This window comes from Oncorhynchus gorbuscha, linkage group LG18, assembly GCF_021184085.1.
Source record: "Oncorhynchus gorbuscha isolate QuinsamMale2020 ecotype Even-year linkage group LG18, OgorEven_v1.0, whole genome shotgun sequence".
Taxonomy (NCBI): domain Eukaryota; kingdom Metazoa; phylum Chordata; class Actinopteri; order Salmoniformes; family Salmonidae; genus Oncorhynchus; species Oncorhynchus gorbuscha.
Window position 1 is genome coordinate 17,900,908 of NC_060190.1, and position 129,824 is coordinate 18,030,731.

Genomic DNA, 129,824 nt, shown 5'->3' on the forward strand with positions numbered 1-129,824 from the left:
GCGCACTCCAGACAGGCTAAATATACTGTACAGCCAGAATGCTGCCAAAATATATACATTTCCCTTCTTTTGCTCTACCCAACTTTTCATATCTTATTATTTTTCCTCTTTCTCCTCCTCGGCTTGGGCTGTGCATATTTTTGCATAGATTTAAAGACACAGTGATATCTCGCCCGAACCGTCGTGGTAATTTGCATTGTGTGTGTGTGTTCTTTTTTGGTGACCCGTAATTAGTGGGTATGAGATTTGGGCAATGGGGTATGTATGGCCTCTATCAGTTTGTGTGTGTACCTGTCGGGTTTGTGTAGTGCCGCCACTAGAACCCGAGTGACATTTTCAGCACCTTAAGAACCCCACCTCTCCGCAATCAAAGATTAGCCCCTTTCAAAGTGGTTCCATTCCGAAGTAATTGTTTTACGCCGATAAAAAGGAAAGAAAGAGTCGAGAGGAAAGAATGGAAACAAAGAATGAAAAGCACAATGGACGGACACCTCAAACCCAGATTCCACTCACATTAGCCGCCACTCGGACCTGATCGCAAAACCCGATAAACTTCCCAATAAACGAGCCAATCAAGACTCCCTTTCTTATTCTGACTGCCGACTCCCAACTCCCCAACACCTCTAACCCAGTTTGGATTTATTGGTCAGCAAATAATCAAAGCACTTTTTCTTTAGGGGATTAGAGAAGGGGCTGAGCTTAGCCCGCTGGACCAAACACTAGCGGGAGGCCAGGGGGTCCCCTTATCAGGGCCCGGCTTCTGGAGCCAGCTTCACTACAGGACAGATTGCTTTCATATTCCCTCTGTCTGGTGGAACAACAAAGGCCTGACAGCACCCAGCAATAGTGCCCCAAAACGTCTGATGGGACGTTAAGGATCCGCTCGCTCCTACGCCGCCTTTATGCCTTTATGTATTCATCAGTAGGATGAGTCGGTGAGTCTATGAGATCTCCCCTCACCACCCCTTCTATTAAACAGGGTTCATTTCTTCATCTGGCCTCGTTTGCCTCTTCTGTTCAACGGGAAAGGCCCAGGACAGTGCCTTGCAAAAGTCTTCAGACCCCTTGGATTTCTTCACGTTTCATGACGTGGGATTAAGATGTATTTAATTGTCATCTTTTTGTCAACAATCTACGCAAAATATTCTAATGTCAAAGTGGAAGAAAAATGCTAACATTTTTTAAAGATGAATAAAAACTAAGCAAAATATAGTCAGCTCCCTGAGTCTACACATGTTAGAAACACATTTGACTGTGATTACAGCTGTGAGTCTTCTTGGGTAAGTCGCGAAGAGCTTTGCACAACTGGATTGTGCAATATTTGCCTATTATTCTTTTCAGTATTCTTCAAGCTCTGCCAAGGTGTTGGGGATTATGGTTAGATAGCAATTTTCAACTCTTGCCATAGTTTTTAAGTCAAAATTGTATCTTTGCCACATTAAAACATTCACCGTCTTCTTGGTAAGTTACTCCAGTGTAGATTTGGCTTTGCGTTTTAGGTTATTGTCCTACTCAAAGGTGAATTCCTCTCCAAGTGTGGTGTAAAGCAGACTGAACCAGGTTTTCCTGTAGCGTTTTGCCTTTGCGTAGCCCTATCCCCCCCCCCCCCCCTGAAAAGCCCCCCAGTATTTTCCGATGTCAAGTGTACTCATTCCATGATGCAGCCACCACCATGCTTGAAAATAAGGAGCCAGTTGTGCTCAGTGGATTTTCCCCGAACACAGGGCTTTGCATTTGGCCAAAAAAGTGTATTTATTTGCCATGTTTTTTTTTTTTTGCAGTATTACTTTAGTGGCGTGTGGAACTGATGAAGGGTTTAGTCATTTCAAAATGCTGTAACTTTTTATGTGATCTGTTACGCCTAATTTTACTCCTCAACTCATTTTGGCCTGTCTAAACAAAGGGGCTGAATTCTTATTGCAACAACTATATTTTTGTTATTAAATGTTATATCAATAACATTTTTTTGTGTGTGTGTAAATTGTTGACAATTAACTCAATTTGAATCCCACGTTGTAACACAATACAATGTGAAGTAATCCCAGGGGTCTGTATTATTTTGCAAGGCACTGTATATGAATATATGTGGATTGATCGCAAGGTGTTCATTTCTTCATATCTCTCACTCTTAAATGGGAACAGCCCAGGTCAAGCCTGTGTATATAGATATCTATCGGTTTGCCTGTTGAACGGGGTTAATTTAGTCATCTCCGCGCGTTTTCTCCTGAATGACAATGGCCCAAGTCGAGCGTATGTACGTGGATGTAAATGATCCGTATATGTGATGTGATGTGATGTGATGTATAGACCACAGTCTGATGAAGGAGAGTGTCCTTCACCTCGATAAGCTTCATGAGACAGGCTTGACCCCGCCCTTCACCTGCGCGCCATCTCTCCGTCTGTCATCGTAACACTGCTGAGTGGATGTATAGAGAGAGGAGAGAGGCGAGGACCTGCCTATTTGGCCCCCCCATAACCCTGGATGTGTGGAATAGGAGAGATTGTCACTGCTTCCCATATAGAGAAACATATAATATAGTGTTGTATGTCCTCTTTAAGCAACTAAGCCTATGTCCAATATCATCATTTTTCAGCTGCAGAACAGAGTTTCCTCCAGTAGCTACGATCGGCAGCTCCCCCGCACCTCCCTGATTCAGAGGGTTTGGGTTAAATGGGGAAGACACCTTTCATTTGAATGCATTTAGTTGTACAACTGACTAGGTATCCCCCCTTTCCCTTTCACTCACTGGCGAGGTTTGACAGTTGACGTGGTTGATGTGCTTGAAGCCATTCAAGTCAGTGAATGGAAGTACACGCAAGCCTCGTTCCAATGTCCACACTAGCATACCAGTTAGTACGCGTGCCCAATACATTGCCTCATTTCTAAGTCGTATGCTAGTAAGGATATTATCAGAGCCACTGAACAAGGCAGAATGGCCGACTGGTTGTCTGGCACAGCCAGGTTGAGAAAAGGTGTTGGACCGCGGGGCAGGAAGTATGACTGAGATTACCCTGAGACTGGAGAACAACAAGGACAATAGAGAACTCTGTGTTGTAAAGGAGGGCAAGCGGATGAGGTGTGGTGTGTATGTGTGGGGGTGCGTGTGCCATCGCCATTGCCCAGTCTCCTCACTTACGCGACAGTGTGTGTCTGTGTGTAATGGTGTGTGTGCGTGTTCAAAAGAGGGCTCTCTTGTTGACATAATATAGCATTGTCTAAGCTACTTATAGCGTAGCATAGTTCACACATACTATTCATGTAGCCTATTCATGTGCCATATAAGCATGTGATGCTAGGCTTGGCGAAGCTATGCTAAACTGGTGTGGTATTGTTAGGGATAGGTGCGGAATAGCGGGCCATTGGTCCTGCCGTATCAAATCAAATCAAATGTATTTATATAGCCCTTCGTACATCAGCTGATATCTCAAAGTGCTGTACAGAAACCCAGCCTAAAACCCCAAACAGCAAACAATGCAGGTGTAAAAGCACATACCTACACGTACGCTACGGTCACAAAACGCAGGCCTCCTAATTGTCCTTAGAATTTCTAAGCAAACAGCTGGAGGCAGGGCTTTCTCCTATAGAGCTCCATTTTTATGGAACGGTCTGCCTACCCATGTCAGAGACGCAAACTCGGTCTCAACCTTTAAGTCTTTACTGAAGACTCATCTCTTCAGTGGGTCATATGATTGAGTGTAGTCTGGCCCAGGAGTGGGAAGGTGAACGGAAAGGCTCTGGAGCAACGAACCGCCCTTGCTGTCTCTGCCTGGCCGGTTCCCCTCTTTCCACTGGGATTCTTTGCCTCTAACCCTATTACAGGGGCTGAGTCACTGGCTTATTGGGGCTCTCTCATGCCGTCCCTGGAAGGGGTGCGTTACCTGAGTGGGTTGATTCACTGATGTGGTCATCCTGTCTGGGTTGGCGCCCCCCCCCTGGGTTGTGCCATGGCGGAGATCTTTGTGGGCTATACTCAGCCTTGTCTCAGGATGGTAAGTTGGTGGTTGAAGATATCCCTCTAGTGGTGTGGGGGCTGTGCTTTGGCAAAGTGGGTGGGGTTATATCCTTCCTGTTTGGCCCTGTCCGGGGGTGTCCCCTCCTGTCTCAGCCTCCAGTATTTATGCTGCAGTAATTTATGTGTCGGGGGGCTAGGGTCAGTTTGTTATATCTGGAGTACTTCTCCTGTCCTATTCGGTGTCCTGTGTGAATCTAAGTGTGCGTTCTCTAATTCTCTCCTTCTCTCTTTCTTTCTCTCTCTCGGAGGACCTGAGCCCTAGGACCATGCCCCAGGACTACCTGACATGATGACTCCTTGCTGTCCCCAGTCCACCTGGCCGTGCTGCTGCTCCAGTTTCAACTGTTCTGCCTTATTATTATTATTCGACCATGCTGGTCATTTATGAACATTTTAACATCTTGGCCATGTTCTGTTATAATCTCCACCCGGCACAGCCAGAAGAGGACTGGCCACCCCACATAGCCTGGTTCCTCTCTAGGTTTCTTTCTAGGTTTTGGCCTTTCTAGGGAGTTTTTCCTAGCCACCGTGCTTCTACACATGCATTGCTTGCTGTTTGGGGTTTTAGGCTGGGTTTCTGAACAGCACTTTGAGATATCAGCTGATGTACGAAGGGCTATATAAATACATTTGATTTGATTTGATTGGATTGAGACTGATGGGCCACCTGTTCTGGGCTGTGGGACCCGTTTAGAGCCGTTGTGAGTGCCAGGAAATCCCTCTAGTGGTAGCTATGAATCACCACACTTCTGGCTGCTTTATTTTCTCTTATTTGACATCTTTGACCTGTCCGGCTTTTCTTCTAGTCACTACTCCTCCGTGTAATGAATCAATGGCCGTACATCATGGGACAGTTACCCGGACCCCAATGATATTGGAAGCTTGGCTCCAATGTTGTCTCTCGTCATTCAGCTCCTCTTCGGTGAATATTTTTTAAGGGGGATATACAAATGATTGACATATTGCCTTAATGAGGGTTGCAGGAATATTCATATTCAGCCTATATCAAGAATATATTCAACATGTAATTTCTGCTGTTGCCATGTAATAATGGCTCAGTACTGCGTATGTCACTTGCCAGGATAAATGACGTCAAATTGAAAGTGTCATGAGATCTTTTGGTGAAATGACTGCTGTACTAGGTTAGGAACCAACTGTGTGCCTCCCCATTTACACAGACAAGCCTCCTGAGAGGAGAGTAAGGTGGAGCCCACTGGGACATGGACTGGTGAATAGGGGACTGGGGAAGACAAAGCAGGTGTGCAATGTTGTTTCTATTATGACACTACATCATCTGTCAGAAGTAGGGAACACTTAGCCTGGTCCCAGATCTGTTTGTGATGTCTTGCCAACTCCTCTTGTCAATGTCACACCAATGGCACAAACAGATCTGGGACCAGGCTAGCCGGCAAGGGCACATTCAACTATAAAATGTTTAATATGCCACTGAAAATATCGAAAGCTGCAATTCATTTTATGATACCGGAAAATACTGGAGAGTAATTCAAAGCTAAGTTGGATGCTAAAACAACTTCTAACCTATTTGTCCATCTGAGGGTTCTTGTTTAAACACACACCATACCATCTTTAAAGGTATATTTTACCCAGAATACAAACTAACAGGATTTTCCATCTACCTTGGCTGTAGTTTGTTCAAGAAGGACGTTTTGGGATATTTAGTTTCCTTTCAACACTTAGTAGCCATATTTTCTAACTGTTAGCATTCTCAGTGAGACAACATTAAATTGTTCTTATGCCTGTGTAATAAACCTGTAAGTACTTTTGGAACGACGTTTTGTTAGCATGTTGTTACATGATATGTAGGTAATTACATTTGAATTGCATAGCAATTGAGCTGAGAGTTTCTGTAACTACTGTACAAAAGAGGAATCGTGACTGCATAGTAACTCCATTATTATGCAATTATAAAACCATTTCCCAAGTCCTATGTAACAACAATGTTGCTATTGTAATAATCACAAAGTTAGACCACATGTATAAGAACTTGATGTCAAGAGTTACTGTATTACCATATGTCTCACTCATTATGAAAATGTGTTTGTTAGTCATTTTCAAGCTTCAAAAGTGGTCTACTCTAATGTTGAAGTGATTCCATGTCCCTCATATACAGTATTTAATTCAAGGCTATAGGCTATATTAAGATTCATATCTAAGAGCCATCCAAACCATGTGCTTATGATCATATATTTAGACGAATTCTACTAGCTGTTGTATTTTTGGGTTCTTCATCAAATAGTTGGCAGCCCTCAAATACAATTCTTTTTTTTGGGGGTGGGGGGGGGTCAAATAACTTGCATACATTGAAATAAATATTAATATGATTTGGTTTTCTGAGAGGTATTCAAAATACTAATAATATATTTTTTTGTTTGTTGCTGAGCCCTGTATTTCAATATCAAAGAAAATACACTATATGACCAAAGGTATATGGACACCTGCTGTTGGAACATTGTTGCAGGGACTTGCTTCCATTCAACACGGGGACATTGCCATGCTGAAACAGGAAAGGGCGTTCTCTAAACTGTTGCCACAAAGTTGGAAGAATGATTATCCTCCACCAAACTTTACAGTTGGCACTATGCATTCTGGCTGGTAGCATTCTCCTGGCATCCGCCAAACCCAGATTTGTCCGTCAGGCTGCCAGATGGTGAAGCGTGATTCATCACTCCAGAGAACGCTTTTCCACTGCTCCAGAGTCCAATGTTGGTGAGCTTCACACCACCCCAGCCAACTCTTGGCATTGCGCATGGGGATCTTATCCTTGTGTGTGGCTGCTCGGCCATGGAAACCCATTTCATGAAGCTACCGAGGAACAGTTATTGTGCTGACGTTGCTTTCCTGTGGCAGTTTGGAACTTGGTAGTGAGTGTTGCAGCAGAGGACAGACATTTTTATGCGCTACGCCCTTCAGCACTCGACTGTCCCGTTCTGTAAGTTTGTGTGGCCTACCACTTCGGGGCTGAGCTGTTGTTGCTCCTAGACATTTCAACTTCACAATAACATCCCTTACAGTTGCCCGGGGCAGCCCAATCAGGGCAGAAATTTGACAAACTGACTTGTGACTGTGACCTATGGCGGTGCCATGTTGAAAGTCACTGATTTCTTTAGTAAGGCCATTCTACTGCCAATGTTTGATTATACACCTGTCAGCAACAGGTGTGGCTGAAATAGTGAAATCCACTAATTTGAAGGGGTGTCCACATACTACAGCATATATAGTGTAGTTGCTTGTTAGTTGAGACTCTATATAAACTATGTTTGACTACCTTCAGTATTTGAAAAGTTCTTATTTTCAAATAAACTACAAAAAACTATTTCCTGCCCAGGTCTTCAAGAGACACAGAGTACCAAACTGCCACTCTCGTCACAACACCATTTTAATTACTGTCTCCATACAGCCCCAAGCAGAGTATTCTCTCCAAGATCACAGCAAACAAATATGTCGTGCAGAGCAGTCGACAGGTGACAAAACTCATTCAATTCAAAACGTTGACCTGCACATGTGTCTGTGAATGTGCCCTTTGGTCTAGTTGGCCTTCACACCTAGCCCAGGTGGATAGGTAGAATGCTGTATCACTGTGTTCTTTAGAGTCTAATGCCTGTACTTTAATCAACATAGGTGTTGATTGACTTGAAATAATTTCTATGATCATTTAAATTGACACGGCCAGAGACAAATGTGCTGTGCTCTGCAAAGCCATATGCTATACTTTTGGTCTATGGCAAACTCTTCGAAAAAAGGGTTATTCAGCTGTCCCCATAGGAGAACCCTTTTTGGTTCCATGTAGAACCCTCTGTGGAAACGGTTCTACTTGAACCCAAAAGTGTTCTGCCTGGAGCCAAAATGGTTTTACCTGGAACCGAAAAAGGATCTTCTACGGGGACAGCCGAAGAACCCTTTTAGGTTCTAGATAACCCGTTTAGGTTCTAGATAACCCTTTTAGGTTCTAGATAATCCTTTTAGGTTCTAGATAACCCTTTTTTTGCAGAGAAAAAAGCTGGCATCTAACCCCAATTTGCATTCTAATTCCAAGTTATCATACTTTCTTGCATTCTCTCTGTTGTATTTTTTGTCCTCTCTCTCTCTCTCTACCTTTTCTTCCCCCACTTTTTTTGTATGAGCCCTCAGGGTAGCCGCTCATTGAGAGAGGAGAAGAAAGGCGACATAAAGGAGAGAGAGTAAAAGCTGAGGAGGTGCAGGGGGGACACAATGCTCTCCAGAGGAGACAGTCACGCGCTCCCATTGAGGAGGGGACAGGGACAGAGTGGCGCCAGGGCTCAGGGCGGACACGTTCATAATCACACATGGCAAGGGAGAGAGACAAAGAGAGATAGAAAGAGAAAGTGTGTGTGTGTGTGTGTGTGTGTGTGTGTGTGTGTGTGTGTGTGTGTGTGTGTGTGTGTGTGTGTGTGTGTGTGTGTGTGTGTGTGTGTGTGTGTGTGTGTGTGTGTGTGTGTGTGTGTGTGTGTGTGTGTGTGTGTTAGATTAAAGATCACAAACTAAGGTGAGCTGTAAGTAATACACTACTGTGCACAGGCGTGCCTGCATACCTGCACATGTCTGTGATATGTCCTCAGATTCATCACATTGAATACAACAGAAACTAACATAAACCACAGGTCAAGGAGGTGAGTGAGGTTGATTGGTGCTGATGCGTGAGAGTGCGTGCACGTGTGTCAGTCTGTCCGTCACTCACACGGTCGGACCCCAGTCTACTTTCAACATGGCCGCAGGGCTCTTCAACAGATCGGCATGAGGTGACATAGCGGCGTAGGCATGAGAGATCGCCAGCCATCTTAAAAGGTCACTGAGAACAAATCCTCCACCCCATTTGACTGCTGTTGTCCCTTAGGACAGGTCAAGAGTTGAAAAGTTCACCCACGGAGAAAGGTGAGGAAGCCAGTCATGCAAATATGAGAAGGTGACACGGGAGAGGATTAGTGAGACTAGGTGAAAGAGAAAAAAACAAGAAGAGCACAAAACCCTGTCCTGGGATAAGTGGCTACAGAGTAAACTGAGATGTTTTATGTTTTTTGTGTGTGATTATTCTAATTTGTGAAACAATGTAATCAGAATTGGAGTGTGGGTTGAGGGTCTCAGAGGCCAAATGCAGCCGTTTTATCTCAATTCAATCTCAATCAAGTCATTTCTTGGTAAAATTGAAGTACTTTACTGTGACTGTTTTAAATGAAAATGCTCAAAAATAAACTAAAAAAGCTTCTTAGCAAAGAGCAATTTCTCTAGGACTGCTAGGAGTGGGAAAGGGTCAAACTAAAAACTAGCTGTTATAGCTGTCTCTTTCTTATTGGTCTATTAACTAATTTACCGCCTGGTGATGTCACCAAGCAGGCCAAAACTCTATTCCACCAAAACAGGCAGAAATTTCAGGAGATCTTTTCAAATAAGGGCATTACTATAATTTTCACAATTTAACAGAATTATTCCAATGTCATAGTGTGGGAATATATTCAAATATAGGAAAATCACGTATTTTACTGCACTGGGTCTTTAATTATGTTTCTAGTTATTATATTATAAGTCTAGTTATTATTAGAGGCTGTTAATAATGCCTAAGGCCAAATCTAATTGTTATGTATTGGCTAAGTAATGCTTTATTCATGCTGAATTACAAACTTAGTAATGGTTTAAACATGTGTTATTACAGACCATTGGCTAAATAATGGTTTAATCATCCTTAATTACAGTGCCTTCACGATGTATTCACACCCCTTTACTTTTTCCACATTTTGTTGTGTTACAGCCTGAATTTAACATGGATTAAATTGAGATGTTGTGTCACTGGCCTACACACAATACCCAATAATGTCAAAGTGGAATTATGTTTTAAGAAATGCTTACAAATCAATTTAAAAAATGAAAAGCTGAAATGTCTTGAGTCATACAATTATCAGTAAGGTCCCTCAGTCGAGTAGTGAATTTGAAGTACAGATTCTACCACAAAGACCAGGGAGGTTTTCCAATGCCTCGCAGAGAAGGGCACCTACTGGTAGATGGGTACAAATATAAAAAGCAGACACTGAATATCCCTTTGGGCATGGTGAAGTTATTAATTACACTTTGGATGGTGTATCAATACACCCAGTCACTACAAAGATACAGGCGTCCTTCCTAACTCAGTTGCCGGAGAGGAAGGAAACCACTCAGGGATTTCACCATGAGGCCAATGGTGACTTTAAAACAGTTACAGATCTTAACGGCTGTAATAGGAGAAAACTGAGGATGGATCAACAACATTGTAGTTAGTCCATAGTACTATCCTAAATGACAGAGTGAAAAGAAGGAAGCCTGTACAGAATAAAACTATGCATCCTGTTTGCAATAAGGCACTAAAGTAAAACTGCAAAAAAAATGGGGCTAAGAACTTAACTTTATTTCCTGAATATAAAGCATTATGTTTGGAGCAAATCAACTCAACACATCACTGAGAACCACTCTTATGGGTATGTTATGGGTATGTTATGGGTATGTTATGGGTAGGTTATGGGTATGCTTGGCGCTGTGCGGGCGAGCAGTTTGCTGATGTCAACTTTGTGAACAGAGTTCCCCATTGTGGCGGTGGGGTTTGGTATGGACAGGCATAAACTACAGACAACGAGCACAATTGCATTTTATTGATGGCAATTTTAATGTGCAGAGATGAACGTGACAAATCCTGAGGCCCGTTGTCGTGCCATTCATCTGCCGCCGTCACCTCATTTTTCAATACACAATTCCTGGAAGCTGAAAATGGCCCAGTTCTTCCATGACCTACATGACCATTACCAGACATGTCACCTGTTGAGCATGTTTGGGATGCTCTGGATCGACGTGTACGGAAACGTGTTCCAGTTCTCGCCAATATCCAGCAACTTCGCACAGCCATTGAAGAGGAGTGGGACAACATTCCACAGGCCACAATCAACAGCCCGATCAACTCTATGCAATGGAGATGTGTCACGCTGCATGAGACAAATGGTGGTCACCAGATACTGACTGGTTCTCTGATCCACACCCCTACTTTCTTTTTATGGTATCTGTATTCCCAGTCATGTTAATTCATGTATTTCAATAGACTGATTTCCTTATGTGAACTGTAACTCAGTAAAATCTTGTTGCATGTTGCATTTATATTTTTGTTCTGTGTACAGTTTACCATTCCAGTGTTTTACTTGCTATATTGTATTTACTTTGCCACCATGGCCTTTTTTGCCTTTACCTCCCTTCTCACCTCATTTGCTCACATTGTATATAGACTTGTTTATACTGTATTATTGACTGTATGTTTGTTTTACTCCATGTGTAACTCTGTGTCGTTGTATCTGTCGAACTGCTTTGCTTTATCTTGGCCAGGTCACAATTGTCGCTCTGGATAAGAGCGTCTGCTAAATGACTTAAATGTAATGTAATGTAATGTAAATGAGAACTTGTTCTCAATTTGCCTACCTGGTTAAATAAAGGTGAAATAAATCAATAAAAAACAGTCCAAGTGTGCAAAGCTCTTAGAAATTTACCCAGTAAGACGCACAGCTATGATCAATATCAAATGGTGATTCTAACATGTATTGACTCAGGGGGTGTGAATTCTTATGTAAATGAGATATTTATGTATTTCATTTTCAATAAATGCGCAAACATGTCTAAAACACACGTTTTCACTTTGTCATTATGGGGTATTTTGTGTAGATGGGTGAGAGAAAAAATGTTGAATTCAGGCTGTAACACAACAAAATGTGGAATAAGTCAAGGGGTATGAATACTTTCTGAAGGCTCTGTGTGCACATGCATAGCAATACTTCACCACAATGAATCAATAGGACTCATTTGTTGTTCCAGTTTCAGATTGGTTGACTATTTCAAAGGTGAGAGAAACTAAAAAGTACTTTTCCATTGATGATTATGTGTTCCATCACGGGGCCATTGAATCCATTCTCAAGGGTTAAGCAGTGGCCTTAACTGACTCACAGGTTTATCCAACGATCCTCACGCCCCAGCTAACACGGCGAACTGATCGGGGTGGACAGAGCCCAAATTCTTCACATTGTTCCATTCATCTCAGAGAACATAGCTTGTCTGTCAAAGACGCTCTCTGGAGAGAAAAACCTTGGTCTAGAAGGTAGAATCTGCCTTGCTCCCCATCCCTTGCTCAAATCCAAACCTTATAGCCATCATACGCTATAGACAACAACCACCTTGGCTGGGAACCAGCACTTCAGGGCACTTTCTATCAGCAGCGTTCCAGGCAGATGGGGAAATGAGTGTGATTGGCAAAGAGGAAAGGAGGAAGACGAGGCAACTGACTGAGAGGATACTGTTGCCAAGGAGGCGAGGGTTGGGTTTGGGGGGGTTGTGGGGCGTGACCACTCTTAATTATCCGATATGGTTGCCAAGCGTTGGCACGGGGACATGTTCAGAAATCGAGTGACAGGTTGCCAGCTCGGTGGGAGAAGAGCCAATAGGTGCGTTCTCTGGGTTTTCGAATGACAAGCGCCAAGTGACTAATGCTTTTGGAGCATTGGATGGGGGCCTACGCGCCATCAAACACGCACCAATGGATCTCCCCACAGTCATCAGTCATCATCACATGCAATACAGAACAGCAGTTGAGCAACAACACCAGTCAAAAAGACGGGACTGATGCCGACCGTATCTGTTTGGTTGTGAGGCTTCCCTATCAGTCCGATCTGAATGGCCCCACACTTTTAATCCTTGGTTTAGATTAGTTTCTCGCTCCAATCCCTTAAATCCCTCTCGGAATGTTTCTGTGCTGTATGTTACTCTCACCGAGATATGGATCGACTGTTAGAGCGATCAGCGATTGGTCATTGACTGCAGTCACCTCATGGAATCAGTCTCAGAACAAAACAAAGCCGGCCTCCATGTTGCATGAGAGATACTGAAGGCGTGGTGCGACTATCAGGGGAGGCACCGAAATAGCGCATCAGTGTTGGGTTCGTAGGGGTCAAAGAAGAGGCGGCGGTAGACACTGGCTAACCTGTCCTTGTTGCCGGCCTTCAGGAACTACTTTCTTTTAGTCACTCAGAGATGGGGGATGGGATGGAGATAACACGGCCATAGCAGGTGAGATCACCGACTCTGGGTTCAACTGCATGTCAGGTGAAATTCCCACAATGCCCTCTGTTTTCATAGTCTACACAAACATGGAACTGAGATCCAATCGCCCCCACTCTTTTATTGTCTTTCAAACCTTTTCTTGTATTGTTGTGGCATTTTAAGGCCTGCAAATATTTATAATCCCCACAGAGCAGACACAGAAGACATAACAAACAACCGTCGAAAGACTGCACTTGACGCCAGTAGTGCCCTAAAAAAAGTTGTTGTTTGGATTGGGTTGAAAACGACAATGTTGAGTCCATATAAGTTCAAATGGCGAGCGATGAAGGCTAGGCTAATATCAAAGCTCACTGGTTGGTCAGAAAACGGCATTCCGTACATTCCTCTCCCAGTTCTGTCAGCTTAACCTCAGTGCTGAGAGACTTTTTCACTAGTGCCGTAATTACTGTGGATGGAAGGCAACAGGAAATTGTTATTCGCAAACTACTTTGTCTCTCTCTCTGTCAAAGTGGGCGAAGACGCAGCTGTGGTGGGTCAGTCATCCCTCTCCTCAGGCTTGTCTCTGTGACTGACAAGGGAAGCCAGGTTTGAGCTGGTAGACATTGTGTGGTCATGAGAGCTGTGGTAAACAAGCTAGTCCATGCCTCTATCGCCGCTACACAGCCAGGCATTTAGGTGTCAGTCATCGGGAATGGCGCTTTGTAGGCACGTCAACACTTGAGAAGGGGGCCAGAGAGGAAAGAACGTCTTATTAAAAACTATTTGTGATTAATATTTCCATGTCACTGCTGAGTGAATGGAGAAGTGTGTGTGCCCCTGTGTGTGTGCCAGTGCATAATGTGTTTGTGCATGTGTGTATGCACACGTGTGTGTCTGTGCGTGACTGTGTGTGTGTGTGCGTACATCTGTGTTTGTGCATATGTGTATGCACACATGTGTGTCTGCGCGTGATTGTGTTTTTATGTGTATGTATGTGTGCCTGTTTCAATCCGGAATGTGTAACGTATTACACACACACACACACACACACACACACACACACACACACACACACACACACACACACACACACACACACACACACACACACACACACACACACACACACACACACACACACACACACACACACACACACACACACACTGACTGACTGAGGCATGGCAGGTTGAAACCTGCTGAGCAAACTACTCAAGGCTGCTTAGTCATGCATTGTCTGTGGTAGATGATGACTTTAGAGAGGAATGAAAAAAACTCACCTCCCTGTCAAAAGAGTCACAGTCATTGAGGCCTAGTGGATTCAGTCAGACCCTACATGTAAAGGCAAGCTGAAGAGGTCACGACGACTACAGCTCCTCTCCTCTATATGACCATCAATGTCGTGCCTAGTTTGTCGTAAACACAAGTAGAGGTATCTTCATTTTACAGTATCCCTTTTGATCTACTGTCCAAGTGTCAAGGAATCTATGTGTTATGTCAGATCTGTCACATATGGATGAAAAATTGTAAATGTGAATTACACACATCCCACTGCTGACTCCAATGCGCTTCTGCCCAGTGTCAAGGCATTTACGCCTATGTACGTAGGATAGGACTTAAACTGTTCTAGATTTACCAGTGGTAAAGTTATTGTGAATGAAGAAGTAGTGGCAATAGCAGCACTTTCCATACTGGCCCTCATTTCTGAGCACAGCCTATCACTTTTCTCATGCAAGTGGTGACCTCTGCTGGTACAGTATAAGAACTGAACCATCAACTTGTTGAGCTTTCTTGAAACTAACACTATCTCAACATTTTGTCTCATTGCACCTTCCTGAATAGACCACTGGCGTCATGACACCTTCTTTCATCTGTAACCACCGGAGGCTGGTTGCACCTTAATTGGGGAGGAATTGCTCACGGTAATGGCTGGAGCGGAATCAGTGGAATGGTATCAAAACACATCAAACACAGGACGGCTTGTAATAATGTCTGGAACGGCGCAAATGGAATGGGATCAAACACATGGAAACTATGTGTTTGATGTATTTGATACCATTCCACTGATTCCGCTCCACCCACCTTATTGTGGGAAGCTTGTGGAAGGCTCCCTGAAACATTTGACCCAAGTTAAACAATTTAAAGGCAATGCTACCAAATACTAATTGAGTGCGTGCACACTTATGACCCACTGGGAATGTGATGAAAGAAATAAAAGCTGAAATAAACTATTTCTCTCTACTATTATTCATAATAATGCAGAGTAAAGTATGTGGTTTGGTGACATCATAAAGGTGTCTGTTTATTTTGTCATTAACTACCTCCACAATATCGTGAGTGACATACCCTTCTTCAACATTAAAATACAGGCTGGGGCCCAGATAACAGCACATGAAGAGGAAAACAGCAGTCTGGTATAGTCATTACAAGCCGTCCTCCCCTCAGCATCCTCCACTGTGTAACCATCAAAACAATCGACATAGATACTTTTGTACCCGTTTCCTCCAGCATCTTCACAAGGTCCTTTGCTGCTGTTCTGGGATTGATTTGCACTTTTCACACCAAAGTATGTTCATCTCTAGGAGACAGAACGCGTCTCCTTCCTGAACGGCATGATGGCTGCGTGGTCCCATGGTGTTTATACTTGCGTACTATTGTACAGATGAACATGGTACCTTGAGGCGTTTGGAAATTGCTCCCACGGATGAACCAGACTTGAGGAGGTCTACAATTTTATTCGGAGGTATTTGACTGATTTCTTTAGATTCTCCCATGATGTCAAGCAAAGAGGCACTGAGTTTGAAGGTAGGCCTTGAAATGCATCCACAGGTACACCTCCAATTGACTCAAATGACATCAATTAGCCTATCAGCAGCTTCTAAAGCCATGACATCATTTTCTGGAATTTTCCAAGCTGTTTAAAAGCACAGTCAACTTAGTGTATGTAAACTTCTGACCCACTGAAACTTGTGACACAGTTCATTATAAGTGAAATAAACAATTGTAAACAATTGTTGGAAAAATGACTTGTGTCCTGCTCAAAGTAGATGACCTAACCAACTTGCCAAAACTATAGTTTGTTAACAAGAAATATGTGGAGTGGTTGAACAACGAGTGTTGATGACTCCAACCTAAGTGTGTGTAAACTTCCGACTTCATCTGTACATGCAATATAGTCTACAGGCCAGCAGAGGCATAGGCTAGCATATAGGGCATAGCAGCAGAAGAAAATGCATACTCCTGCTGCATATGTACATTATGGTGTCCTTGTGTGACCCCAAAACACACCACACCTATGCGGTTCTCAATTGTAGGCTAGTGATGTCATCAACCAAACCCCCCTCTCACCCCAGACTTGATCATTAGGATAGGCTACACTTTATGCAACAGTGATCATTAATGGGCAAAGATTACGGCGCAGGCAATCTATTTCAGTCCATTTAAGCTTATTAGCGAACTAGACTGTAGTGCGAGAGAGAGTGACTCCCGGGTGAGACTGATAGATAGCGGATCCGAGTATAACTGCATAGCGGAGCGCGTTTCTCGTCCTCGGGGCTCGCGTTTCCCTGAGGTTGCTGCAACGCTCTCTATGTCCTTATCTCCCCGACAATCTCGCCCTGAACTATTTTCAGCTGGACTCGCAAAGACAGACGGGCGGACATACTGTAGCGAGGGGACGGACCCGGGTTCACCATGTTGACATTGTTGTCAGCGATGTACATAGTGGTGCGGGCGGCATCGTCGGAGGTAAGAGGCTTCTCCTTGAACCGCAACAGCATACAAAGGGGGCTCTCAAACGTAATATTAAGGCTACCTTTGAATAAACTACAGTTGCAAATTTGACATTGACTCTCCTCCATATAGCACATGTCTTGTTGTATTACCGCGATAAGCTCTTACCAACCTAATCTTATTGGGTAGCCTAGTGAAACATTGGTTTATTCAGATCCATATTAGTTTTTGCAGAAGCTTCAGCTATTCTCTCTGGGTAGTGGACACTATCGACTAGAAAATGATAGTCTCATAGGCTACTATTTTGTGGTATCTATCCGTAGGCTATCCCTCCGTCAACAAGACATTCGAATTGAGTAGTCTACTCTGAGGCCTACTCATTCATAATGTAGCCGACAGACTGTCTGTGGCTGGACTGTCCTGTCTGTGTGACCCCATCATCATCCATTCATTCACTGCTTCCACTACGCAGCTTTGGTAAAGGGTGGCAGGTAGCCTAGTGGTTAGACTAAACGAAAGGTTGCACGATCGAATCCTCGACCTGACAAGGTAAAGAAAAACAAAAGAACGCGATCGGGTGTTCATTGCAGATTACAACATGGATAGCTCCTTGCCACCCAGCTGCCTCCATAGGGAAGTCAACTATTTTCACCCGGCGATTATGTAACATTAATGGCCCAGTTCCCACAGTCATAATGAAAACGATCTAATTAAGCTATAAAGCACGAGTGGCTGTGCTATATGGCGATATACTACGGCAAAGGGCTGCTTCTTTGTTTGACGCAACACGAGTGCCTGCATGCATCCCTTAGCCGTGGTATATTGGCCATATACCACAAACCCCCATGGGTGTCTTATTGCTATTATAAACTGTTTATCAGCGTAATTAGAGCAAGCAGACCAACGTGGTCTGATATACCACGGCTGCCAGCCAATCAGCATTCAGAGCTGTAACCATCCAGTTTATAATTCGTTTTTTATATCTGTTTGCATAACAGTAATCACATTTTTAGCCATGCAGTGTTTTGTTGGAGTGCATACCGTGTGTATCCTGTATATACGACTAATAAAACTTAAATAAAGGTAAATAATATTAGGTAACTAAGTGACATGTTATATCTGCTGTGGAAAATACTAGGCTGCGTGTCAGTGTTAGGTCCTGGTTGCTTGATGTAATAGAGTGGACATTAATTATAGTTACAAGTCAACAGGCTTAGTTCTTGAAACGGGTTCTTTTGAAACCTCTGAATGTATCTCCACCTGTCAGAAAGGATGGAATTATGGCGCTTCTCAACTAAATTGTATTCAGTAAACCTAAATTTGTTCTTACCCCCACCATAGAAAAAAAGCTAATATGCCTGCTCATCAGTTGTGAAGATAGTGCCACCTTAGTCTGTTCTATTGCCAAGCAGCTTGTGACTAGTCTACCAGAGCCACATCACTGCACTTGACTTCAAATGACCCCACTCTTGACCCCAGTGGAGGCTACAGACGGACGTCTTGTTCCAATAGTCTTCTATTAGAAAAAGTTAGGCGGATGTTATACTTACTACTTGAGGATGAATCATATTTTCTGTTTGAATTAGGCTACCAGTTGGCTTATGACCGATTTGATTTTACCCACCTACTAAATAAAGATGCAGGTCGTAAGGCTGGGAGAGGACGTGATTTTCAAGTTAAACCAATATGGACAAATATTCTCCAGCACTTTCACTTATGGTGGTCATGAAGCAATGAGGCAATGAAAGAGAAGTGTCTCCATCTTACAGACAATGACCATTAATAGTTCCTTGGTAGTAAGTCACCGAACAAACCTTTAACTCAGTCTAATCAGGCTTTTGTTGGGTGTTTGAATGAAACGTTGCTTGTTCATCATGTAATAGTCACTCTTATTAACTTTAATTCTAAGCCATTAATAGATCATTTATAAACCATGTTATTGATTTGCTGAACATTAATCCGGTTGGTATGCTCAATCTTTATAGAAAAATGCTGTGTCCTGTAATGTAGGTGTGATGTATTTGTAAAACCAAACATAGATTGATATCAGGGTATAGGCCTACTTAGGGACAATTCATTTGCTGAATTCAACTTGGTATAGGCTCCCAAAAATCCACTCAAAACAACCCAACACAACTCTAATGTATATATCTGATTAATGAAGTGTATAGATTAAAATGTGTGTTTTCTTAAAAATAGATTTAAAAAAGCTTGGCCCAGTGCAAATACTATGCCACCCTCCTTCATTCATTGATTAGAGTACAGTGAGAACTGCAAATAACTGTGTACAGAAAATCCCTAGGATACTGTCGATCCAGTCCTTCTAGAGGAGTGATGAACGTTTGTTAATTTATTAAAACGTTATACAAAATGTGCGGCTAAAAGAAGCAAGAAGCAAGGTATTAGCAGTGGTGTAAAGTACGTAAGTACTACTTAAGTCGTTTTTTGGGGGTTCTGTACTATTTATACTTTTGACTACTTTTACTACATTCCTAAAGAAAATAATGTACTTTTTACTCCATACATTTTCCCTGACACCCAAAAGTACTCGTTACATTTTAAATGCTTAACAGGACAAGAAAATGGTCCAATTCACTCACTGGTCCAATAACATCCCTGGTCACCCGTACTTCATCTGATCTGGCGGATTCACTAAACACAAATGCTTAATTTGTAAATTATGTCTGAGTATTGAAATGTGCCCCTGACTATCCGTAAAATAAAAATAAAAACATTTTAAAAATCGTGCCGCCTAGTTTGCCTAATATAAGGAATTTGAAATGATTTATACTTTCACTTGTACTTTTGATACCTAAGTATATTTTTGAAATTACATTACTTTTGATACTTAAGTATATTTCAAGTCAAATACTTATAGACGTTTACTCAAGTAGTATTTTACTGGGTGACTCACTTTTACTTGAGTCATTTTCTATTAAGGTATCTTTACTTTTACTCAAGTATGGCAATTGGGTACATTTTCAACCCCTTGGTATTAGTAAAAGGAGATATTTGAACGCCGCTCATACACAGGATTTTTAGATGTATGGTCCATATAAGGTTATATGGGCGTGGCCTACGATAACAACGAGCTCGGGTTGCAGCAGTTCTTCATGGGGAATGTGTTCCTTTTCGTGACTTGGGCTGGTAAAAAGACCAGCATCAGTCAATATTCAACTACAGATCCCAGGACAGGAATCGAGTGCGCCACCGTTTGACATTTCAATACAAGCGCAGAGGTGACCCTTCTGTCTAGTCCTAGCGGGAGAACAGTGTTTGCAGGCTTAACTAGATCATCTATCTCAAGTGAATATGGTAAGATGTATGTTTATTTTGTTGCTGTCAGTTAGTGCTAACTGTTATATTAATGATGCATCGAAAGTGTTAGCTTGCTAGGAAAATAGATGCTTGTCATTGCTGATGATCAAATTGGGTTTTGTATCCGCTTGTCATTGAAGCCGGGAGCTAGCATCATCGGTTAATCTAATGTTTGATCCAAAATGAGTCTGATTAGATTTCTGGCCAACGTTCACCATTTCTTTCTGAAGTCGTTTGATAACGTTATTCAGAAAGATGGCCAACCAGCCATCTTGTGCAGTGAGAAGAAATATGAGGATGTTGGATTTTTTAATAGTCTCTAGACTACAATTGCGAAATGAAGAAGATAAAGTGCCTGATTAGGAAATGGTTTCCGTTTTTTCAACCTAGTAACAATGTAGCCGCGGTGCCTTCTCTTCTCAGTCGTTATGGCTACATTGTTACACTAACAGACTTTCGCGCGTGGCATTAGTATAAATTGCATCATTATCGTTAATTTAATTTAATTTCAATTCAATTCAATTCATTCATTCATTCATTTCTTGATGACAATGGATATCAAGAACAGCTTGAGTCGCCCATTTTGAAGCTATTGGACGCGTTCCTCTGCCCAGGCGTTGCTGACGCATGCCAGGTCTTACAACGCCTGGATATGTATTTTATGTATCCGCTAACTACGTCTGTTATAGCAATCTGTCAGTCAATGACAGTCGATGATGTGGCACGCAACCATTGGTTGATGCATGCAACTTCTGAGCAGGGGAACCTGACCAACATATGGGCATTGCGTGCATCAACCAATGGTTGCATTCATTGCGTCATCCACTTACCGATTTGCTATAACATATGATGTGGTTGGCTGATACAACACCTGGATAGGTATTTTACGTAAGATTCGGCATGCATTCCCAGGAACGCCTGTATGTGGGAATATAATTTGGGTAAAATGTGAAAGCCATACACAATAGCCTACATATAGTTCTTAATATTTGCTCTTTCAAACAACAGTTAACGTTATATCAGGAAAACGGCATTAAATGCACTTTATGGGCTCATGGAAAGTGCGTTTCCATCTGTCAACACTGAGTTTTGTCATTTTAATCAACATAGCAGTCAGATGCGATTACTGCCGCTTTCATTTGCTTATCCCTGCTATGTAGGTCATTACTGCTGTGTTGGAAGATTGCACAGAATGAGTATGGGGTTTGTGTGTTGTTTTACAGGCCGACCCAATCCGTGTGCTGGTGACTGGCGCTGCTGGACAGATCGCCTACTCTCTGCTGTACAGCATCGCCAAGGGAGATGTCTTCGGCAAGGACCAGGTAACACGGCCTACTTCTATCTGCTCTCTCTCTTTCAAATCATCTTTGGCCTCGATAGAGAGCACAGGAGGCAGATGGATGTTATAACATGTTGGCTATAATGACGCCGTTACATAAGCATGTGTGAATTATACATGGGATGTGCATTTTTGACGAGGTCGGGAGGGGCAGATCTCATATTCTTGGCTGTGAATGCAGTTCCCTCTTTGCATTGGTTTCTGTTCTAGCCCATCATCTTGGTCCTGCTGGACATCCCTCCCATGTTGCCAGTTCTGGATGGGGTTGTGATGGAGCTGCAGGACTGTGCTCTCCCACTCCTCAGGGGTGAGCTATGCTTTTCTGTTCTGCCTGGGCTGGCTCTGAGAACATATGCACCCATTATACATAGGCATGCTTTACATTCTGTGTCCTCCCTCATCTGAAACCTATTTAAAATGTGTTGAGTGTGTATGGATTGTATTTCTGTTTGGTCCACAACAGACTGCTGTGGGAAGGAGTATCAGAAAGGAGGCCTCCTATTAGTCGTTTCCCAAAGCCCATTCCAGCCAATCCTGAGAGTGGTGGGGCAACAATAGGGGAGGCGGGGTACAAGATGTTTCTTGCACCAGTGAGCCCTGACTGAAGTTCATCCTGATAAAACGGGGAATGAGTTTTTCACTAGTGGCCAGAGACCAAACATTATCTATGAATTCAGACCATTTGGCAGTGTTTCAAGAAAATAGACCATTTTTTTCAGCCAGGTGGAGCCACTGTGTGTGTGTACGGAAATTACCTAAAGTAATTTTCCACAAGAAACTTTGTCCTTATCTTGCATTCATGTACACCCAGATGGTCCAGAAATGGCTACTATTTTACTAACTTTGGCAGACATTCTATGCTCATAGAAGTAGTTTTTTTTTTTAAACGCATCATCATAATTAGTCATAGTGTTGCTAAATCCAATACAAATTCAATACCAACATGCATCTCTCTACAAATGTGTCTGTAACACCAAACGTTAACTACATCCACTCTATCCAACACAATATCCATGGTAACTAACAGCACCCCCCCCCCCCCCCAGAGGTCATCCCCACCGACAAGGTGGAAGTGGGCTTCAAGGATCTGGATGCCGCCATCTTGGTTGGCTCTATGCCTAGGAAGGAGGGCATGGAGAGGAAGGACCTCCTGAAGGCCAACGTGGCCATCTTTAAGACCCAGGGTGCCGCCCTGGAGAAGTACGCCAAGAAGACCGTCAGGGTAACTGTCCCTCTGTGTGTCTATGACTCGGCATGTTTCAGGCCCAGCAGCCTGGCTAGAGAGGGGGGGGGGGACACACCCCGTGCCAAAGAGATAGCTCTCATTGCTAACGATAATCGAGGGTCATGAAGCCAGGTTGTGGGGTGTTGAATGATGTTAAAGGGTGTTTTGGGGAAAGGTTCATCATTTGCTTGTACTGATGTAAAAAAAAAATTGTAAAAATGTTTAACCCCCTTTTCTCCCCAATTTCGTGGTATCCAATTTTTAGTGGTTATTATCTTGTCTCATCACTACAACTCCCGCATGGGCTCGGGAGAGACGAAGGTCGACAGCCATGCGTCCTCAGAAACACAACCCAACCAAGCCGCACTGCTTCTTAACACAGCGCGCATCCAACCCGGAAGCCAGCCGCACCAATATGTCGGAGGAAACCTGGCGACCTGGTTAGCGCGCACTGTGCCCGGCCCGCCACAGGAGTCGCTAATGCGCGATGTGACAAGGATATCCCTACCGGCCAAACCCTCCCTAACCCGGACGACGCTAGGCCAATTGTGCATCGCCCCACGGACATCCCGGTTGCGGCCGGCTGCGACAGAGCCTGGGCTCGAACCCAGAGTCTCTGGTGGCACAGCTAGCGCTGCGATGCAGTGCCCTAGACCACTGATGTAACATTTTTGTGAGATGTATGTTAAAGACTTAATTTAATACCTCCAGTTCTAGGACATTTTGAAATGAACCACTACAGATTTGACAACTTTCCTTCCTTTAAATTCATACAAACCTTTTGACAAATCAGACTATAATTTGACCTTTTTGCATTTTCAAACGGGCCAGTTTTATTGGACAGCCTTATACTTCTATGGTATAGGCGCAAGTTCCCATCTTAATGGGCTGGGTTCCGGCAGCGTAGCCTAGTGGTTAGAGCGTTGGACTAGTAACCGGAAGGTTGTGAGTTCAAACCCCCGAGCTTTCGTTCTGCCCCTGAACAGGCAGTTAACCCACTGTTCCCAGGCCGTCATTGAAAATAAGAATATGTTCTTAACTGACTTGCCTGGTTAAATAAAGGTTAAAAAAATAATAATAATAAAAAGCCAGGTATGGAAACTACTCCATGCTGGTGTCTTCTATGGTCAACTACTTCTGATCCAGGAATGTGTGTGAATAAGAATGGGCAGGTTTCTATATAGCTACATAAGAACTGGATGCCTGTCCTCTAAAGTAGGTGTGTTTTTAGAGGAAGAGTACTTTATTAATCCATACCAGATGGAAATGTGGAATGTATGCACACATGACTGTAAGTCGCTTTGGATAAAAGCGTCTGCTAAATGGCATTTATTATTATTATTATTATATATTACTTTACCCAATCCCTCCTATATATACGCACACACAAGTACTCACATTAGGCAGAAGCAGTGCAGTGACCCCGGTGAGCAGTTTAGGGGTTGAGCGCCTTGCTCAGGGCCACAATGGCGGGAGATGTTATCTTTCTAGGATTGGCACTGGCAGCCATAATACTCACGTACACACAGAAATCCCTTTAAATCGAGCTAATCCTTGACCTTCATTTAAAGGGGATGTATTCTGTGTGTGACATCTATCTTTATGTTGATTTATAGGCCATTTAGAAAGTGTCAGTATTTCCTTTAGTCATGACTCATGTTTCTCAGTTGCACTGCTACTCTTTAAAAAAAAAAATTATATATATTTTTTATATATATACACACACTTAATTTTAAAAACTTTGTACCCCTTTTCCTCTCCAATTTCGTGATATCCAATTGGTAGTTAGTGTTGTCCCATCGCTGCAACTCCTGTATGGACTCGGGAGAGGCAAAGGTCATGAGCCATGCGTCCTCCGAAACACAACCCTGTCAAGACGCACTGCTTCTTGACACACTGTTCGCTTAACCCGGAAGCCAGCCACACCACTGTGTCGGACGAAACGGCGTACAACTGGCGAAGGTGTCAGTGTGCATGCGCCAGGAGTCGCTAGAGCGCAATGGGACAAGGACATGCCGGCCGGCCAAACCCTCCCTTAACCCGGACGACGCTGGGCCAATCATGCGTCGCCTCAGGTCTCCCGGTCGCGTATCGAACCCGGTGCTGTAGTGACGCCTCAAGCACTACAGTGCCTTAGATCGCAGCACCACTCGGCAGGCCACTGCTACTCTTTCTGCTTTCATAAACCAAGTGTGTGCTTTTAGATGTATAAATAGTCACATGCAATGGCACAAATGGAGATGAGGACTTAAAATAGGACATATCCTATTCTTGTTTCCTACTCTGAAATTGAGCTGTTCCTGAGTCTGTAGTTTGAGTGCGTGATGACTCTTTGATGTTTCTCTCTCTCAGGTCTTGGTGGTGGGAAACCCTGCTAATACCAACTGTCTGATTGCCTCCAAGTCTGCCCCCTCCATCCCCAAGGAGAACTTCTCCTGCCTGACCCGTCTAGACCACAACAGGGCCCGTTCCCAGGTAGGCCAAAGCCAAGAGGCTCCATCCGGAAAAAGCCACTAGTTCCTAGCCTCTAGGCACTTGATGTAATGTCCAATCCCAAATGGATCCCTATACCCTATGTACTTCTGGATATCTGAGAGGATTAAGTGTGAGCAATATGATTGGCTAGTTAGAATTTGTACTATATTGCTTAAACCTAGTAAATCATCTTATCTCTGGAAGTGCAAAAGGTGTAAGTCAATTTGGAATTTAGATCTGAAACAATTGAATGGGTATACCAATATGGTCAAAAATCCCATGAATTGCATCACAGCCTGTCGTCCTCTAGGTGGCGATGCGTTGCGGCGTGCCCGCCGATGCAGTCAAGAACGTCATCATCTGGGGCAACCACTCATCCACCCAGTACCCCGACGTGCACCACGCCATGGTCAACGTGCATGGCAAGGAGGTGGAGGCGTACGGTGCCGTGAAGGACGACAGCTGGCTCAAGGGAGACTTCATCTCTGTAAGTGAACTCATGTTTTGGCTCTTCTGAGCTAACTCATTTTGACACAGTTTCCCATAAGAAATGTACTATAGGGTATTCTAACTATTTGCTTCAAAAGGCATTATTCTGCCATTTAAAAAAAATACAAATAAATGTATGGCTTTGTTTATGAAAATGTTCAGGGCCTCAAACTGTACAAATGTACCAATTTTCATGCTTTTATGAAAAAGTAAACAATTCCACCCCAAATCTGCACACATCGCTTGAACTGCTCATAATCAAATTGTATTTGTCACATGCGCCGAATGCAACAGGCGTAGGTAGACCTTACAGTGAAATGCTTACTTACAAGCCCTTAACCAACAATGCAGTTTTAAGAAAAAACAAGTGTGATCCTTAATATAAAAATAAAATAATGCTTTATGAATGTAGTTATACACATATATGAGTAGCTATTTGCACCTATGTTGTGTATGCATAGCTCATAGGTATTATAAATGTGTGATCCTGACCTGAATGAATATCTTCACATGGAAAAGCGAGCGTAGGTTGTGGGTGTCATTTTGGACCCCATATCTCATCTTTTAATAATCTCTTATCTGAATACAATCATTTTCACTGAATCTATTAATTTCTTTAGTCCCGTGTTGTAATGAAGCAGTCCTAAATCCCCCTTCTTTCCCTCTCTTCCTCTCCTCTCTGTCTCCCGCAGACGGTGCAGCTGCGTGGTGCTGCCGTCATCAAGGCCAGGAAGCTGTCCAGTGCCATGTCTGCCGCCAAGGCCATCTGTGACCACATGAGGGACTGGTGGTTCGGCACCCTCGATGTAAGCCGTGTGTTTGGGAGGTGGGATGGAATGGATCTGCAGCAAGGCTCAAGGATCTGCGGCAACCCCCCCCCCCCCTCCAAACTCCATAAAACATTTAACGCTAAACAACCAACATTGCTCAAATGTTTATATTTTGAAAATAGATTTCTCGGAACAGAGATCCATGACTGCTCCTTATTTTATGGAATCCACAAACATTCAAAGCGTTTTGATTGGTTATCTCAGACAAATTAATTTGAATTGGCTGTACTCTTAAGTGGAAAAATAATATCATAGGGTTGCATGATTCTGCAAACGTTCCCTGGATTTCTGTAAAACCTGGGAATTTGTGTTTTTGTTTGTGAAGCTGTGTCCCTGGCCTGACTGTTTGTTCTGTTGTTATTTTAACAGGGTGAGTTCATGTCTATGGGTGTGTACGCTGGCGGAAACTCCTACGGAATCCCCGAAGACCTCATTTACTCATTCCCTGTTCATATCAAGGTAAGGCAAAACCATAGAGATGGATAGAGGCCTCTTGTGCCACAGTTTATTTACGAATTGCCAAAATGAGTCACTCATAGCCCTCAATGGCTCTGCTCGTTCTGTCACAGAAGAGGCCATTGTATACATAGGAGATGGGCTGTCTTGCATCTCTATGGGCATAATTAATCAACCCTGGCAACGTGTATTAATAGAACATATTATAATAATAATTTACCGATGGGTGGTTATTGAAAGTCATTGTTACCCAACATCAGCTTTTCAGAGTTTAGGTTATACCAGCATAGGCCTACTATTGCAAGCCAGCAGTGTACACAGACCTGTCACATGAATTTGCTATTGGAAAATGATGACAAAACTGTGTTACGCAGAGCAAATGGGTACTGTAGTTGTGATCCTGGACTAGATGAGATGTGCTAAAGAGCCCCCTCTGTTTGATTCTCACCCATATTCTCTCTACAGAACAAGTCGTGGAATATCCATGACGGTCTGCCCGTCAACGACTTCTCCCGCGCCAAGATGGACGCCACAGCCGCCGAGCTGGTGGAGGAGCGAGACACGGCCCTGTCCTTCCTGAGCCAGTGACTCGCGGTGCCACCTACTGGCACACCGCCACAACAACAGCACTTAGAAGACCCCCAGAACCCTCCTGACTCACGTCTGTGACCAATAACCCCACTCGAGTCCCGCTGCACATTTGGCGAGTGTGTGTACCTCTCTGTATGTATGTGTGTGTGTTTCACTCTGTTCATCTCTTTAAGGTAACGGTTATTAATAATAAACCTGTAATAAAAAGAAAGCTATCTAAACGTTGGCCTTTGTCAAGAAGACACTGGAGGATTGTCCTTTGGGAAGATGATAACGCACAATAGCTCTACTGTACTCGCACGTTATCCAACAATAAAAACAGGTACAACTGATGGCTCATTCTGTGGATTGTGGTTGGTTATCTGACTAAATATCTATAAATCTGGGCCTCCCGAGTGGCGCAGTGGTCTTTTATTGCTGTGCCACTAGAGATTCTGGGTTCGAGTCCAGGCTCTGTCGCAGCCGGAGGACTCATGGCTCTCGACCTTCGCCTCTCCCGAGTCCGTACGGCAGTTGCAGCGATGAGACAAGACTGTAACTACTACCAATGGGATACCATGACATTGGGGAGAAGAAAAATAATATATATCTCTAAATCTTGGGTTTTGTTATTTTTCAGTTAAGTTTATATTGAAGTTTACTTGGAAATAGAAGTATTTCTATAAATAAGGTAGTTTATATCATGGTATGTGAAATGTTGAGTAACCTTTTCTGAAGTTAATAATTATCTTGTCAGTCAGACAAAATACAATCAATACATGTTGGATGTTGGTGAGGTCAAAGATGGTGAGGTTCATCGCCCTTTGCAATGAAACGCTTGACCACATGGTGGCAATATTGACATGGTTATACTACTCGGGGACCCCTTTCAAATTGATCAAATGGTAGTTTAACCATATTAACAAGATCCTAATGGTGAAAAGCCTAAGATTTGTAGGATATTGTAATTTCCCTGTTACCCAATGATTTCTTACCATGAGTTATCAATGTTTCAAAAATAGCAGTTGCATGAATGAAAAGTTGTTTTTTTACAACTATCTGAGAACCTATCATGAAACAGGAATCAGTAATTTAATCAACCATCCTGGTCCACCCGGTGGAAGCCACTGTTTGCTCATTTTGCAGTGCCTAACAAACTACACAGCGGCCAGGGTCTGAACTCGAAGTCTACTGTTTGGTGAGCTGTGCTATGCAGGCAGAGGGGGGTCCGGAGGACTCCTACACTCCAAGGAGAAGATGGACACAGTCTCTCACATAGAGATCCTATTAAATTACAATTACATGTGAATTATTTTAAACATTTTATAATATTTAGTGTTCCTTTAACAACACAGCGCATTACGGCTGTCACTGGTGTCTAGTCTCAAATCATTGATGTCCATCTTTCATTGAATGTCCAATATTTGTTAACGAATTACAGAAGGCGATCAAAGACTATATAGGCTAAGCTTTTGGGAACTATTTGAAGAGATCACATAAAATTACAAAAATACATTATTGTATTTTCATTTGATTTAACCTTAATTTAACTAGGCAAGTCAGTTAAGAACAAATTATTTTTTCAATGACAGCCAACACCGGCCAAACCAGGACGACACTGGGCCAATTGTACGTCGACCTAAGGGACTGTTGTGATACAGCCTGGATTCAAACCAGTGTCTCTAGTGACGCCTCCAGCACTGAGATGCAGTTCCTTAGACCACTGTGCCACTCGGGAGCCCAATGCATTTCTGGAATTAAAGTTTTCCTACCAAGATGGATGTATTTTTAGGATTTCTCTCATCCCTCATCAGCTGACCACCAGAACCAGGGTGACTGGTGGCCTAAAAAAGCATGGTACCAGGCCCAAAAGCAGAAGGCCTCCACTGAGGTTTGGGGTGTGTTTGGGGACTCTTTGGAGGGGTGGATTAAGGCTCAAAGATATTTGGGGAAAAAAGGCTATTAAAAGGAAAAATAGGTGAGAAGAAGGTGGTGACTAATACTCAGATTAGTCAGCAGAGTTGCCATCTGAAAGGCATTAGGTAATTCGTAAATTATTTTATTTTATTTATGCTTTTTATTTTTGATGGAGAGCCTTTGTTATAAAAATACAAGTTGGAAGAGCTCAGGTCCACCCTCGTGAACAAGATTCTGATTGGGTAAGCGGATTTTCGCATGTTTTGATTGGCCACTAACTCACCAATCGTTTGCCCTGGCAAGAAGCCATCTTCGACATATCCGGTTTTACTTTGGCGTTGCAAGAAGCCTGTCAAAAATAAATATACTCCTCAGGACAGTGAAAATGTACCTTTTAAAGTGTTAATTTGTTTCACAGGCCGAAACCCAGCTCGCTAAAGTAGCCAAGCACCTTGGAGTTCTTTGGTGGATTGATATCAAAATAATTATCGTCAGGTGGGTAGCCAATGCAATGAATTACGTTTGAAACATGTTGCGTGTGATGTAAATGCACTACTAGAGCCTTATAAACTAAACAATTGGCTGCTGGCATGGATATCTTAGTTGCTACCGCTGCTGCAGTATGGCTAACCTGCCCCTGCCACTTCGTCTTCAAATGTACAGTGGCATGTAACCAAGATAGCGCATCGTGTGGCTAAAGTCAACCCAGGGTCAAATTAATCAATACAAATAATGTATGAACCGTACGCCAGAGTGCTAAACAGCCGCTTATCAACGGCGGGGTAGGACCAACCATGCTATAGAAGGGCTATGATGCTATTCAAGGAACTGCGTTATGGGGAAATGTGGGCAAATCTAACGTCACATATTTTGCCCACGAATGTGACGTATGGATACGACCAGAGATGCGTGTTCCATAATACATCAACTCCATATTAATTCCTAACTCTCTCGGCTGCCTGCTGTGCTAAAAGTTGAAGGCACTGTAGCCTACATATACATTCATCGGACATATCAGCTGGCAAGCACTTATCAAATAACGTTATGCGTGTAACTTAATTCCGTTAGTGAGACATTTAGCGATTGTTCCATGCTAAGAGGGCTTGTCACTAACTACCATATCCACGAAGTCCAAAACCCCGCCTATTTCTATTAGAATACTATTTTACACCTAACCTCAACCACACTGCTAACCTTGTGTCTATCCTTAAATTAACACTAAAAATAAAAACTTTTTTTTCCTCTCCAGAAATGTTGACCACGTAGCCCATTTAGACTTTTGTGACTGTGCTATCTAGTGGAAACCCTAGAGAGGTGGGAGAGCTGAGAACAGTACATCTGAACTGATGAGTGGTGTCTGGTTTACTGATGGATTGGTACGTTGTTTATTGAGACTGCAGTTCATATTTTCTCAAGCGCGAGCGGCTGTCACTGGTATCTGGTGTCAAGTCATTGACGTTTATCTTTTATTGTAATATTTTCTGGCAAATTACTGAAGACTATAGCCTAGACTTTGGGGATCTTATTTGGATAAACTTCCTTGGCACATATTTTGTCATACGTCAAAAGATGTCTGTTTTTGAAGGTATGTTTTCTGTACCTGTCTGCTATTGATGGCTCTTAAACAGTTATATTTTCCATGAATCTGTAAGTCACTTTTTCTCTTCTCTTATTTTGGAATTATTTTCACTTTTTGAAAGGCAGTGCATTCCTTTTACCTATCTATTTCTTCTGATGCCATCTTGAATTTAGGCTACTGAGGCTATAGATTTCACCACATCAGTATTATGCAATACTGGAAATTGCCAAATTAGGCAACCAATCTCTTAGTGGGGGATATTTTCATCTTGAGTGAAAATGTCAATTGGAACAATTGCATGTCAATTGTAACCAGAGCTGGGTTGCTGCTATTTTTATATTATTTTCTTAACATAATACATCCTGTGTTGAACAGAGGGTGAATGAACCACAGTTGACTGGTTCAATAATGGAGAGGCAGGTAGGCTATCATTGGTTAGGAACGTAACCAAAAGGTTGCTGGTTCGAATCCCCGAGCATACTTGGTGAAAAATCTGTTTGTGCCCTTGAGCAACCTTCATTGCTCCTGTAAGTCGCTCTGGACAAGCACGTCTGCTAAATTACTTACATATGATAATATTGACCCAATAGGCTTGACTTGTTCATGGTATAATGGACATCGGAAGAAAATGCTAGATGTCCATTAAAATAGATCCAATAAGCCAGCATGTGGGTAGACATTTGCATGGCATCATATGTAACCATGTTCCATTTCACTTATTGTAAAATAATGTGCTTGCTTGCTTATGAATGACTACAAGCTGCCTTGCTCGTTAGAACACAGGCATGCAGTTGTTTCAAGAAGGTTTTGACTGATCTTTAAACTGACCATTTTCTGTCTTTGATAGTTTTGAATGGTTCCTGCAGAATGAACAAACTCCTTTTTTCTCTCTCTCCCCTTTGGCCTCATACTATTTGATTGTTTTGAATTGTTCAAGCAGACTGAATGATGAAATACCTCCTCTGTTGCTTTTTTTTCTCTCTCCTTTCTCCGGCAGATCTCAGCAAAGCCGGGATGGCAGAGTTTCAGGAGAAGCTGCGGCTTCAGCATGAGACCTCCATGCACAAAGAGCTGGAGAAGCTGCTGACCACAGTCAAGGGGGCTGAACAGGAGGTGGGCCTGGGGTTTAGGAGTTTGGAGCGAGAGTACCTGGTGCATGTTTGTGTATCTAGGGTGGTTGTTTTGGAGGAGTGAGGAAATGTCTTACCCATCCAGAACTCAGTCCAGCAGGGCAACAGGATGGTGAATGACCTGCGTCTCTCTCAATGGGTCAAACACAGATGCACGCTCTTTGCACGCTCTTTCTACCTCTTTCTGCTCCTCTCCCCATCTTTTCACCTCCCCACTCTTTTCTCCCTTGTTTACTTTAAGCCCCAGCAGGCTTGCTTTTAAACCCCTTCTCTATATGATGTAGGCCATACATTCCCACAGAAATCATTGTCACTTTTCATCACCACTGAGCCCTCACCTTACAAAAGCATCAGCTATTACCATGCCATCCAACAAGCACAGTGCACAACGCATATGACCAGAAACTGGAAAGACAATTCTCCCTGCTTAGCAAACAGTTTGTATGCAGTTAGCATTGCTACTGCTAACTAAAGCATTGGCACGATGGCAAAGCTTACAAGATAAGCATTATCGCTCTGTAGAGTAAGTGGTTCATTTTTTACTCTGCTCCTCGTTTCACTTCAAACACAACACATTAAAGTTAGACTGCGGAGGGGGGAGAAAAGGCAATTAAAACCCACTGAGGAGACCGGAGGGTTTAGGAACGAACAGTGAGATGGGCTAGGTGGGAGTTCTATGATTATACCAATGGGGGCATTTAGAACACACTGAACTGTAACGTACATGAAAGCCATTAAGCAAAGGTCAAAAAGGAGGGTTGCGGGCAGAATGCTTTGATTATAGGGAGTGGGCAGGAAATGATGAAAGTCTATGCTTCACCAAACAGACTGCATCAACAGACTAGAGAAATAATGATGCACATCATTTGTAATACAAATATTGAGTTCAGATGTAGCCTATATGACACATCAAAAAGTATTTAACTGTGTATGTTATTATTGGATTGGTGAGGCGGGGGTGTCAATGTAAATAGTCCGGTGGCCATTTTATTAATTGTTCAGCAATCTTATTGCTTGGGGTTAGATGCTGTGAACATATACAGGATCGGTGGGTCTCCCGCGGGATGGTTGAGCTAACGTAGGCTAATGCGATTAGCATGATGTTGTAAGTAACAAGAACATTTCTCAGGACATAGACATATCTGATATTGGCAGAAAGATTAACAAAAATTTAAGCTAACTTCACTGTCCAATTTACAGTAGATATAACAGTGAAATAATACCATGCTATTGTTTGAGGAGAGTGCACAGTTATGAACTGAAAGTTATCAATAAACCAATTAGGCACATCTTGATACAAAAGTTTGAACATAAATGCAATGGTTCATTGGATCAGTCTAAACCTCTAAAACGTTGCACATACACTGCTGCCATCTAGTGGTCACAATCTAAATTATGCCTCTTCATATATTGGCCTTTCTTTTGCATTTCAAAGATGATGGTAAAAAAAAAGTTGTTTTATTTTCTTTATATTATCTTTTACCAGATCTAATGTGTTATTCTCCTACATTCCTTTCACATTTCGACAAACTTCAAAGTGTTACCTTTCAAAGGGTATCAAAAATATGCATATCCTTGCTTCAGGTCCTGAGCTACAGGCAGTTAGATTTGGGTATGTATTTTTAGGCAAAAATGGAAAAAGGGGTCCGCTTGCCGAGCGGTAGCAGAGAACAGTGTATGACTTGGGTGACTGGAGTCTCTGACAATTGTTTGGGGCTTTCCTCTGACACCGCCTATTATATAGGAACTGGGTGGCAGGAAGCTAGGCCCCAGTGATGTACTGGGCCGTACGTACTACCCGCTGTCGCGCCTTACGGTCTGATGCAACCGGTCAGGATGCTCTCGACGGTGCAGCTGTAAAACTTTGGGGACCCATGGCAAATCTTTTCAGGCTCCTTTGTGGAGATGATAGTTAGTTGGTGATGTGGACACCAAGGAACCTGAAACTCTCAACCAGCTCCATTACAGCCCCGTCGATGTTAATGGGGGGCCTATTCGGCCGCCTTTTCCTGTAGTCCATGATCAACTCCTTTGTCTTGCTCACTTTGAGGGAGAGGTTGTTGTCCTGGCACCACGCTGCCAAGTCTCTGACCTCCTTCCTATAGGCTGTCTCATCGTTGTCGGTGATCAGGCCTAACTACCACTGTTGTGTCATCAGCAAACTTAATTATGGTGCTGGAGCCATGTTAGGCCACGCAGTCGTGGGTGAACAGGGAGTACAGTAGGGGACTAAGTACACACCTCTCAGGGGCCCCAGTGTTGAGGATTAGCGGAGTCAATCACCACCTTCCGCCGGAGACACCTGAAACCCCACCTCTTTAAGGAATACCTAGGATAGGATAAGTAATCCCTCTCACCCCCCCCTTAAGTTTTAGATGCACTATTGTAAAGTGACTGTTCCACTGGATGTCATAAGGTGAATGCACCAATTTGTAAGTCGCTCTGGATAAGAGCGTCTGCTAAATGACTTAAATGTAAATGTAAATGTTGTTGCCTACCCATTTCCACCGGGGGGGGACTTCCCGTCAGGAAGTCCAGGATCCAGTTGCAGAGGGAGGTGTTTAGTCCAAGGGTCCTTAGCTTAGTGATGAGCTTCATGGGCACTATGGTGTGGAACGCTGAGCTTTAGTCAAAGAACAGCATTCTCACATAGGTGTTCCTTTTGTCCAGGTGGGAAAGGGCAGTGTGGAGTGTGATTTGAGATTGCGTTATCTGTGGATCTGTTGGGACAGTATGAGAGTTGGAGTGGGTCTAGTGTATCCGGGGAGGATTTTGTTGATGTGAGCCATGACCAGCCTTTCAAAGCACGTCATGGCTACCGATGTGAGTGCTACGGGGCAGTAATCATTTATGCAGGTTACCTTTGCTTCCTTGGGCACAGGGACTATGGTGGTCTGCTTGAAACATGTAGGTATTACAGACTCGGTCAGGGAGAGGTTGAAAATGTCAGTGAAGACACTTGCCAGTTGGTCCGTGCATGCTTTGAGTACACGTCCTTATAATCAGTCTGGCCCAGCGGCATTGTGAATGTTGACCTGTTTTAAGGTCTTGCTCACATCGGCTACCGAGAGTGTTATCACACAGTCGTCGGAACAGCTTGTGCTCTCGTGCATGCTTCCGTGTTGCTTGCCTCGAAGCGAGCATTAAAGGCATTTAGCTCGTCTGGTAGGGTTGCTTCACTGGGCAGCTCGCGTCTGGGTTTCCCTTTGTAGTCTGTAATAGTTTTCAAGCACTGCCACATCCGACGAGCGTCAGAGCCGGTGTAGTAGGATTTACCCCCCCAAAATCAAGAATGATAATTTGCACCAAAGTAGACATCATGCCAAACTTCAAATCCCTGCAAGCTCCTGCAAGTCATCTCTAGCTGACACCTTTGCTAACAGTTATTGTATCAATTCAAAACTTGCACAAGACATTTCACAGAATTGTCCATTTTTAAAGAAATGTAGCCAATTTATTCATTGCTAACATTATTAGATACTTCATCCAGAGATTCTTACCCTTGCCTCGATTCGGCAGTCTCGTCCAGATCATGTCATTGGTAGTTCTTTATGATAGCCAAATTGGCAGCTAATTAGCATTTCATTTTTGGGGGGTAAATACAGGCAAATATATTGACAAAGTCACCTTGTCCTAGAGATTTACACGGTTAATAACACCATGTCCCTGTTTGACCATTAGGTTTTATGACTCATACTGTGGTACTCTATTCCAGTACAAGCACACCTGACTCAAATGTTTTACTAATTATCAGGCTGACAGGAGATGTGGCTCAAGGAACTCTTCTGGGTCCTCTCATCTTCCTTTCAGCCATTGACAGCAAAGCCCGGGATGTCGAAAGTAGGTGGAAATATGTTGACGATCTAAATCTGGTCCCATACCCTTTCTGGATCGAGGGCCAGGAGATCAAAGCGTGTGATAGTGTGAACACTTTTTTAGAGCTAATGGTACAGAAAGACTTACAATTGGGCAAGCAGTTTGCTACTATGGTAACCAAGAGCAACAGAAAACGTTTTGTCCTTCGCCTCCTTAAAAGGTTCCATGTGCCACAGGAAGACCTGGTTTGCATTTAGACCGACTACAGATGCCCCACCCTGGAATATTGCGCTCCGGCTTGACACAGCTCACTGAACCAGGCCCAGTCTGGTGACCTGGAGCGTATTCAGAAGAGGGTATGCCGCACCATCCTAGGAGGATAATCCAGTTATACTGAGGCACTTCAGACTCTGTCCGTAACCCGGCTTCATGAAAGACAGACAACTCTACACTGACTTCGCCATCAGCCTCCTAAAATCTCAATTCCTAGACTGGCTAACCCCTGACTGAATCACAGTGACGGGCAGGAACACCTACAGCCAAAACAAACTGACTACCAAAGTCTAGTTTACCAATCCCATATTTCTGCTCGTTGATTAATTATTCTCTTCAAGACCACAGGACATTATTTATTTAGATTTTTGTAAATGAAAAATGTTGCTCATGTCCATTCATATTTGGTATGCTTATGGATTTGTGTTGACTGCTATATGAGTGTAAAAACAAACTAATTACCCCCCCAAAAATCAAGCCTTTTATTAGTTGAATCAGGTGTGCTGGTTCTGGAATACATCAATTAAGTGGAGATGGCTAAAGTTACTAGAGGTTTGGGAGACACTGATTTAGGCTTTAGTAATGTTACAATTTCAATCGTGTCAGTATTTTTATCAAGCTATGTTCTGCGTGTGAATTGGATGCTATAATGTATCAATAATGTGGATCTTGATCATTTGCGTCCATGCAGAGTCTGATCCTAGGCACTTTCTATTTCAGATTTCCAAAAAGGACTTTGAGGGTTTTAAGAACCTCTTCCACAGATTCCTCCAGGTGAAAGGACCCTCTGTGAAATGGGACAAGATCCACAAGCCCCCAGAGGATCTGGTGAGTAGTTTGGTTTTAACCTTGGTTTTAAAGCTCAGGCATTCGTTATTTGCACAAGAAATGACAAAACATTGTCATACAGATCAGCCTGTGTCTAAAAATGGTTCCCTTCCTTACCATTGGAAATCCATTGTTTCTGCAGGTGTAGACCCTCTTGTACAAAAAGGGATTATCTGACCTGTAGTTTCTTTTATTTTGAATAAAGTCTTTGTTGCATATTTAGTGCTAGTCCACAAACTAGGGTCTCAGAAACACTGTTTTGAGTGTAGCATCTCTATGTGTATGTTGGGTGAGATTAGATCTGTAGGCCAAAGCCCTCTTCTACAATGAACATCTGAGCAGATAGATGCGGCCCCTTTGAACTGAACATGAGAGCTGTAGTGGCTGTCATGTGACACTGGCTCTATGGGGGCAGAATGTTGTGGTCCTGTCGTCCTGCAGCATACCAGGGGAGAGTCTGGGACAGAAAGCCCAGTGTTGGGTTTCCTCCACTGGGACGGGAGCCAGGCGCCAGAACACCAAGCCCTCCACATGGTCTACGTCCCCATCCTCTCCCAGCTGACTGGAACATGTGAGGCTCCAGTCAGAGAGGGAGTGTTACAGCTTAAGGGTCACTGGGGCGTGGGCTCTCCCCCCCCCCGAGTCTAAATGTCGAAGAATGTAGCGTTTTGAGTAGTGCTGGTCAAGAGAGTGCGCCTGCGGTGACAGGAGGTAGACTCCGTTAAAGGAAGGAGGGGGGCGTTTCAGGGAGACCTGGGCTGGAACCACTGACCCATGGAACACTTAGGCCACATGCAGGAAGGCTACATCCAGTTGGTATATAGATGCACACACTTGTTTGTGAGTCTACATTCCCAAGCTCGTGAAGCCCACAGATTATAATGAGTACGTAGTAGGGTATGGAAACAAGCACCCCGCACCAACAGAACTGAAACGAGGTAACCAGATCCAAGAACAGAGTGTGTAGCTATGGGTCAAAGCCAGCCAGCTATTTATCACCTGGGTGACATTTCAGTATCTCTGAGAGCCTGACACCCCCACCTTCCTGAAATAACCCCCAGCTCATAGGTTACCTTATAAATAGCCTGACCTCTCCAGCATTCGAAAGCACAGCCTTGAGGGAGCAGGATTCTGGCCTGGGGTGATATTTGGCTTACCCTGCCCCGAACCCACCTCGTGGGTGTGTAGGCTTATCTGCTCTAGCAACCTCATTCTAGGACCGTCTTAAGACCGTCTTGTTTTGGGACGTGATTCATGGTCACGACCATAAGGCTAGGAGTAAGGAACTTGAAACCGGATCTGGACTCGTTCCCCACTTGTGACATAGACACAGGTCCCGATAGATACCGTCTGCTTCTCTACCAGATTCTCCATTCCCTCCCAGTTATGTAATCGCTTCATCGCCAAGGACACACAGTATCTGCAAAACGCAAAGCTTTTGCTCTTAGGTCAATATTGCTTGTTTTGCAGAGATTGACTGTTTGAAGTCCATGGCTGCTAGGAAGCCTGAAAATGCACCTCTGAGTTTGCATTCTCAATATTTAGTTGTTCTAATGCTTTGTCGGCTAGCTAAGTGCATGGAATGAACCCTACATTTTGAGTAGCCTAGTGAATAATAACGACCCAAGTATGGAACCTTGTGGCACTACAGTATTTATAGGAAGCATTTCAGACATTGTACCATCAACCTATACACTTTTGATTTGATAGTTTTCCACATTCTAAAGAGATTATTCTGGTTCTTTTCTGTTTCACTCTAGTAAAACTCTTTCTTTGCCTTATAAATAAGTGCTGTTTCACTTCTCTAAATCTAGTCCAGTCTGTTGCCAGACTGTATTACTTTGGCCCAAACCACATTTGGTTCATGAATAAACTCTGTTAGATCCCCAGAAAACCCATGGATTATCTCAACCCTTATGAGTTTGAGCGACTGAAATTCTCTTGAAAGACTACACAGGAAGCCTTGCTCATCACATTTTCTAAAATTCAGTTTCAATGAATGGTGGTTGGTTTTGGTTTTGTCTTTGTAAAGGGAACTACGTAACTCACAATGAAAGTAATCTCTTTTTGTTGTTGAGAGTAATGGCACTTCACCTCAATAGCCCAGACTTTGGTAAACGCATCTTATGGTGCTGGGTTATGACTGACGATGGTGAACCCACACCTTCAGACGCTGTGTGGTCTTGACTCCAACAGAGCCATGAGAGACTATTGTGTGTTGGGAAGGATCCCCCATAAGGTAAGAAACATTGGTATGTCTTCGAGAGCAAAATGTTCATGGTGATGGAATTAGTAATCAGAAAACCATTTGGTTACTTCTCTCTTGATCTTTTGATACTCTTGAGATATCTTGATTAGGGCCTGGGACGATAGCAGTATCGTGGCAAGGAAACAAAACAAAAAGCATATTTAAATTCTTTAGGAAAACGACCCTAATGTTGGAAACAAACATTATATTGTCCTCCAGAGTCACAAGTATTTATTTTTCAAGCTATAACACACAATATTCTACATACAGCAGGTTTTAAAGGGCCAAAGTGTTTGTTCTGTTGTGTTTTAATGTTTGCCATGGAAAGAATATCGCAATACTGGTATCTTCCCCAGTGGTGCGTATTCATGGATGCCAAGGGAAGCCAGGCGCACCAAAATGTTTTACCAAAATGTTCTTCAATTCGCAAGAGTCTGAAATGTATCTCACCAGAAAAAGCATCCGAGCGAGCAAAACAATGCCCCTCTGTCTCTGTGTAGACAATCTATCTATCCGATGTTGTCTGGTCAAAAAGAGTATGACATTGTTGCTGCCCGTAGCATTGAATGCCAGCGAAGCCAGTGAACATTTGGCCTCCCTTGATTAAAAAACAAAACAAAACTATAAAATAATAGCCAATCAGCGAACTCAACTGTGAATGGTCCTGGTGCACCAAAAAGAGTGTCAAGGGAATTCCATTTGGAACTTGCTTCACTCCAATCACATCAAGAGCAATATGTCATTGGCAGAAACAACTTGAATTGTTGCATCTCGTTGTTGTTAGCTAAAATTCTATACTGAACAAAAATAAACGCAACGTGCCACAATTTTACTGAGTTACAGTTCATATAAAGAATTAGAAATAAATTAGGCCCTAATCTATGGATTTTACATGAATGGGCAGGGGCACAACCATGGGTGGGCCTGGGAGGGCATAGGCTCACCCACTCGGGAGGCAGGACCTGTCAATCAGAATGTGTTTTTCACCACAAAAGGGCTTTAATTACAGACAGAAATACTCCTCAGGATCATCTGGCTGGTCTCAGACGATCCTGCAGGTGAAGAAGCCGGATGTGGAGGTCCTGGGCTGGCGTGGTTACACGTGGTCTGCAGTTGTGAGGCTGGTTGGACGTACTGCCAAATTCTCTAAAATGAAGTTGGAGGTGGCTTATGGTTGATTAATTAACATTAAATTCTCTGGCAAATGCTCTGGTGGACATTCCTGCAATCAGCATGCCAATTACACACTCCCTCAATACTGGGGAGATCTGTGGCATTTTGTTGTGACACAACTGCACATTTTAGAGTGGCCTTTTCTTTTGTGCAATGATTATGCTGTTTAATCAGCTTCTTGATATGCCACACCTGTCAGGTGGATGGATTATCTTGGCAAAGGATAAATGATCACTAACAGGAATGTAAACACATTTTTCCACAAAATTTGACAGAAGCATTTTGTACATATGGAAAATGTCTAAGGTTTTATTTCAGCTCATTAAACATGAGACCAACACTTTACATGTTGCGTTTTTATATTTCTGTTCAGTGTAAATTAGCCATGGATGGTAGATTTGGACTTGACTTAATTCTCCGTACTGGCCAATGATTATAACGGCGATTCTGATCCAACCATAAATTGTGCCCCTGTGCTCGATTTCTATACAACTGTCAGCAACAGATGTGTCCGAAATAGCCAAATCCACTCATTTGATTGGGTGTCCACATACTTTTGTATCACGTTCGCAAGGAATATGAACTAACAGGTTATAGAGCAAACAACGCAATTATCACAACACATAGGTTGTAATATGGCATTTAATGATATTTAATCTTGATTTGACTTTCTGACATGAGAGTTGTGAGATCTTGGATATTGTAGAGCTTGGGTCAGTCTTTGGTCATGTCAAAATGGTGACCAACATGAAGATTTAGCCTAAATGTTGTTTAAAATATATATTTTTTGCAGCTAAAGGTCAGCTATTTAAGAATCCTTATTGAATTTTATTTTAGCCTGTATGTCTTGAGGGAAATAGAATGACCTGGCTCTCCAGACTCCTATTCATTTAAAAGGGGCTATAGTTGTGGTGAGAATCAGCCTAGTGGTTGAACTATAAAAGGGTTTTGAACCCTCTACCACCTAACAAGTGTCTTACACGTTGCTTTGTGTATTTTCCAATAGTCCACACACACTGAATACAGTACACACTGTGAAACAATACATGGGGTTTGTTGAGAGAAGTGCATAGCCTGCCTCCTCTGTAGCCTATAGGGCACGTTTCCCAGAATGTAAGCCTTTTTTTTAGTAAAGGACTAGGCTTTCTCCTAATCTGTCTGGTCCTGGAGAACACTGCCCATAGCATTGGGATATCAAATTATAGGATAGCTTTGAAATGGCCTATTGTGGGTGTATCTGCGGGAAGACATTGTCAATATACTGTGAGGATTCCTTCATGGTTTGAATTCCTTCATGGTCACACTCTCGTCTCAATGGTTCGTCCCATGAAGGTGTGAGCAGTAAGGAAGAGGATGAGGCCTGGCTGCCTGTTACCATGCCAACTCTGAAAGGGTAGCCTCCCTCCGACGGTGCAGGAAGTGTGTTGAAACGTTGAGCAGGAGGTGTCCTCGCACCCTCCTCCGTCTGTCTATGCATGTGAGGAGGATGGTGATGGGAGGTAAAGTAAGGAGGTGTGTCTGTATGTGTGTTGAAGGCAGTGTAACGGATTGCGTAGAAGTTGAGGTCTTGAGTGTGACACACACACTATATTTACTCCTTGTACAACACAAGAGGACAAAAAGGACGTGTCATTTTTCCATTTGCCAACAGCGGGGCCAGTAAAGGCCAGAGGGCCTGTTCCTTGTCCCCTGGGAAGTATTCTAAATGACTGGAAGTACAGGAAAGGACATTCAAATGGTTAATTATACCCACAAAGTCTGACTATACCCCATCCAGCTTACTGTATTCAGCTCACAGTAAAACATACCATATTAACAGTTTGCCCTTTTCAATTATGTAGGCATTTTCTGCAGGGGTGTTATGTTCTCCCCTCAGTCTCTGTGTGAGGATGTACTTTAGCTCCACCGCTCTGGGTTTTGACAGCTGTTGCCATGGCTTCACTGAGTAGCACTGTTGCGTAATAGGAGTTTGGAGTGATGCCAGCTCCCTCCTCCTCTCCAACCCTCCAAAACAGAGCACTCCACCCCCCCCCCTCACCCTACCTTGAGCAACTTCAATACTGCCCCCAAGCTGTTAACTGCTGAACTGAAGATCCAACATCAAGGATTGATATAAAAGGTTGCCTGTGGTAAGTGAACTGAGCAGTCGGCAAGTTGAGTCTTCTGTGGTCAACCCGTTGGACAGGTGAATTATTTTATTGACAACGACCAAACCGCAACACATTCCTGTAGCCTAAACTGATATATCTGGACCCTCCCCATTGTTTAATAGAATCCATCAATTTCTGTCATTTCTGTGTAACTTACTCACTACATTGTTAGTGGAGGAACGTGTGGCCTGCACTGAAGTGTTCTCAACATTGCCAGTCTGCGTTTAAACAGCTATACATTTCTGGGCAAGTGATACATCTTCAGGCTACTCCTAGTATCTGACCTCTGACCTGTACTTCTTTCCCTTTCTGTTGCAGATCCACCCCTATGACAAGATCAAGGCCCAGGTGCTACCGGACAGCGTGGCGGCCAGCCTCAACAAGCTGGTGGTGGTCAAGCTCAACGGAGGCCTTGGCACCAGCATGGGCTGCAAGGGCCCCAAGAGTGTCATTAGTGTCCGCAATGAGAACACCTTCCTGGACCTCACTGTCCATCAAATAGAGGTAGAGGATACTGTACTGTACCATTTTTTTGGTCCGAGTGAACATAACACTTAAAAGATGCCAGAATGTTAACTAGAGCTAGTTATTGTAGTACTAGATATTCCTATTTCTACATTCAACATCATTTATGACGGAATGACAAACTATTTGGGAGCCAAACTCCAGTTGTAAAAATGCCTCTCCCTCTCAGCACTTAAACAAGACATTCAACGTGGACGTGCCTCTGGTTCTCATGAACTCCTTCAACACAGACGAGGACACTAAGAAGATCCTGCAGAAGTACACACACCACCGGGTGCACATCCACACGTTCAACCAGAGCAGGTAACACACACACAGACGTCCGCGCCTACAGAAATATACACATGGGTTGTGTTCAGCAGGGCACACTGTTTTAAAGCGTTTTTGCAATGTAAAATCCTAATGAGCGTTGCTCTTGAACAAGTTCAGGTACATTCCATTTTCTCTGTACTGGACATGATCCTGTTCTATTACGATCCCCCTTAACTCTTTCCTGAACATCCTCTCCTTTTTACACCCATCCATCGCTCTTCCACTCTCCATTTCCCGCTCTTCTCACCTCTACCTCACTTGACAGGTTGTCATTGTAAATAAGAATCAGTTCTCATTGACTTACCTGTATAGATAAAGGTAAATAACATTAAAACTCTCCTCCTGCCCCTCTAGATACCCGAGGATCAACAAGGAGTCCCTGCTGCCTGTGGCTAAGGACCTGGGAATGCACGGCGACCACTGCGACGCCTGGTACCCGCCCGGCCACGGAGACATCTACGCCAGCTTTTACAACTCCGGCCTGCTGGACCAGCTGATCGCCGCGGGCAAGGAGTACATCTTCGTGTCCAACATAGACAACCTGGGCGCCACCGTGGACCTGTTCATCCTCAACCACCTGATGACGCAGCCCAAAGACAAGCGCTGCGAGTTCATCATGGAGGTGACGGACAAGACCCGCGCAGATGTCAAGGTGAGCAGAGATTTGTGTGCTAGCTGGAAGCAGGCAAGGGGTACTGCCGGTTCTCTTTTCTCCCTGGTGGTTCATTAAATTGTTACTGTCGCTGAATGTCAGTCCTCACCTCGGCAGTATTTGGGGACCTTGGGGCTAAAGATTTAAGACCGTTAAGTGATAAAGCAACAATGGTAGAAGATGAAAAGATCATGATGAAAGTGACTTCCCTACAACTGTATGATCCATATATTGTACCGCAATGTAAAATGGCATACAGCCTATCATTTCCTGACTGCTCATGGTTTCTGCCACGCCTCTCAATCTCCTCCGCAGGGTGGCACGCTGATCCAGTACGACGACAAGCTGCGTCTGCTGGAGATTGCCCAGGTGCCCAAAGCCCACGTGGACGAGTTCAAGTCGGTCACGAAGTTCAAGATCTTCAACACCAACAACCTGTGGATCTCCCTGGCCGCCATTAAGAGGCTGCACGAGCAGAACGCCATGGACATGGAGATCATCGTCAACCCCAAGGTGAGAGGACGGATGAAAGGAGAGCCTTAATATTCTGGTATCTGTATCTACAGTGGGTTTAGTTCGTAGCCATGTGTTTTAGGGTTTCCTTTGAAATTATCTTAACCATCCCATTTTATATGAATTAATATTTTTCAGATGGCAGTCAACCATGGCCTCGTGACTCAACTACAATTAGATTTGCATCACTTTGTAATAGCCGCCACAAACTCACTGAACATTAGCACCAATTACCCTTCAACTACCTCCTCCCCAGACGCTGGATGGTGGTCTGAACGTGATCCAGTTAGAAACAGCGGTGGGCGCAGCGATCAAGGCCTTCGACAACGCCCTAGGTGTCAACGTGCCCCGTAGCCGCTTCCTTCCCGTCAAGACCTCGTCGGACCTGCTGCTGGTCATGTCAAACCTCTACAGCCTGGATGCCGGCTCGCTCACCATGAGCAAGAAGAGGGAGTTCCCCTCCACGCCACACGTCAAGCTGGGCAGCTCTTTCACCAAGGTAATGGAACCAAAATGTAGATTTCAATGCATTTTGTCGAGTCATTATGGCAGACATTTTGATTTATATATTTGTGTGGGTCTTTTTTGAAGGAGGTAGTCATTCATATTTCATGGTTTGAATAGGTTCTTGACAGTAGAAGTGACCTGTTCTGGTTGTAGGTCCATGACTTCCTGATGAGGTTTGAGAGCATCCCAGACATGCTAGAACTGGATCACCTGACAGTTTCAGGAGACGTCACCTTCGGAAAGAACGTCTCTCTCAAGGTAAAGGCTTCATACCCGAAATGGTACCTCATTCCTATTGCATAGTATTTACTTGGAATACAGAAAATTGATACTGGGCTAGTTTTGCTTGACATCTCGAACTGTTGATGTTTTGTGTGTTACATTTGTCTACACCCCCTCCTCACTATCCATTCCACAGGGAACTGTCATCATTATTGCCAATCACGGAGATAGGATTGATATTCCTGCCGGAGCGGTGCTGGAGAACAAGATTGTATCTGGCAACCTGCGCATCCTCGACCACTAAAGGCCTTCAGGACACAGACGAGACTCAAGGCCAAGAACAAACTATACCTAGGACTGTTGCAGAGCAAGAAAGACACAGGGTGCCATTCCACAGTTATGTGATCCACCATTTCAGATAAATTATCTGCAGCTTCAGAAAGACTACCGCAATCAGGGTAATTTTAAATCAGCTTAAAACGGATAGGATGGTCCTCCTAATGAGTGTTGTGGTTCAGCATACCATGCAAACACAAGGCTTCCGTTGGATACAAAAGCTGTTAGAGGGTTCTAAGGCTGTGTTTACACAAGCAGCCCAACTCTGAATTTACCCCCAATTATTTGACAAAAGAGATCAGAATTGGGCTGCCTGTGTAAACAGCCTCTGTTGCAAATTCTGAGCCAACTAACCTGAATAAAGTACAGTATGGATTCAATGTGTCAGTCTCTTGATTTTAAAACTAGAAAATCAAAGGTGCGGCCCTCAAGTGTACGTCTATTGCAGTGCACTACAACCCTAAACTAGCGCACCTGTTTCTAATAATTATCTAGTTGGAGCAAAAACCTACAGGTGGGTAGCTCTCCAGGAACAGGCTCGGAGAGCCCTGGTCTAATGGTTCTTTTGTAATGGGTGCATCAAGTCTAGCAGCTTCCTCACAGACAAAGTGGAAATGCTTCTATATTGTCCCATGTTTTATTCAGTTTCCTGGGATTCAAGACAAAACGCTCAGGCATGCGGTCAGATTTTCAGTTTGCCACACTTCATAACCCATCACAACCAGAGCAGCAATGAGGGCCCAACAGACAGACATACACACAGCCACTCACAGTATACTATTGTCTGTATTTGATAGTTATCAAAAGTAGGCACTTTTGAAGTAGACTGCTTCTTATACACCATTGGATGAGGTGTAACGTTCACACAGTGCAGACAGGCAGTTAATAGAACTGGGTAATAAGACTGTTTTGGTTCGAGCTTGACTCCAGAAACCAATCAGAGGCTAATGTAATACAATAGGTGAGAACGCTGGATAGAACTGTCACACGACTGATGCAGTGGAGTTTACTGCCCATTTCATGTAGCCTTGTTGGAAGATAATGCCTTATAGAATGACTTCGCTTGGTCATTACAGAGAGGGGAACAATTGTGCATAATGTCTGTCGGTAGACAAGCAATTTAACTAACTAGCGATGCTCAGTGGCATTTTATTGGAGAGAAATTGCACAGTAAAATGTTAAATAAGTGCCATGAATGGGAATGCTGTATTCAGTGCAAATTGAGAAGACATCAAATGTTCAATGAAAGACCAGTGGTCAACTTACATGACCATTTAGCTTAAACACAGGTCTGAATCCGTCAGAGTGTGGCTTTGTTATTCATTGATGGACGAGAGATAAACCATATGCTTTCAACCTGAACAAAAATAAAACTTCTCCAGTAAGTGACATGTTCTGAACCCTGTCGACGTTTCAGGCCAATCAAAGTCTATAGTTGAATTGCACAGTGATGAGGTGACAGGCAGCAGTTAGTTGTGTCCTAAAAGTCTCTCGTATTTCAGAGCTGCGCTTTAAAAGAAAGCCCATGTCGGTGTCCGAAATGGCACCCTATTCCCTATATATTGTGCTAGTGGTACACTAAATAGGGTACCATGTTACGTAGCCTGTTCTACATCATGGCCGCTTTCAGGGTTTGGTCCCACAGCGCTGCTGCCTGGGGCAGTTTCTCCCTTGAGGAAGCACCACCACTACCAGACGTCCGCTCTCTTTCTGTACCCAGACAGTTGGTGGCTTCAGTGAGATCCCTGGTCCCCTGGGCAGGCTGGCTGCTGGAAGGTGAAGCAGGTACAGTCTCTTTACAACAACCAGATTAGAGTTAGTTTCTCCTTTCCCTCCAGGGAGAGTTAACATGGCGTCACACTGTAGGTAGGACGACTACTCCCTCCCCCATCATCACCTCTTCTGCTCCCAGATCTCAGCCATGTTCAAGTCCAGCCTTTCAAGGGCCCTCAGTGATTGAACGTTCTCAGTGTAAAATGCCACATCCACCGTCACCAGCCTGGAGTGGGGTGAGAAATCAGAGAAGTGCTTTCAAGTCATCATTCAACAAGTCCATTGCAATTGTAAAGTACATTGTCCTTTAGTGACAAGAAGCTGTTTTATCAGACACATTCAGCAAAGTTCTGGACCAAAATCACTTTCACAAGAGATTCTCCATTGAGCATTCTGTTTAGTATGGTCAATCAAGATCATCAAGCAGATCTCTCTCAACCACCACAGAATCAGAGAAACACCCACCCATGTTGAGGTCCACCGTCGTGGTGCACGCCGAGACGGGCCAGCTGCCTTTTAAGGTGCATTTTAAAGCTTGCATTGATCCTCAGGAACAACATCTAAGGCCCGGAGGAGAGAGAGAAAAAAAAAAAAAAGTGTTACCCTCAACTCAACGTGTCTAGTCAGTTGCAATGAAGACAACCTGGAACGTGCCCAGTATGTTATAATAGCAGTATAAGGTACCGTAGTTACGTAGTACATTGTATTATTCAGAATGACAAATTGGAATAATTAGAAGTAATTGAATAAGATCTGTGGTATTATTGCCATATGTTACCTGTGCCTGTTCCTCAGGTAGGAGCTCGTAAAGGGCTTCGTGCATTTTGCCCATTTGTTTACACACGTTGCGAAAGCAGGCCGAGGGCATGGGGGCCTTGACTTCATACTGGCAGGAGACCAAGTAGATATTCACATATGTTGATACACTGATTGACACTGGCTACAGCCATCTTCATAAAGTGGTGTTGCAGGTTAGACGGGGAGAGTTTGAGAGCGGTTCAGACCTGTAGAACTCACCTTAGACAGCACCTTCTCAAACAAGCTGTCCATGATCGCCATCAATTTAGCGGAGATCTCTGCTATGTGATCGTTGTAGTCCTGGCCCAAAACAGAGGGGGGGGGGGGTATTAAAACTCGAGGCCTGCACATCGTGTCACTCACGGTGTACAAGTGAATCCCTGAACTAGAGTACTGTCCTCATGCGTGCAGGTCTGTGGATGTCAGTGCTCACCTTAGTGATGTGGTCAAAGTGCCTGAGGACGCTGTACTGCTTGGGCGCCAGCTTGGTCTCAAAGTGGGCCCTGATGACGGGAATGTAGTGAACCACCAGCTGAAGACAGCGAGAGGCCAGGGCTGAGGAAAGACACACTATGGTTATTTCCACACACACACACACACACACACACACACACACACACACACACACACACACACACACACACACACACACACACACACACACACACACACAAAATGTGGTGGTAACCCTGTGGTGGGGCAAAGCCTACGGTTCATAGCAAAGCACCAGGTTGTGTTCAGTAGGGAAAACACCATAGACCATTTAAAATGGAAAATTAAATTGTGCTTGTCTTATTGGACACGACCAAGTGGTACATAGCAGAGTATGTGAGCGGAGGTGAGCGGTTGGAAATCTCGCTCATTGAGCAGAGCTGGCGCCCTGCACCGGCGCTCCAAATCCTTTCCAACCGCTCCACGAAACACCGCTCTGCGCCCACAGGTTAAACTGCCGTTCCTAATTCGCTCCATTCATTAAAATCCCTATTTAACCAACATCCATCGATTATTGTGACTACTTGGACCTACCATTTGGTTTTGAAGAATCGAAACTAAGCCATATGATTTGAATGAAAAGTATTTGAATAAAAGAAGTGCATGTCATTTCAAATAGGCTACATGTCATATTAAACAGCATTTTAACACTAAATAGGCCAGGAGCCAGACAGGTTGTGACAATTATTTATATTATGTCAAGGCTATAGCCCACAAAGAAATACTTTGAAGCATTTACGAGAGCGACACAATTGGCTGGTAGGGACATAAAGCGCTCAGCACGTAAACATTTTGCTGTATTAAATGATTATAGTCTATAAGTTGCGCAAATAAGCAGTGACTTAATTTTTTTATTTAATTCGAAGTAAATGAAAAATGACAGTGCCTTTGAATTAATTTTTAGAAACAGGAGTTTGGCCAGTGTGTGGATTCAGGCTCATGTCAAGGAGCCTGTCAGCCAGTAGCAGACATTCTCTTCTCTTGCAGAGCCACTGGGGATGCTAAACACCCCTTTGGCCACTATTGCTAGGCTGGGCAGAGATACAGTTGTTTTTTTCTATAAGCAGTCCTAAAGGCAAAATAACCCTATCCGAACAGAAAGCGCCTAAAACATGGGAATATGCCAGAGATACTGAGATACACTGTGGGACCTTATATAGACAGGTGTGTGCCTTCCCAAATCATGTCCAATCATGTTGTAGAAACATCTCAAGGATGATCATTGGAAACAAGATGCACCGGAGCTCAATTTGAGTCTCAAAGCGAAGGGTCTGAATAATTATGTAAATAAGGTATGTTTTAAATTTGTAATACATTTGCAAGAATCCCCCCCCCCCAAAAAAAATGGTTTTCACTTTGTCAGTATGAGGTCTTGTGAGGGAAAACAAACAATTGAATCCGTTTTAGTTGAAGGCTGTAATGTAAGAAAATGTGGAAAAAGGTCAAGGGGTCCGAATACTTTCCGAACGCACTGTAGTCATCTACCCACCTCGTTCCTTTCTTTTAGCATGTGCATGTAGTAAGTACACCATCATGCTTTTGGGATGCGTGTCTCTTCAGATTCCACAATGATTCTTTAGTTGTGAACACTCCCTCTCTTGCTCTTGGTCCTCATCTTTCTAAGTCACCTTGATTTAGCAGCTGTGCGTTTTATCAGTTTCTTTATGAAAATATTTAGCGAACTCCATGGCAGTAGCTAAAGCAAGGGGCTATAGATGGCAGCACACAAGCAGACTACAGATGCATGCTGGGCCCTGAGATTGTAAACGGAGCGCTACTGGAGCAGCGGGAATCGCACTCCGCTCACATGCCCTGGTACACACCCAGGTTTTTAGTGGTGATGGTCTTGAGTCCCACCACTTGTAGTGCTCCTGCCCCCAGGACCAGCTGGCAGCTCCGTGAGTTGAAGTGCTGTCAAAGGAGGGAAGGGGGGGTGTCAGGGACCATTCAATACAACACGATGGCAGTTTGTTATTGGGATGCTTGCCAGGTGAATGTAGCCAACACTCAGACCATTATTCTAGACTGTTGCCACACACGGGGAGGGGGGGGGGGGTGTTGTTACCTTGAGTAGGTCTGAGAGGCGGGTGAGCATGTCCGTGGAGATGGAAGGGATGTCGTTGACACACTGACAGTACTCCAGGAAGATCCGGATCAGTAGTAACACCGTGCTGATGAGGAGGACAGAGGTCACCAGTCAACAAGGGTCTTATCATAATTTGTCCTGAAAGCCTTACGTTTTGAATGTGAGAGTGGAAATGAGCATTTATTGTAGTTACCTACCCAACAACGGCATATTTCTGGCCATCAATGTGCAAATAATCACTTGGTTTCCTTTCTTCTGTGCCTGGTATTGAGGAGAAGACAGAAAATACACTCAGTCAGTCTGGGGACAGACAAATATTTTTTGGGGACTGACCATCAGGAACCTGGACTGACAGTGGTGCAGAGCGTGGGTCAGTGACAGACGATGGTAAGCATGGTATACAGGGCATAACATTCACTTTAGTCCACCAACCACTATGGCAGGTAGATGAAAATATCTACCAGCCACTCAGGTCTTTAACCAAAATATTTTTGTCATAATTACATAAACACCAAAAAACAGATGACCATGCTTTGTAATGTTTCTAAAAGAAGACATATTAGTAAGAAGTAATGTGGTATATTGCTGAATTTCATTTCATTTTTTGTGACCTGAGTCTTGACCAAAATACCAGAAAATGTTTAGCTGCCCCTTTAAGGGTGGGAGGTTACCGTGGTAACTGAGCCACTCGAGTGGTCTCGTGTCTCCGAGATTTGGTATCTGTCTCTTTGCTACCAGTTGAAGCCACAGACTCAAACTATAGTTGAAAACAACCTCGCAATGTAAATAACCAAAAAACATGAAAAAGTTTTACATTGCAGACTTTCGAGTAAATGGGACCAACTTTTAAGCCTGTGCCTGTGCCTACAAAATGAATCTATCAGCACTTCACTCAGTTTGCCTGTTACTGCGAGGTGGGACATAGGATTCCTATTTATTTGAGCGATTAGCAGCTATGAAACAAAACAGCAGAAATACTTTGAAAACAACTACTGCAGCATTTTTCTAACCCCAACTGTGCTCACACTTGACCTTTGACTCTTTATTCTCGGAAGTAATACTCGCACTGTAGAGCCCTGCAAATTGACCACCTGCCTGGTGAAATAGACATTCTAACCAGACAAAATCTAAATCTACCCGCAGGTGGCGGGTGCTCATTTTGTGCTCAAATGGTATGTTACCTTGGGGTTTGCGTTCGGGTAGTGTGATCCTGCCATCTGCTATGGAGTCAACCAGGTCCTGGAATTCTGCAGGAACCTCTGCCTGCTTCCACCGCTCATTGTCCAGCAGCAGACTGGAGATGAACCCACACGCACAGTTAGGATAGACGGTTTAAATTCCGGAAGTATTGCACCTCTAATCCCTATTTAGAAGTGTGTGTGTGTCTGTACTCTCCAGTCTTAATACCTGAGCTTGGTCTTACGCTCCTCGTGGAACCGGTGGACAAAGCGGTTGGCCTGGCTCTGTAGCGCCCCCCTTAGGGACACACTGCGCCTGCAGCACAGCTTCTCCGTGTCCCTCACAAAGCCTTCCACCACCTGGGACAGAAACACAAACTCTGCCGAGCTCAGACGCTCCAGGGAGCCATCCTGACGGAGAGAGAAAGGGATTTTTTTTCAAGGTTACAAACATGAAATACTAACTAGGGTTGGAGTTATTCCCATTTTACTTTGTCACTTCAGAACACCAATGGAAAGTCACACATAAGCCAGCTGAGAGTGCATTGGTCATGCTGCGTGTTGTTTATCCTGTCGTGCGTTAAACGAGCTAGCTACCGTGGCTCTGGCCATGAGGACTTTGACACAGCGGTCGTGGCTGACGTCTGAGGCGGTGTAGAGCAGCTCCTGGATGTTATTGGCCACGCGGCCCAGCTCCAGATCACTGGGCATCAGGTCCTCACTGGACCTGCAGCCGGACAGACAGCATAGAAATGCAATTACTAGAACGACACTTTTGTTTTTGTAATTCTATTGAACAGAATACAGATGGCACTTAAGGGACACTCAGTAGTAGACAATATGAAAAAGTATTTAAAAAAGTTATTTGCTTAATAAAACAAGCGACGGCCACGTGACTCACTGTCTGTAGGAGCGATCCGTTTTCGTGAACAGGGTGCTGTACCTAATATACATCATTTGTTTGAACTGGTACTGGGCTACCTTTCAGACAAGTCTTGTGAGGCGTCCTAGAGAGACCCACCTTTCCACAGAGGGGTTATATTAATGTTGTTGCCCAAACTGTTCGGATGCTACAGACGGGAAGGTGGCAGATGGGCAGTACTGACTTCAGACCAGTCCCGTGACGCTTGTGGGCGTCATAGAGCAAAGCAGAGTTTTTTTGAGTGTCTATATAGAGGGGTCATAATAGTCGTTTCTGTGAGAAGACCGATTTTCGGGATGTCTCCTGGTCTAACAAACACTGCTGTAGCTCTGGCCACTTTCCACCGCAGATGGCCAACATCAGAGGATGCGGTGGATATATCTAGCTTAAAACAGAGATCTTTTTTATTTAAATGGGGATTTTTTTTATTATGCCAACTTGATTTCCAAAGGGGAGCGGACATCGACTCTAGGGTTAACCACAGAAAAGTGTATTGAATTGCAGGAAAATATTCTCCCATGGAGCCTCGAGAACATGTAGAATTGGGGGGCCTCTAAAATGTTCTCGCTAACGGACCGACTGCGCCCCCTGCCACCACCTAAGCCCCTTTTTTGATCCAGAATAACCCTGTATTCTTTTGTTGGGGTAAGTTCACACCATTCAAACACAGAAAAGCTGCTTTTTAGCATAAAACATTTTGGAAGGAAAACTATTTCACGTATATTGTAATTAATAATAGATCATATTTGATAAATCAGAAAACACTGGACAGTTACTTTGATTTCCTGAGTGTATACAGATGTGCAACATGTATTGAATCTTTTTCACACTGCCTTGCCAACCTAAACTTTACTTTGGTGGAATAATAACCAGGCCAGCACAGCACAGTATATCCTGACTCAGTAGTGTTAACCTGACTCAGTAGTGTTAACCTGACTCAGTAGTGTTAACCTGACTCAGTAGTGTTAACCTGACTCAGTAGTGTTAACCTGACTCAGTAGTGTTAACAGTGCGTTTGTGGTTGGTGAAGGTGGTGAGTGACTCACGAGATGGCGGCCCCTCCTGGCTGGAAAGCGTGTTCCCTGCTGGTGGACGACTCGGTGGTCCCTGAGGCGGAGTCACTACCACAACCATCCATACGTGATAGGGCCTGCCTGGGCCCCACGGTGGAGCTCTGCTCCTGGCCTGTGCTTGTCCCCAGGTGCAGCTGGGCATCATTGAGAGCGTCGCTGATGAATTGGCCCTCGTGCGTGAGGTAGGCCAGTTCTGCTTCCTCCTGGTTGAGAGGGGTTCCTGGGGCCTCAGTCAGGCCCCCCGCTGCAGCCCGCTCCAGCAGACGGCTCTTCTGGTTGTTGTCCAGCGCCTCCAGCACGACATTCCTCACCACACTGAGTGTCACCTGTGGGGCACAGCATAAGGACAAACTTATAGGGCAGAGGAACTAACTACCAGGGTTTTGGTCACTCCCATTTAAATTACAGGCAATTCAGAAAGTAAACAAATTTCAAATCCAATTAGACATTTTCCTTACTGAAAAGCTTATTGAATTGAAATGGAATTGACACCAACATTGCTAACTACACAAGATAAATGAAAGGCACAGATCATCAACAGAGTCCTTCACAAAGGTATTAATCATGTACTACAAATGGGCCAGTCAAATAATGCACTTTAAAACAGCTGTCAAGTCTTCTATTCAGCAAGAAGACAATTCCATAAATCCCATTTTGATTAAATCTATCTGACTGGGATTGTGTTTTAATAAAGTGTGATCCTCACCTTGATCCTCTTCAGGAAGAGAATGAAGTTCTCGAAGACGGTCTTCAGCAGCTCAAACCACTGGGGGAAGGTCATCAGACGCATCTGGTCTGCCAGCCTGACCAACCAGAAAGCAGGGTTGTATTCATTAGTGCAAACCATATTAAAATGTTTTGCAACAGAAAGAACCCTCAACTCTGTTGAAAAACATCTAGGATTTGTATTTATTTTTATTAACCTTCAATTCCTATTACTAACAACTCAAATAAGAACTTGCAATAATTTTTGCTTTTCTGTGCCAGCTTAATGTTTATTTTGAAAATAACAGAGCTCTACCAGGAGGGTCACACCAGCAATGCATAGCATTTTTACTCATGTGAACAATATATTTTTTATTTATTTTAGGTCTGCTTCAATGGCTTTCAGAGGTATGTAAGCATTGTTAAATGTGGTCCTTCTGTAGCTCAGTTGGTAGAGCATGGCACTTGTAACGCCAGGGTAGTGGGTTCGATCCCCGGGACCACCCATACGTAGAATGTATGCACACATGACTGTAAGTCGCTTTGGATAAAAGCGTCTGCTAAATGGCATATATTATATTATTATTATTAAATGAGGACTGATGTCAAATTATGGTAATTTTTTATGTCCAAACATAAATACTCAATTACATTCAAATGAATGCGTTCAGGTGGTGTGTAGTGCCATGTCCCTCAAAATGGTTCTCTTACATTTCTAAATGAGCCAGGTGTTTTCACCATGTTTCCCACATGTTCAGACAACACGGAGATAAGACAGGGCAGTTTGTATTATTATAGGCATTATTTTATACACAACTATGTCTGAATATTGATGAATTGACCCCATGGGTCATGAAATGTGATTTAACCAATTTATGTTGCCTAATAGTGTTGTCAACAATTCAAATATTTTTCACCAAAATAAATTTTAAATGATTAAAAAATTTAAAAAACATTCTTAGTCCAACAAAGCACCTATGCAAAGCCCTCACTGTCAATAAGAAACGTATTCCAGGGTCAAGCCTGCCAGCTGAACATATTTGCCAGTGTGTGTGTAGGCTACATACCCCTCCCATCTCTGAAGCATATTCTACTGTAGCCTACTGACGTTCGAAGCGTGATTAAGAAATTAGGGAGATATGTCTAATTACAGAAGAATTAGGCCCACAGAATTACACCTATGGAGGAGTGGCTTCTATGGAGGAACTTTAACTTCAACTGAACTTCCGACAGTTGGCTTAACGTTGGACTAGTTCTAGCTAGCGAGCTTCTGTGTGCAGAGCAGCAGAATTAAAAATATGTCTTACCTTCCTGTAGTTTATAAATAAAATGTGAAACGTGATAATTATGGGATGTTCCAACTAGCATTTATAATCCATGTCATAACAAGATGCCCAGCGCTTCAAGGCAAGCATCCTCCTCCACCCTCTCTCCCCACCCGCAAAAATTCAGTCACATCTGGCCCCCTACACTTGTCTGTCCAGCTTCTTAATATGCCACACCGGTCAGGTGAATAGATTATCTTGGCAAAGGAGAAATAATCACTAACACTGATGTAAACTAAATTTGTGCACTAAATTTGAGAGAAATAAGCTTTATGTGCGTATGGAACAATTCTGGGATCTTTCATTTCAGCTCATGAAACATGGGACCAACACTTGACATGTTGTATTAATATTTGTGCTGAGTGCATACACACAAAAACACAGTACATTCGGAATGTATTCAGAACCCTCGACTTGAAATACATTACACCTTTATTCTAAAATGTATTCAATTGTTGTTTTTCCTCATCAATCTCCGCACAATGCCCCATAATAACAAAGCCAAAACTTGTTTAGACATTTTAGCAAATGTATTAAAAATAAACTTAAATCACATTTAAATAAGTATTCAGACCCTCTACTCAGTACGTCGGCAGGGATTACAGCCTCGAGTCTTCTTGGGTATGATGCTACAAGCTCGGCACACCTGTATTTGTGGAGTTTCTCCCATTCTTCTCTGCAGATCCTCTCAAGCTCTGTCAGGTTGGATGGGAAGTGTTGCTGCACAGCTATTTTCAGGTCTCTCCAGAGATGTTTGATCGGTAACTGGCTTAGGCTCGGCCACTCAAGGACATTGAGACTCACGAAGCTAAGTTTTCCATCAAGGATCTCTGTACTTTGATCCTTTCCCTTGGTCCTGACTAGTCTCCCAGTCCCTGCCGCTGAAAAACATCCCCACAGCATGATGCTACCACCACCATGCTTCACTGTATGGATGGTGCCAGGTTTCCTCCAGATGTGATGCTTGGCATTCAGGTCACAAGGTTGAATCTTGGTTTCATCAGACCAGACCATCTTGTTTCTCATGGTCTGAGAGTCTTTAGGTGCCCTTTGGCAAACTCCAAGCAGGCGGTCATGTGCCTTTTACTGAGGAGTGGCTTCCGTCTGGCCACTCAATCATAAAGAACTGATTGGTGGAGTGCTGCAAGATGGTTGTCCTTCTGGAAGGTCCTCCCATCTCCACAGAGGAACTGGACCTCTGTCAGAGTGACCATCGGGTTCTTGTTCACCTTCTTGACCGTGACCAGTCTCCCCCGATTGCTCAGTTTGGCCGAGCAGCCAGCTCTGGGAAGAGTCTTCAAATATGGAACCTTTATATAGACAGGTGTCTACCTCTCCAAATCATGTCCAATCTATTGAATTTACCACAGGTGGACTCCAATCAAGTTACAGAAACATCTCAAGGATGATCAATAGAAACAAGAACACCTGAGCACAATTGAGTCTCATAACAAAGTGTCTGATAACTAATGTATATAAGGTATGTTGAATTTTTTAAATACATTTTAGAACAAGTCTGTAACGTAACAAAGTGTGGAATAAGTCAATGGTTCTGAATACCCCCGCGAAGGCTCTGTATGTCTCTATTTATGCAACAAAAAAGAAAACTTGAGTGGCCAAATCAAATGATCTGAAGGCAGAATTTGGTCAGCGGGGCCGCCCGTTGAAGAGCCCGGTCCTAAACAATACGTTTCAATCTGATAATCTAACGTTACGCCCTCAATTAGATTTCCACACACACATTGTTTCCACAGCCCTCGTGTCATACTCCAAGCACTGCTTTCAATAGCAGGATGTCAGATTAACGCAGTTTAACTCGTTGTTGTTGTTAAGACAACCATAAACAACTGGGTTAGCTTCCTTTCCTTTGTTGAGGAAGGATTCTCAGAACACCAGGCCATATTTTGATCACACCTCCAGTGCATTCGGGAGATATTACCTTCAGCTCAATGTGCTCAAGCAAATACAAACGCATGCAATGTATAGCTAGCTGTACTACTCACTTCGTGACGATGTCAGTGTCAATTTCTTCAATCTGCGACACCGAGTCGACAACAGACTGCGGGATAAGAGTATGTTATTTTCCATATCGGTTTTACTAAATCAAAATGCATTTCTCGTATGATACAGGTGTGCTAGTTCAGGAATAGACCAACAAAGTGGAACTGGGAGGGGGTGCTGGAGGAGAGGTTTTGGGAAATACTCTTAATATGGCAAAGCCCTTTTCCGAATTTCACCATAAATGTTTATGATCATGAAGATAGTCTGTTCTGATACTTTGTGTCTGGCCTTTTACCTGCGTGACGATGCTTTTGGCTGCTAGGATCATCTCGTCGCTGTAGATGTCCAGAAAATCCAGCTTCCGCTGCCTCAGCAAGCCAAACACCAGAGACTCCAGCCTGTCCTGTCTCCCCACACACACACACACACACACACACACACACACACGAGAGACAGACAGAGTGAGCAATACTATAAAACCCAATAACGCCAATCAGAGTATTCTTTACTTCAAGAGATCAATTATGATAAGAGACCAATTCATCAATTAAATTACAATAAAATAATCAACAAAGAGATTCATATTTCAAACCAATTAACCAAATGATTTCCGCGTAATGGAGATAATTAAGATCTCCAGGGTCATTCAAAGATTCCATACACATAACAAAAGGCAATTGTGCTACTGAAATGTAAATTAGGTTGATGATTGAAGATAAACACATTGATGTTTTCCTCTGATCTGAACAATCTCGAGATTGCCCCAAATGTGCCATTTTAATTCACTAGACTCCAAGTAGCAAACGGAAGAGTCAGACACACCTTTATTGAGACTGAACGTTTGTATTGAATCTGTGACCACTGTGACAAAAAACAACCTCAGTTTGGTGCTCCAACTACACCTTCTCAACATTTACAGTTGAACTCAACCTCAACCTTGTTTTTTCACACGTCCCCCCCCCCAGTCTTCTGACAGCGGATTTAGTGCATTTAAAACCTTTGTGTAACCAGGTAAGTCATTCGGGAACGAATGAGTTAAATATAAAAACGACCTCAGAATTAAAAATAAACATTTGTTTATATTTTATCTCAACAGTACAGACCTTCTCCATGACCTGTCCGTCGTCCTCCAGACTCCTGTTGAGGTCACTCCTGGAGTACATGCTAAAGTCTCCCACCATCATCTTGTCTATCAGCTTCTCCATCTCACACAGCTGCGAGCCCAGGTGTCTGCGGGGGGGGGGGAGACAGGAGACGTCAGACGCATCACAAGGCCACACTAAAATACACAGAGTATTTCACTATGTTTAACTGTGGGCTGGGACTCATGTTTAAAAAGACTTATATTGACACGAAACTCTGAAAAACATTCTGACGAGAAGTGGTGTGTATTTTAATCTTTCGGCGTGATACAGGTTCTGCCACCACGCTGTATTTGTGCCACCATAAACTGCTGCTTACTATCATTTGATGTACGATTGTCTCATATGAGTGTTTGGCGCATTTAAAATCAGACGAGTGTCACCGCCGTGACAGATCTGAGTACGGAACACAAACATCCCCCACTCGTCTCCACCACCCCCACCTGAAGCTGTGTATCCCCTGCAGCTCCAGCTGCAGCACCTCCTTGGTGGTGGCGATGAGCTCCAGGGCCCCAACGAACTCCGAGGTGGAGAGCAGCAGCTGCACAGTGGGCTGGCTCTGATGCACCGCCGCCATCAGCTTCAGCTTGTTGTGCAGCCGTGCGCAGTTGGAGCGCGTCAGCGCCTGCCGCAGTGCCCGCAGCGGGCCTTCGCACATGATGCGTTCGATGGCGGCCGCGCGGCCCCGGAGGACTGCCACGGCGCGGGCGGTCTCGGTGAGGCGGTCCTGGAGCTCGTGCTGGGAGGACATGGCGTGGAAGAAGGCCTCGGAGCGCAGGGAGATCTGCCGCGCGATGCTCACCTCCACCACGTCGAGGTAGTGGCTCAGCTGAGAAAGAGAGGGAGAAGCCAACAACAGGAAACATGACGGTGACGCAATGAAACAACGCAGGACATGACAATTTTCCGTCAGCTCACCTTTTCCTGTAGTAACCGTGACGATGCCATGTCCCTGCTGCTCTTCCCGCCAGCGCTGTTGAAGTGGGACCATGGTAGGACCGCGTTCAAGGTCGTTGGGTCGTCTAGCGCAAAGTCAGGCTTCATGAAGATCTGTTTAAGCCAGATGTTAATTTTGGAATCCAGAACCAAATAGTATGTGTGTTGCTCTAGCTGGTCTAGGGAGATATTAATATAATTAAACAATATATTATTTTTAAAAGTTAATGGTATAAACGTTTGAGAATCATGAGAGCATACAGTCAAAGCAAGGGGACAAAGCGGTTCAATAGGGCTCTAGAAATCCCCACAACTCACATGGTTACAACACAAAACAAGAGGAAGTAATTACCTTGGGCACCTGCTCCAACTCTGTTCTTGATTTGTCTACGAAGAACAGAAAGTGAAAAAGCACATTAGTTGGATCAACTCACTTAAAGGAAATGTGATATTTGACAAAACTAATAACAGGAGGCCCAGAATAGATACTGTAGGCGCCAGGTGCAGAGCTGTTTCATATCACATACCGTGGTGGTTTGTGATGCTGGAGACAGCATCCAGCTCATCCTTGTTGGAACAGATACTCTTGCATCGCTCATGGATTTTCTCCCTCTACAGAGAAACACAGACACCATTTAGTTTAGGCCTAATAGCGTACACCGTTTAATTATAGTGGATGCATTTTCTTTGTGCTATTTCGACCATGAGTAAAGGGAAGAGGACAAAGTCTTAGAAATAGCTTAAAATGCTATGTTCATTACAGGGCAGTTCCAAGGTAATAACCAAACAATAGAAAGAGGATTTGACACCTGGACTGTGTTCGTCAGGCACCAAACAGACAAACTGGAAGGGACTATTTGGACTTGCCCAATAAGAAATGCACATTTTCTTTTCCATTGCAACATGTTTTTAAATGTTCTCTGTTGCATGCCCTAATGAACGCTACCCAGGCCAGGCAGTGGCCTCTACTTCAGTCCAATCTACTGAATAATTCACACTGAATGACCGGGGCAGCGGGGTGTATTCGTTACCTGAGCTGTTTCCTGCAGGTAGGGGCCAAAGTGTTCCTTTGTGATGTTGGGGAGGTAGAAGGAGGGCATGACTTCTGTCTCGGCAAAGTCCAAGCCCCAGGTTTTGGTGAAGAAGTCAGACTCCCTCTTGGCCAGTCGAGGGTCATTCAGCGCGGCCGGGAGGTTCACCTTGGAGTTGTACACCGTCCACCTGTGCTGGTCGGCCACCACCGACGGGCCCTCGCACAGCACCCGGGCTGCCTCGCCTGCAAGGGCACGTGGGAAATGTAGTCAGTTGAAACCTTCAGCAGTAATGAAACGTTCAATGCATCTTGAGATGCATTCCATGGTTGCGCTCCAATTCTGTAGCCTGACCCACCATCCTCAACGCTGCGCTCTCATTTGAGGCTACCAATTTTTCTACCCTTCACCAAGAAGTGTGCACTCGTTCACATCCGCTCATGCATTTAAAAGCTTTGGATTGGTGCAAGAATTGCTGGAGGGAGCTCCTTACACCAATCCATTCATTTTAAATCCATGAGGGAGAGTGTACAAGAGCATACTTAGGGAGAGGGGTAGAAAAATAGGACTACAGTCAGCATATGGCTGATCTACAGTGACACAAGATGAACCTTTAAAGATATTCATCTTGTAAGACTGTTGGCCAACCATAAATGTAGGCTAGTTCTTTACCCGTGGGCTCCTTGGGGCAGACGTCGGGCAGGGAGTGGACGGGCCTGTAGTGTCGTGAGGAAGGGTCTCTGTCCTTCCGGAAGATTCCCTCGCTGCCACCACTGCTGGGATGAGGCACTGGGGAGGAGCTGTGGCTGGAGGCCATGGCATTGGTGCACCTCTCCACAGAGGCTAGCTGAGTTAGCAAACATAGCACTGAGTCAGAGAGTATCAATACAAAACAAAGACATAGCCTAAACATTCATGTTTGCGGTAACACGATATAAACCCTAAACTGGACCGTCTTCAGAGTTCTTAGTCCAAGGGCATTGAAAATAGGGCCATAGAAAACTAAATGTTGAGAGAGGAAGGATACAGTGGAACACTTGTGTCAATAGTCAATCAATTCAGTCAATCCATTCAAATGTCAGCCCATTTTTCTGTGCACAGCAATGACCTTCAGTTGTTGTCACAAGTCACTAGTGTGAAGCAGAAGTGAAAGTGCAGATGCTGCAGATGTATTGTCGCTCAGACAATTGTGGCTCAGAGGTGCAGTTGAGCAGGTGTTAGGCTATACTCCGAACAGTGAGAAAAGTAATGCCTTTTGACTCGCTTCCTCTGTGTATTGATTCAGTTATTGCTTTGTCTGCATAACTAGCCCCGTCCTACCTAAACTGAATAATCACATTCAAAGTAATTCACCATTGGTGATTAAAGTAGAGGGTACCTAGAACAGGGCCTATAGGTTAACCAATATAATCACACTAGAAAACAGTTGTGTCAGCAACTGAGACCATGATAAACTGCCTACAGGAGCAAAGCTCCTCCGTTGTCTAATCAGTCTGTTGAAAAGATTAGGGTGAAAGGTGGGCAGGTACCTTTAGCTAAAATCAATATGGATATGTATTGTTGTCCGTTTTTACACCAACGTCACGTGAATCACCGCACACTGAACACGTCATTGGGCAATGACAACGTAGCTGCCTATATCAACAACGTCAAATGTTAATGCATTTCGCTTGCTAACTAACGGTTAAATTGACAGCTACAATGAAAAGTAAATTCGCTAGCTGAGGGCTATATGGATCAGAACTGTACAATGCAAAATGTCAAGAAAATATAGTCGGCTATCGCTGCGAATCAGATAATATTTCAACACCACCAGGGATGATGATGATGTTGTCCTTTTTTTAACTAGCTGGGATTAGATGACCGTTTTAACTGACAATCTAGTTAGCGTTAGTTGTTTCACTTTTTAAATAGCTAGTAGAGAGGCGTTTGCCTCACCACACTGCTAGACAACTACAGCTTCTTAACGTTAACGATCTCAGGTGGGGAACAAGATAGAACTCTAGTTAGCCAAGTTACCTACCTACTGTAGCTAACTGTGAAACACCGCCGTCCTCATTCGAATTTCCCCGTCATCCGGCAACATTAACTGTCATTGACCATTTTTTCTAATTACTCTTTACAGACGATATACGATTTACTCTTCGAGCATCGATATTCGAGTAGCTACCCACGACTGCAGCAGCCTGAAGAGACCAACTGGTTACACGTAGACTGATAATCGAAGCTAGCAAAATGTTAGCCATTTGACAGCCAAACAGAGACGGAACCAGTCCACATAAATACATGATCGCTGAGCTTTTTTGAAGAGTAAACAAACCAAAAGAAGGTGCGCGATGTCTGGTACCTGTTGTTAGAAACACATTAGTTATTGATTCTTCTTTCCGCTATAACATTAGACGAACCAGGCGAAAACGTCAAGCAAACCGACGGTACAGTCACCATAATGCACTGCGCGAACAATCTTCTTCGAGTTCTTTCGAGCATAACCATACAGTCACTTTCATCACAGCATACCACCTACTTCACTGCAGGATGGGCAACTTTGATTGGCGTGGCGGCCACAAAAAGACGGGAATCATCATGAGGGGCTGCAGTGCGTCTGCGTACCCACATCCATACTCCCACCTTCTGAGCAAAACATTTCAGTGCCCCCCCCCCCATATGGGAGTGAAGAGATACCAAAAATGTCATAAGTTAATTTCATGCAATTTTACTCATTTTGCCATGGGGCGGAGAGAAAAATGGGCAGTTGTACATCTTATTTCTTGCAATTCTACACATTTTGCCATAGGATGAATGCAAATGTTTTCAGTTTTTAATATGATAACTGATGATCAATGGGCCCCACCCCGAATTATAGCTGGCCACTAGACTAATTTACCAATCGAAAACCTTTTAGCTGACATGGGCTAATTGAGTGACTGCTGATGCACAAACACATTTCGAAATAGCACCTTGTGTATTCTATTATTCCAACTCTCAACAGTAGGTTGAGAACCCGAATGAATTCCTAAAAAAAATACAAATGTAGTTGCCCATCCCCTACCTACTGCTTACAACTGACAATTTTCACATTCTCATAAGTGGAAAAAGTTAATTTTATGTGAACTAGCTAGTATAGCTAGTCAATCCAAATGAATACTGTGTATAATAGGGTGAATGATATTGCATATCTTGTTTATTTTAGCTAAATACACCACATATCCAGTATTCATGAGTTCTGTCCAGTGTCTATTGATGATCTTGGATTCCAACAGTGGATTGGAAAAAAAGAGAGCACTCACACAAATGTGAACAATTTCAAAGCTTTTAACTTTTATTGTTTCCAGTTGGTAAAAAAAAAATGGTTGTCTGCAACAGCAACCCTCTTTGCAGAAATAATACTCAACATCCTGTATGAAGGCATCAGGCAATCAAGAGGATATAAAGCAGAACAAATTGGTAAAACTTGAATATAAGTTGGTTGAACGAAAGAAAATAAGCTCTCACACATTACTAAAATTGGGAGTACAAATCACTGTGTAAATTAAGATCAGAAGACGAAACACAGGGACATTAACATACACACAAACATAAACATAAATATTATATACACACTGAATGCAGGTACACATGGAAGATGAGAGGGTAAAATTTTCATACCATCTGAAAAGTCAATGTGTTTAGGGCCACACTTCAATTGAACAAAAATGGATCACTTGCTTGCTTGAACACATTCTGGACACTCAGATAAGTGTCAATGTCAACAAGTTTCCACTAGTCAGTTTATAGATCTGTTTCTCCAGTCCTTGTACAGAAGGGTACACAAAGAGAAAAGTGATATTGTTTTTTATTATGTACTTCTTCCACTTCTTATACCACCTTATACCTGTTGATGTGGTGATTGATAACATAGAGATAGGGTACATGTTGGGATTCATGGTAAAAAAGGTATAAGGTCATAAGCACTTTTTTTTTTACACAATCGCCAAATATGAATTTGACTAGGCCTAGTTTAACAACATGGGTCTTCATCTCTAAGAAAAAGGAGGTCACTTCCAAAACAGTAGCTAGCATTACAAAGTATGCTTGTTTCTGCTACAATTGCCTTTCAGATATAAAAAGAAATGGCTATAAACATCAAGCCACACCACACATCCTCACAATGGATTTTGCATCAGAACATTACAAATCTGCACCTGTGGAAGAGTTTGCTGTGTTAGCATATACTGTAGCGCTTTTTCAATGTTAACATGAAAATATAATTATAGTATCGAAAACAGCACTGCTAGAAAAAAGGTCACTTGAAATGAGGAGAAGCAAAAAAAGTATTCCGTAGCTCTCCAAAATATTTAAGTTAAGAAATGTTTAATAGTCCTTTAGCTGTTTTTACACCATTCACTTGGTTATCGCATGGCCATGGGTCATGTTCATTAGAGCACCAAACAGAAATAATCTGTCTGAAACAGTGAGGGACTACCTGGATTTGTCCAATAAGAAACTCAAATGTTAATTTTCTGTTGCAAAATGTTTTAAGATGTTTTCGGTTGTGTGCCCTAATGATCACAACCCTGGTAGTTGTGAAGCATTAGTTGGGGTTTGGGAGGAGACCACTGTCTATTATCTAGTCCAAGGGCCCTTGGAAGATGAGTCTGAGGTAGCCGCTCCCGCCGGCCAGTTGATGCACGCAGAATGGACAAGCGGCGTGGAAGGTGTGCGTGCCGTGTGGCAGCGGGATCTGGCTCCAGAACGCCGCCGTCTTCTCCGAGCACACATGACCGCATGGACTAAAGGCGTGTGTGGGCGGTGCTGCATCCAGGTAAAACCCCGCCTCACACCCCAGCCATAACGGTACATACGGCCCTCTGGTTCGGCACATGGGGCACTCCCTCTCCCGGCCCACCTCCACCACCTCATCCTCGGGCTCCCGTCCTTGGCCTCCCCAGGCGTGGTAGCCGTGCACATGGCCGCATCGGAGGTAGGCCCACGGCTGCTTCTCATCCAGGATCTCCTTGCGGCGGAGGCTGGGGAAGGCCAGGGTGTTGAAACCCACGGGGCACTGGGGCCGCCCGGCATTCAGCTCCTGCCGCAGGGCCTCCAGGTGCTTCACGGTGGGCGTGCGCGAGAGGCCCTCGGCCGTGCGCCACAGGAGGGTGGCGCCGCACAGGTCGATCAGCGAGCCGTCCACCAGTTCCTGGCTCTCGCTCTCCACCTGCAAGACACACAGATATATTAGCAAACAGATGGCAAGATATTAACAAACACAATACAAACACATGCTCCACATGGTGTTGCTCTGCAGTCTGCCTTGATTAAATGTGTCAATGGTCCTGTAGACGGCAACCTGCGATGCCACATTTTATAGCTGTGGGGTGAAGGGGGGGGGGATCTTGGGTTCTCCATTAAGGACTTAATGAAGTGCTTTTCATTAATTTTTTTACTGGGGAGAGATACTATAAGTATAGCTCAGTATTATATTGAGCATTGTCCTGTATTATTGGCCTTCGGTATGTACCTCAATAATAGATCAAAGAGGTCTTGCTTTTGTTTCAGACAAGGTGCAGACCTGCTGTGACTAAACCCATTGAACCAGCATCCCTTCCTCTCTTTCTCCCTTATCAGCTCTCGGCATTTCCTCCCCCCTTCCCTGGCCGTTCTCATGCCTCAGTTTTAAAGTCTAAAGGCCAAACCACATCATAATCATAATAACAGCATGTCTCAGACTCTCAGTCATTCCTCCCAAAATGAAGGCGAGGTTAGGAGTGTGAGATTCCTATGAGAATTCCTCTGATTTACTGAAATCTTCCAAACTGTGTGGTCTCTGGGAGAAGGGGATGGAACTTAAAAGTATAGAGTCGGGGTTTTCCAGGGGAGGTTATTATCGGTGACATAACAATAAAGACCTGATTTCTGTGTATGAGAAACAGAGACCTCAAACAGCTAAAGCCCATCCAACCAGACTGTTCTGTACAACTGAGATAATTGTTTGAATTTGTTTAGATGTCCCATCTGCTCATATCAGAGCTGTGGTAAAATGGCTTAATGAAGTTACCCAACAAAAACATTTTGGAGGACGGTAAGAGTCTAGGTTCTGAAAAATTGTTCAAGAGTCAATTGTTCCAAGTTAGAGTGAGAACTGGGGATATTAGCTGGCAGCTTCCATTCAATTAGTGCAGTATTAATGCTTCAGAAACATCTACTTAAAACAATGTCCCTGGAAAACAATGGCAAGGCATGGCTTACAGGGAGTAGACTCACTCAATGAGGCTGCACAGGAGTGTATGTGTGTGTGAGTGTGTTTGAACATGTTATGTTTCAGCAAGTATTCACATCTACACATGTTAGGGCTTGTTACTTCATGTGTGCGCACACATCTGTGTGTGTACGTGTGTGCTTGTGTGCATGCTTGTGTCTATGTATGTATCTACTAGCTACCCACCATCTTGCCCCGTTGCTGGGCGGAGCGGGTCTCTCTGAGGGTGAAGACTTTGCCACAGACAGATATCTCTCTCCACACGCCTGGCTTGGAGTCCTGCGTGAAGCCGTGGCGAGGGTGCATCACCAGCACGCCATTAGTGGTCAGCCCGTCCATCTCTCCGTCCTGTGTCCTCCACTTGGCTGCCTTCTCCTGGGGGAAAGAAGGGATAGAAAGTAGAAAAGGAGAGTTTCAGAGATATGTGTGCAATACCTTTTAGTTCTAATAGTTCATAGTTATTTCAAGGTTGTATTATGGCTTATAAACGTCATTGCATCATGAATGCTAATTGCAAATGCTTAAAGAGATACAGTATGTCACATTAGTAGTATTTCTATCCTAATTATATGGCAGCTATTTTGTTTTCATCACAATCACCAACTCACCCCCAGGAAGATGTTCTTGGAGGAGTCGAAGCCGGCGGCATAGATGCGAGCGGTGTACGGTGGGCTCCGCTGGCAGATGATGCGGCAGGCGAAGCGCGAGATGGTGCTCTGGATAGACTGGGTCTGGGTCTGGCCCTCCCCCCCGTGGCTCTGCTGGCTGCCAGGCACCGTGTCTGTCACCACAAAGTCTATGGGGCTCTCTGTGGAACGCCCAATCTGGGATGGAAGGGAAAAGAGGTATATGAGTTATCAGAGTGTATATTCCATTTAGCTTTAGTAATTTAGAGAGGCAAATATTCAGTGGGGCAAAAAAGTATTTAGTCAGCCACCAATTGTGCAAGTTCTCCCACTTAAAAAGATGAGAGAGGCCTGTAATTTTCATCATAGGTACACTATTACAGACAAAATGAGAAAAAATATCCAGAAAATCATATTGTAGGATAGTTAATTAATTTATTTGCAAATTATGGTGGAAAATAGGTATTTGGTCACCTACAAACAAGCAAGATTTCTGGCTCTCACAGACCTGTAACTTCTTCTTTAAGAAGCTCCTCTGTCCTCCACTCGTTACCTGTATTAATGGCACCTGTTTGAACTTGTTATCAGTATAAAAGACACCTGTACACAACCTCAAACAGTCACACTCCAAACTCCACTATGGCCAAGACCAAAGAGCTGTCAAAGGACACCAGGCTGGGAAGACTGAATCTGCAATAGGTAAGCAGCTTGGTTAGAAGAAATCAACTGTGGGAGCAATTATTAGGAAATGGAAGACATACAAGACCACTGATAAACTCCCTCGATCTGGGGCTCCACGCAAGATCTCACCCCGTGGGGTCAAAATGATCACAAGAACGGTGAGCAAAAATCCCAGAACCACACGGGGGGACCTAGTGAATGACCTGCAGAGAGCTGGGACCAAGTAACAAAGCCTATCATCAGCAAGGGCATTGAAGATGAAACGTGGCTGAGTCTTTCAGCATGGCAATGATCCCAAACACACCGCCCGGGCAACGAAGGAGTGGCTTCGTAAGAAGCATTTCAAGGTCCTGGAGTGGCCTAGCCAGTCTCCAGATCTCAACCCCATAGAAAATATTTGGAGGGAGTTGAAAGTCTGTGTTGCCCAGCAACAGCCCCAAAACATCACTGCTCTAGAGGAGATCTGCATGGAGGAATGGGCCAAAATACCAGCAACAGTGTGTGAAAACCTTGTGAAGACTTACAGAAAAACGTTTGACCTCTGTCATTGCCAACAAAGGGTATATAACAGTATTGAGATAAACTTTTGTTATTGACCAAATACTTATTTTCCACCATAATTTGCAAATAAATTCATTAAAAATCCTACAATGTGATTTTCTGGATTTTTTCTCTCATTTTGTCTGTCATAGTTGAAGTGTACCTATGATAAAAATTACAGGCCTCTCTCATCTTTTTAAGTGGGAGAACTTGCACAATTGGTGGCTGACTAAATACTTTTTTGCCCCACTGTAGTAACTAAAATGATTCAGTTCTTTATTTAGATTAGTTTAAGGATCACATATTTGTGTCTCAGTACTCAAATGGCTTCCTTTCCTTGCCTCCTTTTTATTTGGTCTCTCAACCATTAGTGCTTTTACTAAGAGGCAACAGCCTGTTAGCCAAGCCTTCTATCGTTTTCATGCCATTCATTAGTTAGAGTTGGCTAAAGTACATGTAGATCAGAGCAGGACCTGGACTATGAGATTGAGAGAAAAGACAGGTGGCAGATTAATGTAAGAAAGAAAGGGAAACATTTTCAGATTTATGTTAGCTGAGGCTGTCATCGATGTCATGCAGAATTAATGGAGTAACAGCAGGCTGGCCACCGACAGACTGTTCACGCCTGTAAATCACTATGAGTGGAGACAGTCGGGATAAGGGTCTCTGTGTGTGTGTGTGTTTAGACTTTCTATGCATGTGAAGAAAGACACGGCTTCTTATTGTCATCACTATGATATTTGTTCCTTGGGTGTGTGAACGGAACAATTATTCTCTACTTAGGGAAACTCATGCAGGAGACAACAGGGACATAAAAGAGAGAGTTAAAGATATGTAAAAGAGAGAGAGAGAGAGCATGTGTGTGTGTGTGTGTGTGTGTGAGAGAGAGTGTGTGTGATGGATAGAGAAGGAGAAAGGGGGGAGAATGAGAGAGAGTAAGAGAGAGAGAGAAAGAGAGAACATTGAAGAGTGATGTAAGAGAAAGAGTGAGAGAGGGAAGAGAGGGTGATGTGGTCTTATCAGAAAGGAATGGCAGGGTGCACCCGAGCCCCATGAGGTCTCACTGCTTAACTGCCTGCTGAATCAGCTTCGAGAAGCCACAATGTCATTCGTCAAATCGGTACCATCTATACAGGATGTACAGCAGTGGCAGTCGGTGACATTCAAGATGAGGGAGGATGATAAAAAAATGATGAGCATGGCCTTATTTCTATTACAGCATATTGGATGACTGTCATTCATATTACATTCACCCAGTTCAATGTAACATCGATAGGTTTCGGCTACTATGTGACACTCAAATTTTCCCTATTCAACCTAGCCTATGAACGCTAGCCTTTTAGAGCATTTCATGTCTACAGGTGTGACTGTTACTGTGACTGTGTGATAGTCATTTAGACAGGTTACCTTGGCGTTCTTGGGCACAGCGACTATGATGGTCTGCTTGAAACATGTAGGTGTTACAGACAGGGTCTGGGAGAGGTTGAAAATGTCAGTGAAGACGCTTGCCAGCTGGTCAGCGCATGCTCTAGGTATGCTTCCTGGTAATCCGTCTGGCTCTGCGGCCTTGTGAATGTTAACCTGTTCAAAGGTCTTACTCACATCGGCTACGGCGAGCGTGATCACACAGTCGACCATGTGAGTTGGCAAGACAGCACAACAGATCTGGGACCAGGCTTGACTTGAGCAGTGAGGACACGCTGGGGACACACTCACCTGGAACATGTCTGTATTGCTGTCATGAGTGTACTCCACCACCACCGTCTGGGCCCGGGACAGAGTGTAGGAGATACTGTGCTGGTCCTTGTTGCTGATGGCCTGCAGGAGGGAAAAGTTTGATGTTAGGAGTAGCAGGATGATGTCATTACCAATTACATTTACTTCAGGCGCCCCGGTTCTGAGTAGAGATATAATGCCTATTATAGAGAGAAGATTGTGTATTAGTGCAACAAGAGACAATGCCGTCACTATCGTCTTGTTTATATCAAGTATACATTACACTATTTAAGAGAGTTTCTACGATTACAGAAATAAGTCTTAAATTCAAGCATACAGTATGACTGTTTCCTAGCTCCTACCTTGGCTGCCTGAGGTGTACACGCCACGTGTACTGTGCTGGGTTTCACCCCGCTGGCCTTGGGTCTCCGGCACAGTGCAAAGCGGCTTTTCCGCCTCCCCCTGTCTCCGTTGGGTAGGGAGCCATTGTACCTGTGTAGACAAGAACACACCCCATATAAATGTACCATTTTAATCAAAACATCCCGGCAGTGGTATCCTAGCCTGGTGTTCCAGTCTGTTTCGTACTTTAGCAAACACCTCTCTGTATTAATTTTGTATCATAGGATATTGAAGAGCAGTTGGCTATGGCACTTACAGTATGAGACCAGGCTAGGGGGAACCATCAAATGTGGGAAAAGGTACCAAATGTGGGAAAAGTTACAGTACAAAAGAAGCTGTTGATTGTTTGTTTCATCATATAGGGTATACAGTGGGGCAAAAAAGTATTTAGTCAGCCACCAATTGTGCAAGTTCTCCCACTTAAAAAGATGAGAGAGGCCTGTAATTTTCATCATAGGTACACTTCAACTATGACAGACAAAATGAGGAAAGAAATCCAGAAAATCACATTGTAGGATTTTTAAAGAATTTATTTGCAAATTATGGTGGAAAATAAGTATTTGGTCACCGACAAACAAGCAAGATTTCTGGCTCTCACAGACCTGTAACTTATTCTTTAAGAGGCTCCTCTGTCCTCCACCCGTTACCTGTATTAATGGCACCTGTTTGAACTTGTTATCAGTATAAAAGACACCTGTCCACAACCTCAAACAGTAACACTCCAAACTCCACTATGGCCAAGACCAAAGATCTGTCAAAGGACACCAGGCTGGGAAGACTGAATCTGCAATAGGTAAGCAGCCTGGTTTGAAGAAATCAACTGTGGGAGCAATTATTAGGAAATGGAAGACATACAAGACCACTGATAATCTCCCTCGATCTGGGGCTCCACGGAAGATCTCACCCCGTGGGGTCAAAATGATCACAAGAACGGTGAGCAAAAATCCCAGAACCACACGGGGGGACCTAGTGAATGACCTGCAGAGAGCTGGGACCAAAGTAACAAAGCCTACCATCAGTAACACACTACGCCGCCAGGGACTCAAATCCTGCAGTGCCAGACATGTCCCCCTGCTTAAGCCAGTACATGTCCAGGCCCGTCTGAAGTTTGCTAGAGAACATTTGGATGATCCAGTAGAAGATTGGGAGAATGTCATATGGTCAGATGAAACCAAAATATTACTTTTTGGTAAAAACGCAACTTGTCGTGTTTGGAGGACAAAGAATGCTGAGTTGCATCCAAAGAACACCATACCTACTGTGAAGCATGGGGGTGGAAACATCATGCTTTGAGGCTGTTTTTCTGCAAAGGGACCAGGACGACTGATCCGTGTAAAGGAAAGAATGAATGGGGCCATGTATCGTGAGATTTTGAGTGAAACCTCCTTCCATCAGCAAGGGCATTGAAGTTGAAATGTGGCTGGGTCTTTCAGCATGACAATGATCCCAAACACACCGCCCGGGCAATGAAGGAGTGGCTTCGTAAGAAGCATTTCAAGGTCCTGGAGTGGCCTAGCCAGTCTCCAGATCTCAACCCCATAGAAAATCTTTGGAGGGAGTTGAAAGTCCGTGTTGCCCAGCAAAAGCCCCAAAACATCACTGCTCTAGAGGATATCTGCATGGAGGAATGGGCCAAAATACCAGCAACAGTGTGTGAAAACCTTGTGAAGACTTACAGAAAACGTTTGACCTCTGTTATTGCCAACAAAGGGTATATAACAAAGTATTGAGATAAACTTTTGTTATTGACCAAATACTTATTTTCCACCATAATTAGCAAATAAATGTGTACCTATGATGAAAATTACAGACCTCTCTCATCTTTTTAAGTGGGAGAACTTGCACAATTGGTGGCTGACTAAATACTTTTTTGCCCCACTGTATATAGTGCATTCGGAAAGAATTCAGACCCCTTGACTTGTTCCACATTTTGTTACATTTCAGCCTTGTTCTAAAAAACAGTTTTTCAGAAATGTTAGCAAATGTATTAAAAATTAAAAACCCTTTACAATGAGACTCAAAATTGAGCTCAGGTGCATCCTGTTTCCAATGATCATCCTTGAGATGTTTCTACAACTTAATTGGAGTCCATTTGTGGTAAATTCACTTGATTGGACATGATTTTGAAAGGCACACACCTGTCTATATAAGGTCTCACAGTTGACAGTGTATGTCAAAGCAAAAACTAAGCCATGAGGTCAAAGGAATTGTCCGTAGAGCTCCAAGACAGGATTGTGTCGAGGCACAGATCTGGGGAAGGGTAACAAAAAATGTCTGCAGTATTGAAGGTCCCCAAGAACACAGTGGCCTCCATCATTCTTAAATGAAAGGAGTTTGGAACCACCAAGACTCTTCTTAGAGCTGGCCGTCCGGCCAAACTGAGCAATCGAGGGAGAAGGGCCTTTGTCAGGGAGGTGACCAAGAACCCGGTGGTCACTCTGACATGGCTCCAGAGTTTCTGTGTGGAGATGGGAGAATCTTCCAGAAGGACAACGATCTCTGCAGCACTCCACCAATCAGGCTTTTATGGTAGAGTGGCCAGACAAGAAAAAAAATGCACATGACAACCCGCTTGGAGTTTACAAATGGGCACCTAAAGACTCTCAGACAAACAAGATTTTCTGGTCTGATGAAACCAAGATTGAACTCTTTGGCCTGAAAGCCAAGCATCACGTCTGGAGGAATATTGGCACAATCCCGACGGTGAAGCATGGTAGTGGCAGCATCATGCTGTGGGGATGTTTTTCAGTGGCAGGGACTGTGAGACTAGTCAGGATGGAGGGATAGATGAACAGAGCAAAGTACTGAGAGATCCTTCAAGAAAACCTGCTCGAGAGTGCTCAGGACCTCAGACTGGGGTGAAGGTTCCCCTCCAACAGGACAACTACCCTAGTCTCTGAATGTTCTTGAGTGGCCCAGCTAGACCCCGGACTTGAACCCGATCAAACATCTCTGAAGAGACCTGAACATAGCTGTTCAGTGACGCACCCAATCCAACCTGACGGAGCTTGAGAGGATCTGCAAAGAATGTGAGAAACTCCCCAAATACAGATGTGCCAAGCTTGTAGCATCATAGCCATGAAGACTCAAGGCTGTAATCGCTGCCAAAGGTGCTTCAACAAATTACTGAGTAAAAGGTCTGAATACGTATGTAATATATATATATATATATATATATATATATATATATATATATATATATATATATATTTATACATTATGTATAAATTCGAGCACACAGCTATGAAATCTCCATAGAAAAACATTGGCAGTGGAATGGCCTTACTGTAGAGCTCAGTGACTTTCAACTTGGCACCGTCTTAGGATGCCCCCTTTCCAACAAGTCAGTTCATAAAATTTCTACCCCACTAGAGAAGCGCCGATCAACTGTGAGTGCTGTTATTGGGAAGTGGCTCACAGAACGGGGCCGCCAAATGCTGAAGCACGTAGCGTGTAAAAAACGTCTGTCCTCTTAAATGTAATGTAAATGTGGTTGCAACACTCACTACAGAGTTCCAAACTACCTCTGGAAGCAACGTCAGCACAATAACTGTTCGTTGGGAGCTTCATGACATGACATGGGCTTGCTCCTACCTATTTCTCCGATCTGGTCCTGCCGTACATACCTACATGTATGCTACGGTCACAAGATGCAGGCCTCCTTATTGTCCTTAGAATTTCTAAGCAAACAGCTGGAGGCAGGGCATTCTCCTATAGAGCTCAATTTTTATGGAATGGTCTGCCTATCGATGTGAGAGACGCAGACTCGGTCTCGACCTTTAAGTCTTTATTGAAGACTCATCTCTTCAGTAGGTCCTATGATGAGTGTAGTCTGGCCTAGGGATGTGAATGTGAAAGGAAAGGCACTGGAGCGACGAACCGCCCTTGCTGTCTCTGCCTGGCCGGTTCCCCTTTCTCCACAGGGATTTTCTGCCTCTTACCCTATTATGGGGGCTGAGTCACTGGCTTACTGGTGCTCTTCCATGCCGTTCCTAGGAGGGGTGCGTCAATTGAGTGGGTTGAGTCACTGACGTGATCTTCCTGTCCGGGTTGGCGCCCCCCTCAAGTTTGTGCCGTGGGGGACATCTTCGTGGGCTATACACGGCCTTGTCTCAGGGTAGTAGGTTGGTGGTTGAAGATATCCCTCTAGTGGTGTGGGGGCTGTGCTTTGGCAAAGTGGGTGGGGTTATATCCTGCCTGGTTGGCCCTGTCCGGGGGTATTGCTGAATGGGGCCACAGTGTCTCGCGACCCCTCCTGTCTCAGCCTCCAGTATTTATGCTGCAATAGTTTGTGTCAGGGGGCTAGGGTCAGTCTGTTATATCTGGAGTATTTCTCCTGTCTTATCTGGTGTCCTGTGTGAATTTAAGTATGCTCTCTCTATCTCTTTCTCTCTTTCTCTCGGAGGACCTGAGCCCTAGGACCATGCCTCAGGACTACCTGGCCTGATGACTCCTTGCTATCCCCAGTCCACCTGGGCGTGCTGCTGCTCCAGTTTCAACTGTTCTGCCTGCGGCTATGGAACCCTGACCTGTTCACCGGACGTGCTACCTTGTCCTGGACCTGCTGTTTTAAACTCTCTCTCTCTACCGCACCTGCTGTTTCTAACTCTGAATGATCGGCTATGAAAAGCCAACTGACATTTACTCCTGAGGTGCTGACCTCCTGAGGCGCTGACCTACAACCACTGCAAATTATTATTATTTGACCCTGTTGGTCATCTATGAACGTTTGAACATCTTGACCATGTCCTGTTATAATCTCCACCCGGCACAGCCAGAAGAGGACTGGCCACCCCTCAGAGCCTGGTTCCTCTCTAGATTTCTTCCTAGGTTCCTGCCTTTCTAGGGAGTTTTTCCTAGCCACCCTGCTTCTACATCTACATTGTTTGCTGTTTAGGGTATTAGGCTGGGTTTCTGTATAGCACTTTGTGACATCGGCTGATGTAAAAAGGGCTTTACAAATACATTTGATTGATTGATTGGTTTCCATAGCCGAACAGCCACACACAAGCCCATGATCACCATACGCAATGCCAAGCGTCGACTAGAGTGGTGTAAATCTCTCCACCATTGGACTCTGGAGCAGTGGAAACGCATTCTCTGGCATGCCTGGCAGTCCGACGGATGAATCTGGGTTTGGCGGATGCCATGATAACGCTACCTGCCCAAATACATATACCAACTGTAAAGTTTGGTGGAGGAGGAATAATGTTCTGTGGCTGATTTTCCTGGTTTGGTCTAGGCCCCTTAGTTCCAATGAAGGGAAATCTTAACACTACAGCATACAATGACATTCTAGACGATTCTGTGCTTCCAACTTTGTGGCAATAGTTTGGGGAAGGCCCTTTCCTGTTTCACCATGACAATGCCCCCGTGCACAAATTGAGGTCCATACAGAAATGGTTTGACCAGATCGGTGTGGAAGATCTTGATTGACCTCCACAGAGCCGTGACCTCAACCCCATCAAATACCTTTGAGATGAATTGGAATGTCGACTGCGAGCCAGGCCTAATCGCCCAACATCAGTGCCCAACCTCATTAATGCTCTTTTGGCTGAATGCAAGCATATCCCCTCAGCAATGTTCCAACATCCAATGGAAGGCCTTCCCAGAAAAGTGGATGTTGTTATTGCAGGGGGGACCAACTCCATATTAATGACCATGATTTTGGAATGAGATGTTCGACGAGCAGGTGTCCACATACGTTTGGCCACATAGCGTACATTTTTATTTTAATATGTGAAAATAAGACTATGCAAAATAAGACTATGCTAACTAAGATTCTGAACACAAATCAAACAAATAGTTTAACCACTGTAAACCCATTTAAAAGGGAAATTAATGAAAACTATAGATGTGCCCTTGAGCAAGGCACCTAACTCTAATTGCTGCTGTATGTCGCTCTGGATAGAAGTGTCTGCTAAATGACTAAAATGTAAATGTAATGAAGTCATTTGATCAACTTCTAAAATAAAGTGACCACTGAGAGGGGTCAACTGTCTACTGTTATTCCTTGGTGGAATAAGGTCACACTCCAGCGTTGGGTTTGTTGCAGTCAGATCTCCATTAAAACAAGGCCCAATCCTCTTTGGTCCAATCAGAGGAGCTAAGCTATGAGGTTATCTTTTGGTCACTTACCCCTGCCAGCATCTGCTGTGCAAAGATTTCATTGGGAAATGAGGGCTTTCCTGTTGCAGCTACCTTATTTTCCTGGACAAGCTGAAGTATTAAGACTGTATTATCTAATTTCACGTCTTAACTGGTAGCATTACATCCAGTTATTAACTGAGACAACCAATGCTTTTTGTTAACTACTTGGAACTGCAAAAAGAAAGTAGTCTATGACCACCTAATTGTCAGTTGAACATTGTTTCTTTTCAGACCGTTCTACTGCTGAATACAACGTGAACGTGACAGAATACTTTCGAAGTCACAACAACCACCAACAACTCAGCTCACATCCTCCCTCTCCGCGCCACATAGGCTACATTCTCCTCTGTCCAAAAAAATGGCTTACACTCAGGAAGCCAGCAGCTCTTTGTTTACCCTCACTGTGGCTAAGTTGCAGTGTACATTTAATTTGATTTAGATAGAACCACCCTGCTCCCCCTTTCAAAAATAAACAAAACTGCCCAGTTCAAATATTGTAAATGAACATGTACCATTGTGTCTGTTGGAAGTTGGAACAATGTGGTTCACATTTAGAGCATAAGTGCTGACTTGCATTTATTTCAAAGAACCTCCACGTAGCACAGTTGTAGCATACCACAGTTGCCAATACGCAACTTAACATGTACAGTGCCTTCAGAAAGTATTCACATCCCTTGACTTTTTCCACATTTTTGTTGTGTTATTTTTATTACTGGTCTACACACAATGCACCATAATGTCAAAGTCTAATTATGTTTTTAGACATTTTTACAAATGAATAAAAAATGAAAAGTTGAAAGGTCTTGTGTCAATAACTACTCACCCTTTTTTATGGCAAACCTAAATACATAACGAAGTAAAAAAAAGAAAAAGGTTAACAAGTCACATAATAAGTTGCATGGACTCACTCTGTGTGCAATTATAGTGTTTAAAATGATTTTTGAATGACCTAATTTCTGTACTCCACACAACACATCTGTAAGGTCCCTCAGTGGAATAGTGAACTTCAAACACATATTCAACGACAAAGACCATGGAGTAGATGGGGTGGTTGGAAGCAAACACTGAATATCCCTTTGAGCATGAAAACAAATGACACTTTGGTTGGTGTATCAATACAGTCACTCACTACGAAGGTAAAGGCGTCCTTCCTAACTCAGTTGCCAGAGAGGAAGGAAACCAGTCGGGGATTTCACCATGAGTCCAATTCTGACTTTAAAATAGTAACAGATTTTAATTGTTGTGATAGGAGAAAACTGAGGATGGATCAACAACATTGCAGTTACTCCACATACTAAGCTAATTTAAAGAGTGAAAAGAAGGAAGCCTGTACAGAATAAAAATATTCCAAAACATGCATCCTGTTTGCAAAAAAACATAATGGCAACACATTACCGCACTATGCCTCTCCCCTATTTGACCTTGATATTTTGTGTGTATGTACTCAAATGTAGGCTGTGTGTGATGTTTAAAATGTAAACGCTGCAACAACAAAAAACATCCCTGTTTCAGGACGCTGTCCTTCAAAGACAATTAGTAAAAATCCAAATAACTTCACAGATCTTCATTTGTAAAGGGTTTAAACACTGTTTCCCATGCTTGTTCAATGAACCATAAACAATTAATGAACATGCACCTGTGGAACGGTCGTTAAGACACTAACAGTTTACAGATGTTAGGCAATTAAGGTCACAGTTATTAAATCTTAGGACACTAAAGAGGCCTTTCTACTGACTCTGAAAAACACCAAAAGAAATATGCTCAGGGTCCCTGCTCATCTGTGTGACCGTACCTCAGGCATGCTGCAAGGAGGCATGAAGACTACAGATGTGGCCAGGGCAATAAATTGCAATGTCCGTACTGTGAGACGTCTAAGACAGCGCTACAGGGAGACAGGACGGAAAGCTGATCGTCCTCACAGTGGCAGACCACGTGTAACAACACCTGCACAGGATCGGGACATCTGAACATCACACCTGCGGGACAAGTACAGGATAGCAACAACAACTGCCCGAGTTACACCAGGAAAGCACAATCCCTCCATCAGTGCCCAGACTGTCCGCAATAGGCTGAGAGAGACTGGATTGAGGGTTTGTGGTAAGGCAGGTCCTCACCAGACATCACAACGTCGCCTATGAGCACAAACCCACCATCGCTGGACCAGACAGGACTGGCAAAAAGTGCTATTCACTGATGTGTCAAGGTTTTGTCTCACCAGGGGTAATGGTCGGATTAACGTTTATCGTCGAAGGAAAGAGTGTTACACCGAGGCCTGTATTCTGGAGCGGGATCGATTTGGAGGTGGAGTGTCTGTCATTGTCTGGGGCAGTGTGTCACAGCATCATCGGACTGAGTTTGTTGTCATTACAGGCCATCTCAATGCTGTGAGTTACAGGGAAGACATCCTCCTCCCTCATGTAGTACCCTTCCTGCAGGATCATCCTGACATGACCCTCCAGCATGACAATGCCACCAGCCATACTGCTCATTCTGTGCGTTATTTCCTGCAAGACAGGAATGTCAGTGTTCTGCCATGGCCAGCGAAGAACCCGGATCTCGTATCTCAATCCCATTGAGTACGTCTGGGACCTCTTGGATCGGAGGGTGAGGGCTAGGGCCATTGCCCCCAGAAATGTCTGGGAACTTGCAAGCACCTTGGTGGAAGAGTGGGGTAAACATCTCACAGCAAGAACTGGCAAATCTGTTGCAGTCCATGAGGAGGAGATGCACTGCAGTACTTAATGCAGCTGGTGGCCACACCAGATACTGACTGTTACCCCTTTGTTCAGGGACACATTGTTACATTTCTGTTCGTCAGATGTCTGTGGAACTTGTTCAGTTCATGTCTCAGTTGTTGAATCTTGTTATATTCATACAAATATTTACAGATGTTAAGTTTGCTGAAAATAAACGCAGTTGACAGTGAGAGAACGTTTCACTTTTTGCTCAGTTTATATAGTATCAGTCAAAAGTTCATTAGAGTTAACAGTCAAGAGTTTTTTGTAAAAACTATGAAATAACACCAAACACTAAAACTATGAAATAACACATATGCAATCATGTGGTAACCAAAAAAGTGTTAAACAAATCAAAATATATTTTATGTTTGAGATTCTTCAAAGTAGCCACCCTTTGCCTTGATGACAGCTTTGCACACTCTTGGTATTATCTCAACCAGTTCCATGAGGTAGTCACTTGGAATGCATTTAAATTAACAGGTGTGCCTTGTTTAAAGTTAATGTGGAATTTCTTTCCTTCTTAATGCGTTTGAGCCAATCAGTTGTATTGTGACAAGGTATACAAAAGAGAGTACCTATCTGGAAAAAGACCAAGTCCATATTATGGCAAGAACAGCTCAAATAAGCAAAGAGTAACGACAGTCCAACACTACTTTAAGACATGAAGGTCAGTCAATCCAGAAAATGTAAAGTGTCTTCAAGTGCAGTCGCAAAAACCATCAATGATGAAACTGGATCTCAAGAAGACCGCCACAGGAAAGGAAGACCCAGAGTTTGCTCTGTTGCAGAGGATAAGTTAATTAGAGTTAACTGCACCTCATATTGCAGCCCAAATAAATGTATTTTATTTGTATTTTTATTTCACCTTTATTTAACCAGGTAGGCTAGTTGAGAACAAGTTCTCATTTGCAACTGCGACCTGGCCAAGATAAAGCATAGCAGCGTGAACAGACAACACAGAGTTACACATGGAGTAAACAATTAACAAGTCAATAACACAGTAGAAAAAAAAGAGAGTCTATATACATTGTGTGCAAAAGGCATGAGGAGGTAGGCAAATAATTACAATTTTGCAGATTAACACTGGAGTGATAAATGATCAGATGGTCATGTACAGGTAGAGATATTGGTGTGCAAAAGAGCAGAAAAGTAAATAAATAAAAACAGTATGGGGATGAGGTAGGTAAAAATGGGTGGGCTATTTACCGATAGACTATGTACAGCTGCAGCGATCGGTTAGCTGCTCAGATAGCAGATGTTTGAAGTTGGTGAGGGAGATAAAAGTCTCCAACTTCAGCGATTTTTGCAATTCGTTCCAGTTATCTGCGGCCAAATGAGGTGAAGGCTTTAGGGATGATCAGTGAGATACAACTGCTGAAGCGCGTGCTACGGGTGGGTGTTGCCATCGTGACCAGTGAACTGAGATAAGGCGGAGCCTTACCTAGCATGGACTTGTAGATGACAGTGGGTCTGGCGACAAATATGTAGCGAGGGCCAGCCGACTAGAGCATACAGGTCGCAGTGGTGGGTGGTATAAGGTGCTTTAGTGACAAAACGGATGGACTGCATAACGGATAAACTGCATCCAGTTTGCTGAGTAGAGTGTTGGAAGCTATTTTGTAGATGACATCGCCGAAGTCGAGGATCGGTAGGATAGTATGTTTTACTAGGGTAAGTTTGGCGGCGTGAGTGAAGGAGGCTTTGTTGCGGAATAGAAAGCCGACTCTAGATTTGATTTTTGATTGGAGATGTTTGATATGAGTCTGGAAGGAGAGTTTACAGTCTAGCCAGACACCTAGGTACTTATAGATGTCCACATATTCAAGGTCGGAACCATCCAGGGTGGTGATGCTAGTCAGGCATGCGGGTGCAGGCAGCGAACGGTTGAAAAGCATGTATTTGGTTTTACTAGCGTTTAAGAGCAGTTGGAGGCCACGGAAGGAGTGTTGTATGGCATTGAAGCGTGTTTGGAGGTTAGATAGCACAGTGTCCAAGGACGGGCCAGAAGTATATAGAATGGTGTCGTCTGCGTAGAGGTGGATCAGGGAATCGCCCGCAGCAAGAGCAACATCATTGATATATACAGAGAAAAGAGTCGGCCCGAGAATTGAACCCTGTGGCACCCCCATAGAGACTGCCAGAGGACCGGACAGCATGCCCTCCGATTTGACACACTGAACTCTGTCTGCAAAGTAGTTGGTGAACCAGGCATGGCAGTCATGAGAAAAACCGAGGCTACTGAGTCTGCCGATAAGAATATGGTGATTGACAGAGTCGAAAGCCTTGGCAAGGTCGATGAAGACGGCTGCACAGTACTGTCTTTTACCGATGGCGGTTATGATATCGGTTAGTACCTTGAGCGTGGCTGAGGTGCACCCGTGACCGGCTCGGAAACCAGATTGCACAGTGGAGAAGGTACGGTGGGATTCGAGATGGTCAGTCACCTGTGCTTCACAGAGTTCAAGACACATCTCAACATCAACTGTTCAGAGGAGACTGCGTGAACCAGGCCTTAATGGTCAAATTGCTGCAAAGAAACCGCTACCAAAGAACACCAATAATAAGAAGAGACTTGCTTGGAACAAGAAACACGAGCAATGGACATTAGACCGGTGGAAATCTGTAATTTGGTCTGATGAGTCCAAATGTGAGATTTTTGGTTACAACCACTGTGTCTTTGTGAGACAAAGATTAAGGGAACGGATGATCTCCGCATGTGTGGTTCCCACTGTGAAGCACGGAGGAGGAGGTGTGATGGTCTGGGGGTAGGTTGCTGGTGACACTGTCTGTGATTTATTCAGAATTCAAGACACACTTAACCAGCATGGCTACCACAGCATTCTGCAGCGATACACCATCCCATTTATTTTGCTTGGACCATGTTAGTTTATTGGTGATGTGGACACAAAGGAACTTGAAGCTCTCAACCTGCTCCACTACAGCCCGGTCGATGAGAATGGGGGCGTGATCGGTCCTCCTTTTCCTGTAGTCCACAATCATGTCTTTAGTCTTGATCACATTGAGGGAGAGGTTGTTGTCCTGGCACCACACAGCCAGGTATGACCTCCTCCCTATAGGCTGTCTCATTGTTGTCGGTGAGCAGGCCTACCACTGTTGTGTCATCAGAAAACGCAATGATGGTGTTGGAGTCGTGCCTAGCCGTGCAGTCATGACTGAACAGGGAGTACAGGAGGGGACTGAGCGCACACCCCTGAGGGGCCCTGTGTTGAGGAGCAGCGTGTGGATGTGTTGTTACCAACCCTTACCACCTGGGGGTGGCACGTCAGGAAGTCCAGGATCCAGTTGCAGATGGAAGTGTTTAGTCCCAGGGTCCTTAGCTTAGGGGTGTGCTTTGAGGGCATTATGGTGTTGATTGCTGAGCTGTAGTCAATGAATAGCATTCTCACATAGGTGTTCCTTTTGTCCAGGTGGGAAAGGGCAGTGTGGAATGCAATAGAGATTGCATCATCTGAGGATCTGTTGCGGCGGTATGCAAATTGGAGTGGGTCAGGGTTTCTGGGATAATTGTGTTGATGTGTGCCACGACCAGCCTTTCAAAGCATTTCATGGCTACCTTACGTGAGTGCCACGGGTCGGTAGTCATTTAGTCAGGTTACCTTAGTGTTCTTGGGCACAGGAACTATGGTGGTTTGCTTGAAACATGTTGTTATTACAGACTCAGACAGGGAGAGGTTGAAAATATCAGTGAAGACACTTGCCAGTTGGTCAGCGCATGGTCGGAGTACACGTCCTGGTAATCCGTCTGTGAATGTAGACCTATTTAAAGGTCTTACACACATCGGCTGAAGAGAGTGTGATCACACAGTCGTCGGAACAGCTGATGCTCTCATGCATGTTTAAGTGTTACTTGCCTCGAAGCGAGCATAGAATTAATTTAGCTCGTCTGGTAGGCTCGTGTCACTGGGCAGCTCTTGGCTGTGCTTCCCTTTGTAGTCTGTAATAGTTTGCAAGCCCTGCCACATCTGACAAGCATCGGAGCCGGAGTAGTACAATTTGATCTTAGTCCTGTATTGTCCATTTGCCTTATATGCTTCCGGGTTAGAGACCCACTCCATGAAAGCGGCAACACTGCCCTTTAGCTCAGTGCAGATGTTGCCTGTAATCCATGGCTTCTGGTTGGGGTATGTATGCACAGTCACTGTGGGGACGGCGTCATCGAAGCACTTATTGATGAAGCCAGTGACTGATGTGGTGTACTCCTCAATGCCATCGGAAGAATCCCGGAACATATTCCAGTCTGTGTTAGCATAACCGTCCTGTAGTTTAGCATCTGCTTCATCTGACCAGTTTTTGATTGACCGAGTCACTGGTGCTTCCTGCTTCAATTTCTGCTTGTAAGTAGGAATCAGGAGGATATAATTATGGTCAGATTTGCCAAATGGAGGGCGAGGGAGAGCTTTGTACGCATCTCTGTGTTTGGAGTAAAGGTGGTCTAAGTTTTTTTTCCCTCTGGTTGCACATTTAACATGCTGGTGGAAATTAGGTAAAACGGATTTAAGTTTCCCTGCATTAAAGTCCCCGGCCACTAGGAGGAATAGGCGCATCTCTGGATGTGCATGGTCCTGTTTGCTTATGGTGGTATACAGCTCATTGAGTGTGGTCTTAGTACCAGCATCGTTCTTTGGTGGTATAAAAAATACAGATGAAAACTCTCTTGGTACAGTTGAAGTCGGGAAGTTTACATACACTATCCAAACACCTTTAAACGCAGTTTTTCACCATTTCTGACATTTAATCCTAGTAAAAATGCCCTGTCTTAGGTCAGTTAGGATCACCACTTTATTTTAACCTCTTAAGTCGACCCGACACGCATGCGTCCCATCTAGCCATCTGGAAATGCAAATGCGCTACGCTAAATGCTAATAGCACTCGTTAAAACTCAAACGTTCATTAAAACACACATGCAGGGTACTGAATTAAAGCTACACTCGTTGTGAATCCAGTCAACAAGTCAGATTTTTAAAATGCTTTTCGGCGAAAGCATGAGAAGCTATTATCTGATCGCATGCAACACCCCTAAAGACCCGCAGGGGACGTAAACAAAATAATTAGCATAGTCGGCGCTACACAAAATGCAGAAATAAAATATAAAACATTCATTACCTTTGACGATCTTCTTTGTTGGCACTCCTAGATGTCCCATAAACATCACTATTGGGTCTTTTTTTCGATTAAATCGGTCCATATATAGCCTAGATATTGATCTATGAAGACTGTGTGATCAAGGAAAAAAACAGCGTTTTATAACGCAACGTCATTTTTTTAAATTAAAAAAGTTGACGATAAACTTTCACAAAACACTTCGAAATACTTTTGTAATGCAACTTTAGGTATTAGTAAACGTTAATAATCGATCAAATTGATCACGAGGCGATGTATATTCTATAGCTCTCCATCTTGAAATAATGTCCGGATAAATCTCAACCAAAATATCCGGTCGGAGACCGGAAGAAATGGGCTGTCTCTTGTTCGTTTGACCAAGAAACAAATCCTAGGCAAATGACAAGACTGTTGACATCGTGTGGAAGCTGTAGGAATTGCAATCTCGGCTCCAGGTAATGTGGTTCACATTCAACAATACTTTCAAGTGGCGCATTGATATATTTTCCAATTTTCAGTGATCAGATTTTCCTGCGCTTTTCGATGAAACGCACGTTCTGTTATAGTCACAGCCGTGATTTAACCAGTTTTAGAAACGTCTGAGTGTTTTCTATCCACACATACTAATCATATGCATATACTATATTCCTGGCTTGAGTAGCAGGGCGCTGAAATGTTGCGCAATTTTTAACAGAATGTTCGAAAAAGTAGGGGGTAGGATCAACAGGTTAAGAATGTGAAATGTCAGAATAATGGTACAGATAATTATTTAGTTCAGCTTTTATTTCTTACATCACATTCCCAGTGGGTCAGAAGTTTAAATACACCCAATTAGTATTTGGTAGCATTGCCTTTAAATTGTTTATCTCTGGTCAAATGATTCGGGTAGCCTTCCACAAGCTTCCACAATAAGTTGGGTGAAATTTGGCCCATTCCTCTTGACAGAGCTGGTGTAACTGAGTCAGGTTTGTAGGCCTCCTTGCTCGCACACGGTTTTTCAGTTCTGCCCACAAATTTTCTATAGGATTGAAGTCAGAGCTTTGTGTTGGCCACTCTAATACCTTGACTTTGTTGTCCTTAAGTCATTTTGCCACAACGTTGGAAGTATGCTTAGGGCCAATGTATATTTGCAAGACCCATTTGCGACCAAGCTTTAACTTCCTGACTTGTGTCTTGAGGTGTTGCTTCAATATATTCACATAATTGTCCTGCCTCATGATGCCATGTATTCTGTGAAGTGCACTAGTCCCTCCTGCAGCAAAGCACCCCCACAACGTGATGCTGCCAACCCGTGCTTCACAGTTGGGATGGTGTTCTTCAGCTTGCAAGCTCCACCTTTTTCCTCCAAACATAAAGATGGTCATAATGCCAAACAGTTATTTTTTTTTGTTTCATCAGACCAGAGGATATTTCTCCACAAAGTACGATCTTTGTCCCCATGTGCAGTTGCAAACTGTAGTCTGGCGGTTTTGGAGCAGTGGCTTCTTCCTTGCTGAGCGGCCTTTCAGGTTATGTCAACATAGGACTCATTTTACTGTGGATATAGATACTTTTGTACCTGTTTCCTGCAGCATCTTCACAAGGCTGTTGTTCTGGGATTGATTTGTACTTTTCACAACAAAGTATCTTCATCTCTAGGAGACAGAAGGCTTCTCCTTCCTGAGCGGTATGACGGCTTGATAAGGGAATTTATATGCTTAAAGGTAATGATTAAAGAATTCCACCCTGAGACATAACTATTAGTGATTATTAGTTTATGTAGAATGTATAATGAATAATTAAAGTACTAAACGTAAGTCCAATAAGGTTCGGTAGAGACATGTGTGAGTGTGTGTGACTAAGGAGATACAGAGAACAATTCAACTGTGTATAAGGAGATACCGAGAACAATTCAACTGTGTATGACCTGACCTGACTAGAACTCGGAGAAACTTACGATAGGACAGGGAGTCCTTTCAAGGTTCGTCTAATCTCGGTGGAATGGAACTGTCGGCTTGGTAGTGATAAACAGTGGTGAGAACTATGGGGAAAGATACAACTCATCTACTGTTCGTGTGTATGTATGTGCGTATGAGTTATAAAATGGATGTCACGAGTCCGTGGCGCTCGGCGGTCGTCGTCACCGGCCTATTAGCTGCCACTGATTGTTTTTCCTTCCCCTCCTTGTATGTTTATTGGTAGCACCTGTTTGTGATGATTAGTTTGTCTTTATTAGACAGCCGGCCCGCCTGGTTGTTGTGCGGGATTATTCATTGTAACCTTCGGCTCTGTAGTAGAGGAACGTGTTAGTTCCTCGTCGTGCATTTTTCAGTAGTCATTTTTAATTCCCTGTGTTTTAGAGCCGTTATTATTGTGAGCACCCTGTGGTGCGTTGGTGCAATTAAAGAGCACAGCATTGTACTCTCTGTCTCCTGCGTTTGACTCCACACCCACGACACCCGGAGTATTACAATGGATGTCTTTGTATTCTGGACTTCAGAGCGCTCTCATGAATTAACTGTACGAACCTTTTGCATAAGCTGAGTCTTTGCCTAATTTTTATTAAACCCAGTGTCTTACAAATCTCGGGAATTGGTCAAAGTTTATGTATTGTTAGTTATTGTCATTGGGATTGAAAATTCTCTTGATAGCTTGGTCCTTCGGAGCCGGATCTCAATATCTTTTTCTGTCGTTCCATGGAGACCGTGCACGGGCAAATGAAATATCAATAGATTAAAGACCTGGCCCCATTCAGAGGGTTCTTTACAGGCCGGTGGCGAACTAGTATGCGACAGAAACGGTGACGAGATCCTACCAACATTGAAACCTCAGCTGCAAAAAATATTTTTTTATTCACTGATATAGGGGATAATATCTGTATGATTGCATTAAATTATTTTAATGATTTCTGGGTGTTAGACGCTAAAATATCTGAAGGAGTTTATATCTGGTGATCTGTCTTTAGAATTTTGTGTGGAGAAAAATGTCTTCAAGGGAACCAAGTATTCTATGCAAATGGAAGACAGGAATTAGTTGTAAATTCAACAATGAAGCAGGGTCCATAATGACCCTGGGCATCTGTTGCCACTGCCAATTTAAACTAGCTAATGGTGAGACCTAAAACGTATAATAGGGTCAGAAGACGTAGGCAGAAAAACGTAAATTGGAAGGCGAAATATAATAATAGAATTATGAGAGAGGTCAGAGACATGATTCTATTAATATACGCCGCCTGTCTAAATACGCTTACAAGGGGATAGTCAGATCTTTCGGAGGCGCACATCTAGGTCTGATTATCCAATGAAGAAGGGAAACCTAATATAGCGGGGTGAGCCGTATTAACGAGTCAAAAATCACAAAGAACAACAGAAAAATAGGCTGCAAACTAGGGCCTATATATATATATATATATATCTACAGTACCTGGGTTTTTATTTATTTTTTATATTTTCTACATTGTAGAATAATAGTGAAGACATCAAAACGATGAAATAACACATGTGGAATCATGTATTTTATATTTGCGATTCTTCAAAGTAGCCACCCTTTGCCTTGATGACAGCTTTGCACACTCTTGGCATTCTCTCAACCAGCTTTACGAGGAATGAGCCAGTCTGAGTGCTCTGGAGCAAGTTTTCATCAAGGATTTGTTCCCGTCTGGCCACTCTACCACTGTCCCTCTGGAAGGTTCTCCCATCTCCACAGAGAAACTGTTTCTTGGTCACCTCCCTGACCAAGGCCATTCTCCCCCGATTGCTCAGTACGGCCAGGTGGCCAGCTCTAGGAAGTGTCTTGGTTGTTCCAAACTTCTTCCATTTAAGAATTATGGCCACCGTGTTCTTGGGGAACGTCAATGCTGCTGACAGTTTTTGGTACCCTTCCCCAGATCTGTGCCTCGACACAATCCTATCTCGGAGCTCGACGGACAATTCCTTCAACCTCATGGTTTTGTTTTTGCTCTGGCATGCACTGTCAGCTGTGGGACCTTATATAGACAGCCTTTCCGAATCATTTCCAATCAATTTAATTTACTACAATCAAGTTTTAGAAACATCTCAAGGATGATCAATGGAAACAGGATGGAACTGAGCTCAATTTTGAGTCTAATAGCAAAGGGTCTGAATGCGATTGATGAGGAAAAATATATTTAATTGTTTTTATAATAACGCTGTAACGTAACAAAATGTGGAAAAAGGAAAGGGTCTGAATACTTTCCGAATGCACTGTGTATATACAGTATATATATATAGTGGAGGCTGTTGGGAGGAGATATAAGAGGACATGCTCATTGTAATAGCTGGAATGGAATCAATGGAACGGTACCAAACACATCACACATATGGAAACCATGTTTGACTCCATTCCATTGATTTCTTAATTTCTTAATTTTTAACTTTTGTAATGTTTTGCATTGTTATGTAGGTATTAGTACTTCACTGTTGGAGATAGAAACCCAAGCATTATGCTGCACCTGTGATAACAAGGCCAATGACCATGGTACTTGCAATACTAGATCATGGTACTTGCCTATGGAGCAGCAAGAGGAACTGCCCCTCCCTACCTTCAGGCTATGCTCATACCCTACACCCCAACCAAGCACTCAGTTCTGCCTACTTTGGTCTCTTGGCCCTCCCACTCCTGTCCTGGCACCCCAATGGTGGAACCAGCTTCACCTTGAAGCTAGGACAGCAGAGTCCCTGCACATCTTCCCGAAAGCACCTGAAATCCTACCTCTTCAAAGAGTATCATACATAATAACCTCTCACCTCAACCCCCACCACCCAAAAAATAATAAATACATCCCTGAACCAACACTTGCCTGCCCACCCCCTCACTAATATCAGAATATGATAACCCTACTGTACATAAGCAACAAAATGCAATTAAGCCTCTTCTTACCCCAGAACAATGAGCTCTCCGTATTTGACTGGCACTTTGGTGGAGGCTGGGGTGGTGGAGATGTTTTCCTGGTCGGGAGAAAACATTGGTGCAGCTGTCAGGGGGGGAGAGTGATGAGGGGCTCTCCCACGGTGAACACTCACTCCTCTGTCTCCTTTTTCCTCAGTGTCTGCTCCTTTTTCCTCAGTGTCTGGTCATCCCGCCTCTCACTACGCCACACTCAACCTGCAGACAAATAAAACAAACAGCAGACGAGACATTTAGTCAGGATCAAACAGTGAGTCAGAGCAGACACAACAGACATCCCAGGTGCGTCTAGAACAGCAGACGTATATTAGTCAATACGAGACTGTGAGAGAGACTAAACAATCAACAGACGCAACAACCGAGATTGCTGTCTCTCCAAAGCATATGATACACCACAACACGTAGATTACTCACACTCACTTTGAGATTATCGAAGGGTGTACTACAGGTACCACAGGTGGATAATAGTCAGTAAGAGAGAGAGAGAGAGATAGACTAAACAAACAAACAGAGGCAACAACCAAGATTGATGAGTCTCCAATGATAAACCACATTGATTACTCACTCTGTGACCTGTGGCGCATATCGAACGCAACAGGTAAACTGCTATCCTGGCTTTGCTTGCTAGTAACTTTCCTAAGGCTTGCAGCTGAAGAAACAGACTAATACAATAATAGTAATACTTCAGAAAGCATGTTAGCTTCAGTTACATAATGCAGCAGAACTCTAAAGTGACCGGTCACACAAATCCATCAGGCGGCGAGTAAAAAGCTCAACTCCCCACAGCTAGACAGGCTCGGCACTAATCTGCAGCTTTGCTGCTACTGCAGGGAGGGTTCAGAGAGCAGGCTCTTAGCATCGCAACGACAGGGGACTTAGTGGGGTGCAAACAAAGCTAATGAGACCAGACATATGTCACACCCTTCAATTTTCAGCCGACTACCGCGGGCCGTAGTTATCAATGTTGACCTTGGCTGGCTCTCTTTATGCTGTGTGCATGGCATAGCAGGAGCTTATCTTGTAAGCATCTTATAATCAAGAGTGGAGTCACACAATTTGTTTATACGTCTGACATCCAACAACTATAGCTGAAAATTAACTCACAAATTCGAAATGGAAAATTCAATGGTGTCATCCCGCACCACAGTCAACTCCAGATAAGTGCACATTAGATCAATTGTTTAAAAAGTGCAATATAGCTCCTAGTCCCAATTCAATTGCATAATTTTTAATTGCCTCTGATAACTAACTGCGTGTTCCGGTTTAGTGCAAACTGCCACAACTGTCCCAAGCCATTACATTTATCAGTTATCAGAGTTGACTGTCGTCCCTTATATTAGTTGATGCTCTCAACCTTTGGTAACCTTTTGTACCTGAGGCATACGGATAGAGTAGGTCAGTTTCTGCTCCAGGGACTGATCTGAGCTTGACGGCTCCCCCCGACAGTGTTGATAGTCTTCTGACCCTTACTTGACACTCTGACCCTGACCATACACTCCCACAGCCCCCATGTCCAATCCACTCAGCTCTCAGTAGCGGTGGACCACAGGGACAGATACGTACACAAACACACACAATCACTCCACAGCTAAAACACACTAGTACTCATTACTACAATAAAGAAATAAAAGCTGAAATAAATCATTCTCTATACTATTATTCTGACATTTCACATTCTTAAAATAAAGTGGTGATCCTAACTGCCCTAAAACTGGGATTTCTTACTAAGATTAATTGTCAGGAATTGTGAAATACTAAGTTTAAATGTATTTGGCTAAGGTGTATGTAAACTTCCGACTTCAACTGTATCTAAACAAGCCTCATGGGCTCCCGAGTGGCGCAGAGGTCTAAGGTACTGCAACTCAGTGCAAGAGTTGTCATTACAGCCCCTGGTTCAATTCTAGGCAGTATCATATTTGGCCGTGATTGGGAGTCCCATAGGGCAGCACACAATTCGCCCTGTGTAGTCCGGGTTTGGCCAGGGTAGGCTGTCATTGTAAATAAGAATATGTTCGTAACTGACTTGCCCAGTTAAATAAAGGTTCCATTTAACTTTAACCGAAGTAGATACTTTTAAGATTGTTATATGCATCAGTTGAGGTCTCTACAAGCCTCAATATGAGGTCCTTAGCATGAAAGAGCATCCTTGTAGCTGTGTGGGCAAATATAGTCAAAATGTTTGAGCCAAGGGCCTCCCAGGTGGCGCAGTGGTCTAGGGCACTGCATTGCAGCACTAGCTGTGCCACCAGAGCCTCTGGATTCGCACCCAGGCTCTGTCGCAGCCGGGCGCAACTGGGAGGTCCGTGGGGCGACGCACAATTGGCATGGCGTCATCTGGGTTTGGGAGGGTTTGGCCGGTAGGGTTATCCTCGTCTCATCGCGCACTAGCGACTCCTGTGGCGGGCCGGGTGCAGTGCGCGCTAACCAGGTCGCTAGGTGCACGGTGTTTCCTCCGACACATTGGTGCGGCTGGCTTCTGGTTTGGATGTGCACTGTGTTAAGAAGCAGTGCGGTTGTGTTTCGTAGGACGCATGACTTTTGACCTTCGTCTCTCATGAGCCCGTACGGGAGTTGTAGCGATGAAACAAGGTAGTAACGACTAATAATTGGATACTATGAAAAAGGGGGTCAAATTTAAATAAATTAAACATTTAAAAAAATGTTTGAGCCAATGGTTGAGCCAGTGTTTTCTTCCCAGGCATAATGCAGTCTCCTTTGATTTTGTTGTTGTTGTAATAATGACAATTATAACAATACTGAATGAACACTTATTTTAACCTAATATAATACATCAATAAAAATCAATTTAGCCTCAAATAAATAATGAAATATGTTCAATTTGGTTTAAATAATGCAAAAACAAAGTGTTGGAGGAGAAAGTAAAAGTGCAATATGTGCCATGTAAAAAAGCTAACGTTTAAGTTCCTTGCTCAGAACATGAGAACATATGAAAGCTTAACATGAGACTTCAATATTCCATGGTAAGAGGTTTTAGGTTGTAGTTATAGTATTTATAGGACTATTTCTCTCTATTCCATTTGTATTTCATATACCTTTGACTATTGGATGTTCTTATAGGCACTTTAGTATTGCCAGTGTAACAGTATAGCTTCCGTCCCTCTCCTCGCCCCTACCTGGGCTCGAACCAGGAACACATCGACAACAGCCACCCTCAAAGCAGCGTTACCCACGCAGAGCAAGGGGAACAACTACTCCAAGTCTCAGAGTAGTTGAAACGCTATTAGCGTGCACCACGCTAACTAGCTAGCCATTTCACACAACACTAACTAGCTAGCCATTTCACATCGGTTACACCAGCCTAATCTCGGGAGTTGATACGCTTGAAGTCATAAACAGCGCAATGCTTGAAGCACAGGGAAGAGCTGTTGGCAAAACGCACAAAAGTGCTGTTTGAATGAATGCTTACGAGCCTGCTGCTGCCTACCATCGCTCAGTCAGACTGCTCTATCAAATATCAAATCATAGACTTAATTATAACTAATATGGTCGAATCCGGAAACTATCATTTCGAAAACGTTTATTCTTTCAGTGAAATACAGAACCGTTCCGTATTTTATCTAACGGGTGGCATCCCTAAGTCTAAATATTCCTGTTACATTGCACAACCTTCAATGTTATGTCATAATTACGCAAAATTCTGGCAAATTAGGTGGCCAAAACTGTTGCATATACCCTGACTCGGCATGCAATGAACGCAAGAGAAGTGACACAATTTCACCTGGTTAATATTGCCTGCTAACCTGGATTTATTTTAGCTAAATATGCAGGTTTAAAAATATATACTTCTGTGTATTGATTTTAAGAAAGGCATTGATGTTTATGGTTAGGTACACCTTGGAGCAACGATACGCACCGCATCGATTACATGCAATGCAAGACACGCTAGATAAACTAGTAATATCATCAACCATGTGTAGTTAACTAGTGATTATGATTGATTGATTGTTTTTCATAAGAGAAGTTTAATTGTTTTTCATAAGAGAAGTTTAATGCTAGCTAGCAAATTACCTTGGCTTACTGCATTCGCGTAACAGGCAGTCTCCTCTTGGAGTGCAATGAGAGGCAGGTGGTTAGAGTGTTGGACTAGTTAACTGTAAGGTTGCAAGATTGAGTCCCCCAAACTGACAAGGTAAAAATCTGTTGTTCTGCACCTGAATGAGGCAGTTAACCTACCGTTCCTAGGCCCTCATTGAAAATAAGAATGTGTTCTTAACTGACTTGCCTAGTTAAATAAAGATGAAATCTGCCAAATCGGTGTTCAAAAATACCAATTTCCGATTGTTATGAAAACTTGAAATCGGCCCTAATTAATCGGCCAACCTCCACTTGTGAGGCATCTGTTTTTCAAACTAGACACTCTAATGTACTTGTCCTCTTGCTCAGTTATGCACCGGGGACTTCCACTTCTCTGTCTATTCTTGTTAGAGCCAGTTTGCACTTTTCTGTGAAGGGAGTAGCACACAGCGTTGTATGAGATCTTCAGTTTCTCAGAACAAGAATCTAAAGTCTAAAATCTACAGAAGGACAGTGTTATTGCAGATTTAATCAGGACAACAGTTTTCAGCTGTGCTAACATAATTGCAAAATGGTTTTCTAGTGATCAATTAGCCTTTTAAAATCATAAACTTGGAATAGCTAACACGTGCCACTAACACAGGAGTGATACTTTCTGGTAATGGGCCTCTTTATTCCATAAAAAAATCAGCCGTTTCCAGCTACAATAATCATTTACAACATTAACAGGGTCTACACTGTATTTCTGATCATTGTGATGTTATTTTAAGGGACAAAAAATGTGCTTTTCTTTCAAAAACAAGGAAATTTCTATGTGACCCCAAACTTTTGAAAGGTAGTGTATGTGTGTTTCAGTTGTGTCGGTCTGCGTGTGTGTGTGTTATGTGTGTATGTGTGCGTATCTAGTGTACAGTATGTGAATGTGTTTTGGTTTTGTGTGGGAGTGTCAATGTAGTGTGTGTGAGTGCATGCGTGTGTATATGGTGTGTATATAAAATCTAGGGAGTGTGTGTAGGGTCAGTGCAAGATAGAGTCAGTGCAGGTAGTTTGGGTACCCTTAATTTATTATTTAGTAGTCTGGCTATTTAACAGTCTTATGGCTTCCGTGTAGATGCTGTCTCGGCGCCTGTTGATCCGAGAGACGATTCTTCGGTGCAGCTGATGGTGCAGCTGTATAAAATTTTGAGGCTCCGAGGGCCCATGCCAAATCTTTTCAGCCTGCTGTGGGGGAAGAGGCACTGCCATGCCCTCTTCACAACTGTGTGGGTGTGTGTGGACCATGTTAGGTCCTTAATGATGTGGACACCAAGGAACTTGAAAGTCAAGGAACTTGACTCATCAACATCGGTGATCATGCCTACCAGCTTTGTGTCATCAGCAAACTTGATGATGGTGTAGGAGTCATGCATGGCCATGCAGTTGTGGGTGAACAAGGAGTACAGGAGGGGACTAAGCACACAGCCCAGAGGGACCCCCGTATTAAGGGTCAGCATTGCGGAGATGTTGTTGCATACCCTCACCATCTGGGGCCGGCCCACCAGGAAGTCCAGGATCCAGTTGCAGAGGGAGGTTTTTTTTAGACCCAGGGTCCCTAGCTTGTTGATGAGCTTGGAGGGGACTATGGTGTTGAACGCTGAGCTGTAGTCTATAAACAGCATTTTCACATAGTTATTTCTCCTCTTGTCCAGGTGGGAGAGGGCAGTGTGAAGTGCAATTAAGATTGCGTCATTTGAGGACCTGTTGGGGTGGTATGCAAATTGGAGCATAAAAGGCATTTAACTCGTTCGGGAGTTCTGCATCACTGGGCAATTCATGGCTGGGTTTCCCTATGCGATCCATTATTGTCTGCAGTCTTGTACCCTCTCGTTCTTCATCCAACCATTTCCATATTGAGCACATCATTGGTACTTCCTGTTTGAGCTTTTGTTAGTAAACAGGAAGCAGGAGAATTGAGTCATGGTTAGATTTGCCAAAGAGAGGACGAGGGAGGGCCTTGTATGCATTTCTGTGGGTAGAACTAAAGTGGTCTAGAGTTATTGAGCCTAGTGGCGCAGGAGACTTGTTGGTAGAAGTGAAGTAGGACGGTTTTAAGTCTCCCCAAGTTAAAGTCTCCACCCACCAGAAACGCTGCCTCTGGGTGAGCACTTGTTTGTCAGGGAGAATTGAAAATTCCCAAACAATTAATTTACCAGATTTTGTTGTAAAATGCAGCCCATCGTACCCACTGCCACTCCCTCAGCCACGCCCACCACCTAAACCCCTTTAGATCCAGAAAAGACCCTGTAAAGTATTTGAAGTGTTTGAAGACCCAACACCCGGGGCAAACACAGCAGTGAAATCTGCTGAATGATTTAAGCATCCCATGGGGAAACAACAAGAACAGAGAAAAAGATGAGCACAGATTCAAAAAACCTAACCCGTCCAATTATAAGTCATAAACCGCCAATCCTGTGCCCACGATTAGCTATCTCTCAATTTCATCAAAAAAGCAGACAGGCTTTTGTCTCATCATTCCGTTCTCACAGATCACTCTTTAAAGGTCTGTTTGTTAGATTTAATCAGTAACTACAATCTGGTGGCTACAGAAGCACTCAGATCTCACCCAAGGTGAGAATCAAAAAACCTATTTTCACAGTACTTTCTTACATACTTCATAACAGTAATAGCGCTTGATTTAGAAAACAGTCTAGGACTGTTTGGTCTGAGGCTGATTATTGAGCCCCACATTGGACATGTCATAATACCCATAAAACCTAGCAAGTCAAACATGGAAATGTTTCCAATCTTTTTTCCCATAGGAGATTTTAGAAACATTTAAAATGAATGAATGTTAATTAACATAACATAGCATCTCCTGGCCTCCACATATACAAGCCGCCGATGCGGGCCGTCGGAAAATCTACATAAAAAAAGTATAATAAATTATTTTTATATATACGATCACAATAAATCCACAATCTATTTTAGTCAGGTCTAAAGAAACATTATAGGAAGAAAAAGTATTTTAGAAGAACAGAATATGAGTTGGCCTACTGTATGTTATCTGGCTATACGCCATGCCATAGGCTGTAGCCTTGTTCATTTAGCAGACAAGCGATGCGTAGAGGTTCCATGCCATTATTTTATATTATATGATTTTATAGTAAGAAGAATATAATTGAACATAGCTGAATAAAATAGAAAGGATATTTTTCCCATTACAGAGTGAGCCACTAGGCTTTGTATTTGCTATCTAACTGAGAGTCTCCTCATTGAAAACATCCAAAGTTCTTCAAAGGTAAATTATTTATTTGAATGTTTTTCTGTTTTTTGTGAAAATGTTGCCTGCTAATGCTAACACTAATGGTAAATGCTAACGCTAAATGCTAAATGCTAGTTTTGCTATGGTTGAGAAGCATATTTCATAACAAAAGGCTAAGCTTGAGAGCTAGCATATTGATTTCATTTCATTTGCGATTTTCATGAATAGTTAACGTTGCATTATGGTAATGAGCTTGAGGCTGTATTCACGATCCCGGATCCGGGATGGCTCGCCGCAAGAAGTTAAGTTTCAGAATGAAAAATTATGTGACAGGTGAAATGAAGAACGCAATCTTCTTTATCTTATTATTTTGTAAATGTTAATTTTTTAACATTTTGATCTTGTCTCATCACTGCAAATCCCCATCGGGCTTGACAGGCGAAGGTCGAGTCATTGTAACGAATCTCTTCGTCGTCTGAGGAGGAGTAGGAAGGATCGGACCAATATGCAGCGTGGTAAGTGTCCATGTTAATTTATTAGACTGAACACACCAAACAAAATAACAAAGTGAAAGGAAGAAACAAAACAGTTCTGTCAAGTGAATACACAAAACAGAAAACAACTACCCACAAATCATAGTGGGAACACAGGCTACCTAAGTATGGTTCTCAATCAGAGACAACGATTGACAGCTGCCTCTGATTGGGAACCACACCATGCCAAAAGCAGAAATACAAAACATAGAACAAAAACATCAAATGCCCACCCCAACTCACACCCTGACCAAACTAAAACAGAGACATAAAAAAGGAACTAAGATCAGGACGTGACAGTCATGCGTCCTCCGACACATGACAGGCCAAACCGTAATTCTTAACACCCACCCACTTAACCCGGAAGCCAGCCGCATCAATGTGTCAGAGGAAACACAGTTCAACTGCCACAAGGAGTCGCTAGAGCACGGTGAGCCAAGTAAAGCCCCCCCGGTCAAACCCTCCCCTAACCCGGACAACGCTAGACCAATTGTGCGCTGCCCTATGGGACTCTCGATCACGGCCGGTTGTGATACAGCCCCTTCTTCATCTTCTAACGTATTGCATAAGTTAACTTCAGGTATTTATACTGAACAAAAATATAAATGTAACATGCAACAATTTTAAAGATTTTACTGAGTTACAGTTCACATAAGGAAATCAGTCAATTGAAATGGATTTCACATGACTGGAACACACTGTCGTACACGTCAATCCAGAGCATCCCAAACATGCTCAATGGGTGGCATGTTTGGTGAGTAGGCAGGCCATGGATAAGCTGGGACATTTTCAGCTTCCATGAATTGTGTACAGATCCTTGTGACAGGGGGCCATGCATTTTCATGCTGAAACATGAGGTGATGGCGGTGAATGAATGGCACGACAATAGGCCTCAGCATCTCGCCAAGGTATCTCTGTGCATTCAAATGGTCATTGATCAAATTGAATTGTGTTCGTTGTTGTAGAGAAATTAACCTTCAATCCTCTGACAACAGCCCAGGTGGACATTACTACACTCAGCATGCCAATTGACAAAACTGCACATTTTAGAGTGGCTTTTTTGTGTGTCCCCAGCACAAGGTGCACCTGTGTAATGATCATGCTGTTTAATCAGCTTCTTGATATGCCACACCTGTGAGGTGGATGGATAATATTGGCAAAGGAGAAATGGTCAATAACAGGGATGAAATACAAATTCGTGCACAAAATCTGAGAGACTAAAGAAGAAGAAAAAATGTGCGTATGGAACATTTCTGGGATCTTATACTGTATTTCAGCTCATGAAGCATGGGACCAACACATGTTACATGTTGCATTTATATTTTTGTTCAGTGTACCTAATAAGAAGCTACAAATATTAAAATGTATTTTAAAAAATGTAAAGAAATTGTTTCAACAGTATTGACTGTATAGGAAAAAACATCCTGTGGCTTTTTCCAAATACCCCAGTATACCATATATACGGTATTTTTTTTAACCTTTATTTAACCAGGCAAATCAGTTAAGAACATATTCTTATTTTCAATGACGTCCTGGGAACAGTGGGTTAACTGCCTGTTCAGGGGCAGAATGACAGATTTGTACCTTGTCAGCTCGGGGGTTTGAACTCGCAACCTTCCGGTTACTAGTCCAACGCTCTAACCACTAGGCTACGCTGCCGCCCCAAGCCTGTTGACTATACACTTTTTTCTCCCTCATACACACACGCACATGAACACACACTAATAAAGGAGATTTTTGCGCCAGTGTTTAACCGTATGACGCAATCACAAAGATAACCATCAAACAAGCACAACCAACAATCAAACAGGAGCAGGTAGGCGAGGCAACCATTAGACACACATTCACAGGCCAAAAATGCCCAGTAGTCAGCGCTACTTAAGGAGATACACTCACCGGACAGTTTATTAGGTACACCCATCTAGTACCGGGTTGGACCCTCCAGTCCTGGAGGGCGCCCGTTTCTGAGATACTGGATCCGGCACACCTAGCACCGACGATCATACCATGCTCAAAGTCATTTAAATCACTCGTTTTACTCATTCTAACGTTCAATAGAACAGTAACTGAATGCCTCGATGCCTGTCTGCCTGCTTTATATAGCAAGCCAAGGCCAAGTGACTCACTGTCTGTAAGAGCAATCAATTTTCGTGAACGGGGTGGTGTACCAAATAAACTGTCCAGTGAGTGTACAGTATACTTACACAATAAATCAAATCAAATCAAATCAAATTTTATTTGTCACATACACATGGTTAGCAGATGTTAATGCGAGTGTAGCGAAATGCTTGTGCTTCTAGTTCCGACAATGCAGTGATAACCAACAAGTAATCTAACTAACAATTCCAAAACTACTGTCTTATACACAGTGTAAGGGGATAAGGAACATGTACATAAGGATATATGAATGAGTGATGGTACAGAGCAGCATACAGTAGATGGTATCGAGTACAGTATATACATATGAGATGAGTGTGTAGACAAAGTAAACAAAGTGGCATAGTTAAAGTGGCTAGTGATACATGTGTTACATAAGGATGCAGTCGATGTTGTAGAGTACAGTATATACATATGCATATGAGATGAATAATGTAGGGTAAGTAACATTATATAAGGTAGCATTGTTTAAAGTGGCTAGTGATATATTTACATCATTTCCCATCAATTCCCATTATTAAAATGGCTGGAGTTGGGTCAGTGTCAATGACAGTGTGTTGGCAGCAGCCACTCAATGTTAGTGGTGGCTATTTAACAGTCTGATGGCCTTGAGATAGAAGCTGTTTTTCAGTCTCTCGGTCCCAGCTTTGATGCACCTGTACTGACCTCGCCTTCTGGATGATAGCGGGGTGAACAGGCAGTGGTTCGGGTGGTTGATGTCCTTGATGATCTTTATGGCCTTCCTGTAACAACGGGTGGTGTAGGTGTCCTGGAGGGCAGGTAGTTTGCCCCCAGTGATGCGTTGTGCAGTCCTCACTACCCTCTGGAGAGCCTTACGGTTGAGGGCGGAGCAGTTGCCGTACCAGGCGGTGATACAGCCCGCCAGGATGCTCTCGATTGTGCATCTGTAGAAGTTTGTGAGTGCTTTTGGTGACAAGCCGAATTTCTTCAGCCTCCTGAGGTTGAATAGGCGCTGCTGCGCCTTCTTCACGACGCTGTCAGTGTGAGTGGACCAATTCAGTTTGTCTGTGATGTGTATGCCGAGGAACTTAAAACTAGCTACCCTCTCCACTACTGTTCCATCGATGTGGATAGGGGGGTGTTCCCTCTGCTGTTTCCTGAAGTCCACAATCATCTCCTTAGTTTTGTTGACGTTGAGTGTGAGGTTATTTTCCTGACACCACACTCCAAGGGCCCTCACCTCCTCCCTGTAGGCCGTCTCGTCGTTGTTGGTAATCAAGCCTACCACTGTTGTGTCGTCCGCAAACTTGATGATTGAGTTGTAATGTAATAATAGTAGACGGCACTACTGTAAATATTACTGTACTTTTACTTGTAAACAAAGTCCATGTGTCTATCCTTCTGGGCGAATTATCTGTAAAACTCCTCACTGTTGGCCCTCAGTTTTAAAAGTATCTCTATCTAGATGCAATGGAGATGATGCCAAGGGATGAGAGTCGTCCTTGATCGTTCCGGTTTCTACTGTTTCAGTGCAGAAAATCACTTCACAGATGCTGATGTGTCTGGTATAGTGAGGAATGCAGTAACTGCAGTAACTTTGTCGCCTTGGGGACAGTCTGTGTCAGGTCATGCTGGAACAAAACGCTGAGGAGCTTTCCAGGTTATTTGTCTCACACCACTTGTGAACTATACAATCCGACCATTAATGAGCAGTGCCACAATTGATCTTCTGATTCCACCGACTGGATCTTAATTCGATCACTCTTTTTTTGCCGAGTGTATTTGTAGTGTATTTGCGTTTTAAAGAGGTTTCTTGTAAGAGGTGCGTGACTGGCTGCAGGGAAGTCAGGTGCAGGAGACCATAAACTGAGTAATAACCGGAGCAGTTTAATATGTAAAACCAACAACACCCAGAACAACAAAATATGGGTACAAAATAACCACTGGCCTGAGGAGAGACACATGGAACGAGGGGTTAATACGGTACTCGGGGGGAAGCTGTAACCTGTAACTAACCTCGTGCAGTCTCCTCAGGACTTTAAATGGCCCCACAAACCGCAGCCCCAGCTTCTGGCAGGGCAGGCTTCGGATCGAGAGCCAGACCCGGTCCTCACTGCGGTGACGGTCTGCGTCGGCTTTCTGGCGCAGCACGGCATGCTGAAGGTGAATATGAGCAGCGTCCCATGTCTCCTCCGTGCGCCTGAACCAGTCGTCCACCGCAGGAGCCTCGATCTGACTCTGATGCCAAGGCGCCAGAACCGGCTGGTACCCCAGTACGCACTGGAAGGGGTAGAAGTTAGTGGAGGAGTGGAGGAGCGAGTTCTCGGCCATCTCTGCCCAGGGCACGAACGCCACCCACTACCCCGGCCGGTCCTGGCAATAAGACCTTAGAAACCTACCCACATCCTGGTTAACGCTCTCCACCTGCCTGTTACTCTAGGGGTGAAAACCCAAGGTAAGGCTGATCGAGACCCCCAGACGTTCCATGAACGCCCTCCAGACCCTAAAAGTGACAGGTGCGACCAAGGCCGTTGTGGAACGGGTAAGGGGTGTAGCTTACCTCTGGGCAGGTGCCTAGGAGCCTTACACTGGGTGCACACCGAGCAGGAGGAAACATAAACCCTCACATCCGTAGCCAAAGTGGGCCACCAGTACTTCCCACTGAGACAGAGCACCGTCCGACCAATGCCTGGATGACCAGAGGAGGGTGACGTGTGGGCCCAATAGATCAGCTGGTAACGGACAGCAGACGGAAGGTACAGACGCCCAGCGGGACACTGGAGGGGAGCAGGCTCTGCACCTAACGCCTGCTCAATGTCCGCGTCCAGCTCCCACGCTCTACCCTCGGGCGAGTGGTCGAAGAGTGCCATCTCCCTCTCCACACACGGCGTTGGCCCACTCCAGGGCTTTCCCCGAGAGGCACGAGACGAGGGCAGACACCATCTCACGGCCCGAAGGAGCCGGGTGGATGGTTGCCAGGTAGAGATCCAGCTGCAACAGGAAACCCTGGCGGCGTGCAGCCGTCCCATCGTACTCCCGGGGAAGGGCGAGACGAATCCCACTGGGAATGGGTGCTGTTGAAGGCGCTGGAGGAACTCCCTGTCTCTCACGGTGGTCCATGGTTTGGACGACGCGGTCCATATCGCCGCGTGCTCCCGGACGCGCTCCTCGACCCCTATAACAGGGGCACATGCTCCTGCTGAATCCATATTCGGGTGTGAAATTCTGTAAGAGGTGCGTGACTGGCTGCAGAAAAGTCATGTGCAGCAGAGCAGAAACTGTGTAATAACCAGAGCAGTTTCATATGCAAAACCAATGGCACCCAGAACAGCAAAATATGGGTACAAAATAACCCGTCGCGAACCAGTCAGAGTGCACAAACACTTTACAACAAACAATTTCACACACAGACATGGGGGAACAGAGGGTTAAATACATGACAAGTAATGAGGGAATGTAAACCAGGTGTGTGGGAAAACAAGACAAAACAAGACAAAACAAGACAAAACAAGACAAAACAAATGGAAAATGAAAGGTGGATCGGCGATGGCTAGAAGACCGGTGACGTCGACCGCCGTACGCCGCCCGAACAAGGAGAGTAACCGACTTTGGCGGAAGTCGTGACACTTCTAAAGTTGGTAATTTCCACTTAGACATTTCATTAATGGCCGATTAATTAGGGCCGATTTCATTCAAACAGCACTTTCGTGCGTTTTGCCAGCAGCTCTTCGTTGTGCGTCAAGCATTGCACTGTTTATGACTTCAAGCCTATCAACTCCCGAGATTAGGCTGGTGTAACCGATGTGAAATGGCTAGCTAGTTAGCGGGGTACGTGCTAATAGCGTTTCAAATGTCACTCGCTCTGAGACTTGGAGTGGTTGTTTACCTTCCTCTGCATGGGTAACGCTGCTTCGAGGGTGGCTGTTGTCATTGTGTTCCTGGTTCGAGCCCAGGTAGGAGCGAAGAGAGGGACAGAAGCTATACTGTTACACTGGCAATACTAAAGTGCCTATAAGAACATCCAATAGTCAAAGGTTAATAAAATACAAATGGTATAGAGAGAAATAGTCCTATAATGCCTATAATAACTACAACCTAAAACTTCTTACCTGGGAATATTGAAGACTCATGTTAAAAGGAACCACCAGCTTTCACATGTTCTCATGTTCTGAGCAAGGAACTTAAACATTAGCTTTCTTACATGGCACATATTGCACTTTTACTTTCTTCTCCAACACTTTGTTTTTGCATTATTTAAACCAAATTGAACATGTTTCATTATTTATTTGAAGCTAAATAGATTGTATAGTTCCAGCCGGAACTGGGAACAATCATTCAGTATTGTTGTAATTGTCATTATTGCAAATACTGTTTTTTTTTTAATCGGCCGATAAATCGGTATCGGCTTTTTTTTGGTTCTCCAATAATTGGTATCGGTATCGGCGTTGAAAAATCATAATCGGTCGACCTCTAGTTTCTCTGGTCTTATTTTGGACCTAAGCTTGTCGACTGCCTTCCCACCTTTGGAACAACAACTTCCATTTTACGGGTGGAGACGTGCATCTCCTCATTATATACAAATCTCTGGTTTAAATGGGAAGGTGCACACAGCACAGAGGAGCGAAGGAGACCAAAAATACAAAGAACCAGCGGACATAAATACATATAAAAATTTAAAAAAGAACAAAACCTTGATTCTTGCGGTATAGGCATTTTGAATATCCCGCAAAAACATACATTTTAATTCATTCTATGTAATGTACCACCAAGGCAATGAGGCATAGCTCAGCTGGCTCTGTAGGTAGATCACATCAGCCTACAAATTGTGTGTTGCAGCGACTATACTACTCTTAGTCAGCCGGAACTGGGAACATTCACACACCTTTGCACCCTACAAAGACTCCATTAGAGTAGGTTTTCGATATCATTTTGAAAGACGGAGAACACACACATCTCTGACAGGATGTATTCTTAAGGTCCCAACAGGTTAGCAGATAAATGAGAGCTGATGCCAAGTCTTCTTGAGAAGAAACACCCTGCAATTCAGTCACATTTCTATATTCCCTGTCCATGAATAAAGCCAGTTAACTGCAGAGGACAGAGGCCCATTCACTGGCCTGTAACTAGATAATGGAGGAGCTTTGCAGCAATAGCACAGAGAACCACCCTCTCCCAAGACAAGGAGGACGACTTTTAAAGTGATTTCACTCCTCTGCAGTAACAAGGACACTGTTGTTGCACCCCTTTCATTCCTCTGGTGACAGAAGTAACAGCCTCCGGTCTGACTGGGCGGTGAATCGTTTTTAACCGCACGGCAGGGAGTCGGGGGGCTCGATTTGGTGTCAGACTGGCTTCACACAGAGAAAACGCGAAACAGCTTCTGTGCTTGGTGGTAGTACATAGAGTGAGGCATTATATGACAATAAAGAATACTAACTGCACATCAACAAGTGCTGTAGCTAATTCTGCGAAGCCTTGATTAGCTTTGAGAAACCGAATTATGTAATCAGTACTGTATTGTGCTTTTCACCCAGGAGAAGCAGGGAGGTTAAAGGAGTACAGACAGGAGTTTAAACCCAGCTAACGTTAGAGCTGGCACAATTATTGTGTAATCGTGCAACCAACAATTATGGACAACAGTGAACTAATAAAAAGAATTGTGATAATCAGCCTAATACATTAATTTTAGGAGAAGGGCGATTCAACTTTATATTCAAGTAGATATAGTTTACCCAATAGCATTTTCTTTTACATGACTTAGGCTAAGTTGGTGATCATTTTACGAGCAGAACAGCACGGTCATGGGGAGAAGCTTCACTTCCACTTCCAATTGGTGAAAACCATTCGTTTTTGAGACAGGGGTGTCACCAAAGCTGTGTAGTATTTATTAGATCTCGTAGCTCATTTCCAAAGACGCATTATGATGCATTACAAGCTCAATTTTGTTCATACAAAAATCACAATTATGAAATAACCGTGGCCATTTGCATGAGAATTCATCCTTACTCAAAATACCATAGGCATCACAGCCCTAGCTAACGTGCTTATTTGTAGATTTTAGGTGTGTTGTTAAAACAATGCACAATTGTTCAATAATTTTGATGTTAAATAGATGACTAATACCACACTAAATAAAATATGGTCTGTTAAGAAAAAACATTGGAAATTGTTAATGATTTCCTTATTGTAGTAAATGTAATACGGTATATGCATTCAATGTTTATGTATTCCTATTGGTTGGTTTAATTTACATAACAATAAGATGATATGCCATTGGTCATGCTTGCAGATAGCGGGAGATTGTGAATTAAATTCTACTATATTCTATTTTCATATTTACAATGTGTATATATTAGAGGTTGACCGATTAATCAGAATGGCCGATTAATTAGGGCCGATTTCAAGTTTTCATAACCATCGGTAATCCGCATTTTTGGACACCGATCATGGCCGATTACATTGCACTCCACAAGGAGACTGTGTGGCAGGCTGACTACCTGTTATGCGAGTGCAGCAAGGAGCCAAGGTAAGGTGCTAGCTAGCATTAAACGTATCTTATAAAAAACAATCAATCTTAACATAATCAGTAGTTAACTACACATGGTTGATGATATTACTAGTTCATCTAGCTGTCCTGCGTTGCATATAATTGATGCGGTGCCTGCTAATTTATCATTGAATCACAGCCTACTTCGCCAAATGGGTGATTTAACAAGTGCTTTTGCGAAAAAAGCACTGTCGTTGCACCAATGTGTACCTAACCATAAACATCTACGCCTTTCTTAAAATCAATACACAAGTATATATTTTTAAACCTGCATATTTAGTGTCACGCAATAGAAGTGACACAATTTCCCTAGTTTAATATTGCCTGCTAACATGAATTCCTTTTAACTAGGGAAATTGTGTCACTTCTCTTGCTTTCTGTGCAACAGAGTCAGGGTATATGCAGCAGTTTGGGCCACCTGGCTCGTTGCGAACTGTGTGAAGACCATTTCTTCCTAACAAAGACAGACAACTTCGCCAAACGGGGGATGATTTAACAAAAGCGCATTTGCGAAAAAAGCGCAATCGTTGCACGAATGTACCTAACCATAAACATCAATGCCTTTCTTAAAATCAATACACAGAAGTATATTTTTTTAAACTGCATATTTAGTTAAAAGAAATTCATGTTAGCAGGCAATATTAAACTAGGGAAATTGTGTCACTTCTCTTGCATTCATTACACGCAGCGTCAGGGTATATGCAACAGTTTGGGCCGCCTGGCTCGTTGCGAACTAATTTGCCAGAATTTTACGTAATTATGACATAACATTGAAGGTTGTGCAATGTGACAGCAATATTTAGACTTATGGATGCCACCCATTCGATAAAATACCGAACGGTTCCGTATTTCACTGAAAGAATAAACGTTTTGTTTTCTAAATGATCGTTTCCGGATTTGACCATATTAATGACCTAAGGCTCACATTTCTGTGTGTTATTATACTATAATTAAGTCTATGATTTGATAGAGCAGTCTGACTGGGTGGTGGTAGGCAGCAGCAGGCTCGTAAGCTTTCATTCAAACAGCACTTTACTGCATTTGCCAGCAGCTCTTGCGCTGTTTATGACTTCAAGCCTATCAACTCCCGAGATTAGGCTGGCAATACTAAAGTACCTATTAGAACATCCAATAGTCAAAGGTATATGAAATACAAATGGTATATAGAGAAACAGTGCTATAATAACTACAACCTAAAACTTCTTACCTTGGAATATTGAAGACTCATGTTAAAAGGAACCACCAGCTTTCATATGTTCTCTTGTTCTGAGCAAGGAACATAAACATGAGCTTTTTTACATAGCACATATTGCACTTTTACTTTCTTCTCCAACACTTTGTTTTTGCATTATTTAAACCAAATTGAACATGTTTCATTATTTACTTGAGACTAAATAGATTTTATTGATGTATTATTATAAGTTAAAATAAAAGTTCATTCAGTATTGTTGTAATTGTCATTATTACAAATATATATATATATAAAAATGGGCTGATTAATCGGCATCGGCTCTGTTTGGTCCTCCAATAATCGGTATCGGAAAATCATAATCGGTCGACCTCTAGTATATATATATTAAAGTTTTCTAGCAGGCGCGATGTAACGCTCACATTAGCCTCCTGCTAATTCAGAGTTATTTCCATGCTAACAGACGAATCACGAAACTACAGCCATCAACATACTGTTGTTCTGCACATGTTGTCCTGTGCTTCCCTGTGTCTATCGTCAGATACTTACATTTAATGTATTTTGTACTATTTTTGTCATTGTTATGATGTTTGATTACAAAATACCTAGTACATACTGTGTCAGCCTAACAAGACTTTTAGGACTTTAACGTAACCCTGTTTACAGAGGTCATAGGTGCCATTTTCCACAATCCAATAAAGAGGGTTGCTTTTGGCTGTAGGTGGCCATTTCATAGGCACCCATCTCTATAAGGAGATTATCAAGGGAAGGACAAAGTCTGATCCAAACATGGCACCTCATAAAAAGGGTTAGACTGCAGGCTAATAAGCTTATGGCTGGCTTAGAGAGAGAGAGAGAGAGAGAGAGAGAGAGAGAGAGAGAGAGAGAGAGAGAGAGAGAGAGAGAGAGAGAGAGAGAGAGAGAGAGAGAGAGAGAGAGAGAGAGAGAGAGAGAGAGAGAGAGAGAGAGAGAGAGAGAGAGAGAATTTTCAAATAATTTAATACAGTCAAAGTTTATTCTTCTTTATTAACGTCATTAACAATGGGGGGTAAGGGAGATGTCATCATGTCAGTTTAAAATGGAGTCCAACGGTGACATATCCTCAGGAGTCTGACTTTTGAGGTAGCAGATGTAGGGTGGCAGTTTACATTTCAAACACTTTGAATTATTCATTGAGGTAAAACACAGACTACCCTGAAAGGCAAATAAATAATTGTTTAAAAAAAAATAAGTATACCGTGTTGTGCCTAGAATGCATCTTCATCAGAGAGTGAAGATGGTCTTCTGAAATTCAAACTAAAAAAGCTAGGCTACATCTGTCAACTACTGGTGTCATCCTCATACAAGGTACCGATTTAGCTATAGGTAAGGATAACGTCCATTTGCTTATGAGCAGCAATGTCACAGAGAACACATGTCATTATACTATCATACAAATTCAGGACAGAAAGTTATCACTTTTATTTGTTTTTCCCCATTCTCCAACCGTCAGTCAGAAGAATGGTGAAAAATCTAATCAAATCAAATGTATTTGTCACATACACATGGTTAGCAGATGTTAATGCGAGTGTAGCGAAATGCTTGTGCTTCTAGTTCCGACAATGCAGTAATAACCAACGAGTAATCTAACCTAACAATTCCAAAACTACTACCTTATACACACAAGTGTAAAGGGATAAAGAAAATGTACATAAAGATATATGAATGAGTGATGGTACAGAACGGCATAGGCAAGATGCAGTAGATGGTATCGAGTACAGTATATACATATGAGATGAGTAATGTAGGGTATGTAAACAAAGTGGCATAGTTTAAAGTGGCTAGTGATACATGTATTACATAAAGATGCAGTAGATGATATAGAGTACAGTATATACATATACATATGAAATGAGTAATGTAGGGCATGTAAACATTATATTAAGTAGGGAGGTAATCATGGGCAAAACAAAAGTTCCCAAGCAAATGTGTTTCCCCTATAGCATTGAAGCAAAATCAGCCAGGTAGGCAACCTCTCCATTTTCCAAATTCATGGAGAACAAGAAAATTAGGATGCATCCCAAATGGCATCCTATTCGCTATATAGTGTACTACTTTTGACCTGCACTAATGGCCCCCGGGTCAAAAGTAGTGCACTACATAGGGAATAGGGTGCCATTTTGGACACAGATCAAAAGTGGTGCACTACATAGGGAATAGAGTGCCCTTTTGGATGCAATCCTGTGAGAGATAAGAGGCGGTGGCTTGTAGGTGCCCATGATTGGACCTTTCAAACACATCAAGTCGATCTTGATAACAGGAGAGGAATGAAGGAGGGGCGTAAGCAGAAAAAGGAATGTGGGGAGGAGAGGACTGGATAGGACCAATTAAACTAGCCTTTATGTCTTTCTGTCTAGTCAGGAAAAAGGGAAGAAAGGGATCTTTCCAGGAATTACTTTCATTAATTGACTTTAACACAGAGACAGATCTCCAAGTACTTTCATTAATTGACTTTACCACAGAGGCAGATCTCCAAGTACTTTCATTAATTGACTTTACCACAGAGGCAGATCTCCAAGTACTTTCATTAATTGACTTTACCACAGAGGCAGATCTCCAAGTACTTTCATTAATTGACTTTACCACAGAGGCAGATCTCCAAGTACTTTCATTAATTGACTTTACCACAGAGGCAGATCTCCAAGTACTATGTGTCGGTTTATCCCTGTTCTCTCCTCTCTGCACAGACCATACAAACGCTCCTCACCGCGTGGCCGCGGCCACCCTACTCTGGTGGTCCCAGCGCGCACGACCCACGTGGAGTTCCAGGTCTCCGGTAGCCTCTGGAACTGCCAATCTGCGGTCAACAAGGCAGAGTTCATCTCAGCCCATGCCTCCCTCCAGTCCCTCGACTTCTTGGCCCTGACGGAAACATGGATCACCACAGACAACACTGCTACTCCTACTGCTCTCTCTTCGTCCGCCCACGTGTTCTCGCACACCCCGAGAGCGTCTGGTCAGCGGGGTGGTGGCACCGGGATCCTCATCTCTCCCAAGTGGTCATTCTCTCTTTCTCCCCTTACCCACCTGTCTATCGCCTCCTTTGAATTCCATGCTGTCACAGTTACTAGCCCTTTCAAGCTTAACATCCTTATCATTTATCGCCCTCCAGGTTCCCTCGGAGAGTTCATCAATGAGCTTGATGCCTTGATAAGCTCCTTTCCTGAGGACGGCTCACCTCTCACAGTTCTGGGCGACTTTAACCTCCCCACGTCTACCTTTGACTCTTTCCTCTCTGCCTCCTTCTTTCCACTCCTCTCCTCTTTTGACCTCACCCTCTCACCTTCCCCCTACTCACAAGGCAGGCAATACGCTCGACCTCATCTTTACTAGATGCTGTTCTTCCACTAACCTCATTGCAACTCCCCTCCAAGTCTCCGACCACTGCCTTGTATCCTTTTCCCTCTCGCTCTCATCCAACACCTCCCACACTGCCCCTACTCGGATGGTATCGCGCCGTCCCAACCTTCGCTCTCTCTCCCCGCTACTCTCTCCTCTTCCATCCTATCATCTCTTCCCTCCGCACAAACCTTCTCCCACCTATCTCCTGATTCTGCCTCCTCAACCCTCCTCTCCTCCCTCTCTGCATCCCTTGACTCTCTATGTCCCCTATCCTCCAGGCCGGCTCGGTCCTCCCCTCCCGCTCCGTGGCTCGATGACTCATTGCGAGCTCACAGAACAGGGCTCCGGGCAGCCGAGCGGAAATGGAGGAAAACTCGCCTCCCTGCGGACCTGGCATCCTTTCACTCCCTCCTCTCTACATTTTCCTCCTCTGTCTCTGCTGCTAAAGCCACTTTCTACCACGCTAAATTCCAAGCTTCTGCTTCCAACCCTAGGAAGCTCTTTGCCACCTTCTCCTCCCTCCTGAATCCTCCGCCCCCTCCCCCTCCTCCCTCTCTGCAGATGACTTCGTCAACCATTTTGAAAAGAAGGTCGACGACATCCGATCCTCGTTTGCTAAGTCAAACGACACCGCTGGTTCTGCTCACACTGCCCTACCCTGTGCTCTGACCTCTTTCTCCCCTCTCTCTCCAGATGAAATCTCGCGTCTTGTGACGGCCGGCCGCCCAACAACCTGCCCGCTCGACCCTATCCCCTCCTCTCTTCTCCAGACCATTTCCGGAGACCTTCTCCCTTACCTCACCTCGCTCATCAACTCATCCCTGACCGTTGGCTACGTCCCTTCCGTCTTCAAGAGAGCGAGAGTTGCACCCCTTCTGAAAAAACCTACACTCGATCCCTCCGATGTCAACAATTACAGACCAGTATCCCTTCTTTCTTTTCTCTCCAAAACTCTTGAACGTGCCGTCCTTGGCCAGCTCTCCCGCTATCTCTCTCTGAATGACCTTCTTGATCCAAATCAGTCAGGTTTCAAGACTAGTCACTCAACTGAGACTGCTCTCCTCTGTATCACGGAGGCGCTCCGCACTGCTAAAGCTAACTCTCTCTCCTCTGCTCTCATCCTTCTAGATCTATCGGCTGCCTTCGATACTGTGAACCATCAGATCCTCCTCTCCACCCTCTCCGAGTTGGGCATCTCCGGCGCGGCCCACGCTTGGATTGCGTCCTACCTGACAGGTCGCTCCTACCAGGTGGCGTGGCGAGAATCTGTCTCCTCACCACGCGCTCTCACCACTGGTGTCCCCCAGGGCTCTGTTCTTGGCCCTCTCCTATTCTCGCTATACACCAAGTCACTTGGCTCTGTCATAACCTCACATGGTCTCTCTTATCATTGCTATGCAGACGACACACAATTAATCTTCTCCTTTCCTCCTTCTGATGACCAGGTGGCGAATCGCATCTCTGCATGTCTGGCAGACATATCAGTGTGGATGACGGATCACCACCTCAAGCTGAACCTCGGCAAGACGGAGCTGCTCTTCCTCCCGGGGAAGGACTGCCCGTTCCATGATCTCGCCATCACGGTTGACAACTCCATTGTGTCCTCCTCCCAGAGCGCCAAGAACCTTGGCGTGATCCTGGACAACACCCTGTCGTTCTCAACTAACATCAAGGCGGTGGCCCGTTCCTGTAGGTTCATGCTCTACAACATCCGCAGAGTACGACCCTGCCTCACACAGGAAGCGGCGCAGGTCCTAATCCAGGCACTTGTCATCTCCCGTCTGGATTACTGCAACTCGCTGTTGGCTGGGCTCCCTGCCTGTGCCATTAAACCCCTTCAACTCATCCAGAACGCCGCAGCCCGTCTGGTGTTCAACCTTCCCAAGTTCTCTCACGTCACCCCGCTCCTCCGTTCTCTCCACTGGCTCCCAGTTGAAGCTCGCATCCGCTACAAGACCATGGTGCTTGCCTACGGAGCTGTGAGGGGAACGGCACCTCAGTACCTCCAGGCTCTGATCAGGCCCTACACCCAAACAAGGGCACTGCGTTCATCCACCTCTGGCCTGCTCGCCTCCCTACCACTGAGGAAGTACAGCTCCCGCTCAGCCCAGTCAAAACTGTTCGCTGCCCTGGCCCCCCAATGGTGGAACAAACTCCCTCACGACGCCAGGACAGCGGAGTCAATCACCACCTTCCGGAGACACCTGAAACCCCACCTCTTTAAGGAATACCTAGGATAGGTTAAGTAATCCCTCTCACCCCACCCCCCCTAAGTTTTAGATGCACTATTGTAAGTGACTGTCCCACTGGATGTCATAAGGTGATTGCACCAATTTGTAAGTCGCTCTGGATAAGAGCGTCTGCTAAATGACTTAAATGTAAATGTAATGTACTTTCATTAATTGACTTTACCACAGAGGCAGATCTCTAAGTTAGAAAGATTTACAGGCTTGGTGGAGAGTTGTTTAATGTTTTGTCTATTCATTCACTCTCTGTTCAAAATAGATCAGTCACACAAGTTCCAACCTAAACATGAGCCAATGTCATGAGAATAGTGAGCATGTAAGGGCCATTGACCGGGAATGTAGGCTAAAATACAGTTATAAGCCATGCTTGCACAACACTACACAAACATAGGCCTAAATGTTGGTCATGGCACACCCAATGTTGCTGTTGTTAACATGATACAGCCTATGAATTACTTAGTAACTTTGTGGCTATGTGTAATAAACCATAAGTTATATGTTTTTAGTATGTGCCCCAGGGTTGATGTTAACTAATTGTGTTTCTCTACCCTTTAGCGACTTCCGAGTCACAGAACCCAACGTGATCCTCACAAACGGCAGGCTCTGAACGCTCCATCCATGTTCAGCCACAGCAACCTTCGGTGACCCCACGTTTGTTTTTCTTCCCGAATCAAGGCATGAAACACACACCCATCCTTAGGGCTTTTCGCCCCAAACAAATGGACTTGCATAACTGATCCCAGCACAACCTGTTGACATACCAGGGGTGAGTCGGAAAAGCATCTTATCTGGGAGGTTGGAGTCGAGTAGGGAGACAGGCCTGATTAAATAAAGGAAACGGATCCAGCCCATTTCAGGAATGGAAACTCTGGTGAGAGTGATATGATGGTGTTATTTTTAAACTCTCCCAAGCATCCACAGATGATGTAGTCCACTACTGAGGAATATAGTCAGACAACAGTATGATGATGCAAAGCCAGTTTTCTAAGACAGCACAATCACGAATCAACTGTGCTTATAATAGACTGGAGGGGCAAATGGAATGTCAAAGTATAGACAGTTGGCTACTAACAGCCCTACCATACTCAGATGACAGTTTGAATCGAAGCCAGTTTCTCTTCAAATAAGCCTAACCTTATATAGAGAAGGGTCAAAGGGTATTCCGAAGTAAAGACAGTATATGCTCCACACAAACACAGCTCTATTATGATAGGGACAGCAATGAATATGACTGGACAGTTGAGCAAACGAGCCCGAATTTGGGGGAACAAAAGAGGGAATCACGAGGCCAGATGCTCGAGCAAGATGATGCATGCAAATCAGTTTATGTTGTGGGAACAATAGCCCCCAGCTGGGCATTCTCTGTGCGGGCCAAACCTGCTTGTCAACCACACGAGGGAAAGAGAGACCCTTCATTGTGCACAACCAGTAACGTAATATACATACTTCAAAAGTGCCATAGACATTTCATTACACACACCCTACCTCTCTCTTAATAGTTAAATGGGTAACGTTAGGTAGGCTACTTGGTTTTCCATGTGTGAATGATGACAATGGGCTATAAACCAACCTCATTTTAGGGTTTTCTTACTGCTGGAAAATGTTGTCATTGTTTGGTTTCTGTGCCATGAATAGACTAACTTGATAGTAAAAAGTGATACGTTGTAGGCTAGGCCTACTACTGGTAACGTTAATAGCCGACAACAGAAGAAAACGTGTAAAAGGTGTGCAACAATTAACGTTAGGCTACAATTTTATATTGTGCTGATGATGACAATAACTTTCCCCTGGGTAGCCAAGCAAATTGCAGTAAAACAACACGTCAGCTACATAAAATAAAGCACATTGTATGTGTTTCAAACTCGCCTTACCTAATGATAATCCGACACCATCATCTGGACTTTCCCGATATTCGCTCGAAATCCAATTTGAATGCTCCAGTTGAAAAAAAGGAAGGATGAAAGGAAAGCGATTCTGTCCGTGCTGACCTAAACACCGAATTGTCGAATCATTTTTACATTCACCTGCTCGTATATTAATGTTTATAACGTTGTTATATGCTGTCCAACTATTTTCGCTCTAATGTGCTGGTAAACGGACTCAGTGTAGGACAATACTAGAGTGAGTAATCTTTACAATCGCGTCTTTGCTCCAGTCTGCTCGTGCTCACATGAAGTTACGTCATGAGACGCGTCGAAAAGTACCATGGGCCTTGTAGTTGTAGCCTAGTCTACTGGAAATACCACACTGCACGCACACGCACACGCACACGCACGCACGCACGCACGCACACACACACACACACACACACACACACACACACACACACACACACACACACACACACACACACACACACACACACACACACACACACACACACACACACACACACACACACACACACACACAGTCTTGTACAACTAACCTTGTGGGGACACACAGTTCAGTCCCTTTCCAAATCCAATTTTCCCTAACCCCTCACCCTAACGCTAACCCTTACCATAACCTTAACCCTAAACCTAACCTTAACCCGAAAATCTAACCCTAACCCTAACCCCGAACTAACCCTAGCTCCTAACCCTAAACCTAATTCTAACCCTAACACAAATTCTAACCTTAACCCTAAACCCCCTAGAGATAGCATTTAACCTTGTGGGGACCAACAAGATGGGGACCAAGTCAATTGTTTGCCTGTGTGTGTGTGTGTGTGTGTGTGTGTGTGTGTGTGTGTGTGTGTGTGTGTGTGTGTGTGTGTGTGTGTGTGTGTGTGTGTGTGTGTGTGTGTGTGTGTGTGTGTGTGTGTGTGTGTGTGTGTGAGAGAGAGAGGGAAAGGGAGAGAGAGAGAGAGAGAGAGAGAGAGAGAGAGAGAGAGAGAGAGAGAGAGAGAGAGAGAGAGAGAGAGAGAGAGAGAGAGAGAGAGAGAGAGAGAGAAATACTCAAATAATCCCTCTTCTGCAAGACAGGACTCCTCCATACAGTGACTTTTAAATAACCTCTTAGTTCACAATTTCTTGGTTTGCCTCTGCATTTCATTGGGGGAAAATGGTAGGTCTTCTTCACTCTTGCTTGCTTGTCTTTGCACAGATGTATTCCTGCTTCAATATCTGGAATTTGTCCCACATTTTCAAAGAGCTCTTCACACCATACTGCCGAAAACCTGAGGGCCATTTTTTTCCTTCAGCAATGAAACACACATCAACATAGCAACAGCACTGCATTTGGTTCTTAAGAGTTCAGTAGGAGCATAGGGTGCAGTGAATGCTGTGCTAATACTGGCAAATATTACATTTCCAAACCACTAAATGATTGTATGCCTGACCTGTAAGCTGTTGTTATGCAGTCATGGAGACTGTAACCATGAACACTGATATGTTTACATAATGTTTTAAATACCACAAACTTGGAAGACGCATTTGGGAAAAAGGTTATTTTAGGCTTAGGGGTTAGGTTTAGGGTTAGGATTAGAATTGGGGTAAAAATTTGGTTTAGTGTTAGGGGTTATGTTTAGGGTAAGGAGCTAGGGTTAGGGTAAATGTTTAGGGTTAGGGTAAAGGTTAGGGTAAAGGGTAAAGGAAAAGTTGAATTTGGAATGGAACTCAACTGTTGGTTGGTCCCCAAAAAGTCTTCACAATTACAGTAATACTTTGCTGTGTGTGTGATTGTGTGTGTGTGTGTGTGTGTGTGTGTGTGTGTGTGTGTGTGTGTGTGTGTGTGTGTGTGTGTGTGTGTGTGTGTGTGTGTGTGTGTGTGTGTGTGTGTGTGTGTGTGTGTGTGTGTGTGTGTGTGTGTGTGTGTGTGTGTGTGTGTGTGTGTGTGTGTGTGTGTGTGTGTGTGTGTGCGTGTGTGTGTGCGTGTGTGTGTGCATATGTGTGCATATGTGTGCATTTGAGAGAGAGAGAGAAAGGGAGAGAGAGAAACCAGGATAAATACGTTATGCTTGTGCTTGAGTCCATAGATAATAGCTGTACATGTATATAATGACAGCATATGTAAAATGAGGTGAAATAAGTGAATTCACCACTGCAGTCCACTCTCAAATGAAACAGTTGAGTGAATAGGGGTGGGATATGACAAGCTGAGACAATACATAAGCGCAAGCGTCGGTTTCTGCATTGTCATTGCCAATGAATCAATGCCTGCCCTCTCAATAACCTTTCCATACGGGTGTGTGTGTGGGTTGGAGCTTTAATATGTAGCTGATGATAGCTGAGTCATGGTTGGCTGTGGTGTGTGAATAAGTCTCTGTATCGTACTTGAACTGAAGAAGACTTAGGTTTGATTATCTGTTCTGCATTTCCAATACCTTTTGTTTTCCCTCTATCACTCATTTCATTGTTGGGTAAGAAGGTTACAATAATGTTCCCAAGTCTGTAGGCATTTGCCTTATGAAATGTGTCAAGCAGTGCAGTAAGTGGAATACACAGTATTCCTATTACCTAGCAATAACAGTAAAAGCATCACAACCTATGACAGCAATATCATCACTACATGTACAATGATAGTGTTTACAGAATTCTCAGAAAATGTATTCAATTTTATTTGACAAAGAACCAAAGGGCTATATATGCCATATGCCATCAAATGTTGGGAATATCTCACTAATATCTCTTTTCATCCATATGTTTTTTCACAGCTCTCTCAATCTTTTTTTCTTTCTTTTTTTTTCTCTTCTACATCCCTCCTCTTTCTCCTTATCTTTCCATCTCTCTCTACCAGCCAGGTGCTAGTGTAATCGGATACGTTCTCTGAGCGTGGCAACGATGACACGACTGGTTTCCAGGTCACTGTGGGACCAGAGGCCATAGACAATGTGATGTGAGGAGAAAAAGGGTGGGCGTGGGTAGCAGTTATAGTGTTAGTGTATCAAATAAGATCATTACAAGAGTGAATAGTGGAGAGGGCAAGTAAGATTAAAGATTTGTCTGTTTGTCTATCTGTCCTGTGTCCATATATCTGTGCAATGCCTGATTGGTGTGCTTTTCCAATAGAAACCAACCCTTAATTGTTATAACCCCAAAAGTTTTGGCACATGGCGTGGTCACATTTCTTGGACTGAACAGGATCTGTTGAGGTGCAATGAAATGCACATACAGTAAGTACATGATTCCTGGGCTCCATGTGTGAACCCAGACGGCAGACCCACACTGAGTAAGTTGTGCCATCTAGTGTTAATTTTGTAAATACATGGACATACATTGGGTATATACATTGAGTGTACAAAATATTAGGAACACCTGCTCTTTCCATGACAGACTGACCAGGGGAATTCAGATGAAGGATATGATCACTTTTTAAATTCACTTTAATCAGTGTAGATGAAGGTGAGGAGGCAGGTTAAATAAGGGTTTTTAAGCTTTGAGACAATTGAGACATGGATTGCGTATGTGTGCCATTCAAAGGGTGAACAGGCAAGACTAAATATTTTTAAGTGCCTTTGAACAGGGTATGGTAGTAGGTGCCAAGTGCCTCTTGAAGCTAGGAGACACTATTTTTATGTTTGGAAAAATAATGTTCCCAAAGTAAACGGCCTATTTCTCAAGACCAGATGCTAGAATATGCATATAATTGACAGCTTGGGATAGAAAACACTCTAAAGTTTCCAAAACTGTCAAGATATTGACTGTGAGTATAACAGAACTGATATTGCAGGCGAAACCCTGAGAAAAATCAAACCAGGAAGTGGCTTCTATTTTGAAAACTCCATGTTCCATAGCCTCCCATTCAAATCAAATCAAATTTATTTATATAGCCCTTCGTACATCAGCTGATATCTCAAAGTGCTGTACAGAAACCCAGCCTAAAACCCCAAACAGCAAGCAATGCAGGTGTAGAAGCATGGTGGCTAGGAAAAACTCCCTAGAAAGGCCAAAACCTAGGAAGAAACCTAGAGAGGAACCAGGCTATGTGGGGTGGCCAGTCCTCTTCTGGCTGTGCCGGGTGGAGATAACAGAACATGGCCAAGATGTTCAAATGTTCATAAATGACCAGCATGGTCGAATAATAACAAGGCAGAACAGTTGAAACTGGAGCAGCAGCACAGTCAGGTGGACTGGGGACAGCAAGGAGTCATCATGTCAGGTCGTCCTGGGGCACGGTCCTTGGGCTCAGGTCCTCAGAGAGAGAGAAAGAAAGAAAGAGAGAATTAGAGAGAGCATATGTGGGGTGGCCAGTCCTCTTCTGGCTGTGCCGGGTGGAGATTATAACAGAACATGGCCAAGATGTTCAAATGTTCATAAATGACCAGCATGGTCAAATAATAGTAAGGCAGAACAGTTGAAATTGGAGCAGCAGCATGGCCAGGTGGACTGGGGACAGCAAGGAGTCATCATGTCAGTTAGTCCTGGGGCATGGTCCTAGGGCTCAGGTCCTCCGAGAGAGAGAAAGAAAGAAGGAGAGAATTAGAGAACGCACACTTAGATTCACACAGGACACCGAATAGGACAGGAGAAGTACTCCAGATATAACAAACTGACCCTAGCCCCCCGACACATACTACTGCAGCATAAATACTGGAGGCTGAGACAGGAGGGGTCAGGAGACACTGTGGCCCCATCCAAGGACACCCCCGGACAGGGCCAAACAGGAAGGATATAACCCCACCCAATTTGCCAAAGCACATCCCCCACACCACTAGAGGGATATCTTCAACCACCAACTTACCATCCTGAGACAAGGCTGAGTATAGCCCACAAAGATCTCCGCCACGGCACAACCCAAGGGGGGGGGGGGGCAACCCAGACAGGACGACCACAACAGTGAATCAACCCACTCAGGTGACGCACCCCCTGCAGGGACAGCATGAGAGAGCCCCAGTAAGCCAGTGACTCAGCCCCTGTAATAGGGTTAGAGGCAGAGAATCCCAGTGGAAAGAGGGGAACCGGCCAGGCAGAGACAGCAAGGGCGGTTCGTTGCTCCAGAGCCTTTCCGTTCACCTTCCCACTCCTGGGCCAGACTACACTCAATCATATGACCTGCTGAAGAGATGAGTCTTCAGTAAAGACTTAAAGGTTGAGACCGAGTTTGCGTCTCTGACATGGGTAGGCAGACCGTTCCATAAAAATGGAGCTCTATAGGAGAAAGCCCTGCCTCCAGCTGTTTGCTTAGAAATTCTAGGGACAATTAGGAGGCCTGCGTCTTGTGACCGTAGCGTACGTGTAGGTATGTACGGCAGGACCAAATCAGAGAGATAGGTAGGAGCAAGCCCATGTAATGCTTTGTAGGTTAGCAGTAAAACCTTGAAATCAGCCCTTGCTTTGACAGGAAGCCAGTGTAGAGAGGCTAGCACTGGAGTAATATGATCAAATGGTTTTTGGTTCTAGTCAGGATTCTAGCAGCCATATTTAGCACTAACTGAAGTTTATTTAGTGCTTTATCCGGGTGGCCGGAAAGTAGAGCATTGCAGTAGTCTAACCTAGAAGTGACAAAAGCATGGATTAATTTTTCTGCATCATTTTTGGACAGAAAGTTTCTGATTTTTGCAATATTACGTTCTGATTTTTGCAATATTGTCCTCGAAATGATCTTTATATGTTCTTCAAAAGAGAGATCAGGGTCCAGAGTAACGCCGAGGTCCTTCACAGTTTTATTTGAGACGACTGTACAACCATTAAGATGAATTGTCAGATTCAACAGAAGATCTCTTTGTTTCTTGGGACCTAGAACAAGCATCTCTGTTTTTGCTCCATTGCTCCATTTAAAGGGGTATCAACCATATTCCTTTTCCTATGGCTTCCTCAAGGTGTCAACAGTCTTCAGACATAGTTTCAGGCTTTTATTTTGAAGAATGAGCGTGAACGACCACATTGCGTAAGTGGATCGGAGGGGGCTCTCAGAGTCAGTTGTGCGCAAAAGAGAAAGGCCGCCATTGTTACTCCCGGTCCTAATGAAAAGCCAACTGTCCCGGTTGATATATTATCGAATAGATATTTCAAAGAGAACCTGACGATTGATTATAAAAAACATTTGACATGTTTATGTGGACATTATGGATATAATTTGGAATTTTTTCTGCGTTGTCATGACCGCTCTTTCTGGGGGATTCCTGGGCTTAACGCACCAAACTAACGGAGGTATTTGGATATAAAAAATATCTTTATGGAACAAAAGGAACATTTGTTGTCTAACTGGGAGTCTCGTGAGTGAAAACATCTGAAGATCATCAAAGGTAAATGATTCATTTGATTGCTTTTCTGATTTTCGTGACCATGTTGCCTGATGCTAAGTGTACTTATTGATTTGTTGAGCGATCGATAAACTTATACAAACGCTTGTATTGCTTTCGCTGTAAAGCATAATTTCAAAATCTGAGACAACAGGTGGATTAACAAAAGACTAAGCTGTGTTTTGCAATATTGCACTTGTGATTTCATGAATATGAATATTTTCTAGTAATATTATTTGACTGTGGCGCTATGCTATTCAGCGTTGCTGATGACAATTATCTCGGATCCGGTACGAGTGGTTCAGAGAGGTTAAAGAAGGGTTTGGATTACATGGATTGCGTATGTGTGCCATTCAAAGGGTGAACAGGCAAGACTAAATATTTAAGTTCCTTTGAACAGGGTATGGTAGTAGGTGCCAGGTGCACCGGTTTTGGCATTTTGATATTTTATTACGATCCACATTAGCTGTTCCAAAAGCAGCAGCTACTCTTACTGAGGTCCACAAAAAACATGAAACATAATACAGAATGATATAATACTGAAAATCATTAGACAAGAACAGCTCAAGGACAGAACTACATACATTTTTAAGAAGGCACATTTAGCCTACATATCAATGAATACACACAAACTATCTAGGTCAAATAAGGGAGAGGTGTTGTGCCGCGATGTGTTGCTTTATATGTTTTTTGAAACCAGGTTTGCTGTTTATTTTAGCAATATGAGATGGAAGGAAGTTCCATGCAATAAGGGCTCTATATAATACTGTACGTTTTCTTGAATTTGTTCTGGATTTGGGGACTATAAAAAGACCCCTGGGGGCATGTCTGGTGGGATAAGTGTGTGTGTCAAAGCTGTGTGTACGTTGACTATGCAAACAATTTGGGATTTTCAACACATTAATGTTTCTTATAAAAAAGAAGTGATGCAGTCAGTCTCTCCTCAACTCTTAGCTAAGAGAGACTGCCATGCATAGTATTAATATTAGCCCTCATATTACAATTAAGAGAAAAACATGCCACTCTGTTCTGGGCCAGCTGCAGCTTAACTAGGTCTTTCCTTGCAGCACTTGACCACACGACTGGACAATAATCAAGATTAGACAAAACTAGAGCCTGCAGGACTTGCTTTTTGGAGTGTGGTGTCAAAAAAACAGAGCATCTCTTTATTAAGTCTAGAACTCTCCTACTCTTTGCAACCATTGAATCTATATGTTTTGACCATGACAGTTTACAATCTAAGGTAACGTCGAGTAATTTAGTCTCCTCAACTTGCTCAACAGCCACACCATTCATTACCAGATTCAGCTGAGGTCAAGCACTTAAGGAATTATTTGTACCAAATACAATGCTCTTAGTTTTAGAGATGTTCAGGACTAGTTTATTACTGGCCACCCATTCCAAAACAGACTGCAACTCTTTGTTAATGGCTGCAGTGACTTCATTAGCTGTGGTTTCTGATGCGTATATGGTTGAATCATCAGCAGACATGGACACACATGCTTTGTTTAATGCCAGTGGCAGATCATTGGTAAAAATAGAAAAGAGTAAAGGGCCTAGAGAGCTGCCCTGCGGTACACCACACTTTACATGTTTGACATTAGAGACACTTCCATTAAAGGAAACCCTTTGAGTTATATTAGATAGATAGCTCTGAATCCATGATATGGCAGAGGTTGAAAAGCCATAGCACTTAAGTTTTTTCAACAACAGGTTATGGTCAATAATATCAAAGGGTGCACTGAAATCTAACAGTACACCTCTCACAATCTTCTTTTTATCAACTTCCTTCCACCAATCATCAGTCATTTGTGTCAGTGTAGTACATGTTGAGTGCCCTTGTCTATAAGCATACTGAAAGTCTGTTGTTAATTTTTTTACAGAGAAATAGCATTGTATTTGGTCAAACAATTTTTTCCAACAGTTTGCTAAGAGCTGGCAGCAAGCTTATAGGTCTGCTGTTAGAACCAGTAAAGGCCGCATTACCACTCTTGGATAGCGGAATTACTTTGGCTTCCCTCCAGGCCTGAGGACAAAGACTTTCCTCTAGGCTCAGATTAAAAATATGACAGATAGGAGTGGATATAGAGTCAGCTACCATCCTCAGTAGCTTTCCATCTAAGTTGTCAATTCCAGGAGGTTTGTCATTATTGATCGGTAACAATAATTTCCCACTTCTCCCACACAAACTTTACAAAATTCAAACTGGCACGGTTTTTCTTCCATTATTTGTTTTTTTATACATGAATATAATTGCTCACTGTTTGTCGTGGGCATTTCCACGTTTCTGGGTTTTTCAAGCTGGGTTTTTTCAGTTTCCCGTGTGTATCAAGAGGACATCCAGACAACTTAACACAACTGTGGGAAGCACTGGAGTCAATATGGGCCAGCATCTTTGTTGAATGATTTTGACACCTTGTAAAGTCCATGCCCCGATGAATTGAGGCTGTTCTGAGGGCAAAAATGTTTGCAACTCAATATTAGGAAGGTGTTCCCAATGTTTTGTACAATCAGTGTTTCGAGAACATGATGACATTTGCCTATAAATTACTCAGATAAAGATGCATCATATCAAGAAAGAAAAGACAGTCCTTGTATTTCTTTATTAGAATATTATTGCAGAGAGCAATAGGCTATGGTACTGTACTTTTTAAGGTTTCTGTCATTGAGGAAACTTTTAAGAAGTGAAATGTCCATTGCAGAACCCTAGAAGGTTATTTTATTGAGCATGTTAATTTAGGCAGTGGTGGAAAAAGTACCCAATAGTCATTCTTGAGTAAAAGTAAAGATACCTTCTGTCACGCCTTGGTCATTGTATTTTTTTGTTTGTTATATGTTTGGGTAGGCCAGGGTGTGACATGGGTTTATATGTTGTTTTCGTATTGGGGTTTGTATTATTTGGGATCGCGGCTGATTAGGGGTGTTGTATAGGCTTGGCTGCCTGAGGCGATTGATTCTCGTTGTCTCTGATTGGGAACCGTATTTAGGCAGCCTGAGTTTCGCTTTGTATTTTGTGGGTGATTGTTCCTGTCTTTGTGTAGTGTTCACCAGATAGGCTGTAATAGGTTTCTCGTTCCGTTTGTTGTTTTTGTATTTAGTTATTTCATGTATCGTCACTTTTCATTCATTAAAGATCATGAGTAACAAACACGCTGCATTTCGGTCCGACTCTCTTCCTTCAACAGATGAACGCCGTTACAGAATCACCCACCACTCACGGACCGAGCAGCGTGTAAACTGGCAGGAGCGAAAGGAGGACGTTATGGACAGCAGAGGCATGGAGTATACGACGTGGGAAGAAATCGACAGGTGGGCGGCCGACCCAGAGAGAGTGCAGGAGCCCGCCTGGGATTCGCTTCAACAGTGCGAAGAGGGCTACAGGCGAATGGAGTCAAAAAGGAAAACACGGCGACGCAGAGCGAAAACCGAAAGTCACCCCCAAAAAAATATTGGGGGGGGGGGGCTCAGGGAGAGTATGGCTGAGTCAGGAGATAGACCTGAGCCAACTCTCCTTGTTTATCGTGAGGAGCCAAGGAGGAGACCAGAACCAGAGCCAGTGTTAGAGGTGAGCGAAGCAGAGACTGTGAGGGAGTTAATGGGGAAAGTGGAGTGGAGAGTAATGAGGGAGTTGCTAGCTTGGTGCTATAGATACAATATTCGTCCGATGGATCGTGTCAGGGATTTGATAGCACCTGAGTTAGCGCTCTATACTCAACCTGAAGTGTGTGTTAGTCGGCTGGTGAAGTTGGTGCCAGCCTCACGCACCAGGCCTCCTGTGCACATCCCTAGCCTTGCACGTCCTGTGCCTACACTGCTCTCAAGATCTCCAGTACGCCTTCACGGTCTAGCCCATCCTGTGCCACCTCCACACTCCAGTCCTCTGGTAGCAGCTCCCCGCACCAGGCTTCCTGTGCGTGTCCTCGATCCAGTACCCCCAGTTCCAGCACCACGCACCAGTCCTTCAGTGCGCCTCACCTGTTCAGCGCAGCCTGCGCTTTTCTCCTCTCCTGCGCTGTCGGAGTCTCCCGCCTGTTTAGCGCAGCCAGAGCCTTTCTCTTCTCCTGCGCTGCTGGAGTCTCCAGTCTGCCCAGCGTCGCCAGAGCTCCCAGTCTGCCCAGCGCCGCCAGTGCCGCCAGTCTGCCCAGCGCCGCCAGTCTGCCCAGCGCCGCCAGTCTGCCCAGCGCCGCCAGTCTGCCCAGCGCCGCCAGTCTGCTAGGATCCGCCAGAAGTGCCAGTCAGCCAGGATCTGCCAGTCTGCAGAGAGCTGTCAGCCTGCATGGAGCAGCCAGAGCTGTCAGTCTGCATGAAGCAGCCAGAGCTATCAGTCTGTAAGAAGCAGCCAGAGCTGTCAGTCTGCATAGAGCAGCTAGATCCGCCAGTCATCTAGCTGCCAGTCAGTCGTGATCTTCCAGATCTTCATCTCAGTACTGGGCTTCTTCTCAGTACTGGGCTTCCTCTCAGTACTGGGCTTCCTCTCAGTACTGGGCTTCCCCTCTGTCCCGGGCTTCCCCTCAGTCCCGGGCTGCTTCTGTCCCGAGATGCCCCTCTGTCCCAAGCTGCCCCTCTGTCCAGTGGGGATCTGGGTGAGGACTATTAGGCCATGGTCGGCGGAGAGGTTGGATTAACCCAGGACGCGAAGGGGAGGAACAAGGACATTTATGGAGTGGGGTCCACGTCCCGAGCCGGAGCCGCCACCATGGACAGACGCCCACCCGGACCCTCCCTATGGTTTGAGGTGTGTGTGTTAGTCGGCTGGTGAAGTTGGTGCCAGCCTCACGCACCAGGCCTCCTGTGCACATCCCGAGCCTTGCACGTCCTGTGCCTACACTGCTCTCAAGATCTCCAGTACGCCTTCACGGTCTAGCCCATCCTGTGCCACCTCCACACTCCAGTCCTCTGGTAGCAGCTCCCCGCACCAGGCTTCCTGTGCGTGTCCTCGATCCAGTACCCCCAGTTCCAGCACCACGCACCAGTCCTTCAGGGCGCCTCACCTGTTCAGCACAGCCTGCGCTTTTCTCCTCTCCTGCGCTGTCGGAGTCTCCCGCCTGTTTAGCGCAGCCAGAGCCTTTCTCTTCTCCTGCGCTGCTGGAGTCTCCAGTCTGCCCAGCGCCGCCAGAGCTCCCAGTCTGCCCAGCGCCGCCAGTGCCGCCAGTCTGCCCAGCGCCGCCAGTCTGCCCAGCGCCGCCAGTCTGCCCAGCGCCGCCAGTGCCCCCAGTCTGCCCAGCGCCGCCAGTGCTCCCAGTCTGCCCAGCGCCAGTGCTCCCAGTCTGCCCAGCTCCCAGTCTGCCCAGCGTCGCCAGTCTGCTAGGATCCGCCAGAAGTGCCAGTCAGCCAGGATCTGCCAGTCTGCAGAGAGCTGTCAGCCTGCATGGAGCAGCCAGAGCTGTCAGTCTGCATGAAGCAGCCAGAGCTATCAGTCTGTAAGAAGCAGCCAGAGCTGTCAGTCTGCATAGAGCAGCTAGATCCGCCAGTCATCTAGCTGCCAGTCAGTCGTGATCTTCCAGATCTTCATCTCAGTACTGGGCTTCTTCTCAGTACTGGGCTTCCTCTCAGTACTGGGCTTCCTCTCAGTACTGGGCTTCCCCTCTGTCCCGGGCTTCCCCTCAGTCCCGGGCTGCTTCTGTCCCGAGATGCCCCTCTGTCCCGAGCTGCCCCTCTGTCCAGTGGGGATCTGGGTGAGGACTATTAGGCCATGGTCGGCGGAGAGGTTGGATTAACCCAGGACGCGAAGGGGAGGAACAAGGACATTTATGGAGTGGGGTCCACGTCCCGAGCCGGAGCCGCCACCATGGACAGACGCCCACCCGGACCCTCCCTATGGTTTGAGGTGTGTGTGTTAGTCGGCTGGTGAAGTTGGTGCCAGCCTCACGCACCAGGCCTCCTGTGCACATCCCTAGCCTTGCACGTCCTGTGCCTACACTGCTCTCAAGATCTCCAGTACGCCTTCACGGTCTAGCCCATCCTGTGCCACCTCCACACTCCAGTCCTCTGGTAGCAGCTCCCCGCACCAGGCTTCCTGTGCGTGTCCTCGATCCAGTACCCCCAGTTCCAGCACCACGCACCAGGCCTTCAGTGCACCTCACCTGTTCAGCGCAGCCTGCGCTTTTCTCCTCTCCTGCGCTGTCGGAGTCTCCCGCCTGTTTAGCGCAGCCAGAGCCTTTCTCTTCTCCTGCGCTGCTAGAGTCTCCAGTCTGCCCAGCGCCGCCAGAGCTCCCAGTCTGCCCAGCGCCGCCAGTGCCGCCAGTCTGCCCAGCGCCGCCAGTCTGCCCAGCGCCGCCAGTCTGCCAAGCGCCGCCAGTACCCCCAGTCTGCCCAGCGCCGCCAGTGCTCCCAGTCTGCCCAGCGCCGCCAGTGCTCCCAGTCTGCCCAGCGTCGCCAGTCTGCCCAGCGTCACCAGTCTGCCCAGCGTCGCCAGTCTGCCCAGCGCCGCCAGTCTGCTAGGATCCGCCAGAAGTGCCAGTCAGCCAGGATCTGCCAGTCTGCAGAGAGCTGTCAGCCTGCATGGAGCAGCCAGAGCTGTCAGTCTGCATGAAGCAGCCAGAGCTATCAGTCTGTAAGAAGCAGCCAGAGCTGTCAGTCTGCATAGAGCAGCTAGATCCGCCAGTCATCTAGCTGCCAGTCAGTCGTGATCTTCCAGATCTTCATCTCAGTACTGGGCTTCTTCTCAGTACTGGGCTTCCTCTCAGTACTGGGCTTCCTCTCAGTACTGGGCTTCCCCTCTGTCCCGGGCTTCCCCTCAGTCCCGGGCTGCTTCTGTCCCGAGATGCCCCTCTGTCCCGAGCTGCCCCTCTGTCCAGTGGGGATCTGGGTGAGGACTATTAGGCCATGGTCGGCGGAGAGGGTGGATTAACCCAGGACGCGAAGGGGAGGAACAAGGACATTTATGGAGTGGGGTCCACGTCCCGAGCCGGAGCCGCCACCATGGACAGACGCCCACCCGGACCCTCCCTATGGTTTGAGGTGCGTCCGGGAGTCCGCACCTTAGGGGGGGGGTTCTGTCACGCCTTGGTCATTGTATTTTGTGTTTTTGTTATATGTTTGGGTAGGCCAGGGTGTGACATGGGTTTATATGTTGTTTTTGTATTGGGGTTTGTATTATTTGGGATCGCGGCTGATTAGGGGTGTTGTATAGGCTTGGCTGCCTGAGGCGATTCTCAATCAGAGTCAGGTGATTCTCGTTGTCTCTGATTGGGAATCGTATTTAGGCAGCCTGAGTTTCGCTTTGTATTTCGTGGGTGATTGTTCCTGTCTTTGTGTAGTGTTCACCAGATAGGCTGTAATAGGTTTCTCGTTCCGTTTGTTGTTTTTGTATTTAGTTATTTCATGTATCGTCACTTTTCATTCATTAAAGATCATGAGTAACAAACACGCTGCATTTCGGTCCGACTCTCTTCCTTCAACAGACGAACGCCGTTACACCTTCATAGAAAATGACTATGTAAAATATTACTTGTGTAGACGTCTAAAAGTACTTGGTTTTAAATTTATGGTATACTGAACAAAAATATAAACGCAACATGTTGGTAACACGTTTCATTTAAAAAATGTGTTTTTAAATATAACCTTTATTTAACATGGCAAGTCAGTTGACAATATTTACAATGACAGCCTACACCGGCCAAACCCGGACGAAGCTGGGCCATTTGTGCACCGCCCTATGGGACTCCTAATCATGGCCGGTTGTGATACAGTCTGGAATCAAACCAGAGTGTCTGTAGTGACGCCTCAAGCACTGAGATGCAGTGCCTTAGACCACTGCGACTCTCTGGAGCTGAAATAAAAGATCCCAGAAATGTCCATACGCACAAACGCTAATTTTTCTCAAATTCTGTGCACAACTTGGTTTACATCCCTGTTAGTGAGCATTTCTCCTTTGCCAAGATAATCCTGACAGGTGTGGCATATCAAGAAGCTGATTAAACAGCATGATCGTTATACAGGTGCACCTTGTGCTGGGAACGATAACAGGCCCCTCTAAAATGTGCAGTTCTGTCACACAATACAATGCCACAGATGTTTCAAGTTTTGAGGGAGTGTGCAATTGGCATGCTGACCGCAGGAATGTCCACTAGAGCTGTTGCCAGGGAATGTAAT

General features: G+C 44.1%; 4 protein-coding genes across 11 annotated transcripts; 2 read left to right on the plus strand and 2 right to left on the minus strand.

Moving 5' to 3' along the window:
• The first annotated feature begins 16,463 nt into the window (after positions 1-16,463).
• LOC124003582 (malate dehydrogenase, cytoplasmic-like) lies at positions 16,464-27,872 on the plus strand. 2 transcript variants are annotated; one of them, XM_046311943.1, is made up of 9 exons: positions 16,464-16,832; positions 21,359-21,457; positions 21,685-21,781; positions 22,521-22,696; positions 25,052-25,174; positions 25,485-25,661; positions 26,356-26,469; positions 26,863-26,952; positions 27,415-27,872. In XM_046311943.1, exons 1-9 carry the CDS (start codon positions 16,779-16,781, stop codon positions 27,535-27,537), a joined length of 1,053 nt encoding a protein of 350 aa, XP_046167899.1. In that variant the 5' UTR covers positions 16,464-16,778; the 3' UTR covers positions 27,538-27,872. The 2 variants fall into 2 exon arrangements, with proteins under 2 accessions (XP_046167899.1, XP_046167900.1); XM_046311944.1 differs by lacking the exon at positions 16,464-16,832 and adding an exon at positions 19,976-20,132.
• A 1,884-nt stretch (positions 27,873-29,756) lies between these two features.
• LOC124002469 (UTP--glucose-1-phosphate uridylyltransferase-like) lies at positions 29,757-46,075 on the plus strand. Of its 3 annotated transcripts, none has more exons than XM_046309884.1 (10): positions 29,757-29,931; positions 32,013-32,128; positions 36,955-37,062; positions 42,952-43,137; positions 43,328-43,461; positions 43,825-44,122; positions 44,438-44,635; positions 44,892-45,134; positions 45,296-45,400; positions 45,561-46,075. In XM_046309884.1, exons 2-10 carry the CDS (start codon positions 32,030-32,032, stop codon positions 45,666-45,668), a joined length of 1,479 nt encoding a protein of 492 aa, XP_046165840.1. In that variant the 5' UTR covers positions 29,757-29,931; positions 32,013-32,029; the 3' UTR covers positions 45,669-46,075. The 3 variants fall into 3 exon arrangements, with proteins under 3 accessions (XP_046165840.1, XP_046165841.1, XP_046165839.1); XM_046309885.1 differs by lacking the exon at positions 29,757-29,931 and adding an exon at positions 30,672-30,812; XM_046309883.1 differs by lacking the exon at positions 29,757-29,931 and adding an exon at positions 30,819-31,021.
• Positions 46,076-46,833: 758 nt separating this feature from the next.
• LOC124002468 (vacuolar protein sorting-associated protein 54-like) lies at positions 46,834-63,833 on the minus strand. 3 transcript variants are annotated; one of them, XM_046309882.1, is made up of 23 exons: positions 63,687-63,833; positions 61,835-62,009; positions 61,163-61,407; positions 60,659-60,743; positions 60,484-60,518; positions 60,114-60,245; positions 59,639-60,024; positions 59,157-59,283; positions 58,349-58,456; positions 58,056-58,111; positions 54,729-54,825; positions 53,996-54,348; positions 52,625-52,754; positions 52,257-52,438; positions 52,031-52,143; positions 51,047-51,110; positions 50,829-50,934; positions 50,587-50,674; positions 48,705-48,826; positions 48,491-48,571; positions 48,252-48,359; positions 47,939-48,033; positions 46,834-47,699 (listed from the first exon to the last, which is right to left on the minus strand). In XM_046309882.1, exons 2-23 carry the CDS (start codon positions 61,977-61,979, stop codon positions 47,594-47,596), a joined length of 2,964 nt encoding a protein of 987 aa, XP_046165838.1. In that variant the 5' UTR covers positions 61,980-62,009; positions 63,687-63,833; the 3' UTR covers positions 46,834-47,593. The 3 variants fall into 3 exon arrangements, with proteins under 3 accessions (XP_046165838.1, XP_046165836.1, XP_046165837.1); XM_046309880.1 differs by lacking the exon at positions 63,687-63,833 and adding an exon at positions 63,186-63,665; XM_046309881.1 differs by lacking the exon at positions 63,687-63,833 and adding an exon at positions 63,510-63,664.
• A 625-nt stretch (positions 63,834-64,458) lies between these two features.
• LOC124003851 (E3 ubiquitin-protein ligase pellino homolog 1) lies at positions 64,459-115,741 on the minus strand. 3 transcript variants are annotated; one of them, XM_046312454.1, is made up of 8 exons: positions 115,438-115,741; positions 90,250-90,474; positions 71,323-71,452; positions 70,961-71,062; positions 68,532-68,576; positions 68,006-68,221; positions 67,584-67,772; positions 64,459-66,356 (listed from the first exon to the last, which is right to left on the minus strand). In XM_046312454.1, the coding sequence occupies exons 2-8, from the start codon at positions 90,333-90,335 to the stop codon at positions 65,769-65,771; spliced, it is 1,356 nt and encodes a 451-aa protein (XP_046168410.1). In that variant the 5' UTR covers positions 90,336-90,474; positions 115,438-115,741; the 3' UTR covers positions 64,459-65,768. The 3 variants fall into 3 exon arrangements, with proteins under 3 accessions (XP_046168410.1, XP_046168411.1, XP_046168413.1); XM_046312455.1 differs by lacking the exon at positions 115,438-115,741 and adding an exon at positions 90,842-90,978; XM_046312457.1 differs by lacking the exon at positions 68,532-68,576.
• Between the last annotated feature and the right edge of the window lie 14,083 nt (positions 115,742-129,824).

Bases quoted from the DNA above. Each gene is read 5' to 3' on its own strand.
- LOC124003582 (XM_046311943.1), top strand. From the start codon at position 16,779: ATGTTGACATTGTTGTCAGCGATGTACATAGTGGTGCGGGCGGCATCG. The intron at 21,458-21,684 runs GTAACACGGCCT...TTTCTGTTCTAG, and splicing joins ATGTCTTCGGCAAGGACCAG to CCCATCATCTTGGTCCTGCT. The intron at 25,175-25,484 runs GTAGGCCAAAGC...GTCGTCCTCTAG, and splicing joins ACAACAGGGCCCGTTCCCAG to GTGGCGATGCGTTGCGGCGT.
- LOC124002469 (XM_046309883.1), top strand. The intron at 37,063-42,951 runs GTGAGTAGTTTG...TTTCTGTTGCAG, and splicing joins ACAAGCCCCCAGAGGATCTG to ATCCACCCCTATGACAAGAT. The intron at 44,636-44,891 runs GTGAGAGGACGG...CCTCCTCCCCAG, and splicing joins AGATCATCGTCAACCCCAAG to ACGCTGGATGGTGGTCTGAA.
- LOC124003851 (XM_046312454.1), bottom strand. From the start codon at position 90,335: ATGTTTTCTCCCGACCAGGAAAACATCTCCACCACCCCAGCCTCCACC. The intron at 71,063-71,322 runs GTAGGAGCTAGG...TCCCTCCTGCAG, and splicing joins GTACACCTCAGGCAGCCAAG to GCCATCAGCAACAAGGACCA. The intron at 68,222-68,531 runs GTCTGTGAGAGC...CTTCCATCCCAG, and splicing joins TCTTAAAGAAGAAGTTACAG to ATTGGGCGTTCCACAGAGAG.
- LOC124002468 (XM_046309882.1), bottom strand. From the start codon at position 61,979: ATGGCCTCCAGCCACAGCTCCTCCCCAGTGCCTCATCCCAGCAGTGGT. The intron at 60,744-61,162 runs GTAACGAATACA...GTTTCTCTGTAG, and splicing joins ACCTGCAGGAAACAGCTCAG to AGGGAGAAAATCCATGAGCG. The intron at 60,519-60,658 runs GTATGTGATATG...TGTTCTTCGTAG, and splicing joins CAGCATCACAAACCACCACG to ACAAATCAAGAACAGAGTTG.